This window comes from Astatotilapia calliptera, chromosome 9 (assembly GCF_964374335.1).
Source record: "Astatotilapia calliptera chromosome 9, fAstCal68.1, whole genome shotgun sequence".
NCBI lineage: Eukaryota > Metazoa > Chordata > Actinopteri > Cichliformes > Cichlidae > Astatotilapia > Astatotilapia calliptera.
In genome coordinates, this window is record NC_137430.1 from 943,391 (window position 1) to 1,087,569 (window position 144,179).

The 144,179-nt window shown below is 42.8% G+C and overlaps 2 protein-coding genes across 18 annotated transcripts; one reads left to right on the plus strand and one right to left on the minus strand.

The window, feature by feature from the left end:
• Positions 1 to 26,350: 26,350 nt before the first annotated feature.
• Positions 26,351 to 32,110, minus strand: LOC113021896 (uncharacterized). 8 transcript variants are annotated; one of them, XM_080305852.1, is made up of 8 exons: positions 30,546 to 32,110; positions 29,416 to 29,542; positions 29,088 to 29,246; positions 28,842 to 28,929; positions 27,820 to 28,026; positions 27,384 to 27,554; positions 27,180 to 27,259; positions 26,351 to 27,075 (listed from the first exon to the last, which is right to left on the minus strand). In XM_080305852.1, the coding sequence occupies exons 1-8, from the start codon at positions 30,877 to 30,879 to the stop codon at positions 26,988 to 26,990; spliced, it is 1,254 nt and encodes a 417-aa protein (XP_080161978.1). In that variant the 5' UTR covers positions 30,880 to 32,110; the 3' UTR covers positions 26,351 to 26,987. The 8 variants fall into 8 exon arrangements, 7 of the variants coding, with proteins under 7 accessions (XP_080161978.1, XP_080161977.1, XP_080161983.1 ...); XM_080305851.1 differs by having other exon boundaries at positions 29,416 to 29,611; XM_080305857.1 differs by having other exon boundaries at positions 28,491 to 28,929; positions 29,416 to 29,611.
• Positions 32,111 to 42,884: 10,774 nt separating this feature from the next.
• On the plus strand, positions 42,885 to 78,862 carry LOC113028780 (polypyrimidine tract-binding protein 2-like). 10 transcript variants are annotated; one of them, XM_080306285.1, is made up of 15 exons: positions 42,942 to 43,064; positions 44,077 to 44,104; positions 44,999 to 45,185; positions 46,702 to 46,762; positions 47,794 to 47,966; positions 48,221 to 48,361; positions 48,601 to 48,747; positions 48,822 to 48,932; positions 49,919 to 50,129; positions 58,137 to 58,252; positions 60,091 to 60,124; positions 60,740 to 60,832; positions 76,815 to 77,031; positions 77,274 to 77,351; positions 77,483 to 78,862. In XM_080306285.1, exons 4-15 carry the CDS (start codon positions 46,723 to 46,725, stop codon positions 77,610 to 77,612), a joined length of 1,491 nt encoding a protein of 496 aa, XP_080162411.1. In that variant the 5' UTR covers positions 42,942 to 43,064; positions 44,077 to 44,104; positions 44,999 to 45,185; positions 46,702 to 46,722; the 3' UTR covers positions 77,613 to 78,862. The 10 variants fall into 10 exon arrangements, with proteins under 10 accessions (XP_080162408.1, XP_080162409.1, XP_026035007.1 ...); XM_080306284.1 differs by having other exon boundaries at positions 44,999 to 45,072; XM_080306286.1 differs by having other exon boundaries at positions 42,969 to 43,064; positions 45,073 to 45,185.
• Positions 78,863 to 144,179: the final 65,317 nt, after the last annotated feature.

Genomic DNA, 144,179 nt, shown 5'->3' on the forward strand with positions numbered 1-144,179 from the left:
ACCTTGGCCATGTCTCTGAGTATTGCACACCTTGTGCTTTTGGGCACTCCAGTGATGTTGCAGCTCTGAAATATGGCCAAACTGGTGGCAAGTGGCATCTTGGCAGCTGCACGCTTGACTTTTCTCAGTTCATGGGCAGTTATTTTGCGGCTTTGTTTTTTCCACACGCTTCTTGCGACCCTGTTGACTATTTTGAATGAAACGCTTGATTGTTCGATGATCACGCTTCAGAAGCTTTGCAATTTTGAGACTGCTGCATCCCTCTGCAAGATATCTCACTATTTTTGACTTTTCTGAGCCTGTCAAGTCCTTCTTTTGACCCATTTTGCCAAAGGAAAGGACGTTGCCTAATAATTATGCACACCTGATATAGGGTGTTGATGTCATTAGACCACACCCCTTCTCATTACAGAGATGCACATCACCTAATATGCTTAATTGGTAGTAGGCTTTCGAGCCTATACAGCTTGGAGTAAGACAACATGCATGAAGAGGATGATGTGGACAAAATACTCATTTGCCTAATAATTCTGCACTCCCTGTAGTGCAAAGTTGAGAAGAGCAAACATGGAGGCATAACCACACGTGTTTTATGAACTTTATGTAGGATTCAATAAGCAGCATTTCTGCATTAAAATATCAAAATGTGGCATCCACACACATCCACACACACACACAACAGAGGGGAAAGAGAGCCACAAGAGGAGAGAAAAACAGAACGGCGAAGGAGCGAGACTGTGACAGCACCTTGACAGAAATAACCAGGAAACTTCAAGAACACATTATGTAGAGATCCATTGTCTAATTAAGAAAACAAAAATCACATGCTTCAAATTTACAGTTTAAACTGTAAATAGCAGTCCTTATAAAAATGTACTCTACTCCTCTCCCGTCTTGTCTTTCTAACGTAACACATTAATTAAAAAACTAACTCCATCTATTCCTACTCTTCTCTTCTCTTGAATGAAATGAGAAAGACAAACACAAGCTGTGCAGGCAGGACCATAGGGTAACATTAATTAATTAACAGTTTTTGAAGTGCATCCATTGGATCTACTGGAAGGAATCGGAGGCTGTAGCACGTGAAAAATGATCCCACTCGAAATCACTACAACAAACTGTCCCTCAGGGTTAATTACTCATTAATTCAGAATTCCATTCTGCATCATTGCAGTCCCCTTTAACCCCTCATTTGTGTAATGGATTTGCATGCATGTCAGCCCATAGTTAAATTATTGTATAGTTTTTATAATGTGCTATAAGCATGTGTGCACTTTTATAGAGCTGTTTCTAATTTTGTTAAACTATGTATAATGACAATAAAGGCTTTCAATTCAATAAATGACAACAGACAACTTTCTGTCAAACAAATATTTGTTTAGTTTATTAAATGGTTATTAAAACTAGTATCACTCATTCACTCCTATGTTGTACACATGTAGCTGCCAATTTTTGTATTGGCAAGCACAAAGCAACAAAAAACGGAGATACTTGAAGCCTTCAACTTCTAGCAACTCCTCCCAGGAACAGAATTGTCACTCCACCCTTTTCTGGCTGAGAACTATGGCCTCAGATGCAGCAATGTCTCTCTTGGACACTCCAGGGTACCACGCTGCTAACCAACACTCTCCACTCCCAAACCCTGGTATGAACCTTTCTGGAGAACTCCCCTGAAGTTGGATCACACCCTCTTGCCCCCCTTCTTAAAGGGGGAAACTGTCATCCCAGTCTGCCAATCCAAGGGCACTGTCCCCAACTTCTACATGCAGGGTTGTCAACCAAGATAACCCCATGATTTCCAGAGCATGACAACCTCAGGGCAAATCCTATCAACCCCAAGGGCCCAGCCACCAAGGAGTTGTTTAACTACCTCAGTTACTTTACACAAGTGATAGTCATCCCTCTTGTTTACAGACTCTAGGGCTACGTTCACACTGCAGGCGAAAGCGCATCAAATCGGCCTTTTATTGACCCTGTGCAACCCATATCCCATCATGCTATGACAGTGTGAACGGCACTTTCATATGTGGTACTGAATCCGATACATATCTGATGTTTCAGAAAGCGACTGCTGTTTGATGGTCATGTCGCATTAAATCCGTCTTTTACGTCACTGACATGAGACAGATGCCAATTATCAGCGCCAGAGAAGACATCGTGAACGCTTCCTGGCCATCCGGTGAAACTGTTGGGAAGACAACGTTGGAGAAACGTGAACATTTTATTTGTTCTGTATAATCTGCAGATTCTGACAGAAATCTATCCTTTAAAGCAGCGCTCCTCTAAAACAGCAATCAGGATCATTATTAGGCCAAATGTAAATAACAAAATAATTTTATAACTTAAAGCAAAAGTGGGAAACGCAAAGTCTGAAACAAGTCTTTATATTAAGGCCATCAGTCAAACATACTATTTGCTCTGGGTCTAAACAGAGCGCGTTGTGTGTGACGTCTTCTTTTGCGCATGCGGCCGCTTTGAGCGTTCACACTAGAGCGCGTTTGCTGTCGCATTTTATTTGTAGTGTGAACGAGCAGACAAAAAAATCGGATTTGATCACAAAATCGGAATTGAGCATTAAGACCTGCAGAGTGAACGTAGTCTTAGTCTTCCTACCTTCTGACACACCTTCCTTCCTTCTCCTGTCTGTGTTCTCAGTTAAAGTCAGCAGCATCCATCCTAACTGTACACACTGAGAGCAGCAAGGAACTTCTTCCTCCTGACAGTTTTCCAGAATCACCTCTAGGCCACCTGAAAACTTTGCTCAGTGGGGTCACAGAACTCCTCCCGTTCGTATTCAAGTGTTTGCTTCAGCTATTTTCTGAATCAGCTACTCCTGTCAGCTCCCTCTAGAGTCCCACGACCCAAACAAACTTGTTAGAACTTTTTCAGCTTAAAATTCCCTTCACCTCTGGCATCCATCTATTTCTGGAGTTTCCACTATCAACCAACTCAATACAGCCTCAGCAATGGAACGGGGTCCATTCAGACTCAATATCCCCAACCTCCCTCAGAATGCTTTTGAAGTTTCATCCATTCTTTTGTTCTTTCATACACAATTCAGGGTAGCCGGGGTCCTGGGGTGTAATCCAAGCTAATCTCACAGGGTGAGAGTGATGTTAATATCATAGATCACTAGGATTCATCTGTTATGCAGACAATGCATTAATAGGGGCCAATAGGTTTTTAATTTTCATGCTAAATAAATAGCTAGTTATCAGATGTGTGTGCATAAATGAGGTAGACAGTAACACATATAATTTGGCAATATACTGTACTGAAAGTCGAGAAATACTTCCCAAACATAGTTATCAGAAAGACAACGCGGTGTTTTTGATGATCTTTGGTCCTACTCTGCGTTAGTGTGTACTGTGTTAACCTGTACCAAATGGACGCGGGTCCTGGATGCAGAGTCCTGAGCATTTAGTTAAAATTAGATTTTGTTTAATGCCGCTCTTTGTGAGGCTTTCAAACAGCGAGTTCTGGACAGAAGCCACTATTTCATAATACAGACACTTCTAGTTGTGAAATATTCCTTCAAGTCAGTGCTAGACCATCTTTGTGCTGAATTAAGAGCTCATTTCAGCAAAGTCTTCCTCTACTTAACTCAAGCACATTGTCTCCATATCACATTTGACAGGATTGTTTGTTTTCCTCCTCCTCTTGTTAATACCAATATGACTTTTATCCATGGTGCTCTGGACACATGCAGGATGTAAGGCCACTGTTATTTCCTGAGGACAGAGCCGTACTGATAAACAGCAGTGATTTGCTCAGCGTTTGACAGTTTGCTTATTTCATTTTTCCTCCTAGGACTCCTCATCAGTTAATTTCAACACGGCAGCCTCAGAAGCCCGAGTCTTTGGGGAAATGTCATTTTTAATTAATTCCCAGGTCTTTTAAGATAAGCAGCTAGTCGTTAATTTCACCCAGGGCGTAACGTTGTCAGGGGCCCAGAAGCATGACGTATGTCTGTCAAGATTAATTACTATGCAAAAACAGCTCTCTTTTTTCTTCTTGCCTTTCCCCTTGTATACAGGAGTGCCTAACTGACCAGCTAACAAAAAGTGCTGTCTGAATGGGCAAAGTAACAGTCCCTGGATGATACTGTGTGTGATTCATGTGGCATGTTGAAAATATTTTTATGATGTCAGTCAGATATTTTCAGGGAACTCTGAATATCCAGTGGAAAATCTCAAAAATGATTAACATTAAATTATCCCTATGATCTGTTTAAATATGTATAATTTATTTATTTGATTTGATTATTTTTGCCATTACTGGATAGAGACAGCAAAAACACACAGGAAGACTGGGAGAGAGAGAGGGGGACGACACGGGCTGCAGGTTGTACTCGAACGCTGCTTTCCGACCATGTGCATGTGGCCTGAACTTGCTGCTGAACTAAACTAGCACCGCTTCTTTATATTTTTAATAATAATAGTAAAAACTTTAGTTTTAGCATTAGCAGTAATTTATATATTGCCTTTTCAGAAACCCAAGAGCATAAAAAAACCAAAGTATATAAACAAACAAAACGTCTAGAGGTTCAAGATTTTGTTAAAGTGGTGAGATTATATTGTAATATTAAATATACTATATACATAATATTGTTTTACAAAACATTATACAGAAATGTGCAGTGTGATTGGAATGCGAGCACCTAATGGCTTAGCTATGTATGAGCACTAACGCAGGTTTGGAACAGCCGCTGAGCAGGAAAATGCTACGAATAAATTGAAAGAGCCACAACCCAGGTTTGAGTTGTCTTTCTCATTATAACCATGGCAATATCAAACCTCCTCTTTATTAAATCACACAGGTGTCGTTTTTGTTATTACTGAGGTCTAAGGAGATCATAAAAAATGATTCAAAGCATGTGTGATAACAACATGGCCAACTGTCCATGGCTAGCTGGTGAACATTAGTAACTACCTAACTTGCTTCTGTGCTGACTTACTTCAAGATTGAAGATTCTTTATTTGTCACATGTCACACTAGTACAACACACTGTGAAGTGTGTCCTGAACTGCTCCTTGACTGTGTGAAACTTTATAAACAATAAGTAAATTGAGCAACGTTAATCACAGGGGAGCAAAGGTCATTCCTGGGGATGTCAGGGAAACAATCCTCCAGTTACACTGAAGGCAGAAAATCCACTTAGATGATGTTGGGATTAAATTATTTGACGTGCCTCAATTCTATGCTTTATATGAACTAAAATGCCATATTACCATATAGTGTGGTATTAAGTGGACACGGCCCTGAAAATAGAGGCATTAGACTACGTGTGCTCGGGGAGTAGAAAGCTGTAGACTCTCACTCACGCTTGCCTGGGAAAACGTAGATAAGACGGGACCATCTCTGGTGGAAAGTTACTGAGACACTGTCGTTTAGACTAGAGTGAGAGAGCTTCTGTAATAAAACTGTCAGGGGAACACCAGCACTTTGAGATCCGCGGCCACGTGTCATGCAGGACGCATCTCCCTCCTAGAAGTAATAGAGTGTGAAATGGTCTACTGAGCAGTGTTTTGTCTTCCATCGGATGCCTCGGAGGAATCAAAAGAACTTGGTGAAGTGTTGATATTTAACAAGGAAGAGAAGAGTGAGATCCCTCACAGTGAATGTTGAAGATTTCCTTTGATTTCCAGGGATGTTCTCCCTGCGGTGGAGGATGAACAGGTAGGTGGAGGTGAGTGGTCCAGGTGAAATGGGAGGGAAACTGGAAGCTGGATTATCTTGGCAGGGCTGCAGTGAGTTAAACAGGTCAACACGATTTGGCCTGTTGCCGCTTGAGAGAGGCAGACTATCTAGCAAAACCTCGATAGATCAGCTGGTCCTCACATACTGGCATTAATGATGATGATCAGCAGCAGATGTGTCAGGCTGAGGATCTGGAACAGAGAGCTCTGCCCAATAGGTAGGATTCTGCAGGAAGCTTGCTCAGGAGAAGGAGAAACTGGACCAACCTGCTCCCTCATGACAGTTATTTGTTTTTCTAAAACTAATGGTGTAATGGATTAGTAGAGCTAATCAAGCGGTAGACGCAAATTTAACAATTTCTTTTCTTTATTTATTGAGTAAGCCCAAATATACTTAAATCTAAATTGAGACTGAAAAAAGCAACCTCCACCCATGAGCCTATTGTATGGATTTTGTAATTTAGATTTTCACACCTGGATTTGAAATTGGATTATCATAGATATGCATTAAGTTAAATATTTGGGTCAACAAAGAGTGTTGGAGAATATGTAGATGTCAATGAATGTTAGTGGTTTTCCAATTATCTCCTTCGATGATGTGGAGGGAGGGAGATGATCAGGGAGGGAGAGTGCTTTCAACATTAAATTCAATTCAAATCAATTTGATTTTGAAACTACCAATTGACAACAACAGACATTAAATATGGGCCTTTTATTTGATGCATCACAAATTTACAGAGGGGTGTAAATGAAGGTAAATATGTTGCAAAATGAAAGAGCTTGTAGAATAAAAAGTGAGAATACACCTGGGACAGGACAGATGTGAGACCTTGGGTCGTCCTTACTGAATTGTGCATAGGCTTTATTAAAATGTTCCATGGTGATAAAACTGAAACTGTTCAATATTATAAACACTTAGGATGCTGGCTGGATGTTATTTTCACACATTCACAACTTGTAAGATCATTGTACAGTCCACAATTTTATCTGCACCTGTTTAGTCATAGTTGTTGTGATGTTTATATGAATCTATATCCAAGCCAGTTCATTCTGTGCATCACAGTGCACGATTGTGTCTTAAATGAAAAAGAAGTTTGACTACGGTGCCCTAAGAGGCCAGATGGACTGCAACTTCAGAAAACACCAGCAATATGAAAAACGCTGCAAAAGTGCACAAAACACAACGGAAATAGGAAAAAGAACAACAAATAGGAAAAAACACAGCGGAAGTGTTTCTGGGGAAACAATAACCCGACGGACCAGTTGCAGGAAGCTCCGGACCCCACGTGACTACCAGTTGTCAGGTGACCATTTTGGCAGCAACATGAACAGCGCCACTGTAAGCGGCAATGTAGAAACTTTTAAGCCATCGGAGTTAATTTAATTTCTCTTTAATTCACATGACATCGAGCTGTATATTTAAAAAAAAAGGTTAAATATTACCGACCCCTATAATGTTGTTCTTCTTTTTCCTATTTCCGTTGTGTTTTGTGTGCTTTTGCAGCGTTTTTCTTATTGCTGGTGTTTTCTGAAGTTGCAGTCCGTCTGGCCTCTCAGGGCCACCGTAGTTGACCCTCCCTAGCAAATCTAAAAGAGCAGTGCTGTATGATTTTTATTGACAAGGATCAGCTGCAAAGACTGTGTCAGGGTGCTGCTTGGCAAGCAGGACTCAATCGCAGGACTCTGTTCAGTGAATTTATTAACAAGGTGATGTGTATGGGCAGAACGTTGTGCCATCAGAAACTGAATTTGAATAAGTTAAATTCAAATTTGAATTGCTCAGATTGAATCTGAATTGTAACTTGAATAAATGCTTTTTAAAACTGAATTTGAATTAGCCTAATTTGAAATTCAGTAAATAGTTTTGAAAATGATCATCACTAAATTGAAATTGAATTTTATATTTTGAAAATGAATTCATTTCCTTTGAAACTGTATTTTATCCTTTAAAAATGTAGCTCTCAAGTTGGGATGCTGTGTAAGAGATAAATAGATAGATAGATAGATAGATAGATAGATAGATAGATAGATAGATAGATAGATAGATAGATAGATAGATAGATAGATAGATAGATAGATAGATAGATAGATAGATAGATAGATAGATAGATAGATAGATAGATAAATCTAAATTACAATGGTTTGGATATTCATTTGCATGTTTCCCTACTTTAGTGATCTCTGCAAGCATACAGGGCTCTGAGAGTGTACAAGATGAGAACCCGAATTCTACAGTCGATCATATTTGTCAAAGCTGAACCCAGGGCTAACTATGCTAATTAGTGTTTTTTGCTACAATAAGCATAAAAGTTACTGTACGGCTATCATTTGTTAACATGACTACTAACTTACTACATAACTACTACGCCTTCCTGGAAAGCATCATGACCTTCTCCATCACCTGCTGGTTCCACTCCCTCAGCCTTCAGAACAGGAACAGACTGCAGCACACTGCATCAGTGTGCTCTAAAACCATTGGACTGCCTGTCAGAGCTCTGGCTCAGGTTTTCAGCCAACAGGCCCTTAGACAGGCAGCCAGAATCATCAACGACCCCGCTCACATTCTTCACCCCGCATTTCAATGGCTCCCCTCTGGGCGACGCCTCCGCTGCATTTCCTGCAGGACTGAGAGGAGGAGGAGGAGAACCACCTTTGTCCCCAAAGCCACCCTGCTTTTTAACTCCAGCCGATAAGAACATTTCCCACACCCATGAACATAAACTACACTCTTCTTACACCACTGACACTTTATTCACCTTCAGTCACCTTAATTTTTAAAACTGTGTAATAAAACTGTATATACTGTATATTCTGTGTATTTATTATTTCACTCCTATTGCTTGTGCTTACTGTACTTATCTTCAACGTATGCTGCTCGGTTGTTTGTTAATTGCCCCTTGGGGATAAATAAAGTCTTCTGAATCTGGATCTGAATCTGAATGACACTTGTTCTTATACATTTATTACCAACCTGAGAGTTTATCCACTGGTCACTTCTGAGGTCTTAATCCAGCTCAAGTCGCTGTAGATTCCCGTCAGTAACACTTTTGGTTCGCTGGTAAAACGTAGTTCTATTAATCTGCGCTCGATTACTCTGGAACCGGAACCAGATGTAGTCCCAAAAAACTGAATTTTGGAACTTAAATTGAATTGTAGAACTGAAACTGAATGGTGAGAAGGAAAATTCTCTTCATTCAATCCAGAATGACATTTAAAAATCTTCTAATCACGTACCAGGTCTTGAATAAAAGGGCCTCATCTTATCTTAATGACCTTATAGAACTGTATCTCAGACTGCGCGCTTTCTTGTGGTTCCAAGTAAAGTGGGAGGCAGAGCCTTCAGTTTTCAGGCCCCTCTTCTGATTAAAGATTCAAGATTCAAGATTCTTTATTTGTCACGTGCATGGTTATACAGGTTCAGTGGGGCAAAAAAGTATTTAGTCAGCCACCGATTGTGCAAGTTCCCCCACTTAAAATGATGACAGAGGTCAGTAATTTGCACCAGAGGTACACTTCAACTGTGAGAGACAGAATGTGAAAAAAAAATCCACGAATCCACATGGTAGGATTTGTAAAGAATTTATTCGTAAATTAGGGTGGAAAATAAGTATTTGGTCACCTCAAACAAGGAAAATCTCTGGCTCTCACAGACCTGTAACGTCTTCTGTAAGAAGCTTTTCTGTCCCCCACTCGTTACCTGTATGAATGGCACCTGTTTGAAGTCATCATCTGTATAAAAGACACCTGTCCACAGCCTCAAACAGTCAGACTCCAAACTCCGCCATGGCCAAGACCAAAGAGCTTTCGAAGGACACCAGGAAAAGTATTGTAGACCTGCACCAGACTGGGAAGAGTGAATCTACAATAGGCAAGCAGCTTGGTGTGAAAAAATCAACTGTGGGAGCGATCATCAGAAAATGGAAGACATACAAGACCACTGATAATCTCCCACGATCTGGGGCTCCACGCAAGATCTCATCCCGTGGGGTCAAAATGATCATGAGAACGGTGAGCAAAGATCCCAGAACCACACGGGGGGACCTGGTAAATGACCTGCAGAGAGCTGGGACCAAAGTAACAAAGGTCACCATCAGTAACACACTACAACGGCAGGGAATCAAATCCCGCAGTGCCAGACGTGTTCCGCTGCTGAAGCCAGTGCATGTCCAGGCCCGTCTGAAGTTTGCCAGAGAGCACATGGATGATACAGCAGAGGATTGGGAGAATGTCATGTGGTCAGATGAAACCAAAGTAGAACTTTTTGGTATAAACTCAACTCGTCGTGTTTGGAGGAAGAAGAATACGGAGTTGCATCCCAAGAACACCATACCTACTGTGAAGCATGGGGGTGGAAACATCATGCTATGGGGCTGTTTTTCTGCCAAGGGGACAGGACGACTGATCCGTGTTAAGGACAGAATGAATGGGGCCATGTATCGTGAGATTTTGAGCCAGAACCTCCTTCCATCAGTGAGAACTTTGAAGATGAAACGAGGCTGGGTCTTCCAACATGACAATGATCCAAAACACACCGCCCGGGCAACAAAGGAGTGGCTCCATAAGAAGCATTTGAAAGTCCTGGAGTGGCCTAGCCAGTCTCCAGACCTCAACCCCATAGAAAATCTGTGGCGGGAGTTGGAGTTCCTTCCTAGTTAAATTTACCCTTTTTAATTTTTCATATTTATTTCCTATCTTATTCATAGCCTTTCCTTTTTTGTTTTCTTTAGGTCACGAGCAGTTGTCCAAGCATTTCACTACATATCGTACTGTGTATGACTGTGTACGTGACAAATAAAATTTGAATTTGAATTTGAAGTCCGTGTTGCTCGGCGACAGCCCCAAAACATCACTGCTCTCGAGAAGATCTGCATGGAGGAATGGGCCAAAATACCAGCTACTGTGTGTGCAAACCTGGTAAAGACCTATAGTAAACGTTTGACCTCTGTTATTGCCAACAAAGGTTATGTTACAAAGTATTGAGTTGTATTTTTGTTATTGACCAAATACTTATTTTCCACCCTGATTTACGAATAAATTCTTTACAAATCCTACCATGTGGATTCATGGATTTTTTTTTCACATTCTGTCTCTCACAGTTGACGTGTACCTCTGGTGCAAATTACTGACCTCTGTCATCATTTTAGGTGGGGGAACTTGCACAATCGGTGGCTGACTAAATACTTTTTTGCCCCACTGTATAACACTGTCAGGGGTCGTGGTGTGGAGCAAAGGAAAAGAGGACTCAAACGCAGGACTTGTTGATGAGTGACAAACTGAAGGCCTAAATACACCGGCTGAATAATGACTGATTGGAGACGGGTGAGTAAACAGCTGAACATAATCGAACCAATGACACACAGACGTAACAGGAACAGAACAACAGGAAATGAGAACGAGTGACAAAATAAACTGAACCTGAACAAACTGAAAACACTGGGTCACTGACCCAGGAACCCTGACAAACATGCAGTTAAATGTGACCTGATACGCTCCTGTTCAAAGAAAAAGAGAGAGAGACAGAACTTTATATACAGTGAATGAGTATATACAAAGAGGACATTATATGCAGCAAGCGCGTGAGTTAGGTACATTATATAAATAGAAATAAAATAAAATAAAACAATCTGGAAATTTACAGCTTGTGAACATTGTGTGTGGGGTGTTAAAGTGTCTTGTGCTGTAGTGAGGCCAGAAGGATCAGGATGATATGAGAATGTGGTAATGAGTCCTGTCTCAGTCACTTATGGATCATGGGCGAGGGGGGCTAATTCAACACACGGATGGCCTGAGGATAACTCCTCTTGAGCCTCTGTGTTTTTGTTCGGATGGTGCGGAAACTTCTGCCTGATTTCAGAAGCTGGAACAGTTCATTGCTGGGATGGGATGGGTCCTTCAAAATCTCAGTTGCTCTAATAATAATAATAATAATAATACATTTTATTTAAATAGCGCCTTTCAAAGCACCCAAGGACACTGTACAACAGATAAAAACTGGAAATATACACAATAATAAAAATAGAAGATAAAAGTTAAAGCATACAGAAATTTAAGGATAGGCAATTTTAAACAGATGAGTTTTGAGGGTGGACTTAAAAAGAGAGAATGAACTAATATTTCTGAGGTCCGGGGATAGGGAATTCCAAAGTCGAGGGGCAGAGCAGCTAAAAGCCCTCCCTCCCATTGTAATCAGACGAGCAGAGGGAACAGAGAGAGAAAGAGAAGATGAAGATCTGAGGCAGCGGGATGGGAGCTTCATCTGTAATAAGTCAGAGAGGTACGGTGGAGAGAGAGAATGAATAGCCTTGAATGTATACAGAATTATTTTAAAATGGATGCGAAGTTTAACCGGGAGCCAGTGAAGTTGCTTCAGGATTGGGGAGATGTGGTGGGTAGAAGAAGTCCTAGTAATAATACGGGCAGCAGAGTTCTGGACATGTTGGAGCTTGTTGATAGATTTTTGTGTAAGGCCAAATAACAATGAGTTGCAGTAGTCAATTCTAGAGATAACAAGATTATGGATGAGAATGGCAGTGGCGTGAGGTGTGAGGAAGGGGCGGAGGCGATTAATGTTACGGAGTTGGAAATATGCTGCACGTGTAATATTATTGATATGTGAGTTAAAGGATAATGTGCTATCGAGAATGACACCCAAGCTTTTCACAGAGGGAGAGATAGGGACCAGCGAGTTATTGATGGTGAGAGAGAAGTTGTTAATTCTGGATAGCAGTCGTTTAGTGCCAACCAAAAGAAGTTCCGATTTATTGCTGTTGAGTTTAAGGAAATTGGAGGAGAACCAAGAATTAAGTTCAGCTAGACAGAGGATGAGGGAGGGTGGAGGAAGAGTAGAGTCAGGTTTGGTAGAGAGATAGAGCTGGGTGTCATCGGCGTAGCAGTGGAACTGAATATTATATTTACGAAAAATATGTCCGAGTGGAAGAAGGTAGATGATGAAAAGAAGGGGCCCGAGGACAGATCCCTGGGGCACCCCAGTGGATAGAGGGGAAAGCTGAGAAGTGAAGGATTTTAATTGAATGAACTGAGTGCGGTCAGATAGGTATGATTTAAACCAGGCTAGTGGAGTGTGAGAGAGACCAATAGAAGCTAATCTGCTAAGGAGAATGGGATGAGAGATGGTGTCAAAAGCTGCACTCAGATCAAGGAGAATAAGGATGGAGAGGAGACCAGAATCAGCTGCCATAAGAAGGTCGTTTGTTATTTTTATAAGAGCAGTTTCAGTGCTATGTAGAGGACGAAAGCCAGACTGGAACTGTTCGTAAAGGTTATTATCAGTTAGGTGAAGATGGACTTGTGAAGCAACTATTTTTTCAAGGATTTTTGAGAGAAATGGTAGATTGGAGATAGGACGAAAATTATTAAAGTTGTTGGGATCTAGACCAGTTTTTTTCAGAATTGGGGTAATAGCAGCAACTTTGAAGGAAGCAGGAACAGTTCCAGTGGTGAGTGAAGAGTGAATAATAGCAGATATGAGGGGAAGGAGAGGGAGTAAGCAGGCTTTGACGAGGACAGTGGGGATAGGATCAAGCTGGCAGGTAGAAGGCTTTGATTTATGGATGAGATCAGCAATATCAGCTAAGGATGGAAGTTGAAAAACAGAGAGGAAGTGAGAAGGGGGAGAAGTTAGGACAGAGAAGCTACATTGAGCATTAGGGTCCAGGTCTAAGTGTATTTTATGAATTTTATCAATAAAGAATAGCATTAGAGCATCACAGAAGTTAGATGAATAGAGATGAGCAGGCAGAGAATCAGGTGGCCTGTTAAAAGAGTTGAATAGTGAGAAAAGGGTCTTGGTAGAGTTCTCACTTGAGCAGACAATAGCAGAGTAATAAGCAGATTTGGTTTGACTAATACATTCCTGGTAAAACAGAACGTGGTTATTAAACATATCCTTATGAATAGTAAGGCCAGTTTTTTTATAGAGACGTTCAAGCTGTCGGCCTTTAGCTTTCAGTAGTCGGAGTTCAGGGGTGTACCAGGGTGCAGAGCGAGAAAAAAGTACAGTTCTGGTTTTTTGTGGAGCCAGGGAATTTAAAATACTGCTAAGGCTATGATTATAAAAAAGTACCAGGTCCTCTTGAGTAGCTAAGTTGTTAGAAGACAAGCAGCTAGAGAGAGCAGAGGAAAGGATATCAAGATTTATATTCTTGATATTCCGGAAAGAGATAATACGGGGATTGTTAATTACAGAGAGGGTCATGTGAACATTAAAGGAGAGAAGTAGATGGTCCGAAATTAGCAGTTCGTCAGCTGTACAGATGGAGGGGGTAAGTCCAGAACAGCAGACTAGGTCCAAAGTGTGGCCCTTAGTGTGGGTAGGGAAGTTTATGTATTGTTTAAGGCTGAAGCTATCAAGGCAGGATAGAAGGTCCTTGGTAAGAGGATGGTCGCAGTTATCCACGTGGACGTTAAAGTCACCCAGCAATATTATATTAGGGGAGACAGTAGCTAGATTGGTCAGCAGATCGGCAAAGTCACTGATAAAAACAGAATTAAATTTTGGGGGGCGGTAGATGACAGCTATTACAGTTGGGGTAGGTCCTGAAAGTTGACAAACAACAGATTCAAAGGAGCTGTACGTAGGGGCGGACAGCGGCGAGACTTTCCAGTTCTCGCGATAGATTATCGCGAGGCCACCACCACGACCGGACTCGCGAGGTTGGCAGGTGTAAACAAACCCCGGGGGGGTGGAGTCGTTGAGTTGCGAAAAGTCATTGGGCTGTTGCCATGTCTCAGTCAAGCAGAAAAAGTCAAACTTACGGTCTGTTAGGAGATCCTGGATGAGATGTCCTTTGCTCGTAAGCGAACGGATGTTAAGCAGGCCGAAGTTGACAGAAATACTGCCGGACTGGATGAGAGTGTTAGCCGACCTAGGCAGGTCAGTCAGAGCATTGTGGTCAATGGACCTGCAGGGGTTCCGTTGAGAGCGACCAGAGGTGGACCAGAAGGACTGAATTGGTTTGGAATTATCCTGATGGAAATACCGACGGGAGCCTCGATGTACGTACTTTCGACGGGGGAGGAAAGCAATGTCCGTGTGGAAATGAAGAGCAGCCAACGGCGGAGCGGCTAAAGAGAAGCGGAGCCGGAGGAGCTCATCAGCTGTATATTGATGAAGTCCAGTGCCGAGTCGGTAGATCGATGACATAAGGATCCAGACCCACACTGAAAGTACATAGATCCTGAAAGGCCACATCATGGACAGGAACAGCCGGGTAGGGACACCGGTGGGCCTTAGAAACAGGAGTAAGACAGAAGTCCAGTAGCGTTAACGTTAGCGATAGTGGTGAGTGGCGGCCGGTGAGTAGCGGCAGCCAGTCGCGCCAGCGTTCACTCAACATCTAGTCCAACATCTATTTTTCAATTCAATTCAATTTTATTTATATAGCGCCAAATCACGACAACAGTCAACTCAAGGCGCTTCATATTGTACAGTATATACTATAATAATAGATACAGAGAAAAACCCAACAATCATATGACCCCCTATGAGCAAGCACTTTGGCGACAGTGGGAAGGAAAAACTCCCTTTTAACAGGAAGAAACCTCCAGCAGAACCAGAATCAGAGAGGGGCGGGGCCATCTGCTGCGACCGGTTGGGGTGAGAGAAAGAAATCTCCTGACGTAAATGTCCTGTAGGGAAGGGAGAGCAGTCCTGCAGCAGCGTTCTGCTGTACAGGTCACTCTCAGAATAGCTTTTTTATCCTTGACACAGCTGTTTCCATACCAGGATGTGATGTTCTGTGTGAGGATGCTCTCCACAGCGCCTGTATAGAAAGTCCTGAGGATCACTGGAGAGACCCTGAACTTCCTCAGTTGTCGTAGGTGATACAGGCGCTGCCTAGCCTTTTTGGACTGGACCTGAATGTGGGCAGACCATGTCAGGTCTGAGGAGATGTGGACACTGAGATACTTGAAGGACTGCACCCTCTCCACTGGTGCTCCATTAATGATAATGCATTTGTAGTCTCTGTGCTGACCTCTTGTGAAGTCCACCACCAGCTCCTTGGTCTTGCTGATGTTCAGCTGGAGGTGGTTGTCCCGGCACCACGATGCCAGATTCTTCACTTCATCCATCCCTCAGCTTTGTCAACAGTCTACCGGGCACTATTGTGTTGAACGCTGAGCTGTAATCAACAAACAGCAATCTCACATAGTTACCCTGTTTCTTGTCCATGCGGCTAAGGGTGGTGTGTAGGACGTGGGCGATGGCGTCCTCCATGGATCTGTTGGGTCAGTAGGCAAACTGGAGCAGATCTGTGGTGTTTGGGATGGAAGAGGAGATGATTTTCTTCAACAGCCTCTCGAACACCTTGTTAACCACCAAGGTCAGTCCAACTGGCCGGTAGTCATTCAGACATGAGGGCTTGTTGTTCTTGGGGACAGGGATGATGACGGATCTCTTGAAGCATGTGGGGACCACAGACTTAGCCAGGGACTCGTTGAAAATCAAAGTGAACACACCTGCTAGCTGGTTAGCACAGCACTGCAGCAGACGGCCGGTGATGCCGTCTGGCCCCGCCACTTTCCTTGTGCTCACTCTCCTCAGCGCCGCTCGGACATCGTGCTCTGTAATGCTGATCGCCGGTCCCTCTCTGATGACGGGCGTAGAACTGGTTCAGCTCGTTGGAGAATGCAGAGTCGTCGCTGGTCGGCACAGTGTCCCTGGCTTTGTAATCTGTGATTGTGTGTAGTCCGTGCCACATGCTCCGTGTGTCGCCCTGGCTGAACTGAAGCTCCACTCGCTCCCGATACCAGCGTTTGGTATCCCTCACCACGCTGTAAGACACCACCTTGTAGGCGCTCATATCGCCAGTGGCAAGACCCGCGTTGTAGGTGGAGGTCCTGGCGTTCACTGCAGCGCGGATTGTTCTGTCCACCCACGGTTTTTGGTTCGGGAACATCACGACTCTCGCAGTGGGGATGATCTCATCCGCTAGCATGTTTACGAAGCTTACTGCTACATCCATAAACTCATTGATGTCGACTGCCCATGCTCTGAACATGTCCCAGTGTACGTCGTTGAGCGCATCCTGTAGCGTAGCTTCTGATTGGGCCAACCAGCGTTTCACCTCTCTCGTAGTTACTGTCACGGTCCTGGGTCTTATGACCCAGTGTTTTGAGTTTTAGTTCATTTTGATGTTTATAGTTTATGTTTAAGCCCTCCAGGTTTTCTAAGTTCATTTGTTACCATGCCTAGGTGATTTTAGTTCTTATTAATTCCCCCCTCGTGTTTCCAACCCATGTTAAGTCTCCCCTGCTCTTCATGTGTTTCATGTCTGTGTCTTATGTTGTCAAGTTCTGGTTGTCATGTCTGCGTTTCATTATGTTTCCTGTTTTATTTTGGAAGGAGTCGTGTGTTCTTGGTTCTGTGTATTTAGCTTCACTGCTCCTGTCATTAGGTTCATGTTAGTCAGCTGTTTCCTCATGTGTCTCCACTTCCCCTGATCACCTCGTGTGTATTTAAGTCCTCTGTTTTTGCATCTCATTTGTCAGGTCGTCTGCTCGTCCATACCCTCACTTCAGCATTCTATGTCAGTTCACCACGTTTAAGGTTTTTCATGTTTAGCTTTAGTTCACCCAGTTTAGGCTATGGTTTAGTGTTCACCTGTGTCCTGCTGTTTGTACTCCCTTTTTGCTGGCCTCAATAAATGGCTGATTTTCTGTTAACTCTACGCCACGTTCAGTTTATGGAGTTGCGTTTGGGTCCGTTTGCCAACACCTACAGTCTGCCCTCGCCAGACTGTGACAGTATGACCTGACCATGTCGGACCCAGCGACCCCTGGTAGAGACGTAATCCAAGCAGTGGAGTCGTTATGCTACCAGTGGAGCCGAAGCTCTAGTGAGGAGGAGAGGGAGGAGTTACTTTACTCGTTGGGGACAAGCGTCACGGTTTTCCCCTGGTTATGGGAGGCGCTACCCCCTCTGATCTCGGACTTCCTCCGCACCATCCTCCCAGCCTGCCCTCGGCAGCATCAGCGGTCCGGTGTGCAGACTGCGTCACCACAGCCCCGTGGCCGCGCAGCCTCCCCTCCGCCTGCTGTAAGCATACGAGTCGGCACGCTGAAGTTCGCCACGGCACCACACTCCTCTACGCTGGCGCCGTCCCTCTACTTGCCGGTTTCCACTTCGCCATCGCAGCTCAGTCGTTCACCCTCACCGCCTCGACCGACCTACCCATCTTCCGCTTCCTACCTGGCACGGATGTGGTCCGAAGACGAGGAGCCGGTCGCCACAGAAATCAAAGTTTCATCCACGACCACCTCAAAGAGGAAGCGGCGTTCGCGTTGCCGTCGCCCAGCGCTACGGCATGTTTCGCCCTCCAACGAGCCACACGAGGATGCGGGGGAGGTCATGGATTTCGACCTGGAGGAGCGGCAGCGTGCAGAATGCGCTCAACTGGATGAAGAGCTCCGGTGGAAGCCATGGCTAGCTCCTGACTATGAGGAGATCTTCCCGGGAACCCGCCTGGCTCTCGGGGGTCCCCTGAGCTTCCAGGAACTCTCGTCTACTGCTCCATCAGCACCCAGTTCACCAGCCTCTGCGACGCCGCCCGGCGCGCATGAGGCGCCGTTGTCTGGTTCATCGGGAGCTGCAGTCAAGAAGAAACGGCGTTCGCGTCCCCGTCGCGCTGCGCGACAACCGGAGGTGAGTGAACGCACTCTCCCATCACCAGCCTCCGTTGAAGCCGTAGAAGAGGAACTAGATTCAAGTTTACAGATTCAAGGGTCACCATTAAAGGAGACACATAGTGTGGAGGCGGCGGACTCCAGTACTGTGACTGATGTGGTCTGTTCGTCTGGCTTCCATGAACAGGGAGTAAGACCCACACAGACTGTAAATCCCAGCACTGGAGAACCTCAGCCTGTGTTCTCGTCACCGCCACCGGAACAGGAGTTTGACGGTCCAGCCTCTGAGCCGACCGGGGAATCCCCTGTTTCGCGTTTTTCTTGCAGCGAAAACAATGACACTATTTCAGAGACAGCCAGTGCTAACTGTAAGCTGAGTAATGCAGTGCTAACCGGGCCGCCGCCCAGAGATTTTGCCCTGAAGACACCCGTAGACAGTGATTTGGCAGGGACCACTGGTGTAATACTTAGAGGGAGGGAGACCTCCACAGACCTAAAAGCTAATTGTGTGACAAGAGGGGGGGAGGAATTTCCTCCGTTGTCCGTTACTTCGCCTGGGGTTCCATCTAAAGCTGAGTTGCCTGTGGCTAACGCCTCCCTTCCTGAGTCTGCTCTGCTCACCTACGAGGTGCTTAAAGTAGACACTTGTGCTTTCACAGCGAATGAGGATTTTTTAGAGGAGGGTCATGTCGCAGAGCATATAAGAACGGAGGGTGAGACGAGGTGTGATCATGTTTTGCCTGCTGCTCCTGTGTCCAATGAACTTAAAAATAAGAATGCTGGTCATGACCTCATGTTGGGACTTAAAGGTGACAACAGGGATTCTAATCAGGGTAACACGAACTGTGAAATGTCCCCACCTAAATTCTGTTTTCCCCACAGTCGTGAGCAGGGTGTTTTTGGACTGTTTACCTCCATCCCTGCCGCCTCTACTCAGAGGATTGAGTCTGAGACCAGGGGATACGATTCCACTATTAATGACCATGTAGCGTCCCCTCACGGAGTTACTTTGACACAGTTCTCCGAGGTTTCTGTGAGCACATTATCGGACAGGGTTTTGAGTCCCAAGGTTAGTGTTAACACCAGCACACAGCCGGAAATGTCACCCGTCTCGGCTATGGTTGCTAGCACAGCATTATCCGTACCCATTTCACCATACACTCTACATAACACCCTTGAGTTACAGTCCACCTCTAGCGTGGTCCCAAGTCAATGTACCACTTACCGCTATCAGACTGGTCAATTCTCATCACCCAGATCCATATCTGAATATCTCATGTTCACCCAGGGACTTCCCCCTGGAGGTTTAAGTCATGTTTTTGTGGGTAATATAGTAATCCTTGTTTTCCCTGTGGCTGACCCAGCTTACCTGTGCCATAACGTTATGTCATTGATTGAGTCTGAAGGGCGGAATGTAGACACAGGGCTTTCTGTTTCTGAACCTATTATGTCAACTAACATGGGTCTTGCAGTGACTGGGCTGGTCTCTGCCTCAAGACATCTCACACCTGTTTGTTTCTGGACTGATACCTATAAGATGTCATGTGAATGCAGCCGGCCTGTTGCCACGTCAGCTGGAGGGTCCGAGGGGCCCGTTCAGCCGCCCGTCTCCGCTGGAGGGTCCGAGGGGCCCGTTCAGCCGCCTGTTTCTGCTGGAGGGCCCAAGGGGCTCGTTCAGCCTCCTGTCTCCGCTGGAGGGTCCGAGGGGTCCGTTCAGCCTCACGCCCCGTCAGCTGGAGGGCCCGAAGAGCCTGTCCAGCCGCCACCTCTGCCTCGCCTGGTCCAGCTTCATCCGAGTCTTCATCCTCGTCTGGTCCAGCCTCCGCCTCTGCCACGCCTGGTCCAGCTTCTGCCTGTGCTTCGCCTGGTCCAGCTTCATCCGAGTCCTCATCCTCGTCTGGTCCAGCCTCCGCCTCGCCTGGTCCAGCTTAATCCGAGTCTTCGTCCTCGTCTGGTCCAGCCTCCGCCTCTGCCACGCCTGGTCCAGCCTCCGCCTCTGCCACGCCTGGTCCAGCCTCCGCCTGTGCCTCGCCTGGTCGAGCTCCAGCCTGTGCCTCGCCTGGTCGAGCTCCAGCCTGTGGCGTTGTGGTCAGACTTCCCAAAGGCCGGGTGTGAAACAACCTTGTAGCCCTACTTGTATGGCGTGTAGCAATGGTCCAGTATCCTATCTCCCATCGTCGGATACGTCCAAGGTTCGCTTTATTAAAGTCTCCCACTATAATGAGGGCTGAGCCCGGATCTCTGTTTTGAAAGGCACTAAGCACATCATGTAATTCGGAAAGAGCAGTGTTGGGTAAGTTACTTTAAAATAGTAACTTAGTTACATTACTAGTTACTTCTCTCAAAAGTAACTCAGTTACTTCAAGTTACTCGTTACTTTCAAAGTAACTAGTTACTAGGGAAAGTAACTTTGGTTTTACTCAGAATTCTCCTGTTAATGTGTTGCTTCCATAACTTTGCCAGTCTTCTAGCTTGCTTACTTGCCACAAGTGCACTGTGCCACCTACCAATAGAAAGGAAAAGATAATGTGCACATTTCCACGAGAGAAATCCCACGCCTGGACCGTCGTTGACTGCTGCCATGATTCTAGCCTACATCACAGCGTCATGTGCGCCTTTTACATCCAACACAAAAACTGCAGTCGTGGTGCTTTCGATTGTACTCAGAACTCGGAAATTCTGCCTTCTGAATAGGAAGATGTAGGCAACACCAGACTGCAGATGAGCTGCATACAGGGCTGGACTGGGACAGAAAATCGGCCCGGGCATTTTGACTAGAGACCGGCCGCCATTATAGGAAAAATCATAAAGCCTTTGAATGAAAACAAACACTGTTGTGACAGTGATGTACACTTTTTTGATGGTATATATGTATCAATCTATCAATCGTTTGTTGTAAGACTCAGATAATTATTTTTTAAAAGCGAGACATTTTAAATGAGAATAAGAAAGAAAAGTATTTCTTTGTGCCCCCCCCCCCCCCCCCCCCGGCAACACTTTGCTAGACCCGCCCCTGCACAGTTATCAGCTACCTAAAAAAGGATCCTGGGGTTATTTGTCTCTCAGAAACAGTTCATAGCTTCCCTTCAACTCATTCATGTCATCTAAAAGGTAAACCTGTTTCTCCATCACCTGTTCAGCTCTGATGATCCAGTAAGGACATCTCCTGGTTTCATCCTCATGTTTCCCTCTCACCAGATAACCAAACCATATCATGACCAGCAGCTTTACAGCTGTGGCTCCAGCAAACATCAGCTGATACTAGAAATTAATATTAAATAAATTCTAACAACAGCTGATCAAGCTTAAATGTGCTGCTGTTGTTTATCCACTGGTTTCCTCTTTCTGGCGCAAAGTGAGCGATAAACAAACAAGAGAGCCGATCAGCTGATCATTGATCAGTTTCATGATTGAAGTAAAAACGGGAGAGGGAGGGGGGAGAATGAGAGAAGAAGAGGCAGCTGTGCAGCGTAAACACAGAATAACTCCAGCTTTGTGTCTTTTTCATTGAAGGTGAATTACGGGACAAACTGTTCCTTTTCACCTCAATAAGAAACGCGTAATATTTTCTCTGAATACCAGGCAGGACGGTTGGCAACTCTAATAACTTATGAACAAAATAAAGTTCAACATCATTAACTTCATAGCACCACCCAGCTGTATAGAAACTCCGTCATGCTAGCTAGCACGCAGTACGGAAAAAGTCAGCATAACGAAAATAAACTCCACCTAAACTTGGTTCATATCTGACCCAGAGAGACTGCAGGTCATAACTTCTTACCTGAAGTTCAGTTCACACTTGGACCGGCGGCCGCCTCGGGTCTCTTTTCCTTCTGCGTCCCCTTTCCTTCATCCACCTGCTGGCCTCCACCACTTGCTAATGTTACTGAATCTGTGGAAGCTCCGCGATGCCACCACACGAAGTAACGAGTAACGAGCCTATCTAAATCCCAGTAACGAGTAACGCGTTCCTGATTTTGGCATAATAACTACTTACCGTGCTCGTTACCACAATGGTAAATGGTAAATGGTAAATGGCCTGTATTTATATAGCGCTTTACTAGTCCCTAAGGACCCCAAAGCGCTTTACATATCCAGTCATCCACCCATTCACACACACATTCACACACTGGTGATGGCAGCTACATTGTAGCCACAGCCACCCTGGGGCGCACTGACAGAGGCGAGGCTGCCGGACACTGGCGCCACCGGGCCCTCTGACCACCACCAGTAGGCAACGGGTGAAGTGTCTTGCCCAAGGACACAATGACCGAGACTGTCCAAGCCGGGGCTCGAACCGGCAACCTTCCGATTACAAGGCAAACTCCCAACTCTTGAACCACGATCACCCAATAATAACGTAGTTACTGTAACGCGTTACTTAATAACGCGTTAGTCCCAACACTGGTTATATCGCATCAGCAGAAGCTTCTCAAACCTTCTATCAGACATTCTGTTCCTTTTTGGGGAAAGCACCAATCCACCTAAACTGAACAGCCACTGGTGCACTGGATGGAGTTAGACTGTTGTATTTCATGTACATCTTTGTGAGATTTGGGAACTGATTCAGAATCTCGAGCTCATAGTCTGACCTTAAAAAGTCAGTTACTTCTTTTTCTGCTGAGAAGCTTTCTGTGGGCTGATTCTGAAATTCAAAAAAGTCCATTTCGGCTGGGCTGGCTGGCATTTGGGACATATTAGTGTTGTCAGTTGCAGGAGCAGCTTTACGACACTCTGTTATCAGGAGCTCCTTCACATACTCTCTCCTACGCTCATCTCTCAGCCAACAAAGTTTAAACTTGGGACAAGTGGCCGCTGCGAGAAGTCCTTCTTGGCTGTCCAGAACAGCATCAAAACGAGTCTTGATGGCCTGTAACATACAATATGATGCAACTAAGAATAAAATTATTTTACTGTATAATTACCTATTGTCATTATTTTATGGGCTTTACAGCTCTAAACCATCTGTATTTTCTATTATCAATACTGTATGAGATTTAATTTTGGTTTTGTTGATATTATGATTAATATTCATGATTAATGATGATCAATGTCCCTGATATTTAACAAGGGGTGAAAACTTGGTCTTTTATTCTATCATTTTAATAATTGTACCCGCTGCTTAAAACAAAGTATAACATCCACCCACTGTGAATGGTATAATAAATTTAACAAATCCACCCAAAGCAGTTAATAATAATCTTACCTTTACAATGACATCTGGAAGGCTGGCTGTCATAGAGGTCATCTTTCAGGGCAAGGGTCTTTGACATCAGGCTTGTGAGTGTTGGCAGTAAAGCCCCGTAGGTGCACTCATCCCCTTGTAAGATGTCCAGAGCCACTGTCAGGGGCTTCATCACAGTACAGTACTCTTTCAAGAACTGGTACTCCCTTTCATTAAGGCACTTGATTCACAGTTTTACACACAGGGGATTAAGTTCATTCAAGGGAATTGTGATGATTCTAGAAATGGCCTCATACAGGGAATTCCACCTTGTGGATGTCGGTACCATTAGTTTCCTCCGGCTGACTTCCTCCACCTGTTCAGAGGCTAATGTTGATCGACTTGCTTTAGTCCAAAGAGCAGAACATTTTGCAGTGCTACTCCTATATGCAGCCTTGGTGTCTGCACAGGAATTTAGATGTTTGTCAACATCGCTTGTTGAAATCGAGTTAATTGTGTGCGATGCACATCTGTAGTGTGGAGGGAGGCTAAACTGTGCATCACCAGATGCAGCTGAAAGAGCTTCTATGACATCAGTAAAGGTCGGTTCCTCGTCATCACCTTCTTCATTTTCAGATTCAGACTCCAAATGACAGGGCTGACATACTCTGAATGCTTTGGCAAAATTGGATGCGTTATCCGTTACAGATGCAATAACTTTGCCTTGTAGTCCAGATGATGAATGGATTTCTTTGAGCTCTGCTCCGATTACATCATAGGTATGGCTGCCTCTAATTCTCTTGCATGCTAGAGCGGCCTTGTTGCGCTGTAATGTGGAATTAATCCAGTGAACTGTTACACCCATAAAACTTTTATTATTTACCGTCCAGATGTCAGCAGTGGTGGAAACAAACTCTGCCTCTTCGAGTGTAGCCTTCAAGTTAGAGTTCATTTTGTCATATTCTCTCTCAAGGTATCCTACAAATGACTTTCTCTGGGGCAGCTTGACACCACTTTTAGTTGGTATTTTTTCTACGATGCGTCGGAATGATTCAGAGTCAACAGTGGAAATCAGCAACATGTCCTCGACGATATAGGCAGCGACGAGCTTCTTCAGTTCAGCGGCACTAAGTCCTGTCGCTCTTACGTCTAGTTTAACCTGTTTAGCAGGAGTGAGTCCATCTGAGGTTTGCCCGGTGGAAGTAGATGTGGTAGCCACAGCGGTCACGTCAGTGAGGGGATCCTGGGGGTTTTCTGTTAATTTAACATTCTTGTGGCAGCGTGCTAGGTGCTTGCTCAGGTTGGAAGTGGAATTTTTCGACGTAGAAAGAAGTTTTCTTCTGATGCAGAGTGTACAACGTACGCTTATGTTTTTGTCGCTTTTTAAAGAGTCAAATTCAAAGTAATGTCAGTATTTCCAAGTATTAAATGCTGCACGATCGTACTCTATCCCTCGCTCCATGTTTTCTATTGTTGACACACATGCTACCACAGCCGTCACACTCGCTTACGTCATTGTCATGAGACATTCTCGCAAAAAAATCACGGTTTTAGTAACGCAGTAACGCAGCGTTCCTACGGGAAAGTAACGGTAATCTAATTACCGTTTTTGCAATAGTAATCCCTTACATTACTCATTACTTGAAAAAAGTAATCCGATGTGCCCCGTTTAGGGCAGCTATTGTTAACTGGTGGAACTGACAGAATTTGACCTATAAGGTGACTCAGATTTTTAATGTCAGGGTTAGCAGGCAAGACACCTGGACGATTTCGAGGTAGTAAGTACTGGGCAAGAACACTCACCCACATTGGCTGCAGAACCTTGCATTATGCACTGGGTAAGACTCATAGGATCAGGGATTAGAACATTTTGATCAGCTGAAATCAACTTCCTGTATACGGTTTTATGTGGGTCTTGCTGGAGATCAACAATATAGGTCAAAATGCCCCTTAGGGTGGTCCAGAATGACCAAACCGAGATCCTGTGGGACTTCCAGATACAGACAAACAAACTGGTGAAAGATAACCAAGTGGACAAAGTAGCAGTGGACAAGCAGAGAAAGGCAGCCATAGTGATAGATGTAGCTATTCCAAGTAGAGCTGGCCGATATATCAAAAATTTATCGTTACCGAAATTTATGACTCTCATCGACGTCATTTTGCCCATGTCGGTAAATTCGGTATTTAAAAAAAAAAAAGAATGTGCAGGTTGGCGTTGTTCATGTCCCTTTAAGACTCTACTACCTGTAACAAGACGAGACACGGGTGAACAAATGGAGGACGATTTAAATGTTGAAGCAGCAGCGACGGAGGTAGAGCTGGTGGAGGAGGAAGAGGAGACGCTTGTTAACAAAAAAATGTTCAAGCCCTGCCTAATTTTAACTATCAGTGTTCTATTGAAGTTTTTTGCAAACAGCACTATTTAATGTTTTTGTTTAAGAGTTTGTAGTTTTCACTAGTCACATGGCAGTGCTTAGTATTTATTATAGTTTTTTCTGTGTTCAATTGACATTTGTGTTTGTGACATTATTTGTTTACAAGTTATACACACTCAGAAATTAAAGTACAGAAATGTACCTATAGGGGTACAATGGCTTGTCACTGGGGTGGTACCCTCTAAGGTACCGTTCTGTACCCTAAACTGTGGGTACTGATTTGTACCCTTGTAATTTGTACCTTTTACACGTCAAACCTGTACTTTAAAGGGCAAAATTGTACCCTTAGTATAAAGTACAAAAAAGAACCCTTAAAAGGAGTACAAAAATGTCTTTCTAAAGGTTCAGTATCTACACACAGATTTCCTATATTTTTCCTCTCAAGATTTGAAAAATTGAAGATAAAGTCAAAAATACTTGTCACATTTATTACCTTCTTAAATACATTGCTTAACTGTTACATACAAACTGTTATCAACAGAGTATGTGTCATAAGCTGCAACATCAATTTCCTGTCCAGGTTTTAGCAACGTCCATTCACTATCAACTCTAACACTGTATGAATGAAAATGGTTGTCATATAACAGAGGCATGAGAATTTTTCCACAAAAGACCCACATTGTGTCAATATTAACACAACACCTGTTCTCTGTGTTTCCTATACACATGTCGTCTGAAAGATTCATATTTTTTGAAGGAAGAACAGCAGTCACTGAGTCCACAGGTTATATCAAAATTGGCATCATGGGAATGAATAAGTCCTATGTGCTGAATAAGCTTTGTCAAACTAAAGGTTCTTCTGCCACATTTGGAGCACTGATATGGCTGAGGCATGGTGGTCAATACAGAAGATTTGTCTGGTGACTGTAATTGGCAGAGGCCGGTCCTCACCCTCATCTATTTTCACAATGTACTTTTGGAGAAAAATCAGGGTGTTCTTCAGATGTTTTGGATAAGCAAGGTTGAAGACAAAATACAAGCAGAAAGAAGAGATGATTCCTTCAAAAATACACGAGCTTCTGCACACTTCACTGCCATCCAACTTCACAATGTTTGGAGCGCTTCTGGAGAACACTGGTTTCCAGTCTTCATGAAGTAGCTGAACAGTTGGATAGGGGGTTTTAGGATGAACCTTTGAAGTCAAAAGAGAAGGTAGAGGAAAGCAATATATTAGTCTCTTAACAAAAGATACATTTGTTTTCCTTTTATATAGACTCAATATTTTAATACACACACCTCTCCAAGTATGACAAAGAGATCCAGTTTCTCCTTGAAGACGTATGGCAGGAATAAAAGTGCAGCCCTTGTGTCAAGATCTGCCAAAAGAACAACAAAACACAAGATCACCCATGCATTTTATCTGGCATTTCCAGTTACCTATAAAAATTATATAAAATGGAAGCCTTGAAGTATTAAAAAAAAAAAAAAAAAAGCAAATACCCGGTAGGTCATCAGTGAGAGCTCCTCTCTTGCATCAAGGTAGAGCTGGTAGAGTGGGGTTTTCCCTTGTGTAAGGTCAATCACCTTTGCTGCAACACATGAGAGCCCTTCACGAAATCGCTGGCTTACATTACCCGTTGTTGGTTGGATCCACCCGAGTTCGTTGCACAGCTACAAGTAAAAAAATTCATTTTCAGTAAAAAATAACAGTGTATGAAAATGAAATAATCTAAAGTTGATATTAATTATGTATGGTGCTGCATAATTATTTTTTTTATAGAATTTAACAACAATACTGTAAGAAGTTACATGAACATACGAAAAAAGGAAAGAGGGACAGATGAAGAAAACAAGGTCAAGGGCAAATAAAATTTACTACTATAAACATGTTAAATGTGACAGCTATTTCCAAGTTCAATTCAGCTTTCTGACTTACACCAGTAGGCATCCCTAAGAAGGGGTACTTCTTCAACACATCCTCCACAGGCATACCATTTGCAATTTCTTTCTGCCGCCAAGCAAACGTTTGCTGCACACGGTTATGAACCACCATCGTATCTGGTTGCATCTTCTGATATTGGCACTGTAAGACCTTTAAGTGGGCGTCTATGGATAATAAATCCTCTCCTTGGACGCATGGTCCCTTGAAAGAAAGCAAGAGTGAGAAGAGAAAGTCAAAACAGATTAGAAACCCAACATAAGACTAAATATACAATTAGAGCTGACACGATCTGTGCATCACAAAGAACTCGTATCGGTTAAAGTTAACCGATACCATGAACCAATATTTAAAATATGGAAACTCTGAAATAATTTCACATAAAATCTTAATTGTTAACTTGAAATTTTAGTTTTGGAGTCATATTTAAAATGTTTTTTTTTTTTTTTTAAATCTAGTTCACCCTCTTTTAGCGCCTTCTAATTAATAATATTTTGTGAGGTAGAAGTATTAGCACTGGTACTTTGTATTAGCAAGTGCTCTAATCCAAGTATTGGTATTGTTTCGGTTTGAAAAAAAAGGGGTACAGTTGCATCCCTAATCCTTAGTTTTAGATGTAATAACAGAGGCAAGAACATTTTATAGCTCAAGATGTCCCTCACACCAACCTGACAAACATTTCTCTGACTTGTTCATTGACATTTATTAGGCTGCCCTCTCCTCGTAGAACCAAACTTCTCCTTACAACGCCTCACTGCCTCACTGTCGACTAGTGGTGCCCGCTCTGATTTGAATTTACGTCTCAAAGACATATGCCATGTGTGCTTGTTGAACAGAAACATAAGTTACTGTAAAAACAATCTACACAAAATACACCCAACAAAGAATCAGTAAACATACTTCATACAAACCTACTGAGAGGCTACAGATTGTCTTACTAACAAAACAAGATTGAAAAAAGCTTCACTTTTACTTTGTAATCTTGAAGGAACCTTATGCAAATTTTAAATTTAACTTACATAACCATTTCCCTCACGATCCTTGAGGAAAGGATACTTCATTACCAGCGTCTTCACAGCTTGCACATATTCAGAATTTGTGGGATACCTGTAATATCAGAAGAAACATAAGTGTTAGAGCAACTGCTGACAAACAAACTTTATCAAGTGTCAGTTATTGTTTCTTAGTAATGTAGCGTTTATTTTCAATATGACAGATTCAGCTTTTTCTAAAGCAACAAGCTAACATTACCCTGATTAACTTACATAGTATACTGTGCCACAGCTTCATATAGAACTCTGATTATTGTGTGTCTGTCCCTTGGATTTTTATGGCACGGTTCTTTGTTGTCCAGTTTTAGTTGGAGATTTTTGGGAAATCTTGGAATTTCAAAAGACGCTGGTAGTCTCAAAGTATTTTCATTGCTGTGAAAACAGTTAAGCGTTTGTTTTTATTGCATGAATTGAAGTATAAAACACTACAGTAACAATACATATGGTAGAAACAATGATCATATTAACTAAATCCTAAAAGTGCATAACAGCCAACATGTATGTTTCAGACATACTAACTTCATTATAAATAAGAAAATACCTTATTGAAGTTGACGAAGTAGATGGTTGCCAGTCTTCTGGAGAGACAGTCTGTAGAGTCAGTGTCACTGAAGATTCCTTCATCCTTGACACAAATTGGTTGAATTTAACCTGCTTTTTGAAGGATCCTTGGAAAAGGTATGCAACCATAGTCTCAGTAAGACCGCAGTCAACTGTGTCACCATCAACCTCATTGTCTGCAAGATAAATGGTAGTACAAACTCTAAATTCCATGTAAGAATATTTATCACATTTTTACATGGGTAAAAACCGTATATCACACACATTAAAACCTTTTGTACAACTTCTTTCAGTTCAAAGAAATATTCATTTAAAAAAATCAGTAAATTAAATAAAATAAAGCAAATCTTTAGAGTGAATCCTCTTGATATGCAAAGTTTTCATTTTTAAATTTAGATGTTTGTTTGGGACTACTGGACACAGGAGAGCAGAGTCTGAGCATGCTTTTGTGCCCTTTCAAGTTTGGAAGAAAAAAAAAGACTAGAATGCTGTTATTTGTTAATATTCACTACTAAGGTGACTCCTTTCTCCAGATTTCCGACAGTTTTTGCCGTCTGTTCTTTCAGACCGATTACTTATAGCGATAACACCCGCAGGACCGTATTACAAGCTCAGATTACATGCTGAAAAAGTTCCCACATTGCTTAAAACGCGACTATCAAACCCCAGCTGCGACACCCTTGTTATATTTTAAACAAGTGCGGCGTCAAGATATTTCCTTTAGACGTTATATTCAGCCGCCCATGTGTGTTGATGGCCTTGGAATGGATGTAAAAACGTGATTTTATTAAACCATTAATACACTAACGGTAAACTGCATTCAGCTACCAGGGAATCAAATTTCGCGCCGTTCCGCTGCGCAGGGGTTACCGAACCCATAGACTGTGGCCGAACCACATATATAAGTTCAAACTTATACAAATACTATGTGTACACATTTTTCAGAACTGTGACCTCAACTTTACACATGAAACGTTTGTAAAAACGTTTGTAAAAAGACATAATTTGAGCTAAGAGAGTGCCGAAACTAGCTAAATTGCTAATATACGTTAAGCTAGGCTAAACCAATAATTAGTAATTACGCTACATTTTTCTTTAAATAAAACTTACCTCTGAAATGCTGAGCTTCAGCTTCGGTGACATCTAAGCCCCACTCTTGTATTTTTGTTAAGAGTTCCTCGGTTGAAAGTGAACAGAGCACACCAGGACTTGCAAGTTCGTAATCCATCTCCCTCCGTTGATAAAACAAAATGGCACCTGCTGCATTTACAGAAAATTCTAGAATCCACCAGCTATTCGTTGAGTTTCTTCTTCTACTTTTTGTTTGATGTTGTGAGGATGGGCTCAACTCGCACTCCGAGTTCAATAAGGGTGCTTTTTTGCAATTCATCCAAATAGTTATACTTAAAAAAAACCACTCTCTTAAAAAATTTTTTAAATGCATTTTTACTTTTTTTTCTTTCAAATAAATTCATTGTTCTTAAAGCAGCTTAAAAATAAGGGGGGGGGGGGGGGGGGGTTCAGGGAATACAAAAACAGCAACAGCAATGAAAATAATAAAAAATAAAAACACTAAAATATATGCTTATATCAATACAGTTGCAAATAAATTACTGTCAAAAAGAATAAAAAAAAAACAACCTCTAATCAAAAAGAGCTTAATCAACCTGTACTTTATCTTTTGAAAGAATGGGTACAAATAAGTACTTTTCACAATTAAGGAACATGTATGTACCTTTCAGACGCTAAAAAAGGTACAGATAGTTACCCCGAGGTCCAATATTTGTCCTTAGACTGTATTAATGTACCTTGGGGCACAGTAATGTACCCCTTCCGTACCCCTATTTCTGACTGTGTATTACCTCAAGGCCTTAGCAGAGATAGGCCTTTGTCCATGATGGCATTACATTTGCACAATCATTGTTTACTTTGTGAATAGCCAATGTGAAACATATTTATTATTAAACTATTTTGTTTACAAGGGATACACATTTTTTAGAGAGCATGGTTACATATTGTATCCTACACTTTTTATTTTGTTCAGTTAATAAATCTTAACCACTAAAAGTGCTTACTACTATTGTCTTCATTTATTTTCAGTGACATTTTACAGTCCTTTAAAGTGGTAATAATATAATTGCAATGAATAGGTCTAGGGGGAATAATATTATAAAAATAACTGGAGGAACTATGCTGCCTGCCACAGCCCCATCAAATGAAAAAAAAAAAAAAACGTTTGTTTTTTTGGCACTTGGGGTGGTTATCGTCCATTTATCATTATCGAGGTTAACTGCCCAATTTATCGTGATATTGATTTTAGGCCATATCGCCCAGCCCTAATTCCAAGTGATAACAACATCAGGCAGAAGGAACTTAAGAAGTTGGAGAAGTACCAAGGGCTGAGAGAAGAACTCAAGAAGATGTGGAGGGTGAAGGTAACAGTCGCCCCAGTGTCAATCGGAGCACTCGGTGCAGTGACACCCAGGCTAGGCGAGTGGCCTAAATCCCATGAACAACATTTGAGATCTCTGTCCAGAAGAGTGCAATCTTAGGAACAGCTAAGATACTGTGCAGGACCCTCAGACTCCCAGGCTTCTGGTAGAGGACCTGAGGATAAAAGACAGGCTGCGGGGTTGAGAGGGGATTTTTTTTTTTTTATACAAAGATAGGTTTAGAACAAATATAAGAACACATTATTAGTGTGTACAAATAAGACCAAGCACAAATAAGTGCTCGGTCTGCCACCATCAGCTGGCCTACTGTGCCAAGCATGTAGGCTTGCTGTCCCCTCTGGCAGCAGATTGACAATGAACCTTAGCAGTCATGGTATTCTGATCAACTATCACTCCTTCATTCATTCATGACTCACATCACTTGCAAGACACTGAAGCACATTTTGTTATGCTAACATTACAATATTTTCTTGTTTTGAAAGGACCATGAAGACGATCGATGGTGGTGAGCATCAGGAGAATCCAGAATAATGCTGACCAGACTTTCTTACTTAGACTTAGATCATCCCGCGCCGATCAGTGCATCGGGCGACAAGAGAATGCCATCGAACTTGGTCCATCGCAGCGGTTGCTGCTTCATCCCATGACAGTTCGACTGAGCATAAATCTTCAAGGAACGTAATCCCCCACATTATTTTGGGTCTTTCTCACCGTCTCTTTCCATTTCTCAGGTTACACAGGACATGACGCAGGTGGGTCTCGGGTTCAGTAGCCGAAGGATGTGACCGGCAAATCTAAACCGACGCTTGGTGACTTGGACATGGAGCGGCTCTACTCCTCTACACGGTGATATACTTCCTTGTTGGTAACGCAATTCTGATATGTAATCTTGAGCATATTGGGCTGTTGGAAGACATTGAGATGGTGGTTGATCTTTGCAGTCGATTTCCAAGTCTCCGCTGTGTACCGTGCCGTCGGTATAACAATGGTCTTCAGGAGCCGCAACTTGGTTGGTAAGGGCAGTGCGGTGGTTGTCCATATAGGTCATAGTCGTTGAAAGGCAAATTGATTGAATTGAACTGAAAAGCTGCCCATGCTTTCCCAATTCATCACTTGACGTCATGCTCCATGTCCCCGTCACTGCTGAGAGTGCAACCCAGGTACACAAACCTGTCCATCTCTTCCAGCTGCTGCTGCTTATTCACAGTGACCGCTATGTTTGATGGTGCAGCGTAACCAACTCGCAGAATCTTCAACTTCTCACTGCTAGTGGCACTAGTGGCGCTAGTGCCGACCAGCACAAGAATATATTGACCCACATCTTAGACGATGTGGAGGAGAAAGAGCCAAGCTGGCTGGAGTGACAAGCAGGCAGGCTGTTAGACTAATGTTAGCTCAACAGTTAAGCTAGTACAGCTCACTGGGAAGTAGATCTCAGAGTGTATTTAGCTGGATTAGCAGATGTTAAGGTCAAACTTTATACAAATCAGCAGTTCTGAAGATTGGATCACAGTTGAAAATTCCAGCAGAGATGCTAGAGGGGGGACTGCAGTCCAACCTGTTAACCTGTGAATTTCTGGCTTTTCATCTGCTTGTTTTTGCCATGTTAGATAGTTAATTAAGAAGGATTTTGGTTTGCATCATATTTCCACTGAATCCCCAACTGATTTCCTGTTGGGTGATTATCATTAACTCAGAGCAAGAGAATAAGTGCATCTTTGAATTCAGTTGTGGTCATCCATTCTCCAACCTTTCCTCACAACAGATAAAATCAAAATCAGCTTTTGCTCAGAGTGGGTTAGTTATAATTATAAGTATTGTTTAATTGATTTGATTATTGTTTTAATATTTGATGTTGCTTTTGCTCTTGCTAAATTGGTTTAATAAAATTTCCTGCAATTGAAGTACAAATTGTGGACATTCACTGTGTAACCTTTTGTGAATCAATAAAGGCAGAAGTCTGAATATTATTTTTTGTTAGTGCAAATAGCTCTTACATGTGTCCCTAGCAATAACATTAAAAATAATCTTTCCTTGGAGCCTGCTGTCCAGACTACTAAAATCATCCTGGAAGTAACAAGCAGTGTTGGTCAAGTTACTTGAAAAAAGTAATCAGTAACTAATTACTGATTACTTCCCCAAAAACGTAATCCCCTTACTTTAGTGATTACTTATTTTCAAAAGTAATAAGTTACTTAGTTACTTTTAAAAACACGATTTACAACCTGAAGAGGTGATAAAGCGATAGATCTTTCAGCCCAATTCTACTTTTTCTACATAATCCATCATATAAAATGTAATCAAATGGAAAAGTCTCTTTTTAAAACTCGTTTTATTAGTTTTAATCTTTTAACTTTATGCATCAAGCAAAAATTTAATTATATGCAACATTCTCTGACTGGAAGAAATTTGTTTAACATTTAAACCTATTTTCTGCACATTCTAGCACATAAAATAAAACATTTTTTGTGTTTACACTCACTCTTTCAAATAAATGCAAGTGAAACACAGCAGAAAATAAATAAATCAAAGACTCAGCGGTCATGTTGCTCTATTTTCACCTGTATAGCAGGCGGAGGTTTGCCCTGGTGCAGGTGTGTCGCAGCAGTCAGTGGAAGAATCCGTGAGTTTGTCTGTGAATTTCCCATTACGTGATAGCGTATTTGGTGCTTGCTCAGAAGTTTAGGGTTTTTTTCGCTGTAAAAAGAAGTTTTCTTCCCACGCACAGCGGACACTAATGTTTTTCTCACTTTTTACGAAATCAAACTCAAAGTAAGGTCAGTACTTCCACGCTTTAAACGCTGCACGCTCATACTCTATCCGCACTCGATATATGATCCATTGATGATCTGCACACAGCTGTTGTCATGAACGTCGCACTCGCTTATGTCATTGTCATGAGACACTCACAAAAAAATCACGGTTTTAGTAACACAGTAACGCAGCATGCTTACGGGAAAGTAACGGTAATCTAATTACCTTTTTTACAATAGTAATCCCTTACTTTACTCGTTACTGAAAGAAGTAACCGGATTACAGTAATGCGTTACTGCCCATCTCTGGTGATGACACAGCCACTCCATCTCAAGTCACTGCTGCGCAGACTCTAGCTCCAGAAGTGCAACAACAGCACCACCTGGAGGAAGCTGGATATAAGTCCAGAATCAGCTGCAAGCAGAAGATCTTTGGTGATTTTTACTAGAGCTGTTTCTGTACTGTGACATGAACGAAAGCCGGACTGAAACTGTTCGTACAAGTTATTTCCAGTAAGATGATGATGAACCTGTGCAGCCACTATCTTTTCAAGAATTTTTGCTAGAAAAGGGAGATTTGAAATTGGCCTGAAATTATTTCGATTGAAGGGATCTGAACCATTCTTTTGCAGTATTGGGTTTATTATTGCAGTTCTAAGAGAAGATGGAACAGAACCAGATATAAGAGAGGAGTGTACGATATTAGCAATCAGTGGGGCAAGAGAGGGGAATGAGAGTTTAACAAGATTTGTCGGCAGTGGATCAAGTTTGCACGATGATGACTTTAAGTTAGTAATTATGGAAGATGGCTGAGTTATTGTGGGAAGTTCAAAATTGGATAGAGAGAATGACAGCTGAGAAGGACAAAAAATGCAGATAGAACAATTGACCACATCACAGCACGAGGGCAAGTGTTGGTAAAGATTCTCAATCTTGGTGTAAAAAAAGTCCATAAATTTGTTGCAAACTGCAGCAGAGTGTGTATGTATGGCAAAGGTATCTGGGGGTTTAACAATATTATGCAATGTAGAAAACAAAGTGCAAGTGTTTCCTTCAGCGGATTCAATAACAGAGGTGTAGTAAGCAGATTTAGCATGATGAATAGCTTCTTTATAATGTTGTATATGACTGAGATACATATCCTTGTGAATAGTAATAATAATAATAATGGATTGCATTTATATAGCACTTTTCTAGGCACCCAAAGCGCTTTACAATTCCACTATTTATTCACTCTCATATTCAAACACTGGTAGAGGCTACAGTTGTAGCCACAGCTGCCCTGGGGCAGACTGACAGAAGCGAGGCTGCCATATTTGTCTTGCCCAAAGACACAATGACAAGGACAGAGAGAGCTGGGGGATCGAACCGGCAACCTTCCGGTTACTGAGCCATGGTCGCCCCAAAGTAAGTCCTGTTTTCCTGGAGAGACGTTCCAGGCGGCATCCAGTAGCTTTAAGGTGGCGAAGTTCAGATGAGTACCATGGCACAGAGCGAGATAAAGAAACAGTTCGAGTTTTTTGGGGAGCTAAGGTATCTAATAGGTTGATAAGTTCATTGTTATAGTGAGATACCAGGTCGTCTATGGAAGCTGAGGCATCAATGGAAGGTAAGTTATTAATGCCATGGGAAAGAGCTGATAGATCAATGCCCCTAATATTTCTAAAAGTAATTGAGCGGTTTTGTTTATTTTTGTATACTGGGAGACTAGCATTGAATAAAACTAATTTATGGTCTGAAAAAGGCATGTCCAATACAGCACAATTTTTAGGGGTGAAACCAATACAGCAAACAAGATCCAAAATGTGTCCTTTGGAGTGTGTGGGAACGTCCATATATTGGTGTAAGCCAAAATTTTCCAGACAGGATTTAAAATCTCTTGTGGCTGAATTTGATGTGTTGTCCATGTGGATGTTAAAATCGCCCAGCAGTAGTATATTTGGAGATAAGAGTAGGATTTCAGCGAGAAAGTTAGAAAAATCAGTTAAAAAGTCAGAGTTGATTTTAGGTCGTCGCCGGTTCGATATGAGGGGAAGGAGAGGGGTAGACAGGCTTTGACAAGGATAGTGGGGATAGGATCAAGCTGGCAGGTAGAAGGCTTTGATTTGCTGATGAGATCAGCAATATCAGTTAGAGACGGAAGTTGAAAAACAGAAAGGAAATGAGAAGGGGGGAATTAAGACGGAGGAACTACATTGAGCATTAGGGAGCAAGTCTGGGTGTATTTTATGAATTTTTTAAGTGAAGAATAGCATTAAAGAGTCGCAGAAGTTAGATGAATAGAGATGAGCGGGCAGAAAATCAGGTGGCCTGTAAAAGGGGTTGAATAATGAGAACAGGGTCTTGGTGGAGTCCTCACTTGAACAGATAATGGTAGAGTAATAGGCAGATTTGGTTTGATTGATACATTCCTGATAAAACAAAACATGATTATTATATTTCCTTATGAATAGTAAGGCTGGTTTTCTTTTTTGTGGAGCAAGAGAATTCAAAATACTACTGAGACTATGCCTACGGTTAGGGCGACCACAGCTCAGGGGGTTGGGAAGTGCATCTGTAACCAGAAGGTTGCCGGTTCGATCCCTGGGCTCTCTGTCCTGGTTGTTGTGTCCTTGGGCAAGACACTTTACCCTACCGCCTACTGGTGTTAGTCAGAGGGGCCGATGGTGCGATATGGCAGCCTCGCTTCTGTCAATCTGTCCCAGGGCAGCTGTGGTTACAACCATAGCTGCCTCCACCAGTGTGTGAATGCGAGAGTAGCATTGTATAGCACTTTGGGTGCCTTGAAGAGCGCTATATAAATCCAATCCATTATTATAATATAATACTAGATCATCTTGAATAGATTGTTTAGAGACAAGCAGCTAGAGAGAGTAGAGACAGGCTATCAAGATTTATATTCTTGATATTCCGGAAAGAAATAACACGAGGATTGTTAATTATGGAGAAAGTCATGAGAACATTAAAGGAGAGAAATAGATGATCCGAGATTGGCAGCTCGTCAGCTGTGCAGTTGGAGGGGTTAAGTCCAGAACAACTTACGGTCTGTTATGAGATCCTGGATGAGATGTCCTTTGTTCGTAAGCAACGGATTCTAAGCAGGCCAAAGTTGACGAAAGTACTGTCAGACTGGATGAGAGTGTTAGCCGACCTAGGCAGGTTAGCCAAAACATTGTGCTCAACAGACCTGCCGGGGTTCCGTTGACAGCGACCATAGGTGGACTACTGGCTTGGAATTATGCTGATGGAAATACCGACGGGAGCCCCGATGTATGTACTTTCAGCAATGGAGGAAGGCAATGTCCGTGTGGAGATGAAGAACAGCCAGCGGTGGAGCAGCCAGGGAGAAGCGGAGCCAGAGGAGCTCATCAGCTGTATACTGATGGAGCCCAGTGCCGAGTCAGTAGATTGATGACATAAAGATCCAGACCCACACAGACTGTGCATAAATCCTGAGAGGCCACATCACGGACTAGAACAACTTGACAGAAACAGAGACACCGGTGGGCCGCAGAGACAGGAACAGGACAGGAATCCGGTAGCGACAGAGTTAGCGACAGAGTTAGCGACAGAGTTAGCGGTGAGTAGCGGCAGCAAGTTGCGCCAGTGTTCACTCAACCGGAAGTATGTATTTATACTGAGATTCAGTATAAATATGTTATCTGTACATTGTTGTATGTATATGAATTTTTTTTTATCTGTTAAATTTACCAACATCAAGAAGTCACAAGGACAGGGAGACCATGCCATGGCACATGTTTAAACAAGGAAAGTTTATTGATATCCATCCATCCAGTCTCTTCCACTTATCATTATCAGCGCTGCGAGGAATTAAACAAATAGACACAACATTTTTTTAGCCCAAAAAAAAAACATATTCAAAGCACCACAATGGTAGCCCAATATCAGAAAGAATTGTGAACTCTTTAAAGTGGGGAGTCAAGCTTCTCTTCATATTTTTGGCCACCAGATGCCACCAAAGAGGACTGTGTTGAAAAGCTTCTGTCATGGACTGGGTCTTTTGACCCAGCATTTTGAGTTTGCTGCCTTTTAAAGGCATGAAACCAATTATGTTCTTGTTTAAAATACAAACAAGAACACAATAAGACAAAAAAGGTCATCTGTTGTATTTAACGCCATGTTTCCATGTTACTTGTGTCCAGATTTTTTAATGTCTAATTCTAGACATTATGATTATGCTCAGGATTTTCTATGAGTATGCTGTGGTCAGTGCTATCCTTTGTGCTGTTGCATGCTGGGGCAGCAGGTTGAGGGTTGCAGATGCCAATAGACTCAATAAACTGATCCGCAAGGACAGGAATGTTGTGGGGATGGAACTGGACTCCCTTAGGGTGGTGTCTGAGAGGCGGATGTTGTCCAAGATTGTCATAACCTGACGGTTTGCCCAGGGAAAGGACTCAAAAGCAGACTCACTGGTGAACAGCTCAGAAAAACTTTATTTAACCCGAGGAGCCACAACAAGAGCGGAAGGCTGGGATAGAAAATAGTGAGGGGCAAGATGTCGACAGGTGCGGGAAATAAAGAGGGGAACCAACAGGAATGGAGGAACCGTGGAGGGTCTGCAAGGAGACGGAGGAACAATAATTAACATGAGGGCAGGAATTATTGACTGGAGGGAATAGCTGAAGAGAGCAACTGTCCTTACTTAATAGGCCCGATACAGAGAGCTCTGAGGAGGGGCGGTCAGGGGGAGTTGAGGCAGGTAACCGGGCTGGAGAAGCATCCGAGGATCACCAGAACAGGTAGGTGAAAACACTCCAAGCGGTACAAGCCACGCCAACCTCTGTTTATAATTAATCGATTTGTATATATTAATGCTTATTTCTTAAATTTTGTAAACATCGTACATTAATATTATTTAATTAGTCTGTCACTGTTACTGTCTTGGAGAAGCTGTAGCCCCAATTCCTTAGGGATTAATAAAGTATTCTGATTGTGGTAGTTTACCCAGTTTAGGTTAGTCTTTAGTTTCATATAGGTTCGCTTTGCCCTTTGTTTTGTGCTTTTCCCACCAGCTATATTAAACTGCTCACTTTTTGTTAAAATCAAGTTACATTCCACGCTTTGTTTTCTCAACGTTTGGCTCCTCTGTGATCTGCCAGGGTAGATCATAACAGTAATGAATGCTTTTTCGATACAAGTTTCAGTGCTTTAGAAAGCTTCATTTGGCCGTGACTACCAAATATGATCTAAAATATGCATTTATGCTGAAAATGCTGTAAAATTCTTGGCTAGGATTAATGATGATATGGAGGGTTTTGACAAATCATGGGGGTGTGTTTTTGGCTGAGATTGATTGATTTTATTTTGGCAGTGCAGTTATGTTATGTTTGTTGTGTTGTATGTTTATTTAGGCACTCAATAACGAAATTTGATTTGATTTCATTGTCCCTTTTTTGTGTGTGTTCGTATTTATATTTAGTAACTATGCAAATGTGAATTAACCATGGGATTGGAAGCTATCGTTTTTGTTTTGTTAAATCTTAAAAAGAAATAAAGACTTCAATTACAAAAAATATGCATTTAAACATAGCTAGAAAGTCAGTGGTTAACCTGAAACAATTAGAGGCAATTTGGACATTTCATAGGTTTTGTGTTAAAATAGTGAGCTAAAACATCACTTTAATGTTGAGAGAAAACATTGGCTTCTAGGTAACAAAAAGTAGCTATTATTAATGATAAATGATGTTGCAGTTCTGCTAAAGTTGGCAAGCAAGTAGCAATAGCAATTAGTTCTAATTAAAAACACATAACCCATAGCTAACAAACAACAAGCACGTTCTCATCTATTATGTCAAGCCAGCAGGTCAGGTTAAAGTTAACTGTTGGTATTTATCTTGGACTTAATTGCCAGCTCAAGATGTCTCTCCAGAGCCAGGGCAATTATAAAGGACCACCTCCATCCTAACCACGACCTCTTCAACATCCTGCCCTCTGGAAAAAAGCTCAGATCCATCAGGTGCAAAACCAACAGACTAAAGAACAGCTTCTTCCCGTGGGCTGTCAGAACTCTTAATGCAAACTAAGAGTGTGTAAAGTTCCCCAACACATCCACCCTGACACTGCTGTTGATCATCTATGTGCAACATCTCAGTCTTTCCATGTTCTGTGCAATATTTTTGGCTCATGTGCAATTATTTTGGTCCCAGTCTGTTTCAATGTTTCCTACACATACACCATGTATATAGTTCCACTCACATATGTATACATATACACTGCTTTTTATTTTATTCTATTTATTTATTATTATTATTTATTTCCACCTTCGTTGTATATTGGTTTCTCTTCTTCTTACTTTAGCAGCTTTGTGGTCCAGCTACCCAATTTCGCTGTGCAAGAAACTGCACAATGACAATAAAAAGCTCTAAGTCTAAGTCTCTAAATATGCTCAAACACAACTTTGATGTAAGAAACTGTCCACTTTATTCAGAATGATTCAATAAACTACACACACTTTTATCCTGTACACTTTTTCCATGTCCAGTTTTCTGTATTTTCATTTTGAGCACCACTCCTAGTATTCTTTAAGAGGCATTTATGCAACTTTAGGGTAATCAAAACATTGAGATGTTATGATGGCACTGTTTCAATCTTGCCCAACCTCTGTGTAGATTAACCAGAGGTTAGTTTTCCAACCCTCAGAAGTACTGCAAAGTCTGCAGATTCTTAGGATTTCAAATCTTCTCATGTGAAGAGGTTTATCTGACAAGGGCTTAAATGTAATGTTAATTTATATGTTCAAGTACTAAAACCACAGTGTGTTGAACACAGAAAGTCATGTTCCTGCTCCCCCCTCCCCCTGTGGTTGTGGCCCTTAGAAACTACACAGACTGGCCTGCAACCCAACAAAATGTCCAACTTTGCGGCCTTTTGAACAAGCAGTTTATAAGTCATCAGTTATTTGTGGTTGATATTATGTGTTTTCCACATCTAACATCTCTGGATAATCCAGTAATATAATGCACAAGGTAATTTAGAAGTGCGAATAATATCCTGCCTTTTAAAGGTTAATCCCAAACCCCTGTGTTTGTCAACGTAATAATAATAATAATAATAACAACAACAACAACAACAATAATAATAATAATAATGATAATGATAATATGTCATTAGAACTAGGGATGGGTATCGAAACCCGGTTCTTGTTGAGAACCGGTTCCCACTGTTTCAATTCCTTGGAAGTGTTTGCCATTTTTGCAAACGATTCTCTTATCGACTCCAGTCGCCCCAAATGACGTCACCACGTTGTGGAGCGTCATTTACCTGGCAGGAAACACGGCGCCTAAGCGGCTCAAACGCTCAAAAGTTTGGTTATACTTTACGAGAACGGATGACAACAGGACAACTTGGAATACTTGCAAAGTAGATATTTCATTTAAGGGAGGAAACACTACGAATATGCAAAAGCATTTGCTCACAAAACACGCGATGACCTTAAATGAATGTCGTGTTTTTAATTCCGCTCGACTCGTGAATCTCAACCCAGCAGCAGCGGTAACGTTTGCACGTCCTCTCCCGTTAATGCAGCAGGTAAATAATCAACTAACAGTCCATATTATGTTAGTGCGATCTGCCTTATTACAAACCTGCCATTACTGTGCATTTAGTGACCATGATGAGAGAGACAGAGTCTGGCTCAGATGCTGGCAGTTCTCGCTGCACTCTACCGGTAGCGTCTCCTTTCAGGCCAGGATAGACGAATGTCACCGAGCAGTGACTCAGTTTGTGGTCAAAAGTTTGCACCCATTTGCCACAGCAGATGTCCCCGATTTCACTTTGGTAAGTGAATGTGTTTAATTGTAGGCAGGACATTACTGGATATTCTTGTGTAATTGCTACAGAATAATTTATGTTATACTTTGTTATTGCTACAGAAGAATATTTATTTTATTATTTTACATTTACAATTTTTTTTCCTGGGGACCCTGTGACACCCCATTGAAGAGCTGTAGGCTGGATCTCTTAAGATGTCACTGTTGGGTTTCTAAGGCCATACTCCTAAATTACTCCTAAATTTCTATCTTGTTCAAAGAGAAGATATAAAACAAAGTTCTGAGCTAATCGACCTTAGTGTTCTCCTTTTTACAAATAAGAATCGATAAAGAATCGAATCGTTAAACAGAATCGAAAATGGAATCGGAATCGTTAAAATCTTATCAATACCCATCCCTAATTAGAACGTATGTTGCTAACTACAAACGGTCCATTGGAGTGAACGGAGCTCTGCAGCGAAGCGGCGCGTTCACAGTTTCGGCACTTCTCGGGTGTTTGCGTCACCGACTCGGGCCACAGCGCCTCCATTTTGATTTCACTTGCATGGTAGCTTGTGTGCAGTGTCGGAATAAACGGGAGAAAAACAGGAGCAAACACGGAGGCGCCGAGATTATTACAGAAATGGACGGGTAATATTAAATCAGTGAAGCTAACTACACGGCATTTCACACATATTACGGCAGCAGAGCTGTAACTATGTGATAACGTCATTTTATGAGAGAGCTACGGGGGAAATGGGAATGTTGTGTTAGCGGGTTTCCATAGCGCCGCATTTTTCTTTGCTATTTAGGAACGGCTTAATGTTAGCATGCTTTTCTAACTTAGCACCGAGTCGCTGTTTTTCTTATGAACTGTTCTAGTTGTTATTTAAAAGCCTCTCATATAAAGCGACGCTTTCAGGGAAAAATGCTTCTTTTTTTTCCTAAGTTGTACTTGACAGTAGCTTGCTACCGGCTCGGCTAATAAAGTTTAGCAAACCGTTATGCTAACTACATGCTACACTACCACTGCTCCTTTGTGTAGCACCTGACTGCGTTTAAATAACCAGTGTATGTAAAAGGTAAAGAGAGTGAAACGTGCCCTTACTTTAAATCAGTATTCCTAACTTCCGATTAAAAACATCCTATTTTGTGGAGTTTTACGGTTAAAGCATAGAAACAGTTAAGCTATGCCTCCTGTTGATATCAAACTTAAACTTGACGTATCACGTTGAGTTGAGTTACTAGTATTACAAGTGTACTACAGTGTGTCATTTATAGTATCTGTTCATTGGGGTCGAAGCGAGAATAACGTGAACGTTAATTAAAGATGTTATGAATCATAAGTGAGCTCATGGGGAGGCGGGTGGATGGAAAGGCAGTAGGTCATGTAGGCGTAGAATACACGATTTACTTATCAGCACAGAAAAGGAAATAGACTGCATGTATAAGCGGCTGTAATAACATTCATAAAGGGTCCATGTATTCAGTCCGTGCACAGTGTGGAGTTAAGAAGCAGCTTTGGTTCTATGTGTTATGGACTGGAGTGTCATGAGAATACGCTGACATCTACTCATATCTAGTGCTGTTTTGTATGTTTCTGTTTTATGTTGTTCTGATGTTTTAAATCCCTTAATTGTGAAAACAAAATTATTTCTTTCAGCATCAGTGATGTTGCAGTTGGTGTAAAGGTGAGTTTCTTTACATGTGTGCATACTTAAACATGCAGAACACTTTTCCCTTCCCGCTGTCACCAAAGCGCTTGCTCATAGAGGGTCATATGATTGTTGGGTTTCTCTCTGTGTGCATTACTGTAGGGTCTATCTTACAATATAAAGCACTTTGAGGCGACTGCTGTTGTGATTTGGTGCTGTATAGGGCTGGGCGATATGGCCTAAAATCAATATCACGATAAATTGAGCAGTTAACCTCGATAACGATAAATGGACGATAACCACCCCAAGTGCCAAAAAAACAAACGTTTTTTGTTTTTTTTTTTGTTTGATGGGGCTGTGGCAGGCAGCATAGTTCCTCCAGTTATTTTGATAATATTATTCCCCCTAGACCTATTCATTGCAATTATATTATTACCACTTTAAAGGACTGTAAAATGTCACTGAAAATAAATGAAGACAATAGTAGTAAGTACTTTTAGTGGTTAAGATTTATTAACTGAACAAAATAAAAAGTGTAGGATACAATATGTAACCATGCTCTCTAAAAAATGTGTATCCTTTGTAAACAAAATAGTTTAATAATAAATATGTTTCACATTGGCTATTCACAAAGTAAACAATGATTGTGCAAATGTAATGCCATCATGGACAAAGGCCTATCTCTGCTAAGGCCTTGAGGTAATATAACTTGTAAACAAATAATGTCACAAACACAAATGTCAATTGAACACAGAAAAAACTATAATAAATACTAAGCACTGCCATGTGACTAGTGAAAACTACAAACTCTTAAACAAAAACATTAAATAGTGCTGTTTGCAAAAAACTTCAATAGAACACTGATAGTTAAAATTAGGCAGGGCTTGAACATTTTTTGTTAACAAGCGTCTCCTCTTCCTCCTCCACCAGCTCTACCTCCGTCGCTGCTGCTTCAACATTTAAATCGTCCTCCATTTGTTCACCCGTGTCTCGTCTTGTTACAGGTAGTAGAGTCTTAAAGGGACATGAACATCGCCAACCTGCACATTCTTTTTTTTTTTAAATACCGAATTTACCGACATGGGCAAAATGACGTCGATGAGAGTCATAAATTTCGGTAACGATAAATTTTTGATATATCGGCCAGCTCTAGTGCTGTATAAATAAACTGAACTGAAAACAAGTAACGCAGCACTTTACTTAATCCTCCTGGGAGTAATTAACAGGTAGAAACAGACTCCTGTTCTCTACAAGAACCGGCTCTCGGTTCCAATCCCTAGATGGGGGTATATAAAACTTGGAGACCACCAAAAATAAAGCAGGTGGTCTTTTGTTTGTTTTTGTCTGTGTGTGTGCTGCATTAGCGTAGCTCCAAGGTGTAGTGGTTAATAAGTTTGCTTGACAAGTGAAAGGTTGTTGGTTCAAACTCAGGCAGGGCATCTGGTGTTAAACTGCCCAATCAAAGAGGTGACGCTACTTGCTGTGGTGACCCCTTATGGCAAGGAAGAAGCTGCATTAGTAATGACTGTTGTATGTATACTGTTTCCTAAGAGCATGCTGTTTGAGCTTAATATTACATTTTCTTAGGAATAGAACTTTTATCCTGCAGTATTGAACTAACCACTAATCATCCACAACCTGTAGATGATGTTTAATTCAGGGAATGATGGAGTCCATTCATAAACATGAATAAGTGTTAATGTTGTTTTCTATTTAAATTCTGAATAATCATATCTGAAGCTCTGTGTTGCAAGAAAGAAAAATATGTGTGTGACTTATTTGCTATCGGTTAACAGATGGATTCATGTGCTTTGACTATTAAACAAGTTCCACTTGAAAACATCCGTGTTTTAATCTGACATGTGCCTCCCAGTTATTGTGTCAGTGTGTTTATTCAGACTGAGGATAAGAATGGGTGAACCTGAAACCTTATATTCCTTATATTGCTCCAGTAAATATGCATGTGGAAAAGTTACTCCACATTTCACACTTGTTTGCTCGTGAATGCGTTTAGCTGCTCCGGGCAGCTAATCTTATTTGTTGAGTGCCAGGTACATTAAGGTGTGTAAAGGCTGAACTGCCAGATTGTTCTGATAGTGTGCTCCTGGGAAATGAGTTTATCTCATCAGTATTTCAGTGTCTGAGGCAAAGACCAGTGGGCTTCCAGCTGTTAGAAGACCCATTACTCCTACCCTGTTGGCTGTGACACTTGTGTGCTCACCATTTTGGCCTTACTCGGGCTACTTTTCCCCTTTGAATTTATCTGTACCATGTTTCTGTAGCTGAGCCTGCAAGTGACAGAAGAACAAACAGTTCAAATTCGGCGACACCTCCACAAGGAGGTGGGATATGAAACTATTAGAAAGTTGTGTGTGAGATGGGTCCCTAGCTATGTTGGTTGCCACCCCATCAGTCAGGGTTTAAGAGCAGAGGGTGCCTGGCAGTGCCAGCAGGCCTTCAGAGACCTTGTATAGCTCAGGGTGAGATGACACATCCCTACATCTTACTTTTAGCAATTTAAACTGACACAGGCAGAGGAGCGAAACCATTAGTGTGATGTTTTGTCTTCAAGGGCCTGTCAGGAAAGTCTTTTTCTCAGCAGTGCCTGATGCTGTTTTCTTTTCCTTCCACAGAGAGGATCGGATGAGCTGAGTATGTACAACAATTCCAACTCTGGCATGAGCAGTAACAGTGGTGAGTTCGTTCCAACCGCCCATGAACTCTGAGGGGATTGATGGAATTTGCATGCAGCCAGTCGATACAGCAGACCTAAGGATTAGGTGAAGTAGGCTGCATGAGTTTAGGTGGAGAGAGCTGTTTGGTGGGTAACATCACGCTCCTTAGTAGGAGGGCACCTACACACCATAGCCAGTGGCTGGAACAGACATGGAGGATATCCCTCCTCTCTGTTTAAATGTTATCATTCCATGCATGAAGGTTTTTCTGATGTTCTTCCACTTCCCACACCGCCCCTGTTGACTTTGTGACACGGCCTAAGCATATCTGCCAGCTTCCTTGTGCAGTTGAACTTCCCTGTATGCCAGCTTTCGATACTCTGATGGAGTTTCCTTGTTTCACAAGGATCTATCTGGACACAAGCTCAACTGTTCTTTTCCTCGCTGTACGCAGCCACACTTTCAGTCTCTGGAACAGCTCCAGTCCTGTCTTGGAACATTTGAACTGGGAAAAAGTTATTGAACAGGCTTACTGAAATGTATTTAATGCTATTTAATACTCAAGATGGCTCCTGTATGGAGAAACTAGTTACACGAGTGATTTTGGCCCAGTCTTCCACACGGACAGTCTTAAACTGAAGGATCTGTTGGCCCCTTCTAGGAACTCTGAGCTTTAGCTTCCATAGATTTTTCAGTTGGGTCTTCTTTGAAACAGTTGTACCTGCTGATTCCTGTCGCTCTCCACACTTCCTCCTTGGTTCTTGAACAACTCGTTGGATAATCCTTTTCACTCACTGCATTGCAGTTTTGTCTCCACAATTAAATCCATCACAAAAAATTAGCGCATTGTAATCGTCACAGTGCTGTGTGGATCCTAGCATACTTGCTGATGCAGGAAATGTTCTGTTTGTTTTTTTTAAGTTTGCCTCATTGTTTCTAATTCTCGACATTTGTTGACAGTAGCAGAAAATCACGAGCTTTACCTTTAAGATCCCAGTGTGTCATTGTAGTGCACCTTTCAGTTAATCAGCATTTCTCCTGAAATCTTAGATGGGGCTCCCAATGGCAGTGATAGTAAGAAGCTAAGGGTGGAGGAGGCCCTGCCGTCTCGTGTGATCCACATTAGGAAGCTGCCAAACGAGGCCTCAGAGACTGAGGTCATTGCCCTCGGCCTCCCCTTTGGCAAAGTAACCAATATTCTCACACTGAAGGGAAAGAATCAGGTAAGTGAATCAGGCTGTTTAGCATTTGTATAATTTCATCCAAAACAGTTGTTAGGCTCAATTTGAAAGCGCAGATAAATTCACACAGGACAAGCCATTCTTAGACACCAGCCTGTAAATGCATCTGACAATTGTTCCAAACGCAGTCGAACTGCAACATGTTGAATTTCATTATTAAAATAACCAAGTAAGAGTGAGTCAACAAATTCAGCTTTTTCTTTCTTTCTTCTTTTGCCTTCTCTTCTAACGTTCAGGCGTTTTTGGAGATGGGGACAGAGGAGGCAGCTGTCACTATGGTTAACTACTACTCCAAAGTAACTCCCCTTATCCGTAACATCCAAGTGTTTATTCAGTACTCCAATCACAAAGAACTCAAAACTGATGCTGCTAATCAGGTTAGTGGAAACTAACAGACTGATATGTTAGTTGTTGCACAGCTTCATGTTTTTAAAACGTGCTTTCAACTCGTGTGCCTCATCACTGCTTGATTGCAAATGCATGCTGTTATTTGGCTGCATTAAATGCTTGGAAATATCTGGAATCATTACAAAAAAAACAACAGCCGTAGAAGGTGCCTGTTTGATATTTGCCATCTACATTAATAGCTGTGTGCTGTGCTTGTGTTCGGGTGTAGCGGACCCAGGCCGTGCTGCAAGCAGTGTCAGCAGCCCAGTCACCAGGGTCCGAGGTACAGGAGGTCCTGGCTGCAGTTTCCAGTCCTGTGCTGCGCATCATTATTGATAACATGTTCTACCCTGTAACGCTGGACGTACTGCAACAGGTAGGCAGCAGTTAACAAAGAGTATTTGCTGCTTGTGGCTGAACAAGAAACCTCCAGTTTCTTTGTCTTGACAGATTTTCTCCAAGTTTGGCACAGTCATGAAGATAATCACGTTCACCAAGAACAATCAGTTCCAGGCTCTTCTGCAGTTCAGCGATCCTGTCAGTGCACAGCAGGCCAAACTGGTATGGTCATGTTTTCTTGCATGTCTAATAGGATTGTCCCAGTACTAGATTTTCAAACTCTATATGAGTCTTAGGAAAATACTCTATATCATTTTTGACACCCCCCCCAATCCTGCAACAATATAAGTAAAGGTGATGAAGTCTTATCTTGAAAAACTTGGCCTGTTAATTTTCATCCAATATTCCTATTTATAAGTTATATTTAACAAAATAAGTGTTTAAGTTTCAGATTTTTTTTATTTTATCATATAAAAACCTGAGCGCTTACTGTCAAAAAGATTGTAAGTTACTGTGAAAGTAGAAAAGTTACTTTTTACTGTGTTGTCCACATCTGCTTTCAGCTTCCCTCAGTCTGCAGTTTTTCAGGCCGTCACCTCTGGTCCTCAGGCCTGAAAGCTCAGGCTGCCCTGCCTGCATTAGTTATCCATGCTCTGGACTCTGCAGAGTTCATCTAATAATCAGGCCCCATCTTATCTTAATGTCTCTCTTCCACAGCATGTCTTTATCCTGTCTTCCTTCTCTCACCCCAACCAATCACAGCAGATGGCCCCGCCCCTCCCTGAGCCTGGTTCTGCCGGAGGTTTCTTCCTGTTAAAAGGGAGTTTTTCCTTCCCACTGTTGCCAAAGTGCTTGCTCATAGGGGGTCATATGATTGTTGGGTTTTTCTCTGTATGTATTATCATAGGGTCTACTGTTGTTGTGATTATATAAATAAAATTTAATTGAATTGAATCTACAGTTCCCCCACAGCCAGCATGATCATGGATTTGTAATCTGTTCTGTCATGGCTCAGTATTCAGTCTGCTGTTCATCTTTTATCTAACCACAGTCCAGTAGCAGCTACGTTAATCATAAAATATGGCTAATGGTTAAATGGTCAATGTGCCAGACTCAGCGAAGCGGCGTCGTGCTGCTACCATCAATAATACAAATGGTGTAACGACCTTTTCAGTTCTTGAGCACAGATGTCATTTTCCTCCTCCTAGGCACTGGATGGCCAGAACATCTACAATTCCTGTTGCACACTCCGTATTGACTTCTCCAAGCTGGTCAACCTGAATGTGAAGTACAACAATGATAAGAGTCGCGACTACACCCGACCTGAGCTGCCAGCTGGTGATGGCCAGCCCAGTTTTGACCCCACAGTTGCCGTTGCTTTCAGCAAAGACTCCAGTTCTCTCCTCGGTAAGATCCCAGGTAGATCCCACTTTTATCTTTCCTCTTTTGAACTTGACGTTGTTTGTTCTCACTCTGCATTCTAAATCAGGTTGGTGTGACGGGAATTCACACGAGCATCTTCAACTTACATTTGTAAATATTACTTTTTCCCCTCCTTTTTAAAAACAAAAAAAAAAGGTAAATTATCAGATAAACTAAGTTCAGATTGATAACCACATGAACTAATTAAACTAACAACTAAAAAAAACAACTTTCTCTTTTGCACATAATTAACATAATCTGGTCCTTAGCAGCAGGCTAATGAGCTAAATACAGTCTAGATAAGGACCGGCTCTTATTCAGTGCTTTTCTGCTAGAAATGCTTTATAGACTGATGAACGACAGTACATGACATTTATTTAACATAAAATATACATAGAAGCAGGCCTGTCAAAAACTAAGCACACCCTTACTGCTTCCATAGGAATTGAGTGGTTAAGTAGCAGCTAGGTACTGTAATACACTTGGATGCACTTGATCGCAATTGATCATAAGATCACCTCTTTAAAAGTAAGCTGTTTCTTTGTTTGTTTTTCCTTTGCTGGTCAGTAGGATTCAGGTTTTTTGAATACAGTGGCAAGAAGAAAAGATATTAGGAAGGATCTTAAAGTGCCTGTTGTTCCTGCTGCGGATAACTCTACATCCTTTCAAAAGTGGATTCAAGCACCAGAAATATTTGTCTCTCTGGAACCATTAATTTGAAAAATCCGATTAGCCACTTACATTTTTAAATTGCTCACTCACTTCCCAGTCATACTTTGGAATTAGTCCCAGTATGTTTCACAAAATAAAATGAACATGGTTGACACTGAGGTGTCCCTCTTCTCATACTGACTTTGTCATTTTCTCTGTGGAGGTTGAGCAGAGCAAGGGTGTATCTAATACACAAAATAAAAAGCTCGTCTGTTTAACCCTTTAAAGCCGGTCGGAGCGGGCACGCTCCGTTTTGCATAACTTTTTTAAAATCCCGGTAGCTCTGCAACCACTTAAGCTAGCGCAATAATCTTTTTTGCATATGAAACCAGAGGAGTTGTACTTACATCTTATGCCATCAGCTTGTCCTCGGTCACAGTTTCCTTCCACATAAAGCTTTGCAAAAACTGCATAAAAAGCACTTGCAGCAACAAAAACATAATATTCCAGAAACACGCTTTGCCGATCCGATCAGCTGTTCATAACACTTCCTACGTTGGAATAGACGTCAGCGCGAACTTTTGCATGTCCACCATGACCTGCCCGAAACCGGAAGTGACGTCATTTTCGCGGGAATGTAGTTTTTTACCATCAGGGCCCTCATGAGCCTATGCTGGTGTTTTTAAAAGTTATGTTTGACTTTATGACTTGTGTCATTTCTGGGATGCTGAGGACTCATATTGCACTGCTGGAAATAGTTTATTTTGATGCATATGCTACTTTTTTTTGCAAATTTGCATCATAGGATTGTTTTTTTGTTTTTCCTGCAGTATATGAAAATTGGTGTATTTCAAAAATAAAACTATGAAGACACTTAAAATAAATTTCCTGTGGTGGGAAACTAGTTTGTGCAACTTTTTTGTATTTGCAGTTTTGAGGGATGAGCCTCTTAAATTTCTCTAACTAGAAATATATGTTTAAAAAAACAAAAGACGATTTTCAAATTCTTTGTAGTTTATTGCACTTTTTTGCAATTTCTGTAGTTACTATGGACTTAATGCAGACATATTATTAGAATTTGGGCTATAATGGTTGTATTGATGTATAGCAACTTGAAATGCTCCCAAAAATGGCTCCACAACATGTAAAAATATAATATAAGCTCTGGCGGACTTGGCTCTATGGTAGGTCTTAAAGGGTTAATTTAAACCCCCAAATCTGTGTAATTGCAGAAATGTGTCTGGTTTCAAATATTGCACATGCACATTTCTGTGCAGGTAAGACCACAGATTCAGGTTTGCATCCACACGGTGTCAGCTTCTGACAGTTTCTGCAGTAGGTAAAAGCTTGGTTTTGCACCAGTCACATTTCTTGGACCGTCACCACCACAACATGAGACTTGGTACCACTGACTGACTCGGTTCCCTTATTTAGACTTAAACCAATTGATGAAGTTTCTTCGTGTGTACGTGAGTTAGTGCCCTTTCTTAAATCTTGCCGTATAGTCTAATGTACATAGCTTATCATACCATCTACATATTGTCTCTTCCTCACGTCTTGTACCAGCTGTGTGAGGTCACAATGAAGGTAGGGGAGGGGCTGATCGCATTAAGAGATTTGATTGGGTAGTACAGTGTCTAAATGAAAGAATGGGCTGCTGTCAGTGTTCGTACAGCTGGTGCAACAGCTCTTCAGGCCGGTCCATTGGCCCGTTATGCCAGATTACCAGTCCAATTCTAAATTGCCCACAGTCTGAATGGTTGTTTGGTTCTCTGTGTTAGCTCTGCGACAGACTGGTGACCTGTGTAAGGTGTACCCTTCCTTTCGCCCTATGGTAACTGGGATAGACTCCTCCTCCTCTGCGGTCATGATGAGGATAAGCAAAAGAGAATAAATGGCGTAGTGGAGTTTTCACCTAGGAGGTAATCCTGAGAGTTGTTGACCCACCCTCTCATCATGGGAGTCATTAAGGTGTCATGGGTCAAGTTGTGAGTGTGTGTTGAATTACCGTAAAGGAAACTCAAAATAGAACGTTAACTACCGTAGGTAATGTTTGTAACGCTATAAGTAAGTTGTTCCATCTATTCAATATAACCTCTGTCTTGTGTCAGGGTCTAATAGAGATTGACAGACCACGTGACTTTCGCGCATTGCATGCAAATCAAATCAAATCACTTTTATTGTCACATCACATGTGCAGGCACACTGGCACAGCACATGCGAGTGAAATTCTTGTGTGCGAGCCCCACAAGCAACAGAGATGTGCAAACACAACAACACAAACGAGCAAAATACAAGAATGGCCAACCTGAAACTAATAAATATATGTACAATATATAATAGTGTATGCATTTCTGGATGTGTATACTAAATATTTTCCTACGTGTGTGTGTGTGTGTGTGTGTGTGTGTGTGTGTGTGTGTGTGTACACATTTTTACAAATTAAATAGTAAAAAAAAAAAAATAATAAAATATATAAAATATACAGAGTTGAATATGTGCAAAACAAGTGGCATTTATATACAGTGTGGAGTGCATAATGTTAAAGTTCCAGTAGTGAAGCTGAGGTGTCTATGACGTGTTCAGCAGTCTGATGGCCTGGTGGAAGAAGCTGTCTCTCAGTCTGCTGGTACGGGACCGGATGCTGCAGAACCTCCTTCCTGATGGAAGCAGTCTGAACAGTTTATGGCTGGGGTGACTGGAGTCCTTGATGATCCTCCCCGCTTTCCTCAGGCACCGCTTCCTGTAGATGTCTTGGAGGGAGGGAAGCTCACCTCCAATTATCCGTTCAGAGCACTGCACTACTCGCTGGAGAGCTTTGCAGTTGTAGGCGGTGCTGTTGCCATACCAGGTGGTGATGCATCCAGTGAGGATGCTCTCAATGGCACAGTGATAGAAGGTCCTGAGGATGCGGGGGCTCATGCCGAATCTTTTCAGTCTCCTGAGAAAGAAGAGGCGCTGCTGCGCCTTCTTCACTGTTTTGTTTATGTGTACTGACCACGTAAGATCCTCAGCCAGATGTATTTAGTATTTAGTATTTATTTATTTATTGTCATTGTCAAGAACAATGAAATTGCGTTTGGGGCTTCCATACAACCCAAAAAAAAGAAGAAAATAATAAATACCCCTTAAAACCCAAGTGTACATATTTAACCCAGTGTGACTCCAATGCAATAAGACAATCCTTAGCAATAATGTTCGTAGAAATTCAGACAAAGACCTGAGAAACATGACATGTATTCCAAGGAACCGGAAGCTGCTCACTCTCTCCACAGCAGCGCCGTTGATGGTGATGGGGGTGTGTACTTCTCTGCACCTCCGGAAGTCCACTATCAACTCCTTTGTCTTTGCGACGTTGAGGGTGAGATGGTTGTCTTGACACCAGTGGGTCAGGGCGCTGACCTCCTCCCTGTAAGCCGTCTCATCACCATTGGTGATAAGACCCACCACTGTAGTGTCGTCCGCAAACTTCACAATGATGTTGGAGCTGTTAGTGGCTGTGCAGTCGTAGGTGTAGAGTGAGTACAGGAGAGGGCTCAGTACACACCCCTGTGGAGCACCAGTGTTCAGTGTGATGGGGGATGAGGTGATGCTGCCCAGTCTGACCACTTGGCGTCTGTCAGACAGGAAGCTAAGGATCCAGCTGCAGAGGGAGCTGCTCAGTCCTAGATCCTGCAGTTTCCTGTCCAGCTTCGAGGGAACGATGGTATTGAATGCTGAGCTGTAATCTACAAACAGCATCCTCACATACGTGTCTCTCTTCTCCAGGTGTGACAGGGCAGTGTGTAGTGTCAGGGCTATGGCATCATCAGTGGACCTGTTGTGGCGGTATGCAAACTGTAGAGGGTCCAGTGAGTCGGGTAGTGCAGAGCAGATGAAGTCCCTGACCAGCTTCTCGAAGCATTTGCTTACGATGGGGGTCAGGGCTACAGGTCGCCAGTCGTTCAATGAGGAGATGGTGGAGGATTTGGGTACAGGGACGATGGTGGCCATTTTGAAGCAGGCTGGGACTATAGACAGAGAGAGGGAAAGGTTGAAGATGTGCGTGAACACTCCAGCCAGCTGAGCCGCGCATGACCTGAGGACGCGGCCGGGAATCCCGTCGGGACCAGTAGCTTTGCGTGCGTTCACCTTCCTGAAGCACTTCCGCACATCCTCCTCAGACGCAGTGTGCGCACTGACGTCATCCGCGGTGCGCACACTGTCCGGTCTCATGGTGTTCGCTGTGTCGAATCTAGCGTAGAATACGTTTAGATCCTCACACAGAGAGGCCGTGGTCTGCGGTGTGCTGGTTTTCCCTCTAAAGTCTGTGATCGTGTTTAGTCCCTGCCACATACTCCGAGGGTTGTCAAACTGTTGCTCCACCCTGTCCCTGTACTCACGTTTGGCTGCTTTGATCGTCTTCCGGAGTTGGTAATGTGCGTGTTTGTAGTCCGATGTGTTCGCGGAGGCAAAGGCGGTGTTCCGTGCCGCGCGAACATCTCCGTTAATCCAGGGTTTTTGATTTGGGAAGGATTTAACTGTTCTGGATGGGACGACATCTTCCACGCATTTCCTGATAAATCCACAGACTGAGTCTGTGTATTCATCAATGTCTCTGGCGGCCACGTGAAACATTTCCCAGTCCGCGTGATCAAAACAGTCCCGCAGCGCAGACTCCGATTGGTCCGTCCAACAGTGCACCGCCCTCCGGGTTGGAGCTTCCTGTTTCAGCTTCTGCCTGTAGGCGGGCAGGAGCAGGATGGAGCAGTGATCTGATTGGCCGAATGGGGCGCGGGGGAGGGCTTTGTACGCATCCCGGAAAGAGGTGTAACAGTGGTCGAGTAGCCGGTTTCCACGTGTGTTGAAAAGGATGTGTTGATGGAGTTTTGGTGAGACTTTCTTCAGGTTTCCCTTATTAAAGTCTCCGGCTGTGATAAACGCTGCCTCTGGGTGTGCGGTTTCCTCGCTGCTGATCGCGCTGTACAGTTCCCTGAGTGCTCGGTCAGTGTCGGCTTGTGGGGGAATGTAAACAGCTGTAATAATCACTGCTGTAAATTCCCTTGGTAGCCAGAATGGCCGGCACTTAATCATCAGGTACTCCAGGTCCGGTGAGCAGAAGGATTTGACCGGGTGCACGTTCGCATAATCACACCAGCTGTTGTTGATCATGAAACACACACCACCGCCTCTGCTTTTCCCAGTAAGCTCCTGTGACCTGTCCGCGCGGTGCACAGAGAACCCCGGCAGTTGTATTGCGGAGTCCGGTACCTTGTCCGATAGCCAGGTTTCTGTGAGGCAGATCACGCAGCAGTCCCGCATCTCTCGCTGGAATGAGATCCGTGCCCGAAGCTCGCACAGCTTGTTCTCCAGAGACTGCACATTAGCCAGTAATAAACTGGGTAACGGTGGTCTGTAAGTGCGCCGTCTCAGTCGAACCAGAACGCCAGATCTTCTCCCTCTGCGTCGGCGTTTGCGGCCTCCAGGGCCAGAGAACAAAGGCGTCTCAGGTGAGATGAATGGGGGGTCTGCAAATGGAGCGTCCGTGTTGCAAAACTTGAACTCCGGAAAGTTATAAGAAAGACCGTCTTTTATGTCCAGTAAGGTTTGTCGGTCGTACACAAGGAGACAAGTGCTGCTCGTGAAAAAATAAAGGAAAAGTAAAATTAAACACAGAAGAAAGCCGTTGCTTGGGGGAGCTCGCGACGAGGCTGCCATACTCGGCGCCATCTTGTCTTATTGTCTTGTCTTGCAACGCAAGCATTTGCAGCACCGCAAAACGTTCATTCTTCGGTTCCAATAAATTCTTGCTCTTTCTTTGCCCCCCAAAATGTTATGTACAAAACGTGTACAATGCCGGTCCGTACAAAGACAGACTTGATGAAAAGTCAAAGAAAAGATACGAGGAAAAAAATCAAAGGAGTGAAAGTGTTAGATCCTTACGAGCACACAGAGGGACAAAAGACGTTAGCGTGCTGCCCAACTTCACCACGCTCATATTTATAATTATACGGTTCTTGGAGTGAGTGCATACACTCATGAAGTTTAGTAACTTCAGGTCACTGCAACAAGCCCAGGTACAGTTTACCGACGGATGGGTGCAGGACCTTGAAATGCACCGTGTAGAAAGTAAAGACCATCGTACATATCATAAGTTTACCAGTCTCACAAATCGTCTTCATAAATACACATTCGTTAACCGTTTATTAATATAACATTTGAGCTCAATGGTAATTAATTAGTAGTGGAAATAATTTCTGGTAGCATCACAGAAATGTAGCAGTGACAATAATACTGTATGCTGTAATCGTACTGGGCAATTAGTGATACAAAACAACTGTTTTATCCTGTGAATAAAAGTATATGTTTTTGTCAGTGTACCATAATAACAGAAGCGAAACGCAATATTGAGTCAGGACAATTCACTATTTATGCACAATAAATTGTTCAGCGCCAGACTTGCTTGTAACCTATATCACCAATTATGTTAAGAAAAATGACGCATTAACTACAACAGCAGACTGACCTTTGTGGGAATGCTTGGAGCAGACTAACCTGTGAGCTGGAGGGTTCTGGGACGTTATATTTGGTCTTTGAATGGCTGCAATCCAGTCGCGTCTTTGTTACTTCGGAAACACGGCTCGAACAATTTCTCTTCAACGACGTAATCCGATAACAACCGATCTCTTTACCCGTCGGCTTCCCGTGGCTGTCATGTGACTGGCTATTGCAGTTAATAATACAACAGCTTCTTGACATTTTTGTGTTTCTTTTTATCGCTGTGTAACTGATTTCAATTGAAAGCCTGCGTGCGCTAGTACCTCTTGCCACGAGTTCCCAGAATCCTTTGCGGTTTTACCCCTGAATGACGTCACATTTTCAATCTCTATGTAGAACAACAGTCTGTGATCTGCCCTCAGTTTGATTGGCTCCAAAGCTGAACTGTGTCCCTGGTTATTGGTGCGAAATCACAGCTTCTAAACGCCACTGGTAGGAGTTGGTTGGGTGAAACAAAAACTACTATTCCTACAACTACATGTCCACATTCTTATTTTGAGATTATTTTAAGAGGGTAACACCATTCACCTCGCATGTGATAGATACCCAGGAGGAAGAGAAACACAACCCAGTGTGTCTGGGCTGCATTACTGCATTTGTTACAGTTACTGTGATCATTTTTGGAAAACAATGATAAAGTGCATCCAGTGTATCAGACAGTAGAAAATGTCTTTGTGTATGGTACAAAGAAACAGTTTTGTGTGGTCAGACATGCAGGGTTTGAGAGGGTTGTACTGTGTTCTTCCCATGATGTATTGTCACCATCATCAACATCGTTAATGATTTTCCACTCCGTGATTGTCTGCTTCCCGTCAGGAGCTCTGAACCCTCTGAGTGCGGCGGCAGCTGCTGCTGCTGCAGCGGGCAGGGTGGCCCTCGCTGGGCAGACAGGCTCCAGTGGGGTCCTGCTGGTTAGCAACCTCAATGAAGAGGTTAGTAATACTGACACCAGTAACACCAGTAAAATGGAAAGTCTACAATTAAAACTCCACCGCTCCTACACACCACCTCCATTCATCTGTTCCTGTTTTTTCTGTTGCTCGCTGTGGGTCAGTTTTTCTATTTCCAGATTTGTTTTCTTGTGCTTGTCATTAAAGATGTGTATAAAAAAACTCATGTTTGACACTTGAATCTGTTAATCTTGATAATTTACTTTGCTTTTGTGTGAGACACACACAGACTGAACACACAGTTTGCTTTTCATGAACTTTCTAGTCTTAGAACTGCAGGAAAAACAAGGCTTCCTTTATGTAAGCTGTAGTTTCCCAAAGGTTCCTTTGATTGTATAATATTTGTTCGCATTCAGATAGCCTGTTGCCTATATGTGTTACCTCCTAACCAGCGTGTGTAGACATCATTTTCATTGTAATCACTGAGCTGTGTGGAGCAGTTGATGTTCTACATCTGGGCTCCTGTTGTAGGTCTAGTTTTATAAAATACTTTTCCTATGAACATTTCTTTACTGTAATTTTGTGTTGTTCTTAAAAGCAAGAACTTATTCTCCCCCCCTGTTTTTCCTTTTTTGGTCCACTTGGTGACTGCAGGATTTGACGTTTATTTCATAGGCACCCGAACCCTCTCCCCTCTTTCCTGTTCTGATAATCAAACCTTCCCTTTTCTTGTCAAACTGCATCTAACTCTGCTAACTGTCTGTCTTCTCTTTTTCTCTCTAAGCTCTCCTCACCTCTCCTCAGCTCATATGAAAGCTCATATGAAATCATTCTGTGGTCTCCTAACTGTGTCTAAGCCCTGGGAACAAACACCTGCTGCTTGCTCTTTTATCCCTTTTCTTCTGTTTTTGGTTTGTGTGTTTAAACTGATTTGGCATCTGACTTGTCTGCTCTGCTCATCTCTGTGAATGGTTGTGTTATTCTGCCTTTGGACAGTATCTACACCACTTAAAGCCCTGATGCTAAGATACTGTGCTCATGCTTTCTTTTAGCTTTGTGGATTTGTGTGAATGCCATGTTATACTGAAGTGGCCTTCACATCAACTCTTTCATGCAAGATTTTGTTGCCTTTTATACTGCATGCTATCTAATCTCCTTGTGAACTCGTGTCACACCATTGCTGAAAGACATTCAGTTTTCTCACAGCTGCTGCATGTTCTATTTGTCCCATTGTTGTGAATGAGTTTGAATATTATTATGATTTGAGATGAATGTACCTTTATCCCATGCTTGTCTAGGATGAAAGCCAGTTTTTTTTTTTAAACTTTGCTCTATTTTCTCCAAAGACAACATTGATCCAAGCCATTATCTCTGACCAAACTACTTGCATTATTCCAGTGTACTGACCTGTATTTTATTTTTTTTGTCCCTCCCCATTCCTCATTTTTTTTAAATTTCCTTACCCAAATTTGCATTTGCCTCCCTGATTTCTCTCTCTCTCTCGCTCGCTCTCTCTCCCTCTCGCTCTCTCTCTCGCTCTCTCTCTCGCTCTCCCCCCCCCCCCTCTCTCTCTCTCTCTACCCTGCTCCACCTTCACTCCGTGTGCTGGTGGGGATTTTATAAATTTATAACCTTCAATCACCCTTTCTTCCTCCCATATTAACCAACCCTTCTTCCCCTCCATGACCCCTCATCCACCGCTTGCTCCCCTCCTCCATGACCCACCACCTCCATCACTCTCCGGGGAAAAACAAAAACCACCATTCCTCCTACCTACCTCCGTTCTGGATCGATCTGTCCATCTCTACCTCCGCTCCGCTCCGACTCTTCTACCTCTCTACCTGTCTCACGCTGCTTGTTGCTCTTCTCTCCCTCTAAAGATGGTTACGCCCCAAAGTCTGTTTACCCTCTTCGGTATGTTATCGTTAGCTCTCTCTCTCTTCTTTCTTTAGCTCTACTTTTCTTTCTTGTATCTACTCTTTCTATTCTACTTTCATTCTGACTTTTTGTTGTTGTTGTTACTATTATTATTGTTATTATTATTATTATTATTATTATTATTATTATCATAGTTATTATTAATATTGTCATTGTTAGCATTACAAGCTTCTCTATATTTGTTTGCTGATTGTAGATTTGGTCATTTTGAATCCTCATTGACCGCCTGTTAATTGGTTTGGGTTATGTCATGTCATTACTTTGCCCTAAAATTTACTACTTAGTAAGAAGTTAATGCATGTCTAAGCCATTGGTTTTTGCATGCTGTTTTTATTTTTAGCCATCTCACATAGCTTGATAACGTTTCTGCTTAGAGGGTGCTTCTTCTTTATCCTTTATCTGTTTTTTCACACACTTTCATACACCTCACACTCTACAGTCTAAAATAAACCTGTGTTTCTATGCTGTCGTCTCTGCTGTACTTTGTTTTTAAATATCCTTGTCTCCTGTGAAACCTTGAGATTTTTCTAACTGCCTGCTTTTTTTCGTCCCAACCTCTTCTCCTATTGCCGGCTTCTGGGTCTGTCACAGGAGTGTATGGTGATGTCCAGAGGGTGAAAATTCTTTACAACAAGAAGGACAGTGCTCTCATACAGATGTCTGAGTCCAATCAGGCCCAGCTAGGTAAGTGGATATCTCTGTTATATGGATGTCTGACTGGTCTGTAGTGCAAGTCCCATAGTATGCTGTGTAATAAATATTTTGGTCCTGTGTTGATCATTACACTTTTCTTAAATATAATGCAGCACAGTCATTACTTGCCAGAGAAAGTAATTCTGTTACTTTTTTACTCAGTAAAATGAGCTGAAACGCAGGCTTGTATAATTGGCAGCTAACAATATAAACATTAGAATACAGTCCCACACACTAGCACAAATGCATATCGTGAGGACACATACACACTGTCTTTTAGTTTTTACATAAGAACTCAAAGCAAAGATGGCAACCAGTGATGTCACTGTAGAAATGGTAAATGTCTGTATTTATAATGAGGCGATCGTGGCTCAAGAGTTGGGAGTTCGCCTTGTAATCAGAAGGTTCGAGCCCCGGCTTGGACAGTCTCGGTCGTTGTGTCCTTGGGCAAGACACTTCACCCGTTGCCTACTGGTAGTGGTCAGAGGGCCCGGTGGCGCCAGTGTCCGGCAGCCTCGCCTCTGTCAGTGCGCCCCAGGGTGGCTGTGGCTACAATGTAGCTGCCATCACCAGTGTGTGAATGTGTGGATGACTGGATATGTAAAGCGCTATACAAATACAGGCCATTTACCATATATAGCGCTTTACTAGTCCCTAAGGACCAGTGTGTTACTAGTCCCTAAGGACTAGTAAAGCGCTTTACATATCCAGTCATCCACCCATTCACACACACCAGTAGGCAACGGGTGAAGTGTCTTGCCCAAGGACACAACGGCCGAGACTGTCCAAGCCGGGGCTCGAACCGGCAACCTTCCGATTAAAAGATGAACTCCCAACTCTTGAGCCACGATCGCCCGATAGAAACACACGTATAGGTAGAAATAGAGGCTACAGTGCTCAAGCCTGACTTCCTCATCCTTTTGTTACACATGGTTCTGGGTCAGCATGCACTCAGCTTTTTCATTGGCTAGCTCTGTGTCTGCATGTTTTCTGCAGGTACTTGCGCCCCAGTACCAGGGTGGCTGTGGCTACATTGTAGCTTGCCATCACCAGTGTGTGAATGTGTGTGTGAATGGGTGGATGACAGGTTGTGTAAAGCGCTTTGGGGTCCTTAGGGACTAGAAAAGCGCTATACAAATACAGGCCATTTACAGGCCATTTACTTTAAAAGAGATGAAGTTAGCATTGTAACATGGTTATTTGTCCTGGATGCAGTTTGCAATTTACCAGCAAACTGTTATCCATTTATGCAAAAACAAAATAAAATAAAAAAAATAAAGAGTCCTTCTGTGTGTCATCATACAGGACACTTAAGCCCCTTTTCAATTAGTACCTATTCAGGTTGGCTCGTCACAGTTTTCAGGGTTTGCCATTAGGTCATAGTACCAGGTAACAGGTCCTTTTTTTAGCACCTACTTGGCCATGGTTCCAAATGATCCCAAAATGTGACGTCAACAGACTGCATGCCACCAGTTGGCTAGTCAGTGGCGTCACGAGAGTGTCTCATTCATGAAAATCAAAACCGCCGTTTTTAAAACCTGGCAACAAAGGAAATGGCTAGAAAAAACAATGCCATGGTCCACAGACTGAGCAGCAGGCATATCGTCGCCTCGATGTCCACTTTGTAGCGTGCGCGTCACATACTAATTACGTCATGGGACGCTCAGCTGTGTTGCTATAACGATGGACACGCGCAGTTCTTCCATTTCTAAGACTTCCTGTTGCCAACAAATCTGTGAGAAGGCAAGGTAAGGAAGACAGAGCCCCTGCAGGACTACAGCCAGGGACATGCTCTGTGATCCACATGGGGTTGACATCAACTGCATCACTGACTACATACATTTCTGTGAAGATACCTAAAGCGCCTTGAGGCGACTGTTGTTGGGATTTGGCGCTGTATAAATAAAATTGAATTGAATTGAATCCCAGCCAGGACTGTATGCTGTTTTTTCCAACAATAAGTCCTGGATCAACATTGACAAGAAGGCCCTGCTGAATGAGTTGAATGTGGGGCTAATAAGGTGTAGATGCATACAGACCAAAGTCCATCTGAATAACACCAAAGAGGTGTGGAGAGATGCAGCTGATGCCCTCAATCAGATAAATTGGCAGTAGCCTGCACACAGCACGAACAATGAACTGACTCTCTATCTTAACAGGGTCAGTACTGGGTCCCCTGCTGCCAGTCCTCATACCGGACTGTGATAGTAGGGATGGGTATTGTTTAGGTTTTATCCGATACCAGTGCCAAACTGGTACTTTTGAAACGGTGCCGGTGCTTAAAGAATGGAGAACACAAACTTTGTCCATAAACCTCTTAGCAGTCTCTTTTTTTTCTGCAAAATGATAACCAAGTTAGCCTTTTCTGTTGATACAACATACCTCCTTTGGTTGGAACCGGTGCTTAAACAATGGAAAACACAAACTTTGTCCTAAAACCTCTCATGTTTAGCTGTGTTTGGGTTTTTTTTTTTGTAAAAGGATAACAATGTTAGCCTTTTCTGCAGCTATCACCTTAAAGCACTTGTTGCAGGCTGCTGAGTTTGCATCTCTTGCTGTGTACAGCCAGACTTTTGACCGCTTTGACCATTTTTAATCTGTAGCTCTGCTCTAAAAGAACATACGTACCGTACCGCCTACTATCCTTGGAAAGGTAAAATGATTGGCTAGAATCCAAAGTGTATGACATCTCAAGAAAAAAAAAAAAGCACTGAAATGTGCGCTGCTTTTCGGTCTGGTTACTACCGGTTATGTCAGAACCGGTGCCATAATGGCACCAGATACCGCTACCCATCCCTAGTGATTGGTGTCCAGCTAAGAGCGTAAGTGTAGGGACTACACCAAAGCAAAGCTATAGACCCTGGTCGCATCAGGTCTGAATGACTTCAGACCAGTTACCTTGACGTTAACATGTCATCAAGGTGCTGGAGAGACTGGTTCTTGCCCGACTTAGCTTCCAGGTGAAACATGCTCTCAACACTCTTCGGTTCACTTACCAGCCTCTTGTGGGGGTGGATGATGCTGTTATCTGCCTGTTGCAACATGCTCGCTTTCACATGCGTGGAACTGGTAGCATTGTGAGAATCATATTACTTGTCTTTCCAAGGAAAAACAATTCAAGTGAGAAGTTGCTCGGGGTGGGTATCACCACTTCTCCTGTCTCCTGGATTGCCGACCACGTCTTTAAGGTTGGGCAGGAGTGGTGAGGAACTATGTGGAGAAGTCTGGAAGAAGAGCAAGCATCTTTTATTGTTATTATATGTTCACACATAACGAAGTTTTGTTTTGGTACCTCGGCACACATCAGACACAAGTTGTTGTTTTTTTTGTGTGTTTGTTTTTTAAAAAATACGTGTTTACAGAAACCTATTCCAATTACAGTTATATAACCGATATGGACAATGTGTAGACTTTCAGCTTCCATTTGAGGGTATCCACATTGAAATTGGGTGAAGGGTTTAAGAGTTTTTGCTCCTTAACACGTGCCAAAAGTAATTAGCTAATTGACTCAAAGTCGATTCCATGGCCAGGTGTGGGCAATTCCTTCATTATGTCATTGTCAGTTTAGCAAATAAAAGGCATGGAGTTGATTTGAGGTGCACTATAAAACAGTTGAATGGACACTATCTATGTGTGCAGGAAGTCACAAATAGAATTTAGATGTATTTCACAGATCTGGGGGAAAAGCTCTCCCTCAGTCTGGTGGTGCATGTTTGTATGTTTCTATACTGCTTACCAGATGGAAGCATTTTAAACAGTCCATTGCCAGGGTGGGTGGGGTCTGCAGTGATACGTCAGTGCCGGAGATGGCAGTAGGATCAATAAAGTAATCCGCAAAGCTGGAAGCATCATAAATCAGAACTTGGAGGCATTTGAGTCATTGAGAGACGGGACTGTGCTCCACCATGGATAACCCATCGCACCTGCTCTACTCCACACTTCTAAGGCAGATTTATAGTCTACATTTTATTTATTAAATGCAACTTACACTTCTCTCTTACACAACGCCAGTCTTACATTTACTTTTTTTTAACCAACTTTTACTTTACTATTTAAACCATTTTTACTTTTCATTGTTTTTTGTCACTGTTGTATACTGCAGGAATTATATCTCATAATATAAGGCCCTTATTGGACACCTGTGACACTCTTATTTTAACTGTGTTGTTTATTGTTGTGTATTGTAGACTCTACTATTTTTACTTTATCATGCTGTTGTGACACAAAAAAATTCCCTTATGGGCTCAATAAAGTATCCATCTATTTAACATAACAAAATCCTTTTAGTGCTTTGTTCGAGATCGAATGCATTCCCCTCTCGCCCCTTTAGGCGGTCTTTATCCTCCAAGCTCTGGTCCTCTACCAGAGGCCTGGGAGCTTGAGGGTCCTGCGCAGTATCTTAGCTGTTCCTAGGACTGCACTCTTCTGGACAGAGATCTCCGATGTTGTTCCTGGGATCTGCTGGAGCCACTCGCCTAATTTGGAAGTCACTGCAATAAGTGCTCTGATTACCACTGGGGCCACTGCTACCTTCACCCTCCACATCTTCTTGAGCTCTTCTCTGAGCACTTGGTAATTTTCCAGCTTGGTTAGCCACCACCATTTTGTCTGTCTGTATCTGGAAGTCCCACAGGATCTTAGCTCGGCCATTCTCCACCATTCTTGGGGGCGTCTCCCATTTTGACCTTGGGACTTCCAGGCCATACATGGCACAGATGTTCCTGTATGCTATGCTGGCCACTTGGTTATGGCGTTCAATGTATGCCCTGCCTGCTAGCTTCTTACACCCTGCACTTCTGTGCTGGATTGTCTCAGGGGCATCTTTACACAGCCTGCACCTGGGGTCTTGCCTGGTGTGATAGACCCCAGCCGCTATGGATCTTGTGCTCAGAGCTTGTTCCTGTGCTGCTATGATTAGTGCCTCTGTGCTGTTTATTCATAAGGTTAGTTAGTAGAGTTGCCAACCGTCCCGTAAAAAACGGAATCGTCACGTATTCAGAGAAAATATTACGTTTTGTATTGAGCTGAAAAGGAACACAGTTTGTCCCGTACTTCAGCTAGAATAGAAAAAGACACAAAGCTGGAGTTATTCTGTGTATTTACGCTGCATAACTGGCTCTTCTTCTCTCATTCTCTCTCCTGTTTCTACTTCAATCATGAAACTGATCAATGATCAGCTGATCGGCTTTTCTCTCGTGTTTATTTATCGTCCACTTTGCGCCAGAAAGAAGAAACCAGCGCATGTCGCGTTAAACAACAGCAGCACGTTTAAGCTTGATCAGCTGTTGTTAGAATTTATTTAATATTAATTTCTAGTATCAGCTGATGTTTGCTGGAGCCACAGCTGTAAAAAAGCTGCTGGTCATGATATGGTTTGGTTATCTGGTGAGAGGTAAACATGAAGCTGAAAGCAGGAGATGTCCTTACTGGATCATCAGAGCTGAACAGGTGATGGAGAAACAGGTTTACCTTTTAGGTGACATGAGTGAGTTGAAGGGAAGTTATGAACTGTTTCTGAGAGACAAATAACACCAGGATCCTTTTCTAAGTAGCTGACAGCTGGTAACTGTGCAGGGGCGGATCTTGTAAAGTTTTGCCAGGGGCCAGGTAGGGCATTAACAGGGAAAGGGGGGCACAGAGAAATACTTTTCTTTGTTATTCTCACTTAAAATGTCTCACTTTTATTAAATAATTATCTGAATCTTACAACCAAAGTTTTTATCAGATGTAAAATGTATAGAAATCATACATATACCAACAAGACTGTACATCACTGTCACAACAGCGTTTGTTTTCATTCAAAGGCTTTATGGCTTTTCCTATAATACTTGGTGGGCCAGTCTCTAGTCAAAATGCCCAGGCTGATTTTTTTGTCCCAGCACAGCCCTGGGCACGTCACGCAGTGAGTTAATCTGAGCAGGTGCATTAAAAAAATAAAAGGCCGGGCCAGCGGTTCATATCACAAATTAGCTCGCATAGACACATTAGTTGTGCTGCTTCTTAATGACGGTAACCCCAACTACCAGATTCAACCTGTAATTGGCTAAAAATAACTTAGCCAACTGGTGAGAGGGACGTTGCTAGCTGGCAGTTTTTTCAAGCGATGGTGAAATTTCCACATTCCAACACTTCAAATGCTTCAGGAGCTGTCTGCTCAGCGCTGCATCGGCACCATGGAAATATACAGATACATCCGTAGACTCGAGACAGAATTCACAGGCGTATGGACCAATGTTTTCTTTTCTGATCAAACCAGAAAGCTTTAATGAGCAGCTGGGTTTGTCTTGCCTTAATTTCCTGGACACAGAGGACATCGAAATGCAGCTGATTGAACTGAAAAGCTTGACTCTATGGGAGTCTTTGCAGAACTACGAATGCAGCTGGAATCCACAGCTGTGTGCGTTCATGGAGCTTGCATTTTCAATTCAATTTTATTTATATAGCGCCAAATCACAACAAAAGTCGCCTCAAGGCGCTTCATAGGTAAAGAGAAAAACCCAACAATCATATGACCCCCTATGAGCAAGCAGTTTGGCGACAGTGGGAAGGAAAAACTCCCTTTTAACAGGAAGAAAGCTCCAGCAGAACCAGACTCAGGGAGGGGCGGGGCCATCTGCTGCGACTGGTTGGGGTGAGAGAAGGAAGACAGGATAAAGACATGCTGTGGAAGAGAGACAGAGGTTAATAACAGATATGATTCAATGCAGAGAGGTCTATTAACACATACTGAGTGAGAAAGGTGACTGGAAAGGAAAAACTCAATGCATCATGGGAATCCCCCGGCAGCCTACGTCTATTGCAGCATACCTAAGGGAGGATTCAGGGTCACTTGGTCCAGCCCTAACTATATGCTAAAAAAAAAAATCAACTGGCATGGTGTCCAATTGTGTGCCAAAATTGGACATTTTTGTACAACGTCTGGATATTCATGTATTGACAGGGCTGTAGTTTTTCATTGTTTCACTTTAGAAACATAAATCTTTGCACAGATGATGTTTATATGTTGGTTACTGAATTTCTGGAACCAAATGTGATCTGAGGCATATTTTTCAATGGGTTATATGCTAAAAATTAAAAAGAAATAATTAGGTGAGGATAAAATCTACTTACTTTTTCTGTGTTCCAGTCTCAGTAACTTTGACACAGTAATATCTGCTTCAATATTTACACCACTGATGAAATTTCCCAAGTGTTAGCTTTATTTTGATACCAATATTGTAAGGACAGAGTTTGTAACTGCAGAGAAATAATAAATTAAATTTGGGCGTTACATTTTCGAGCAGGAAGCTCAGAAACTCCCTTGGGGCTTAAGAGGTTAAGATAAGATGGGGCCTGATTATTTAGGACCTTGTATGCGAGGAGCAGGATTTTGAATTCAATTCTGGATTTAACAGGAAGCCAATGAAGGGAAGCCAATACAGGAGAAATCTGCTCTCTTTCTAGTCCCTGACAGGACTCTTGCTGCAGCATTTTGGATTAACTGAAGGCTTTTCAGGGAGTTTTTAGGACTTCCTGATAATAATAAATTACAGTCGTCCAGCCTGGAAGTAATAAATGCATGAACTAGTTTTTCAGCGTCACTCTGAGACAGGATATTTCTAATTTTAGAGATGTTGCACAAATGGAAGAACGCAGTCTTACATATTTGTTTAATATGTGCGTTGAAGGACATGTCCTGGTCAAAAATGACTCCAAGGTTCCTCACAGCGTTACTGGAGGCCAAGGTAATGCCATCCAGAGTAAGAATCTGGTTAGATACCATATTTCTAAGATTTTCAGGGCCGAGTACAATAACTTCAGTTTGATCTGAATTAAGAAGCAGAAAGTTAGCGGCCATCCAGGTCTTTATGTCTTTAAGACATTCCTGCAGTTTAACTAATTGGTGTGTGTTATCTGGCTTCATGGATAGAAAGAGCTGGGTGTCATCTGCATAGCAGTGAAAATGTATGCTAGTGTAAACAGAATTGGTCCTAGCACTGAACCCTGTGGAACACCATGACTGACCTTAATGTGTGAAGAGGGCTCTCCATTTACATGTACCAATTGGAATCTATTAGATAGATATGATACAAACCTGCTGGGTCTATAGATGGCTTTTTGAGTAAAGGTTTAACTACAGCCACCTTAAAAGCCTGTGGTACATAGCCGATTAGAGATGGGTTGATCATATTTAAGATGGAAGAATTAATTAATGGCAGTAGCTGGTATTTTGCGCCTCTGGTATTCTTTCCAAATCCTTACTGTGCCATATACTGACCCATGTACCTGTTCATCTTAGCCGCTATGATACCTGACACAGGCTTACATGTGGTACTCAGGCAGATTATTGGTTGTTAGATGGAAGGGACCGGTCCCTTCTGGGGGTCCGTGGGGATCAGGACTGTCTGGCCTTCGATTAGCCATTCCATGTGTCTCTAATCAACTAGCAGCTCGTTCACTTGTACTGCCACACACTCAGGGAGTAAGTAAAATTCTATTTATATAACACATTTCTAGATAAAAGATCACAAATGGTAAATGGCCTGTATTTATATAGCGCCTTACTAGTCCCTAAGGACCCCAAAGCGCTTTACATATCCAGTCATCCACCCTGTCACACACACATTCACACACTGGTGATGGCAGCTACATTGTAGCCACAGCCACCCTGGGGCGCACTGACAGAGGCGAGGCTGCCGGACACTGGCGCCACCGGGCCCTCTGACCACCACCAGTAGGCAACGGGTGAAGTGTCTTGCCCAAGTACACAACGACCGAGACTGTCCAAGCCGGGGCTCGAACCGGCAACCTTCCGATTACAAGGCGATCTCCCAACTCTTGAGCCACGATCGCCCCAAAGTGCTTCACAAGGTATAAAACAAAAAGAGACAAAAGTTAACAAAATGCACTTCTAAAAAGATGTGTTTTTAGTTGTTTTTTTAAAAGTGACCACTGAGTCTGCAGATCTTGAGAGGAAGAGAGTTCCACAGTCTGGCGGCCACAGTGGCAAAAGCTCCATCACCCTTGGTTTTCAGCCTTGTATGCTGTAAATAACAAGTAGGCCCTGATCACAAGACCTCAGGGACCTACTAGGGACATAGGGCTGTAAAAGTTCAATGATGTAGGCTGGTGCTTGTCCTTGAAGAGCTATAAATGTCAGAACCAGTATCTTAAAATGGACTCTGAATTCAACAGGGAGCCAGTGCATCTGTATAAGCAACGGTGTCACATGGGAGTACTTAGATGTTTTTGTCAGAAGCCTTGCTGCAGCACAGTCACCTTTTCCGCCAGTAGACTTGAGCCATGTCAGAGCCTGGTGCTGTCCAACTCTTCATACTGGAGGCCATTTCTTGGATGTCTGCCGCTGTTCAGGGAGGTCGCAGATGCCAACAGACTTAATAAACTGATCCGTAAGGCCAGCAATGTTGTGGGGATGGAGCTGGACTCCCTCAAGGTGGTGTCGGAGAGGCGGATGCTGTCCAAGATAAAGACAATGTTGGATAACACCTCCCACCCACTCCATGACATGTTGGTCAGTCACAGGAGCACGTTCAGTGAGAGACTGAGATTACCGAAAAGCACCACTGAACGACACAGGAAATCATTCCTGCCTGTGGCCATCTCCCTGTACAACGCATCCACTTAACACACTGTTTGCTGCTACAGCTACACATGTTTCTTTTCCAAATATTTATTTATAAGTGACTTATGTATGTATGTATGTATGTATATATATGTATATATTGTACTATTCTTAGTTAGCGTATTGTCTGTCTTGTCTTAATGTTGGTTTAAAATGGAGCACTGTAACAAAAAATAATTTCCCCCAGGGATCAATAAAGTATTCTGATTCTGATTCTGATTGCTGTAGTCTGCCCTCAGATCCACTAGCCACTGAGCATTGGCGTTATGGGTTGCGTCCTTCTCCCATATGCTCTTACAATATTGTTCCGTCTCCAGCCTTGGTGGTACTGTTCTCATATTGTTCCCCTGTTACTGGGAGTACACCTTGGATGGTTCTGTTGGCAGCTTCCAAGGCCTCAGATATGGACAGCTTGCTGTACTCCTTAAGCACCTTTTTTTTATTGCACCTTTCTGCCACTCCGATAGTTGGCTAACCTCCCGCTGTGCTACCTTGATCTTTACTTCTAGTCTCCTTCTCCATGGAGGGTACTGCTCCTTGTGGCTGTTCAACTTGTAGCTAAGCATCTCACTGATCACTGCTGCCGTGGTGTAGATCAGCTGGTTAGTCTCGGTTATGGTGGCGGTAGGTATTGTCTGTAGTGCTGCATTCACATCATCTAGTAGATCTTCTGAGGGTACTTCACTTAGTCTTAGGAACTGGATCCAGGTTTTACGCTTGGCCATGATCCTATTAGGTCAGTTCCTCTTACACTCAATGATCCTTCTTCCATTGCACTTGGGGTTTGGTACCCAATCTCAGTTGGGGGTGATGATGACTCCCCCTGACCTGTCATCCTGGCTCCCCCTTGCCATCCTCTAGCCATGAGAGTAGTCCCTTCTTCCAAATATTGGAACACTGAGGTACTAGTTGATTTGCCATCAATGTGGATGCTGGGTATCGACGATTCCATAGTTCCGCCATCCTGTTCCTATAACCCCTTCCGCTGGGGTTACTTACATAGTAGCATTCCAACAGTGCCCTATTTTTTTTTTTCTCTTGCCCACCGATGCCGTTCCAGTAGCCCACTTCCATTCATGGTGCCCTGGTTCCTCAACACCTGACCCTGCTGTCCTTGTCCGGGCAACGTCCGAGCTGGTATGATGGCTTCATATTTATCTCTCTCGCTCATCCCCCACATTCAGACACTCGTACATCATACATGCCAGACATGTTGCTATAAAATAGTCACTTGAATAAACTAAAATACAAAATGAATTACAAAATATTGATAAAAATAATAACAATAACAATAACAACTGTGTGAGAATGATAGATAATTAAAACCTTAAACTAAAACACTACCATGACTGTTGATTGAGATATGTAATGTACATATCTTGATGATCATCTCTTTCGTTTTGGCTACGTTTAGCTAGGGCTGCTCAATTAATCGAATTTTAATCACAATTACGATCTGGGCTTTCAATGATCATTAAAAATGACTGAGCCGATTATTAGCCCCTCCCTCGTGCTTTACTCTCGCGCTGCTCCGTGTGGCAAATCAAGCGCACCTCTCTGCATTTCCAACACGTGTCACAACAATTAAGAAGACCCAAGGGAAGCTCGGAAAGTTAAGCAGAAGTTATTTGGAGAGGAGAGTGACCCATTATGGGTTCGTGGAGTCAGACGTGGATCAAGTAGACACAGTGTGTAAACTTTGCTACGGTGTCATAGCTGCGCCACAGAGCAACACTGCAAAGTTCACTAAACATAGATGTTTACATTTTTCATTTATTTTTTATATTGCAAACATTTGCACTGTTATCAGTATTTGCACACTATTTTATATTATTTTTTAAAGTCATTATTCAATACATTGTTATTGTTAACCCTTTAAATGCCTGTAGAACTGGAACTGCGTAAGCTAGCGCAATAATTTGTTTTGCATATGAAACCGGAGGAGTTGCCGTGCCACCAGGGGCAGCACGGTGGTTAGCACTGTTGCCTCACAGCAAGAAGGTCCTGAGTTCAATTCCACCATCAGGCCGGGGTGTTTCTGTGTGGAGTTTGCATGTTCTCCCCGTGTTTGCGTGGGTTCCCTCCGGGTACTCGGGCTTCCTCCCACCATCCAAAGACATGCAGCTTGTGGGGATAGGTTAATTGCATAATACAAATTGCCACTAGGTGTGAATGTGCGAGTGAATGTGAGTGTGAATGGTTGTCTGTCCCTATGTGTTAGCCCTGCGACACACTGGCGACCTGTCCAGGGTGTACCCCGCCTTTCGCCCTATGACAGCTGGGATAGGCTCCAGCGCCCCCCGCGACCCTGAAAAGGATAAGCGGAAGCGAATGGATGGATGGATATGAAACCGGAGGAGTTGTACTTACATCTTATGCCATCAGCTTCCTTCCTATATATATATGTGTGTGTGTGTGTGTATATATATATATATATATATATATATATATATATATATATATATATATATATATATATATATATATATATATATATATATATATATATATATATTAGGGGTGCAACGATACACAAAATTCACGGTTCGGTTCGATACTTTGGTGTCACGGTTCGATATTTTTTCGATACAAAAAAATGTTCATGCCTTTTTAATTTGTCATTTATTAAAATTATAAATATATATTTTAACTCAAAAGTACAGTTTTTAAATTTAACCCTAACCCTTGTGCGTGTTTTTTTATTTTGACAGCGAATGCACACCTGCGGACCACTTATGTGCAGCCCTGGTTAATTAGCTCGTCATATTGCAGCCCCAGAAATTCTTTTGTCCATGAAACCATAAAGCTGCACTTTCTTTTTGCCTTATAGTCTGATTTGTCATAACTTCTCCGTTTTGTGGTAAGCTTTTCTTTGGCTCTCACTTCTTCACCCTGACCTGTCTTATTTGGCTCAGCAGAGCTAAATTATATATCTGTCTGTGAAGGTTCTCAGTCATCCAGGTCATCGTAGTCAAATATAAATCCTGCTGCTTTTACACACGCACTCACATAAGCTCAGCGATTCTCTGCGCGATCAACCTCTCACATGTTTAAGCTTGCTGCGGGAGATTTCACTTGTCATGTTTGCATAGTAAGCTAACGATTAATAAGACGATGTCAGAGGAATTGGTGCACAAATTATCATCACTCACAGATCAGTGCTGTCATTGCAAAGTGAAAGCAAAAAAACAAGCGCAAATTCAAATGCGATTTCAATATGTCACATATTGACAGTGGCTCACCGATGCCAATGACATAATTACCCAGCTACATTTCTGAAAGAATGCAAAAGCATTGACATATATTTTTCCTACAATAGCCCGACGGGCAGGGCAGAGAGATTTTTGTAGCCCGACTGAAAAAATCGCTAGCTCCAGGACGTCGGGCTAGCGATTTTGCAAGCCCTGTATCTGATTGAGGAATCACTCATCTTTGGAAAAGAGAGTTTATTACAGAGAAATGTCTCTTTCCAAAATAAAAGCTATACTATCCGCTTCTTCTGGGCTATATTCTCAGCAGCATAAGGAGAATCACGTGCTAACAGCTGTCTAAATGACTCGGCTAAAGTTAGTAGCATGCTTGTTGTTTTTGTCTTTGCACTAGGATGATGTCGGCGTAAATGTGCAGTCATATTCGTTGTGTTCCCACTAGTGCTTTCAGGTTAATCTCGTTGAAATGACCTTAACGCCACAACACGGCAAATCTCCGTTAACGAGCTACCGCCGATCGCCCCGTGCATGGGGCTAGACGGCCAACACGTTAACGAGCTAACTGCGCTAACACACTAGTTCACACCAATGTAATTAAGCATTGCATGGCACATCCAACATACTGTTTTACTTTAGTCCATGACGCGCTTACCTTCAGGGTCATACGTCACATGAAAACCAAAATAATTCCAAACGCCAGATCTGAATGAGGGTGGGGGAGGTCCATCTTGCAAGTAGAGCTTAACTTCTGTCTCACTAGCTTGCCCTGCGCTCTTCCTCCTGACTATGCTGTCTGTGTTAAGCGCTCAGTGGATCTGCGCTCGACAGTGCAGCCTAGGCGGAGTAGTCGAACGCAGATTCACTGAGCGCTCAACACAGACAGCATCGTCAGAAGGAAAGTTGATAAAATAAATTACAAATGTTGTATTGTTCGATACATATGCGTACCGAACCGAAAGCACTGTATCGAACGGTTCAATATCGATACGAATATCGTTGCACCCCTAATATATATATATATATATATATATATATATATATATATATATATATATATATATATATATATATATATATATATATATATATATATATATATACACACACACACAGACAATATAAACATATTTAAAATTAAAGGAATTTGAAATGTACATTGTGCCTGGGTTTAGAGTGTCTGGAAGAGAGTCCTGTCTCAGTCAATTATAGATGATGTGAGAGGGCAGGTGTGTGTGTTTAGGGGGGGTCCTTCACACAGCTGTTCCCAAACCACGATGTCATGTTCTGTGTGAGGATGCTCTCCACAGCGCCTGTATAGAAAATCCTGAGGATCTTTGGAGAGACCCTGAACTTCCTCAGTTGTCGTAGGTGGTACAGGCGCTGCATAGCCTTTTTGGTCTGGACCTGAATGTGGGCAGCCCATGTCAGGTCTGAGGAGATGTGGACACACATCGCGATAGAATATGGTTAAAACACGCATGCGCAGTGCATTTGTTTTCATATGCACATGGCGGCAACGGAGAATGAGAAGGGGGAAAGCGGATCGTTGAGTGAAACGGATGAACCAGAATTAGTTTGTAAAAATGGTGCAACTTCAGTGATGTGGAACTGGTTTGGTGTTTGTCCGTCAGATACCCACCAAAGCACTTTTTTTTTTGTAGAACATGCAAGCGGGCCGTCGTTATTACTGTATTTGTCGGACTAAGGTGCTCGTAAATCTGGGAGTAATCTGGGTCCTAAACTCCATCAAGTCAAACGAACACTGCGACACACTGAGAGTTAAAAACTGTCTAAATTCTTTCATCTTTAATAAAATGATCAGTGTTGCTGTTTTATCATGTGTAACAATTAAGTTTAACATCCAGGCATCCATGAAAACAGAATTTATTACATTTAACAGACTTAGAAGTTAGCAGGAAGTTAGCTCGCTAGTTTCCACCTAAACATGATATAGCATGTTCTGACTGAGAGATTTCTGAAAAAATTCAAATGTACAGCTCTGCTATCACTTCCAACATAAATGAAGACAGGAAACTAAACAGCAGTGACGTTTGTAGGGTTACTGAAGTTGGGCTAGCTGGTATATCATGTGCTATGTGATCGCTAGCGACACAGCTATGTTAGCATAACATAAACACAGTGAAGCTGGAGGATGAACGCTAACACTTTTCCACTCGATAAAAGTTAACATGAGGGTTCCCGATGGTTAGAGACAAATGCAGTCACATAGCAGGATGCTGTAAACGGACCAAACTTCAGTCAGGAGAACAACTGAGATAATCCATCCACAATACGAGGTTAGTCATTCATATACTGCAACAACATGGGAACAGAGCAGCTGTGATAGAATACAGCATTAATGAATCGATGGTACAGAAGTGGAGGAAGCAAGAAGAATGAGTTGAATAAAGTTTGATTTATCTGACTGCTTTGTTTCGCTTAATGTGCCTTATAATCCCGTGCACCTTATGGTCCGAAAAATACGTATTTGACTTTTTTATTTGGCACACTGCAGTTTAATGTTGCAAAGCACCTCTTTTTAACTTTAGTGGATATCATACATGGTTATGCTGAGGATGTGTCAGCCCATTTCTACTGGAAATGCCCTTTGGTTAAACATTCAGCAAGGAATTTGCATTTGCACTGTTACATTTTTATATAGCTTTAATGCACATAAAAAACAGCTGCTTGTTTAAGTGAAAATGAATGGATGGGTTTTTTGCGCTAGTAAAGTTGTGGAGTTGTATTTTGTATTTTGTCTCGCATCAATTATATCGTCAGTTATATCGTTATCGCAAATTTTCAAATGTATATCATGATGAATATTTTTGGCCAGATCACCCTGCTCTTGTTGCAAGCAAGCATTGTAGTTCAAACAACGTACTTTGCCCTGATTTTTAGTAAGGTCTCTTGGCTGCAAGTTTTACAGCCAGAATGTTGGATTTGCAAAACAAACAAAACTTCCACTCTCACCTGTCCCCAGACGAGCCGCTGCGTCCATGCACACCGCCATCTTACATTACATCTGAGTGGATGTGTTGAAAGATTTCACTGTGTTAAAATGGCATAGGAATGTAAAAACTTTGGGATCTGTTGATACATAGCATTCATCCAACTGATATTTCTTTTACCCCCACTAAAGCTATGAGCCACCTGAATGGACAAAAGATGTACGGGAAGATCATCCGGGTGACACTGTCCAAGCACCAGACGGTGGCATTGCCTCGGGACGGCCTGGATGATCAAGGTCTGACCAAGGATTTTGCCAACTCCCCACTTCATCGTTTCAAGAAACCAGGTTCCAAGAACTTCCAGAACATCTTTCCACCCTCTGCCACTCTTCACCTTTCCAATATCCCGTAAGTACTGGTATGGTCAGTTGGCATCACACAGAGGACATGCCACCGAAGGATTTCTGAAATACTCCTACTAACTACCACAGCTGTTAATGCAAGAGATTAACTGTGTTCTTGGTGTGGTGGCTAATGAACAGATCTCATTGTTAACAGTTTATATTAAAACTGCTAAATGATTAGACTTGGAGAAAAGAGCTGATGCTAAAATCATGTATGATTAGAGTCTGTGTCTTTCACTTTGGCAGACAAGATGTGACAGAAGATGACCTGCGGCTGCTCTTCTCCAACACTGGAGGCACTGTGAAAGCATTCAAATTTTTCCAGTATGTACAGCTGTCCTACCTACTGGACAAGTCCAGGCTAACATTTGTTAAAGATTCCCATAAACCTCCATCCTGCCACTTCCATCCATCTAGTTAATCTGTGGCATTTGTCTCTGCTTCGTGTTTTCAAGAGATCGCAAGATGGCTCTGATCCAGATGTCAACAGTGGAGGAAGCCATCCAGGCACTGATCGACCTTCACAACTATAACATGGGAGGCAACCAGCACCTGAGAGTCTCGTTCTCCAAGTCCACCATTTAAGAATGTGACCCACAGGCTCCGGACACTATGACTGTGATGGTTGAACTATTTCAAGCTCCTAGATTGTCTGAACACCAGGGGGACCACATAGATTGAATCAGTTATCTTGATTGTATCATTCCTTGATATCCTTTTATTTTCTTTAAAAAGAACAACATTGGATCTCCCCAGCTCTTTCTGAAGTGTCTCTCCATATTTTTTTGTCAAGCAGAACCTTGAAATGGTTGGTTGTCCCCCTGTACGTTAGTTGGATGTAAATCGGTGAATCATTTTTAAATGAAAAGATACAGTGCTCGTGTGCCTTACTCAACTATCTTTTCCTACAGTTGGATATGTTAATTTATCAAACTCCTACCGAGGCACATTAGTATTAATGAGTTGATGAGAATGCAAGATGTTTTCTATTCATCTAGACAGAACAGTCTAGAAGCTGTGCCTCTGACTAGGCATAGCCGTGTTTCTTCTCCAATTTTAGATGACATTTTCCTTTTTAGTTTAGCAGCAGGAGAGCTGAATATTCCTGAGGTAAAATGTTTTTGGTAGCCTATGACATGCAGTTTAACTGGAACGCCTTTATTCCAAAGGGATGTTCAGTGGAAGATTGTTCTAGCACAATCCATGCATAAGAAACTATGACAATGTAGTAAAGTATTTTGTTATGTGATTTTGAAGCCTTCCTTGCTTTTCTTTTCTATAGCAGTGAGGTTTAATAGTTGGTGACAGTGTTCTTTAAAGCATGCATGATGATAGGCTCTCACATAAGTGTTGCATGCTGTGGAAGCAGTAAAAAGATGAGTCCACTGTGATTGCATTGTCATGTGACACTGTACTTGAGAGGGCTACTCAGTTGGACCAAAGTTTCGGTGCCTTTAGTGTTAAATCATATAAACAAAAAAGAGCATTTTAATTGTTGTGTATATGGGGAAGATGTCCACGATTCAAAGTGTTCACTGAATTCTTTTATTTTTAAATCACAAACCTGATTTCATAGGCATTTGTTCTGAACTAATCCTGGTGTATATACATTTTTTTTTTTTTTTAATCGTCAAAGCTATGTTTTTGTTTTTTTAATGTAGTTCAGAATGTAAGGATTTGGACTCAAGCTGGTGCAATTAAAGGATAAAAAATTTTTCTAACAACGGAGGTTCAACTTGGTTTTCTGTTTTTTGAGTTTCCCCTCTCACGGTGTCTCTTATGTGTTCCGCATTACCTCTGTAGCATGTCTAATAAAACTCTTCTGTAGCTCTGCATTCACTTCCTCTGTCTCACTCCTCTATTTTATGTCTGCTCACTTTGGAAACCATCTTCAGTCCTAGGTGGGAGAAGACCAAAATCAAGTTGGAGACACTTGAAAGCAAGCTCTAATAAACCAGATTGAACCCTGTGAAGTTTCTAGATTATAGGACACTTTCTCGATATGTTTCCCACTCTGCCAGCTTACTCAATCTGTTCCTTTAATATCTCGCTCTTCTCTCCTCTGGTATTTCCCCATTTTCTGATTAGCCTAAGGACCACTGCTGTCCTGACCATCTGTTTGGGAGAGCTTGACACAACCACAGGCATCAGTAACAGGCACTTTTTAGTCTTTGCACACAGCTTTAGCCTGTAGAAATGTGAGGGGTTTTGATTTAGCCAGCACTTGGGTCTACAATAGAAATAAAACTCAGCTGACAGGGAACATATAAACCACACAGAAGGCCTGCAGCTAAACTGGGGGTTTAAACTGGGAAACTATCTGTGCACTGACAGATCCCATTACATTGTATAGAATAATAATAATGGATTGGATTTATATAGCGCTTTTCAAGGCACCCAAAGCGCTTTACAATGCCACTATTCATTCACTCTCGCATTCATACACTGGTGGAGGCAGCTACAGTTGTAGCCACAGCTGCCCTGGGGCAGACTGACAGAAGCGAGGCTGCCATTTCGCGCCATCGGCCCCTCTGGCCAACACCAGTAGGCGGTAGGGTAAAGTGTCTTGCCCAAGGACACAACAACCAGGACAGAGAGCCCAGGGATCGAACCGGCGACCTTCCGGTTACAGATACGCTTCCCAACCCCCTGAGCCACGGTCGCCCATGCCATTTGCCCAGAATGGCATGAAATGTAATGGACACAGCATTTAAATGTGCAGAAAGTGAATTTCAATCTGTAAATAAAGCACTATTAATCTACTTTCTATTAACCGGAAGGTTTCGTTCGTGGTTCGTTCCCCGGCTGCTCTAGTCTACATGCCAAATATCCTATGGCTTCAAGTTGCTCTCCGATGCAGCTGGATGGATAGAAAGCACTAATCTAGAAAAGCATAGACAAATGTGCTTGGCTGGATAAGACAAAACACTTGGCTTTGCTCATGCAGTCCATTTACTATTTACTCCCTGAGCTAGAAATGACTGAAACACTGGGAGAAGTGCTAGTACTCACACTACACCACAGTTTTCTTATTAATTTAAAGAAATCAGTGCATCTAGTGGCATAGTTCTAGTGATTAACAAAAGTGGAAAAATGTGATTGTCAGTCCGTGATTGTGAGGAACACTAAGTTTGAACAGTGTGGTATCTTAGACTAGAATAGAATAGCCCTTTGTTGTCACCGTACATGTACAACAAAGTTGTGGGTGCTTCACACAAACTCTAATGTTCTCCATGTGGTAAGTGTCCATGTGCTCATTGATCCTGGTCCCTCCTGTTTAGGTCTAGAGGTAACTTAAAAAGGAGCCAAAATCAGGCAGTGCTCCTGAAAACAAACACAAATGGCCTCCCACTGGTGTTTTTTGTGTCCTGTCTCCTCCTTCATGCTAGAGTCAACACACTACTTCCATTTACTGATCACAATCATTTTCATAAGGTGACAGTGCTACCTGTAATATTAATATTCCCTTTTTTCCCTTTAGAAGCTAACTTTCTTCTGTCATATTCATCAGACTCTGCTGATGAAAAAGTGAAAAGTAAAATAAGCCCACATGCACACACCCACGGTGTTGTCTTTTACTTGTGTTTTTTGTATTTATTTCTGATTTTTTATTATTTACTAAATAAAGGAAAAGTAAGAAAAATGTATTTATAAAGGGCAATAAGCAGCTGCACAGCATTATAGAACAAAACGGTAAGATAAAAAAGGAATATTAGTGAAAGTGAAGTAATTATGTAGTTTAAAAGCCTAGTTAAACAAAACTGCTGCTTTCTACGAGTCCAGATGGTCTGCTAACCAAAGATGTACTGGGAGACTGTGCGAAAGTCTTGGTGTCACAGACTTAACTAGTACACACCATACAACACCTCACCTGGTGTTGGGTCTCTCTGCAGTAGACTATCACTTCCTGTTCCTGTTACAAGTGACAGTGGTTTTATCTGCGTAACCCATGTAATTAAAAAACCTTTAGATAATAATTAATTAGTGAAGGTTACAAATAATCTTCTTATGGCCTCTGACGGGGGACTCATCTCCCTGCTTGTCCTGCCAGTGCAGTTCTCCACAATATTGACTGTAATATTATCTTACCGCTATTACAGCATGTTGTAGGTAGTAAATATACTGCATTGTATCAATAGACTGCAGTTTGTTCCTGTAAATGGGGACTCCATTACAAAGAATGACTCCTAGCATGTATAACCTGACAATAATGAACTTGTGTATGTAAAGAACAGTGGAACATTTAAAAGGATGAAAATAATAAAGTTGCTGTCGCTGTGTTGATGTAAACAGGCTTCGTTCCATCAGGGACCGGGTACATCCACATGACTTTGTGATGATGGACGCCCCTGTCAGGATTGTTTGAAGAAGATTGCACTCCACAGTCCAGTCCTGGGCCTGTGCAGATGGCCTGATCCATCATCATGCAGACATTTGCAGCTCACTATTAGTGCCATGGGTTTTTATTTTGTGAGCGTTCAGTGGAAGTGCTTGTGTCCTGGATTGGGCTCTGAAAACAAAGATGACATGATGTATCAATGCAAACCAGAGGAGCTAATCAATACCTAGTCTTTGCAATGCATCACTAGGGCTGGACACTGTGATCCTGCTCTCTGTCACACAGATTATAGATGACAGGACAAAGTCTCATGGATGCTGTTAGCTCATGGGTTTCTGCACTCCTGACTATAAAAACACATTGGAACTACGAGTTTGAAAGTAGGAAATTCTCATTCATTTTCTATCTGAAATAATAATAATAACTTTGTTTGTATAGCACAACACAGGGTTACAAAGTGCTTCACAGTTTGAATAAAACCCACACACTGAAGTATACAAGTTAAAACATGCAGACACAATCAACCACACAGTCAGACATTCATTTCAACAGACTCACATATACACAACCAGTTCCAAACTATGGCCGAAAATAAAGGCGCAAAGATTAAGGGAAAGCTAACCTGTAAAAATTTGTTTACAGTAGTCGTTTAAAACAGTTAGTAGAGTCAGCCGACCTAATTGACTCAGGAAGGCTGTTCCGAAGTTTGGGTGCAACAACCTCCAAAGCACGATTACCTCTAGTTTTGAAATCAGAGCAAGCGACAGGTAGGAAACCTTGGTTAGAGGATCGGAGAGGCTGATTGCTCTGTAGCTCTGCTACAGATACAGCCACTTAAAATGACCTAACTAGTATAATTGCAATAGTATAATTAATTGCAAGCTAGCATTTAATGCAATACAAATAGCCAGACATAAAGCACTCAGATTGCACAATAATATGTATGTACATGGGTACTTCTGTTGGAAATATGTGGTGCTTTGTTCTAAACATTTCCTGTGATTAATAAAGTCAGTGAAAAGCTGCTGCACTAGAGGGACCCAAAGCTTTGGCACTGTGCTTAAAAACTATTGGTAATCCTTGCCATTTACCCATTCCAAACAAATTAACAGATATAGCTGTAACGATCACAGTCACGCCAGCTTTCTTGATGGATGGTATTACTCAAGTTGTCTGCCGCTAATCTTAGTACTTTCATCTTTGTGATTTATTTTAATACTCTGGTTAAAAAATGTTGAGCTGTGAAAGGGACACTCAGAGTGCAACAACAGGCACATGTCCCATAAATAAATGTTCAACATAATACTGCAGTATTCATTCATTCCTAGTTAGGTACTTAATGGTGCAAAAACTTCATGTACTGACAGGTAGGAGAGAAATAATATTAGCATATACCCCAGCCTGAATGAGTGACCATGCAAATAGTGCTCTTAGCCTTCATAGATGGCGATCTTTTCAACTATGCAATCAAGACATTGTCTATTTTATATGTTTTCTATATCGTTTCTTGTGTGTAATCACATTGCCCGCTGTGAACCACCAGTACCACATCCATCGAGTTAACACTGATGTAACACTGTGTTTGACAAAGTCTCTAGTGCGGAGACTGCCGGCTATCGGTTGATTAATCTGAAGCAGGGTAGGCGAAGCATGACTGACTTTTCTGTTGATTTCTGAACCCTAGCTGCACAGACCAAGTGGGGACCTGAAGCTCTGAAGACCACCCTGTTACATAATATCCGTGAAGAGCTCAAGGATGAGCCTCTCTAAATGCCTTAATGTTCCTTTGTATTCAGGTGGATGATCGCCCGCGGGCGCGCCGGAGCTCACGAAGACAGCCGTTTCGAGAGCCTCCGGCTTCTCTGGACCTCCAGCCCGACGCACGGGAGGCTAGAGCTTTCAAATTCAAATTTCAAATTCAAATTTTATTTGTCACACACACACAACCATACACAGTATGAGATGGGGGTGAAATGCTTGTAGCTGTACAATGCCCGACCATTAAATGACAGAAGAAAAGTTTTACAATATTTACAATTTACAGTTTACTACAAAAATTTACAAATTAACTTAGGAATTTACAGTAAAGAATGTGCAAATAGCAGAAGAGATTATAAAGATAAGGATTATAAATTATAGGAATTATAGGATTATAGGAAATGTGTGGTGGTGCGTGTGGTGACGTGTGTGAGAGTCCAGTCTTATAGTGACGTGTTTGGGAGAGTCCAGTCCTACACCTGGTTCAGGCCCTGAATAGCCTGGGGGAAGAAGCTCCTCCTCATTCTCTCTGTTTTGGCCTTAAGGGAGTGGAAGCGCTTCCCAGACCTCAACAGTGAGAAGAGTCCATTGTTGGGATGGGAGAGATCCATCATAATCTTCCTAGCTTTGGACTTGCACCGCTTGGTGTATATGGACAGCAGGTCAGGGAGCTCTGATTGAATGATGCGTTCTGCCGAGCGCACCACCCTTTGCAGATCTCGTCTGTCCTGCTTGGTGATGTTCCCAAACCAGGTGCAGATGTTTGCCGTCAGGACGCTCTCGATGGTGCAGGAGTAGAAGTTCTTGAGCACCTTCAGTGGCAGATGGAAGTCTCTAAGTCTTCTGAAGAAGAAGAGACGCTGACGGGCTTTCTTAACCAGGGTGTTGATGTGACAGGACCATGACAGGTCCTGAGTGATGTGGACACCCAGGTATCGGAAACTGTCCACTCTCTCCACTGGCGTGCCACTGATGATGAGGGGTTTGTAATTCCTCGCCTGCTTTGTAGTGAAGTCCACGATCAGCTCCTTAGTCTTGCTGATGTTTAGGAGGAGGTTATTCTCCTGGCACCAGGTCTCCAGGTTCCTAATCTCCTCCAGGTAGGCCGTCTCGATGTTGTCGGAGATCAGGCCCACAACAGCAGTGTCGTCAGCAAACTTGACAATGGAGGTGGTGTCTGATGTGGCTACACAGTCATAAGTGTACAGTGAGTACAGCAGGGGGCTTAAAACACAGCCCTGAGGCACTCCAGTGCTGAGTGAGATGGAGGGGGAGACTTGTTTTCCCACCCTCACTGATTGGGGTCTGTCTGTGAGGAAGTTGAGGATCCACTGACACAGTGATGAGCTGAGTCCTAGATCCGTCAACTTGGTGAAAAGCTTAGAGGGAATTATTGTGTTGAATGCTGAACTGTAGTCCACGAACAGCATCCTAACATAATTCCCTCTGCCAGTGTCCAGGTGACTCAGGGATGTGTGGAGCAGGCGAGATATGGCATCGTCTGTGGAACGATTAGTCCGGTAAGCAAACTGAAGTGAGTCGATGGTGGCAGGAAGTGAAGAAGTGATGTGATCTCTCATCAGTCTTTCAAAACACTTCATCACAATTGAAGTCAGTGCTACTGGACGGTAGTCATTGTGGCAAGTGGGCTGTTGTTTCTTTGGAACAGGGACAATAATGGACTGTTTGAAGCACGTGGGAACCACAGCTTGGGCCAGGGAGAGGTTGAAGATCTCCGTGAACACCGGTGCTAGTTGATCAGCGCAGGCTCTCAGGACCCGGCCAGGGATTGCATCTGGTCCTGCTGCCTTCCTGGTGTTCACCCTCCTGAAGGTGTTCCTCACGGCATGCTCTGTGATGACGAATGCATTTTCTTCACTGGTGCACTCCGAGCGCGCACAGCCGTTTGTTGGTTTAATTGCTGCGGCGTCGAAGCGAGCATAAAACGTGTTCAGCTCATCAGCCAGTGAAGCATCTGCATTCATCATTGAAGAAGCTGGTCGTTTATAGTCCGTTATAGTCCGCAGTCCTTTCCACAGGCTCCTAGAGTCGCACTGTCGTAGCTGTGACTCTAGTTTTTCCCCGTAGCTCTGCTTTGCCTTTCGGACCGCGCTGCGCACGTTGTAGGACGCAGCCTTGTATAGGTAAATATTACCGGAGACAAGCCCTTCATTGTAGGCAGCGGTGCGTGATCTCAGAGCGTCGCGGATGTTTTTATCCACCCACGGCTTCTGGTTGGGAAACGTTCGGATGATAGTTCTTTCTGCTGTGTCGTCCGCTAGTTTCCCGATAAATCCCACAATCACTTCCGTAAACATGTTGATGTCATCAGAGCTGCGCCGAAACATGTCCCAGTCTGCGTCATCCAGTGCGTCCTGCAGCGCGGCCACCGATTGGTCCGTCCAGCGAGCGACCTCCCTCCTGATTGGTGGTCGCTGCTTTAGCCTTTGTTTGTAGGCAGGCATGAGGAAGATGGCGGAATGGTCCGATTTTCCAAATGCCGGCAGGGGCTGAGCCTTGTAACAGTTCTTGAACGGGGTGTAGCAGTGGTCTAATGTCCTCGTGCCCCGGGTGGGGCAGTTGATGTGCTGGTGAAGGTTGTGAAATGTCCGTTTGAGATTCACTCTGTTAAAATCTCCCATAACAATGAGTGCGGCATCTTGGTGAAGTGTTTGTTGATGTGTGAGAGCCTCATGTAGCTCACATAAGGCAGTGTCCGAGTCCGCGTGAGGCGGAATGTAAACAGTGCAGGCAATGACCGCAGTGAATTCCCGAGGGAGATAGAAAGGGCGACACTTAACGATCAAAAGCTCCAGATTGGGCGAGCAAGAGCGTGTGAGTGGGGAGATGTTTGTGCTGTTGCGCCATCTGTTGTTCACCATCAAACATACTCCACCACCTCTTTTCTTCCCCGACTCCATTGTCCTGTCCATGCGGTAAACCGAAAAGAACCCAGTCGGCTGCACGGCGTGGTCTGGTATCGCTGGGTTCAGCCAAGTGTCGGTGAAGCAGAGGAGGTTGCAGTCCCGAATGTCTCTCTGGAACTTGATTCTGGCTCTGAGGTCATCAAGCTTGTTCTCGATGGATTGAACATTGGCTATCAGGACACTGGGCATGGGAAGTTAGGGCAGAGCATCCAGCACGGCAGCCGACCTCACCGGCGCCATTTTACAAAGAACTGAGGAAGAGGTACCCATGCAGCTGGGGCGTTCGCGACTCACTCCGGCGGAGCGTCAACGCCGGTTCTCCATGGGTGAGTGCTTGTATTGCGGCTGCAGAGGGCATTTCATCTCTGCCTGCCTGGCACTGGCAAAAGGGGGCGCCCGCCAGTAATCGAGAGGGTACTGGTTTGCGATCTGTCTGGCAAAAACCCTCTTCCCCGTCTCTTGCTGTCCGCAAAACTCACCCTCCGGTCGACGTCACATTCCCTCTCTGTGTTAATTAACTCTGGTGCAGAACAGAATTTCATTGATGTGTCTCTAGTCTCCAAGTTTAGCATTAGCACCCGGCCACTGCCTCATCCCCTCCGCGTGTTCGCCCTGTCCGGTCACCGTTTGCCAGACATAACGCACATCACCTTGCCTGTCACACTCACCCTCTCCGGTAACCACGTTGAGAACATTTGTCTCTGTGTGTTTAAGGCTCCAGTGACCCCGCTCGTACTAGGTTATCCATGGCTTTCACAGCACAACCCACACATTGACTGGAAGAAAGAGCAAATAATGGGGTGGAGTACGGACTGCCACATGAACTACCTTCGGGCCGCCACTCCATCTGTCCCTTCACCCCTCCCTGGGAAGCCTTCAAAAGCGCCAGAGTTATCTTCAGTTCCTCCTGTCTATCATGACCTCGCGGCAGTTTTTAGTAAGGATGAGGCGAGCTCTCTCCCACCACATCGGCCCTATGACTGTGCCATCGATCTCCCTGGGGCGCCTCTGCCCTCTGGCCGCCTCTACTGCCTCACCCAGCCCGAAAGGGAAACCATGGAGAAATACATCAATGACTCTCTGGCAGCTGGAATAATTTGTCCGTCATCTTCCCCGGTGGGGGCAGGTTTCTTCTTTGTTGACAAAAAAGACAAAACACTCCAGCAGTGTATAGATTACTACGGCCTCAACAAGATCACTGTAAAGAACAAGTACCCTCTTCCCCTCCTGAATTCCGCTTTCGAAATACTCCAGGGGGCCACAGTGTTCAGCAAACTAGACCTGCGAAACGCATACCACCTGGTGAGAATTCGAGAAGGAGATGAGTGGAAGACCACGTTCAACACACAGATTGGACACTTCGAGTATCTCGTCATGCCCTTTGAATTAACCAACGCGCCCGCGGTCTTCCAGGCTCTGGTTAACGATGTTTTGAGGGATTTTATTAATCGATGTGCTTTTGTGTACCTTGATGACATTCTCATTTTCTCTAAGTCCCAGGCTGAGCACGAGAGACACATGAGGCAGGTCCTGCAGCGCCTCCTGGAGAACAGGCTATTCGTGAAAGGGGAAAAGTGTGAATTTCACGTTGACACGGTGGCCTTCCTAGGCTACGTGATCTCTCATGGAGATCTCGAACCTGACCCAGAGAAGGTCTGGGCCGTGGTGGACTGGCCCCAACCACCGAACCGCCAGCAAGTCCAACAGTTCCTAGGATTCTACCGACGCTTCATAAAGAACTACAGTAAGATTGCTTCACCACTTACCAGACTAACCTCCCCCAAAGTTCCATTTCAGTGGGATCTCTCTGCTCAGGAGGCCATTTCCCTGCTAAAGGAGAAGTTTGCTACTGCCCCCATCCTCCGTCAGCCCAATCTTAGGCAACCGTTCGTGGTGGAGGTGGATGCTTCAGACACCGGAGTGGGAGCTGTTCTGTCACAGCGATTCGAAGGTACACTCCATCCCTGTGCGTTCTTTTCTCATCGTCTCTCCCCTGCAGAACAAAACTACGGCATCGGCGATCTGGAGTTGTTAGCGGTCAAACTGGCTCTGGAGGAGTGGAGGCACTGGCTTGAAGGCTCGGAACACCCTTTCATTGTGTGGACCAATCATAAAAACCTGGAGTACAGCCGGTCCGCCAAACGCCTTAATTCCCCGCAAGCCAGGTGGGCCCTCTTCTTCACAAGATTCAATTTCTCTATCACTTAAAAACCTGGGTCCCGCAACATGAAGCCCGATGCGCTCTCCCATCAGTTCACCAGTACGGAGGGAGACTCTGATCCTGAACCAATTCTACCAGCTGCCTGTGTTGTTGGAGCTGTTACGTGGGAGGTCGAAGCTCTCGTACGAGAGGCCCAGGATACTGACCCCGACCCGGGCCCCCCTGCTGCCGTCCGTGCCCAGGTGCTCCACTGGGGCCACACTGCCCGATTCACCTGTCATCCAGGCGTCCACCGCACCATCACCTTCCTCCGGCGATTTTTCTGGTGGCCCTCCTTGGACAAGGACGCCAGGGAGTACGTTTTGGCGTGTGCCTCGTGTGCCCGGAACAAGCGTTCCAACCAACCACCCTCCGGGCTTCTTCAACCGCTCTCCACGCCAGGGCAGCCCTTATCCCACATAGCCCTGGACTTCATTACGGGGCTCCCACCGTCGTCAGGTAACACCACTATTCTAACTATCGTTGATCGCTTTTCTAAAGCAGCTCATTACATCGCCCTCCCGAAGCTCCCTCCGGCCTTGGAGACCGCCCAGCTGCTCACCGCCCATGTCTTCAGGCTTCATGGCATTCCGGAAGACATCGTCTCTGATCGAGGACCCCAATTCACCTCTTGGGCTGGGAAGGAATTCTGCATGCAGATCGGTGCCAAAGTTAGTCTCTCTTCTGGCTTCCACCCTCAGAGCAATGGACAGACTGAGCGGACTAACCAGGAGCTCAAAGCAGCACTCCGCTGCGTTGTCTCGCACAACCAGACCACTTGGAGCGAGCAGCTTCCCTGGATTGAGTACGCCCACAACTGCCTGACCTCATCGGCCACTGGACTGTCGCCACTCGAAGCCTCCCTGGGCTACCAACCGCCCCTGTTCCCAGCCGTAGAGGGTGAGCATACTGTCCCTCCTGTACAACATAATTTCCGCAGGTGCCGCCGGGCCTGGCGGGCCACCCAAGCCGCTCTGCTACGGACAGCAGAGTGCAACAAGGCGCTCGCCGACCGCCACCGGATCCCTGCTCCTGACTATACAGTTGGGCAAAAGGTATGGCTCTCCTCACGCTTCATTCCCATTCGTGCTAAGTCAAAGAAACTGTCCCCGGTGTTCATCGGCCCGTTTGAGATTGAGGCCCTGATTAACCCGGTGTCTGTCTGTCTGAAGCTGCCTCGCAACATACGTATCCATAATATCTTCCATGTCTCCCAGGTCAAGTCCGTGCTCTCCTGCCCACTCATTTCCAATTAACGTAGGATGCAGTGGCAAGGCTGCAAACCAAAATTAGCTGCCAGTCAAATGTCACAGCTATTCTTGCAACCCTTCCATGGGTTCCAGTGAAATTCAGAATCAACTTCTGTTACTAACATATAAAGCATGGACAGGCTCCTGATTGTATACAGATATAACCATTCTCAGCATGCTGACATACTAGCCTTTAATGAGAAGATTGTTGTCTACTCTTAGAACTTTGCCTGGAAAATGATAAATTCTTGAATTCCCTGAGGTGCTCTGGCTGTGGTGGAATAGCTGTGATTTATAGGGATTATCTAAACTGTGTGCTATTTAATCCTGTTTTTTCTTATATTGTTTCCAATTTCAGATTTCTGCTCTTCAAAATTCAGTGTCAATATCCAGTTTGCACAATGCACATGCATCTTTACATAATAAAGTTGACATTCTTCAGGTAAATGTCAGTTGTTATTGTTATTGTATATTGATATTGATATTGTTATTATAAAAAGCACTGTGATTTAGCTGGAAATCAGTGATATTGGAGAACCACTGATGTTTGATAAAGTCCCATCTGTAACTGGCAAAGCTATGGATGGGGTTGGTGTTATAAATAGGGGTGGGTTTAAAAACTTGATTTCCCGATTCAAATCATTTTTTTTTTACTGATTCATTAAATCCTGTTCTCACACCTTGGCTCGTGTGATTAGGTAGATCATCAATAGGGGGTCCACTACCCTCTTGGGGGCACTCCCAGAGGCTTAAAATCATCTGGGACTGTCACAGGCTGGGTCTCTGACCCAGCGCTCTGAGTTCATGTTTGTATTTGTCTCATTTTGTTATGTGATTAGTTTTGTGTCATTTCCTATCTGTCTTTAGTTTGGGCAGTTATTGTTTATTGTTCCTCTGGTTTTCTATGTTTTGGGGTTTTGTATTTATTCATCATGTATTAGGTCTGTTAAGTTGTGTTGTCATGTTTAGTTTTAGTATGTCCTGTTTTATTCTGACAGTGTCATGTGTTCTTTGTTCATTGTATTTAGCTTTCCTCTCCTGGTCCTGTCATTAGGTTTATGTCAGTCAGCTGTTCCCCCATGTGTCTCCACTTCCCCTGATCACCTCATGTATGTATGTTTTCTGCATGCCATTGTTGGGTCGTCTGTTTATTTTGACCTTAGTCTTACGGTGTGTTCACACCGAACGCGATGGGCGCGAGAAAAAAGCCCCAAACGCCCCTAACTTGACGCGTGCACATTCGCACCTCTACGCGTGTCCAAGAAAAATCCATCGCGCCCCAAAATATCATATTTTAACGCGCGTGAACCGGAAATGTGGGAGGGATGTGGGAGGAAGTTTTGCCAGACCGGTATCTTTGCAAGATGGCAGGTGTCGAGCTAGCGCTTGAAGAGAGAGTCTCCCTTCTCTATTTACTGTGGAGAGCAGAGTAGCGGCGTAAAGGACATCCTTGCCGTACCTGGGTCCATCAGGTCCTCCAGAGGTGTGAGCAGTTTGGTGAGTTTCACCACTTGCTCCAGGAGCTGCGCCTGGATGACGGCCGATTCCAGCGCTATCACCGTCATTCACTCGGCCAGTTTGAGGACCTGCTGTCCCGCGTCGGTCCCAGAATCGCCCGCCTAGACACCAATTACAGGCGCTCAATCCCACCTGCAGAGCGCCTGTCCGTCTGCCTGAGGTTAGTAAAAGTGTTTAATACGGTAGTCCTTTATTGATACCTGTGCTAATATATGCTAAACCATCCAGTTATACACTGCTAACATGGATGTGCTATGCTAACAGTGAATGCTGTCGGTGTTTACTGAAAGCAAACTGTGGTACAGAGACGACTATTTATAATATTTCTAGTGATACTCAGAAGCTCTCATCAAGCCCCGATTTAATTCGATTTATGCTGTTATCAGTGTTTGAATGATAGCATGGCTGTGGTGTCACATCAATGTATGCGCTCGGTGTTTGCTGATATCAAACTGTAGCATTAGGACCACTGAGTTAACCTTTGTAGTGATACTCACTCCTTTTTATTTAGAACTGGTTTAATTCTGGGATAGTTGAATATTTGTATATAATCACTGCAGCTGTCAGACTCTATAGCAGGGGTCACAGCCTTTATTAAAACAGAGTTAGATAAAACTGAACAGTTTGGTTCATCTTTAGTTACATGGTTCTATCTTGATAAGCTATGTCTTATCACAGATTAATTTTTCAAAAATATTAATGATTTAAGCAAGGAAAGGGCTACATGTCAACACACAACTCTTTATTTCTATTAATGTCTCACTTCATTCCTACCTGATTGACATGTTTAGGAATTATGAGTGATTGGCACACTGTAGTTGTGAAAGTTGCTACCAATCAAATTATGATATGTTAAAGTTAAAATAAAACAACTGTTTTAGATATTATCTAATATACATTTTGTAATTATCCTTATAATTACTTTTCACTTCTCAAGTATCACTGTGTGTGTCTCCTGTATGATATTTAACTGACATTTTTTATTGTAACAACCAATGATTTATACAGGAAAATGATGTCTATTAACAAGGTTGCCCAAACTTTTGCATCCCACTGTATTAGTATATTTTGTCATTAGTATAATATGAAATAAATTCTACATGTGTCAAGTCGTGTGCCAACATTTGCTGTGTAGTAGAACTGAGACATTAGTCATTATAAAAATGTATTTGAAATAATATTAAAATTCTCACACAGAAATACATTAAACATAAATATATAAAATATAAGTATTTACAGAGAGACAGGAATAAAAAGGACCAGCTGCTCTCCAGAGCAGGAACAAGGCTGAGGAGGAAATGCTCCATTGGAGACTGGTGTGGCTCCAGCTCCACCGCCGATGGACCGTCCTGGGACCCGTCCCTCATCTGCCTCGGAGCCGTCCTCCCCTGTGGGCCTGTAAAACAGCACAAAACACAAAGAAATTAGAAGGCTGCTACTAGATTTTAATTTCAACATTGAAAAAACAAAAACAGGATATAATCAGATTGGTTGTAGATATTTAGTAAAGGTGATCACAAGGGAACCCACCGACTAAAAAGGTATCAGTGCTTGCTGTACATACCTGTGGGTGCAGCAGCAGGAGCTCAGGGACTGGGGAGCCAGGAGAAGCAACTGCGGATGCTCTGCTTCAGAATCAGTTGGTTCTATCAATACAGTATTAAATGTTAACAGGTTGAATATAATAATCGTAGAGTAGACAGTGGTCCCTCATTTATTGCAGCAGGGGTTCTCAGAATAACTAGCCCCTGGCCACGCACTTTATACACTGTTTTCCACACACACACATGAACATTGGTCACAGTTCTCACAATTGATTCTCAAAGTGCAAACCTTTGTAGATTGCAAAACGTAAAAGTATTATTATGCCGCGGTTTGTCTTCATCTGCCTGCCACTTTCGTGCGCCTTTTTCCCTCGCGGTGCAGGTGTCTATTTCCGAATGAGGCTCATAGTTATGGGTGTTTTTGTGCGGTTTTTTTTTTTCTATTGGACGTGATGGTTATCAAAACTAAACATGATAAATTTGGCAAGCGCAGGAGACACGACACGGAGCAGATTTGTCAATCAGGCTGCAGAATGCAATGCTGTACGGTGCAATAATCAGAATCAGAATCAGAATACTTTATTGATCCCTGGGGGAAATTATTTTTTTTTAAAAAGAAAAAGAAAATCAAAAAAAAGAGGCAGTGACGGATGAACAGCGGGACCACTGTGTGCTGTTTATTAATAAACAATAAAATATATTCTTAAATGACAACATGCCTAAAAGCAGAACGGTATTTGTACGTCAGTGGGAAAATAGCGGTGGCTTGCTAGCTTTTGTGCGGCTTCCCCGGGTCAGTGAAAACTTTAGAGAAAACTTAAGAAAAATGAATGAACTTACCAGGTTGCCCGATCTCTTTACATATCTTCCTCCAGGCTCAGTCCTTTATATTCCTGTCTCGGTCCAGAAAGCAGCTGGTGTCGTACGGCTCCAGGTTGTTTGCTACGGCATTGATTAGCCTTCCTTCTATTGAAGAATAAAGGGCTTTGGCTGGATCTGCCCCTTTGAACTAGGTAACAGCCACGTCACCAGGCTCCTGATTGGTTGTCGCAGCGCGATTTGACGCTGGAGTTCAGATTTTTCCAACTCGAGCGGGGGACGCGAAACGCGTGTATGCACAAAATGCAACACATAAACTCACGCGCATTTTTTTTCGCGAGTCAAACGCCTGACACGCGCGTTTCAGGCGTTTTGGCGTTTTCGCGACGCAAATCTGCTTCCGAATTTTTGCGGGAGCCGCAATCGCGGGTCATCGCGCCTTTCCATTGACTTTACATGTAAGCCTGACGCTCTGCCTGCCTCTATCGCGTTCGGTGTGAACACACCGTTAGTCTTTGTTAGTTTTCCTCACCCTCAGTCATAGTTATGGTTTTCGTCTGTCAGTTCTACATTAGTCTTAGTCATAGTCTTTGCCTGTTATTTTCCACCACAGTTATAGTTATAGTTTTTGGTCTTAGTACCTTTAGTGTTTTGTTTCTTAGTGTTTTGCCAGTTTGTTTTGGTTTCCTGGTTTTCCCTTGCCGTTATCATTAAAGGATCACTTTTCTGTTCAAACTTACTACTCCTCGTCCTCATCTGCTTTTGGGTCCTGTTTCCATTACACACCGGCGCACCCCGCCGTGACAGGGACTCTCCTCAATTGCTCTTAGAAATGAAGAATCTTATCGGATGAAACGTCTTCAAGAAACTTAAAGAAGTCCAGACGCTTTTAAAACAGAAGGTGTGAGCAGAAAATCCTGTCTGCTCTGTGGCATTTTAAGCACCACTGATGTCACTGAGCATTAATGCACTAATAAAAGCTGGCTCTGTAAACAACAGGATTGAGATTCAGTCACTGTGGAGGGAGACACAGCTAGGAAAGATTCACACATATTCAGACAATAATATGCACACCTGTTGTAGAGAGACTTCAGTAGTCTTAAAATTGCATTGAAAAGCTATCTTTAAATGGCTCAGTAATCAACAGAACAACTTCTTTATGCATGTATGTATTCTGTTGTTTGAGTAATCTTTGGGTGGCAGCACGGTGGCATGGTGGTTAGCACTGTTGCCTCAGCAAGAAGGTCCTGAGTTCAATTCCACCAGCAGTGTGTGGAGTTTGTATGTTCTCCCCATTTTTGCGTGGGTTCCCTCCGGGTACTTCGGCTTCCTCCCACAGTCCAAAGACATGCAGTTAGTGGGGATAGGTTAATTGGTTAATCCAAATTGCCCATAGGTGTTTATGTGAGTGCGAATGGTTGTCTGTCCCTGTGTGTTAGCCCTGCGACACACTGGCAACCTGTCCAGGGTGTACCCTGCCTCTCGCCCTATGACAGCTGGGATAGGCTCCAGCGACTCTGAAAAAGAGAAGCGAATGGATGGAGTATTCTTTGGAGGCTCAGGTCCAGTTAATGGACCAGGAAGACAGATTTACTTCAGTAACCAACCACTTTCTACTTTTATTATGAGTTCACAGCAGATGGGAGGTTTTCCTTCCCACAGTCGCCAAGCGCTTCGAGTTTCTTTAAGACATAGCCTCTTCAATTTTAAGAACAACTGGTGGAGAGTCCCAGATTTTAAGCCCTATGGGAGTGTCCCCCCAAGAGGGTTGTGGACCTCCTATTGATCCTCTATCTAATGACACGAGCCAAGATTTGAAAACAGGTGTAGGTCACAATCAACCCAGGTATTGGGTGAACCCACTGTGATACCTAGGCCCACCCTATCATGTGATTTCCTGAGGACAGATGGCCCAGGATGTGAGTGAGCGTTAATGGGTCTGGGAAGGGTCTCAAAACTGGATTATAAATGGCAGAGAGTTGGTGTGGTAAACCACCGCCTCTGTTCAAAGATGGTCGCTCACAGTGGACATAGATGGCTTCTGTTACTCCTCTTTCAAACCATCTGTCTGAAGATAAGGGTTTTCTGACAGCCTCCACTGTCTCAGTTCTAGGAATACAAGTGAAGAGAGAGACAGCATCAAAGGACACCATGGTTCATCTGGATTAAGTGTAAGTTTCTGGACCATCGGTAGAGTTTTTAATGTAATGGGGGGTGTTCCAAAAAGGGGCGCTAGGATGGTGGCAAGGTGTTTGGAAATGTTGTAGGTGGCTGAGTTTATGCTGCTAATAATGGGTCTGAGTGGGACCCCTTCTTTGTGAGGGTATGGCCTCCCTTGCCTATAGACAATGATATGTAGGGCGGTCCTTTTCAAGTTCTTGTAGGTAACTGATAACTTTCTTTTTGTAGTCGCTTGTGGATTCTTGTCTTAAAGCTTAAGGCTAGGTGTTGTTGTCACTGAGGAGTGTAGTCATATTTGTGTGATAATCCACTGTGTTTAGAACAACAGTGCACCTTCCCTTGTTGTCTGGTAATATGGTGATACCATAACATCACCAATCCAGGGAACTCCTCAGCTCTTTTCTAGGTTGGTGGCACGATTGCTCCTGCGGTGGTCCCCCACCCAGGTCCGGATCTCCTCCATACCTGTTTCATGTCCTGGGGGGCAGGGCTATGGCTGCCAAACATAAATACAAACATCTTGTGTGCTTGTGTTAGCTGGTGCCTCCAAACATATCATGCATTATTAATACAGTCTGCTGCTCAGTAACATTCAGTGTTTATTATTTACTGTTACTTATGCTTATGTTGGTTGTTGCTGTGGTTTCCCTACTGTGTTGTTCTCTTTTTACTAGTTTTTTTTTTCAGCAGGTGATCTAGCGGATTTTCAATGTCTTTTCTCTCTGTCCCTCTTCTCTATTTTTCTTTCCCTCTTCTTCTCATCTTCTCTTTTCTTTATCTTTATCTTTCCCGCCCCTGGTCCTGTCCATTCTGATTGTAATAACTTAAAACTAAAAAATACATAAATAATAAAGATCAAATAAACTATGACAATCAAGTGGACCAGTTTAGCAAAAGCTGTAATGAGACTTGAGAAAATAAATCTTTTGGGCATATTTCTTGGCCTTTAGACGATAATACTGATTGCTACAGTGCTGTTGCCGTATGAAAATCTACAAGCCTAAAAATATTTCAATTCCTAACAAACTCAAAGCGACATCAACAGTAAGTGTGTGTGCGACAGTGTGGGAAGTCACACATGCAGAGGTTGTGTAAAACATTGACAGTGTCTATTTATTCTATTATAAAGTTATCACAGATAACATTTTTGCTTAAAACACTTATAATAGTCATGTAATAAGGACTAAAGCATCAGTTTTCCTATTCTGTTTTACAACAAGGAAACATTTTGAGATGAAACCTTGTAAAAGGCACTTTTCTTTAGCCACGTCTCAGCACACTACAGTGCTGATGTTAGCTGAGCTAAAGCAAGTGAAAAGGGTTAATTTTACATTAGTGAGCGTACCTCTGTCACTTCACTGAAGAATTGTGAATATCATAATTATTATTTATATGTCCCACTGGACTCGTCTCTTACACCTCCCATGTCCAATTTTGTCTTTCTAAGATGAATCTCTGCAGTTCATCACGTCACTCGGTGCTTCAGTTCACATGACACCTGCTATAAAGATCATGTATATTTATTTTAAAAAGACATGGTTTGTTCATCTCAGATGTCGCAGCAGGATGTACAAATAAAAAGAGGAATCTTCATTCTCCATCTTCCAAAGCCACAATGATCCATTTGTTATAATCTGTATTTTATTAGCATTTTTCACCCTTGAGGTGCGGAGCCATGAAAACCCCAGCCTCCTGGTTTTATGTGTTTTGCTTCACCGGAGATCTAGGAAATTTAGCTCTTCTTTTATGTCACTGTGGTTTTTATGACTTACATTGATCATCAATGTGTACAACCACTATTGCACAAAGTATGTTATGGGCAGGACTCTTCTCTGTTCCCCTCATTGTCACAGAAGATGGATAACATCTGTGCTTCACTCTGCTGCCTTGAGCTTAAAATCTGTGATAAAGGAGGACGTCATACAGAAGTCCTGTAGAGAGAAAAGAAAGAGACAAAACAGACCCATTGTAAGCGCCATTTATAGTTACTTAATTTTTCAATTTGAGGTAACTTGTTTGATGCATATTCTGAAATTTGATGTGTGACAATAATGTATATTGTCATCATTTCAGTTTATTTTCAAAACTCTCAAGGGATATTGAGCTTTATTTGAAAAGTTTATGTGGAAAATAAACAGGCGGATGGCAGAGCCACATGATGAACCGACGCGCAAAAACAGTCGCCTGTCTGTCCATAGAGTGGTTATTTTAAATATAAGAGAAACAGAGAAATCTAAGAAATTAATATAGCCACTCCTCCCATATAACTTCCACAAGTTCTTTTTCTTAAAAATGACACATGCTTTCTGGAATTCTTTATGAGTTTTATTTAATTACTGAGTAAGTAAGTCAGTTAAGTAATTTTGTGCACATGTGTCATGGTCCCCGTGCCTCGCCGGTGTTAAAACCTCCCAATTCTTACAACCTTTGGGCTGAAGGAAGGACAATACTCTGTGTATAAATGCTCAGTCAACAATCCTTTATTCCATACAATTCAACACTTTAAGAGCACAAACCATCCAGATGGGAAGACATGCATGAAGAGGGTCACAGCAAAATCTCAAACTGGTGATTGGTCTGTTTTGAGAAGGCAGAACTGATGTTTCAGAACACTTGATCCATACAGGCACTAAAAGTTTTCCCAGATAGATTCGACAGAAATCATTTTAAAACAACACCAGTAATCCCAGACAAGTCCTTCAGCCTATTTATCATGATGCTGTGATCAATAGTATCAAAAGCAGAGGTGAGATCCAACATAACGAGAACGGTGTACTTTCCAGAGACTGTTGCCATCAAAATGTCGCAGTTTCAGTGAACCGCAGTTTGCGGAAACCAGACTGGAAAATGTCCATAAAATTGTTTTTCTCCAAAAAAGTTAAGTTGTTCTGCAACTGTTTCTTTTTTCCCCAAGATCTTTGACACAAGTGATAATTTTGATATTGGCCGGTAACTGTTTGGAGGAGATGGTGTGTGTTTGCATGTGTATGTGTGTGTTTGAGATACTGCAGATAAGTGCTTGGTAATGACATGTATGAAGGTGTCAGTCCAGTCACTGAGTGTTCAGGAGTCTGACGGCCTGGGGAAAGAAACTGTTTTGCAGTGTTTTTCACGTCTTTCTGTTTCCATGATCATCCCCTGCTGCTCCTCCCGTTTTGAAGGCTTTCCCTTCAAGTACACCTGTGACACTCAGTGCTGGTAGCTTTGTGGATGGAACAGGTGTGCTGCAAGAGTCTTTGATGGAGGGAAGAGAGGCTCCAATGATCTTCTTAGCTGCTCTCACTATCCGTTGTAGGGTATTTCGATCAGATACAGTGCAGTTACCATATCAGACACCGATGCAGCTGCTCAGGACGCTCTTGATAGTCCCTCTGTAGAACATGGTGAGAATGGATGGATGGAGCTTTTCTCAGCTTCTGCAGGAAGTAGAGACATTGTTGTGCCTTCTTAGTTATGGAGCTGGTGTTGAGGGACCAGGTTCTCCGTCAGGTGAACACAGAGGAGTTTGGTGCTCTTAACGACCTCCATAGAGGGTCCATTGATGTTCAGTCAGAAAGTAAAGGAGGTTGCTGTTCCCAGGGCTGCCTTGTTGTTGAGTCTCGAGTCTTTAGCAGCTCACGCACTTCTGCAGTCCTCCACAGTTTCTGGTTGGAGCGTGTTATGATAGTCTTGGAGTCAGTGACATCATCGATGCACTTGCTGATGTAGCTGGTCACAGATGATGTGTTCTCCTCCAAGTTGGCGCAGTCACCATTTGTTACAGCCTCCCTGAACATGTCCCAGTCAGTGCGCTCAAAACAGTCCTGAAGAGCAGAGAGCTCCTGCAGGCCAACTTCTCACCTTTCTCAGAACCAGTTTACAGCATCTGACGAGTGGTCTGTATGCCGGAATTAGCATAACAAGTGGTCTGAGTGTCCGAGGGGGGGACGGGGCTTCACTCTGAAGGAAGGTGGCTTCATGGCTCAGGCAGAGCCGTGAAGAACCTTTGAACAGGTAATAAAGTCTGTTCAAATACAAGCCTGGAAATACAAAGACAGTCTTAGAACACAGGTGAGGCACAGTAAGAAGAACTCAAAGACTAGTAAAATAACTAACAATAACTGAATAACTCAAAGAATATAAATAAACACCAAACACTGGGTGACAGGGCCAGGACAGCAGGGTCAGAGCTGTTTTGGAGAGGCAGTGGTGATGGACAATATATTAGGCATGTGGTTTTACTGCTGTAAAACCAAATGTATGTATATTATGCACAATAATATACATACATTTATTTTTTGTGGACATTAACATTACCCATGTGCACATTGGAAAACATTTTATTATGTACCTCAAGCTGTTCATGTTTATATTTTCACTCTTTTCACTGACATCTACCAGTGCACCAAATGACCCATCTGGACCTTGGTTTGGGACATTGAATAGAACAGTCATGTTTTGGAAAAAGGCCTGTGAGTGAAATTTTTATTTACTGCCACTACCATCCACAGTTGCTTTAGAAATGCCACAAGGGACTTTCATTATTTTTGAGTAAATATAATTTATTGTAGATGGGTAAATGTGCTCAGCTAGAGCAGGAAAGCGCTATAAAAGTACCAGTTCATTTACCATGTAAGCATCTAATGTCTAGTGTTTTTGAGTTCTTAGTAAATTCACCTCTTGCTCATCACATCCAATTATTAGACACCCCCTGCAATTTAAAGTGTTTGTCAAAATTTTCCCCAAGTGCTTTTTTTTTTTTTAAACACATCAAGGGATTTTCAACATAACATTTTGAAAGAGAATATTTTTTGTTTGGAAACCATAAATTATTTCTGCTTGCACACATAACAGAATTATTTCATTAAAAAAAACCCAAACTACTAGCATCAATATTATTACCCACAGAGATCCGGCCATTTATAAAGCCATAGCAGAGTCCCAAAAAACAAATGAAAAATATGTGAAAAAATGATTTTAAACTCATTCTCATTCTAACCTGCATAGTTTTCAGTCATTATGCAGGATTCAGCTAAACTTAAAATCACAGCTTTTGTTAATGCTTACAAACCAGGAAGACATCAAAAGCATAGCAGTGACTGAGTGGACTGAGAACCACTGACAAAATGCAGAACTGATGGACTGACTGACAGCCAGAGGCTGGTCACGCAGTGAGGGAGGACATGACAAAGAACAGAGCGACATGCAGACAATACATACACAGGAGGGTGATTAAGTGAAGTGGAGATGCATGGGTACACAGCTGAAAACAATCATAGCTGACGAGACAGAAGCAAAACTGAACATCACACACACGAGACAGAAGACCTTTAAAATAAAACAAGAAGTAATGCACACACAGACACACACACACTGAGACTCAGACTAAGATGTGAACTTGATACTGGAACTAGGAATAAACACAAAAACAAGACAGCCTGGGGAGCCAATGGGAGGAAAGATCAAGGGATGGATAATGAAAGGAAAGACAAAAACACAGGGACGGGACTACAAATGTATTCACAGAGACTGAACACAGACCAGACAGATACAAGGTGTAACTACTGCAATAACTGCAGTAGTTACACCCTTTTGCACACACTACAGTAAAATAGCAAATGACAAAGTTCACATGTCAGAGTCAAATGTCAATCATATATATTCTGCCTCTGTAATATTCTTTATCAATATTCTTGATATTAATAATTGAGCGATTTATATATATTAGTGCTAAATTTGTAATCTCTGTAACATATTGTATTGTTTAAATAGTTTAGTCTGTTACTGTTACTGTCTTGGACCAACTGTAACCCACACCATTTCCTTAGGGTTTAATAAAGTATTCTGATTGTGAATTAAAAAATAGAGTAAAATAAATAAATACTAAAAATACCGTAGCAGCTGTAGTGCAAAGGTAATGGTTTAAACATGTACAATGTGTACAATGATTTTGCAATAAGTCATGGGCATGGCTGAGGAGATTGGAGGCAAACAAACACAGTGACACTGATGACAGGACACACAGATTGGTTCCAATCATGTCCAGTCTAACATAAACAAACTAGAAATCAAGAACTAAAAATGTCACATTCAAAGGGACTAGAAGATAACATACTCAGGAAGTAGCATATACATGATCTTAAAGTTTCAAAGAAATTAAAAATAAGTTGAGAACAAAACTCAAAAACTGGATCTACTGGAACCAAGAGACAGACTTTAGATTGGGGGTGAATAAAAAAGCAAAGAAGTAACAGAAGTCGCCTGCCTGCCTGAACTATCACTAAACTCCATGTGGCACTTGACATAAAAAAAAGAATTCTAATAAAAGTCATTAGATTGAGACCATAATTTTCATAGAAATTAAGCGTAAGAGAAATTTTTTACGAAAGCATGTGATATATTACCCCACAGTCTGAGTCAGTGCTTCCTATGATAACAGCCTCGTACAGTCAGGTGAAACAAAAACTTAAATTACTAAAACTCAAACAGTTAAAATAAGATATTATCGTAGTCTTAGTAGTAAAAAAAAGGGATTTCAACTTGGGAGCCGTGACTTTAGTAGTGTGTGATTGCTAGCTAGGTTTTGTGTTTTGTACTATATTCACTGTTCCTGGTTTCTAGGTTCTCCGTGTGTTTATACTTAGTCTTAGTTTTCTGTCTTTATGTTCCACGTCTACTTACTTTTGTCTCTGTGTCTGAGTCTGTCATGTTTCCACATCTCAGTGTCTGGTCTGCCTCTTTGTGAATTGTCTCATGTTTTCTGTTTTTTTTTTGATACTTTGTCCTGCATGTGGTGCATCTAGTTTTGCTTCCCTTTGTCTTGTCTCCTTGTTATGTTTGCTTTCTCTCAGCTGTGCTCTCCTGCACGCCATCTGCTGTTTCTCATCACCCATGACTTTTCCACATCTCAGGTCTTTAGCTTTTACTTGATTCTAGTTTCCTTCCAGTCTAGATTTTGTTAGTTTAGTCTTTGCATTTCTGCTTGTGATTATGGTTTTGTGCTGCCTCGATAAAAGGCATGTTTTCAGTTGTGGCTTCTGCTATCTTTTATGGTGTGGTCTGCTGGGGCGGCAGCATCTCTGCTGGGGACAGGAAGAGACTGAACAGGGTGATCCGAAGGGCCAGCTCTGTTCTAGGATGCCCTCTGGACCCAGTGGAGGTGGTGAGTGACAGGAGAATGGCGGCTAAGCTGTCATCCCTGATGGACAACATCTCCCACCCCATGCAGCAGACTGTGACAGCACTGAGCAGCTCCTTCAGTGGGAGACTGCGGCACCCACGGTGTGGGACGGAGAGATTTCGCAGGTCTTTCCTCCCCACTGCTGTCAGACTCCATAATAAAGACTTTAACTGATCAAGCACACACATCCATACATATGCAATAATACTAAGTGCAATAATCCTTTCTGTCATCGTTGTATTTTTACTCAGTTGTATATAGTATTTGTATTTGTATTCTATTTTTATCTTATTTTATATTTATTTTATTTTATTCTACTGTATATAGTATTTTATTTTATTCTATTCTGTACAGTTGTGTACTGTATTTATTCTTATTGTATTCTAATTTTTGCCTCATAACTTTTGCACTGTCCACTTCCTGCTGTGACAAAACAAATTTCCCACGTGTGGGACTAATAAAGGTTATCTTATCTTATCTTAAGTCCTCGTCAGTGTCTGCATTTGGGTGCTTTGTGTAAAAATGTTCTAAATGTTCCATTTAAAGATTAGAATTCATATCCCTGTACAAAGTCACAAAGGTGTGGAAAACACAGTCATTAAATATGTATCTGTTGGAAATCTTTTCAGTCTGGAATCAAAGACTTTGAAAAGAGAAAAAGTGTACTTGCAACCCCCTTCTCCATTCATTTTAATCTGGGCCTCCTGCAGGGAGCATGTTCCCAGGAGACACCGTATGGGTTTGTTGGCTAATTAGGATGATTTAACCAGTGAAGTCTCTACAGGGTAAACGAGTTTGCCTCACTATCTCTGCTGTTCTGGAAGGAAACCAAACATTTACATGCTCATTATCATCCACCTGAGCTCTAAAAATAACACTTGGCCATCACAGGGTTATGAAAGCACTGCTTGAGACCAGGGCACATCTTATACAGGTTCTTTTCATTAGTACAGACAGACCATCAGTATTTTACACATGAACTTTAGCTTAAATTGAATTAAATTTAAAACTACATACGGCAACATTAAACAAATTCAACAACATTCATAGTGGAGAATTTCATTTCAATAGCAAAAAATCAACCAACCAACCAATCACAAGAACTCGATTCTTTGGGAGGCCTTAAAAACAATGTTAACATGATGACACTAAAATTCACCTAATCATTTTGTTCAAGTCATTGTATTATGGTGTATTATGTGGTGAAACATACCACATAATAGCTCTGATAGGAAGGAGGACCGTCAGTGCAACCTTTTTTCTCAGGAGAAATAAACCAAAACTAAATCAAGAAGTAAATTCAAAACTTTATACATTGTAGTTCTTAACAGGTAACAATTTTCTTTATTCCATCATCTTAACTCAAAGTCGTGATTTGTTGTGTCAGCATGAAAATCTTTTATTTGGAAGCTGCATGTCCTTCGGTTCATCAGAGAATATAGGTTGTATTAAACCCAATTCTTTTATCCCCATGGTAGAACAGACAAAACCCGACTCAGAGTGGTCAAAACATTTATAATTCTTTATTCAATCATCTTCTGGAAGAGAGAGCCCCGCACAGCCCAAAGCCAGTTGCAGAATCTCTGACATTAGAAGCTAAAAATGTGTCTCATATAGGTGTTATTTTGGTACTTTACACATCACACACAGCCTCGATACAAACACTCCTTATATGTTACTAGTTCCTGTGTTTTCTGTCTGGTTTCCTGTTTTATTTATATGCTTGTACAGCTCTACACCAACTTCCTGTTTTTCAGTCTGGCTGAGCACTTAGTTTGTGAGTCAAAAGTGGCCTTGCTTTACAAGCCTTCAATATTAAAATACATAAAACAATATACTCAGAAAATAAGCACTAAGAATATGTTTATTCCTTACCAGTTTCCCCCTTTTTAACTAATTTTATAAGTTAAATTAATTAACTGACTCCCTCAATAACTACTGTTAACTAAAAACCGATATAATTAGTTTTCCTGGTAAAAGGTCCTACATTACTTTTGTCACTCTTTGGAAATAGCCGCTATAGAGTTAACCCGTTTCCTCTTTAAAACTTAGTCCTGGTTTCTTCGCCCCCTTTAACGGGTAGCGCATATCCGGCCTGAACACTGTGTTTGGGCAATTTACATAACATAGAAATCCTACAAACTATTCAATCTAAACACCACATTTTCTGAAACTGGGCATTTCTCTGTGCTTCTTTTGAGTTCCCCTTTCTGACGGTTGGTTTCTGGATTCTCGTCAACCCCTCCGTGGTTTTGCTCTGGTTCTGGAGTCTTCTCCTGTAAAGGATAGAAAACAAAACGCCTCTCTCTGCTACACCTCAATAATCTACTGTGTTCATCAAATTCCAAATTAAACCTAAAATTCCCCCTTTTGACACCTTTTCAAACTGAAAATGTTTCACCACCTCTTAGAAAATTAAAAGAAAAAGGTTAGTCAAATTATTTCTCAAAACACCTCAGCGATCCTCCTCTCGGGTATATTTGCTCCGGGCCTGCAAACCTGTGTTTAAGGAATAAAATCAATTTAATCACCATGTCAAATCTTTTGCATCCTTGGAACTTCCTAGAAACAAAACCTGTATGTTAACCTGAACTTCACATTTCAAACTCAGTTTTCCCCACTGTCCTTCCTTCACTGTGATCCAATCTGTGCTATAAGGAACAAAACTTGGTCTAGTCTTTGTCTCAGTGTCCAGTCAGTCAAACCTTTAGTTCACATCGTCAGTCCAGTCATAGTCCAGTCACACACATTCACTCAAAAGAAAAAACAATAGCCAAGAAAACAGTCCTCATGAACTGGAAAAATAAAAATAATCTTAATTCTAACCAATATAGAAATTATCTATTAGATTACATTAGTCTTGACACAGCCTCTGCCACCACATTAGATCAATTGCTCTGGGCCCCTTTTATCAGCTCCATCACCTAGTGGGGGTGGGGGGTCATAGTTTGGTCCCGCCTTCACTGTTGTAATTGGTGAGGGGGTAGGGACAGGCTTAGGGCGTCGGGGGGTTCCCCGGAGGCATCTTCCTTGGGGAGCTCAACCCGGGGTAGCGGTCACGTCCGGTTGGGGGCTCTGTTGGCTCTCAGGTGACTGTTTCCTCGCGGCTGCGTGCAGCGGGGCTAGGGGAGGGTCTGTGCTGACGGACGTGGGTTACTGACCTGGCAACCTGGCTGCCCCTGGGTGGGTCCGGGATGGGCGTGAGGTTCTGGGGGCGCTCCGTCTCTGGGCTGGGGCCCGGGCCGGGCCTCGGGGGCTTGGGTCCTGGTTGGTGTGTTGCCGGGGTTGTGGGCGGGTGGGTGCATGGGGGCCCGGCCCTGGAGCAGGGTGCCGCCGGTGTGTCGAGCCGCCTGGGGGGCTCTTCAACTGGTGGGGGGGATGGTCACATCTTGCAGGAGCTTTCTTCTCTTCAGGAACTCTCTGCAGGAGGGGGAGATACAGGAGAGGTGGAGGAAGATCTCAGCCTGGGCGTTTACCGTCTTATGTAGTCTGGAAGATGTGTGGATGGTGGGGTGGGTGCAGTTTTCTCTGTGGTGGGGTTGGGTGGACTGTCCAGGGCTCTATGGAGCCGGGGGGCGCTACTGCACTGGGCCCCGGTCTGATGGGCCTGGTCCCCCCTTCCCTGGCGGGTCGCGGAGGGTGGGTGTGCCTACTGGGGTCAGCTGGGGAGCTGGCCCCAAGGAGGGGTTACCTGCCCCTCCCTTCCTTCCCTCCCCATCTCCAGCTGCCTCCCTCTTCCCGCTCCTCCACAACCACCCACACATGCAGGGCCTTGGAGTGGGGGTATGTCACCAGGGTGCAGAGGAGGCTACCCCCCCCCCCCCCCCCTGTCCCCTTCTGGCTGCCTCTGCCTCAATTTTATCCCACAACTTAGACATTCACATTATTCACACTCTCATTACACATACATATAGGATCTTGGGGGTGGGCACAATCACGGAGTCCAAATCACCATCAGGGTGTATACCTCACCCCTGGCGTCGTTGCCCACCTCTCAATTTTAAATACACTTAGTCATTGAGGGCTAGCAGGAGGGACTATGCGCTTACCTGCTGCTCCTTGGCAGGTAGCTCCATGCCCTCCTGGATTTTAATTGCACCTTAGAACACATATGCATCAACACTACAATGAGCGGGTGGAGGGAGGTTTGGAGTCTTCTCCCACCCCCATTCTCTGCGGCCTGCTGGAGCAGGGAGGGCTAGTAGGAGGAGTTGGCCGTCCGACTGCGGTCTGGGGTGTGGGGCCTCCCTGCTGCTGCGGAGTCGGGGTGGTCTGCCTCTCCCCACCGCAGGGAAAAGGGTAACACCACCTGGGTCTGGGTGCAATTCCCCCCTCCAGGGGCAAGGGTACCTAGACCCGGTTTGTAGAGTACGCTTGGGGAGTGTGATTGTGTGTACAGCGTCTCTTTATGTCTGTCTCCACGTTGGTTGAGTGTGGAGTAAGTGCATATGAGAGCATGAGGGTGGGAATGGATGTTTGTGTCTGTGTGTGCCTGTATGTCTGTGTCTATATGTCAGGTTGGGTATCAGACGCCACCTCTCTGGGGACACCTCAGGCCCTCCAAGGTTTGGAGGCCTATCTCCACCCACCACCACTTCCCCTGCCGGTGGCGGACTCCCTCAGGTGTCGGTGTGTTGGTGGTTCTTTGTGTCTGGGGGTGGGCGTCCGGGTACACACCGGCTCACTCCTTGGCGGCCGCTTGTCGGGGCCTGGGGCCTGGGGCTCGCTCGGGCCCCTTTGGAGGTGGGGTGCCCCCGGCCTCTCGGCCTGGGGCTCGGTCACTCAGGCACAGCTGGGGGCCGGCGGAGCTCACGGGCGCGTCACTGCAACTCCCCCTGGTTTCTGCTCCGCGGCTGCTGAGTGAGCCCTCATCTGGGACTCTCCTCAGCTCTTACTGGAACAGTGGCGCGGCTGCCCCTCTGTGGGTCTTCCTTGGTCTCTTGTGTTCTGGGGGCCTCTGGATGTCTGGAGTTTTGATCTCCTCCATACCTGCTTCACACCCTGGAGGATGGGGCTGTGGCCCCCCCACACTCCCTAGCAGATTATTACATGGAGAAACCTTTGGAATGCAAGCATGCTGATCCACACAGGTATGCACACATGGGTATTCACAGACGCGGACTAAAGGTTTCTTGGCTGCTGCCTCAAAGCACACTGTGCGCTGTCTATCTTGCGTGCTGCACAATATCGTTTATTATTTAGTAAATATTGATATCTATGACTAGCTAGTTTATTGTGATGGTGCTTTGTTTTCTCTATTATTATGTTGCTCTTTGTTGTTTGCTGTCTCCTCTGTTTGTTTTTTTTGTTTGTTTTTTTTTTCTCCATACAGGTGACCCAGGAGTTCTTTTTTTTTTTCTCTCTCTTCCCCCCCCTTCTCACCGTCTCTTCTCCCCTTTGGTTTTCTTTCTTTCTCTCCCCCTCTTTCTCTCATTCATTCCCCCTGTCCTATTTATGACAAAGGATGAACTGAAGCTCTGCCATCACGTAATGTCGCATACTGCTGTTTCTGATGTCATTTAAAAAAAAAAAAAAAAAAAAAAAAAATTGTTTATCATTTTTGGTCTGGATTGATACACGACAATCCTTTTAGACAGGAACTCACAGGTTCCAACAGGTGGCTTTTCCTCAGCCCATTGTAATCTGGAAAAGCTCACCTTATATTTGCTCTCCCGAAAGTTTTTTTTTACAGCGCTGTTAATTCAATCTTGCAGGCCTGCTTAGAAGAAAAAATGAGAAAAAGGAGAGCTGATTATTAGCTCATCAAAGCACAAAACATAATCACCTGACAGGTTTTTTCTAAGTGCAATGTTACAATTATAATGGGCCCCGTTATAGACATGTCCATTAATAAAACTCCCTCTATTGAAATAAGAAAACAACCCAAACCTAACTATCAGAATCGACCCATCACTAAAACAACAACCCCAAAAATCTTAACCACAGAAAAATTTTGCTTACTAATCTATCAATATGTTGTGGGGATTAGAACTTCGGGGCCACAAAGGTTTTGCCCTACTCTTGGCTTAACTAATACTTACATAGTCTGAAATCAGACTTAAAATCACTCCCTCTGTTCATTTTCCCCACATCATATCTCAGTGGTTGGCCTCAGGTTCTTCAGCGTCCTGACACTCCGAGGTGGGTCGAATATCCAAAAATTGTTCTCAAGTAAGAGTAGCATTACTTTAAAATATTATTACTCAAGTAAAAGTGAAAAGTAGTCTTCAAAAATGTTACTCAAGTAAGAGTAAAAAAGTACTTGGTGAAAAGATTACTCAAGTAGCGAGTAACTGTTTGAAATGTCCGATTTATTTTTTAAATAAATGCTATCAGACAAACAAAAATAAATAAATATACAAATCTTAGTATTTTCAACATGAATATATGTAAAAACATCAACAAAAAATTTCCAGATTTCAGTTTTTCACAACATAAAGCTTTTTTCACCAATACCTACAGTAAATAATATAAACATACAAACAGTGCAAACAATTTCCAGTGACAAGATATGCTGTAAACTTTATATTCATTTTTGCTCCAAATGGCAAAGCAGCCTCAGAGAAAACAGAACGAGGCATCTTCAACATATGTTCATACAAGGCAGCTCAGTTCACCATAAGTTGTATGGGTGTGCATCTATTTCTGCATATTTAGCAAAAATGTGCACTTTCTTCACTCAGTGAGGTGATGGTTCAGCTTCAGCAGCAGTTTGCTCTCAAGGTTTTTTCTGTGAAGCTGTAACTGTTCAGCAGTGAACAGGAGTCCTGCATGACTGAGAAGTCCTTCACAAGCTCCTGATGCAGGAAGAGCTGTGTTGATTTTGATCAACAGCATCTTGATCTGAGGAAAGACATGCAATAGATCCACACCTCCAGTGAATGGACATGAAAGGTACCTCTCCAGCTCCCCTGCTTCTGGCTTTCCTGACCCCATGGATCCATCATCTTCGTCGGTTAGGCTGCTGTTTGTGCTGGCCTCATCCAGCTCTGAGTCTAGGTGATGTCTGATGAAGTTGAGACCTGTGGAAAGATGTAGGTTTTTAAAAGTATTAGGTCTGGTCATTATAGTGCTGCCAAGCTGCAGGTGTTTGGCAAGAAGATTTGATCACACTGGAGACGGTTTTTGCTAACTCTTGTAGAAAAACAAAATCTTGTCATTCATGTCCCGCACAAACAGTTTGCAATGAATTCCAGATTAAGTTTAAAATAAGAACGCGTGCAAGGCTGAGCAGTGCTCGCCAATGGATCCTCCTGTTTGGCTGTTACTCTGGGAAAAGACGAGAAAGACGGTGATGGAAGCGCGACTGGAGCTGCGATGTAGCCTATATAATATTTATATTGTACGAACGTGATAATTCTGTATATTGTAATAACCTGATATTATATTGTTCAAACGTGAAAGGTATAGTGTTAGAACAATATACTTTTCTATTTTTCTTTTGCCTGGGTGGCAGCTCTACGCTTCCGTATCCAAGGCTTTTCAATGTGACCTCACAAAATTATCACGACTACAACAACCATGAAAAGAGTTGGATGGACATTGCTGCTCAATCACCACTGCCTGGTCAATGTTTTCCATTAGTAATTTAGCAAAGTTGATGGTGTGTGTGTCTGTGTGAGTGAAAGACAGAGAGGGAGAGCGAGGGACAGATTTTGTATGATAAGCTTCATGTTATAAACGCAGAGTTTGAGCACTCAGGTCGCATCAGAGCATCAGGCCGTATAGTGTGAGACCTGCATCGTAACCTATGAACTTCTAACCCCTGAGATTAAATTGTACAGTTTGAGCAGGAGCTGAATAACGCGACTGAAAAAAATCACAGTGTTTGCCCAGCTTAACCCTTTAAGACCTACCATAGAACCAAGTCCGCCAGAGCTTATATTATATTTTTACATGGTGTGGTGCCATTTTTGGGAGCATTTCAAGTTGCTATACCTCAATACAACAACTATAGCCCAGATTTTAATAATATGTATTCATTAAGTGCATAGTAATTACATAAATTGCAAAAAAGTGCAATAAACTACAAAAAAATTGAAAATCGTTTTTGCGTTTTTAACATATATTTCTAGTTAGAGAAATTTAAGAAGCTTATCCCTCAAAACTGTAAATACAAAAAAGTTGCACAAAATAGTTTCCTACCACAGGAAATTTATTTTAAGTGTCTTCATAGTTTTATTTTTGAGATACACCAATTTTCATATACTGCAGGAAAAACGAAAAAATATATTATAGTGCAAATTTGCAAAATAACAGCATATGCATCAAAATAAAATATTTCCAGCAGTGCAATATGAGTCCTAAGCATCTCAGAAATGACACAGAAAGTCATAAAGTCAAACATAACTTTTAAAAACACAAGTATAGGCCCTGAGGCCCTGATGGTAACTACATTTCCGCGAAAATGACGTCACTTCCGGTTTTGGGCAGGTAATGGCGGACATGCAAAAGTTCGCGCTGACGTCTATTCCAACGTAGGAAGTGTTATGAACAGCTGATCGGATCGGCAAAGCGTGTTTCTGGAATATTATGTTTTTGTTGCTGCAAGCGCTTTTTATGCAGTTTTTGCAAAGCTATATGTGGAAGGAAACTGTGACCTAAGACAAGCTGATGGCATAAGATGTAAGTACAACTCCTCCGTTTTCATATGCAAAAATAATTATTGCGCTAGCTTACATGGTTGCAAAGCTACCAGGATTTAAAAATAGTTACGCAAAACAGAGCGTGCCCGCTCCGACCGGCTCTAAAGTGTTAATGCAGACTGTTTAAACTAAACAAGCTGCTGCTTCACATAATAAACCCTGTCAGCCGCAGTATTGCCTTCTGTTTAACAGTTAAAGCAGTAGAGACGAGCTGTTTGCATGTGTGTTTAACTCCAGCGCCATTAACCAGGCTAGCTGTTAGTTAATAGCTCATGCTAGCTAACCAGCCAGCAGTTAACAGGACAGCTGAAGCTGCACAAAACACCCACAAACTTGTCTCACTACAACATAGTGTTAGATTATAATATTATTTTATGCCATGTTAGACCCCTAATTAAAGGTTGTGAATTATTATGTAGTTTTAGTTTGCATTATTCTCCTGAATTAGAAGAAGCTGATAACTATTGCATTTGTTAAACTGATTTGCATTACATTAGACTGCTGATTTATTGTGGATGAATGATATTGTTTTATGATGTTATAAGAAATACTGTTTGCAGAAAGTCATCGCCTTATTTGTCTGATTCTGCCCCAACTCAGCAGGAGCAGATAAACGGGGAGCCAAGGTCGTAGCTTAGGCGCCGTGTGAGAGAAAGCATATGAATGTTTCTGTGAAGGTTCTCAGTCATCCAGGTCATCGTAGTCAAAGGAGCTTGCAAAGAAAAGCGTCTGGACTTCTTTAAGTTGCTTGAAGATGTTTCACCTCTCATCTGAGAAGCTTCTTCAGTTCTAAGGTCAAATGGTGGAGAGTCCCAGATATAAACCTAGTGGGAGAGACCCCCCCACAGAGGGACAAAAGGACCCCCTGATGATCCTCTAATCGCCTGAGCCAAGGTGGGAAACTGGGCGTGGGTCCCAATCAGCCACATGTAAAGGAAGCACTCAAAACGTGCGGCTATCCTAAATGGGCGTTCTTAAAGTCAGCAAAGAGGCACAGAAAAGAAGATCAGACACCAGCGAGGGAGGACAGACGCAACAACATTGTCATCCCCTATGTAGCCGGTGTATCAGAGAAACTCAGGAGAGTTTTCTCCAAGCATGACATCCCGGTGCATTTCAGACCCAGCAACACGCTCAGACAGAAACTGGTTCACCCGAAAGACAAAACGCCAAAACACAGACTTAACAATGTGGTGTATGCTGTACAGTGCAGCGAGGAATGCTCAGACCTCTACATTGGAGAGACCAAACAGCCACTTCACAAGCGCATGGCACAACACAGAAGAGCCACCTCCACAGGACAAGACTCAGCAGTCCATCTGCATCTTAAGGATAAAGGACACTCTTTCGAGGATGCCAATGTTCACATTTTGGACAGAGAGGACAGATGGTTTGAAAGAGGAGTGAAAGAAGCATCTATGTACACTGTGAGCGACCATCTTTGAACAGAGGCGGGGGTTTACGACACCAACTCTCTGCCATCTATAATCCAGTTTTGAGATCCCTTCCCAGACGCCTTAACGCCCACTCACATCCTGGGCCATCTGACCTCAGGAATTCGCATGATAAGGTGGGGCCAGGTTTCACAATGAACACACCCGAAACTCTGGCTGATTGGGACCCACGCCCAGTTTCACACCTTGGCTCAGGCGATTAGAGGATCATCAGGGGTCCTTTTGTCCCTCTGTGGGGGGTTACTCCCACTAGGTTTATATCTGGGACTCTCCACCATTTGACCTTAGAACTGAAGAAGCTTCTCAGATGAGAGGTGAAACGTCTTCAAGCAACTTAAAGAAGTCCAGACGCTTTTCTTTGCAAGCTCCTTTGACCATGTGAATGTTTAGGCTTTTATGATAAGGTGGGGGCACCAGAGGCTATAAGAGTTTGAGCAATGCTCCACCATTTTGAGATCTGAGGCTGTCTGCATACAGTGTCCATCTCCCACGCGTGTGACTATTAAAATCATCGTTTGACTTAACCCGGCCGGACCAGTGTTGTTATTGTGGTTTTTCCTCGTCTCCATCCCCAATTTTGAACTCGTAACAGCTTGGGGGCTCGTCCTGTGGTATTGGGGTGGAAGTTAGAGGTTTGGACGGTCTGAGGTTGTCGAACGGACAGGCACAAGCCAGTGGTCTGACGTGAGTGGGCATAAGCCGGCTTATACAAAGGTAAGGCACTACCTGTTGAATTATTTCCAAAGTGTGCCAAATTGGACATGATTAGATTAAAAGTCTACTCACTGAAATTACTGGTAGAGGGCCTGTTTTGATTTTGATGAGGATCCCCGTGTGTGTTATGCAGTTAAAGTCGGTTAAGAGTGTTTAATGAATTTGAAAAAGTATGAAAGAAATGCTGGGTTAGAGTCCCAAGAAATTGAGTTAGAGTCTCAAGTAGTTTGGTAGGGAATTGGTCATGTTGTTGGTTAAAGTCCAAATTGGTTATAAGTGTGGACCTGTGTGATTATAAGTGAGGGAAGGCTCCATTGACCTCTAGGTTGCACTTGCCTTAGTCAGACTCATGTTTTAGGGTGTTGACTGTTGTTTCAAAGTGTTATAAATTATTATAGGACGGCAGTCGGAAACTGCTAAGAAGCGCATTGCTCAGAGGTAACGCTTGCCAGGGTTGGGGACGCCCAATGCTTGTCCTCTTTGAGGGATAGTCAGTTGGTCACTGTGGAGCCTGGGGCACTCCAGAACAACTAAGTGGTTTTACCACTTCACCGTCAGAAACAGTGTTATGTGCTTTTTTGGATACAGTTAAATTGAGTTAGGGACTTTAGAAATTAGGCCAGAGACTGTTCTGGAGGAAACAGATACTGGGATTGGCTGCAAAAAAGTTATCTTTCTTCAGTTGGACCCGTTATGGTAAAATTTGTCGAAATTGTATAGGCGCTAAATCTGTCAGGCCTTGCAGTGATTGTAAATATAAGACGTCTTTGTAATATAAAATAATAGAGTTTTATCTGAGCTTTGTGTGAGATTGTGGGTGAGGTGCAGCTGCAGCACTGCGAGCTATTTTTAGACGGTGTGTGAACATGCAAATGAGGTGGCTGCTGTGGAGCGCACAGAGGATTTTTGCTTCCTGTTTAGTGTGTTTTTGAGTTTTATAATTATGATTTGCAAACAATGATACATGCCTGTAATTAAAACACTGATTTTGCTGATTATAATATTACAAATAAGGTTTTGAATGACTACGCTGAATGTTTGATGTTTGGCTGGGTTTTGATATAGAAGAGACAAATCGTGTATGATTTAGACCGGCACTTCAGTCGGCAGAGTAAGATTGTGATGAAAAGGATATTAAATAAATCTCTTAGTGTGTTGATACAGGTGGCTACGGGCCTGGACCAACTGCCCCCCACAAGCACAGCGGCCGAAGCAAAATTATAGTAATGGAAACCACACTCAGCAAGAATCAGCAGCTGTGGAAAAGACAGCAGCTAGAAGAGAATTAGAGGAGAAATTAAGAGAAGTTTTAACACATAAAATTGGGGCCAACAGACTTGTGGAGGTTGGGAAGGCGTCCGGAGCATCACAACAAAAGGTGAAACAAAAACACACACAAGCAGAGAAATGTGAGAGAGGCATGTGTTAGAGAAATGCCTCGTTTAAGAAAAAGTTAAAATAACCCACCTACAAACGCACATACACGCAATGAAGAAACAGCTCACATTCATGAACACGTGAAGATTTGCCAGCAAGATTAAAGAAATGATAAAGTTTATCCACTACTAACAAATAAACTCTCTGGGTTGCAGGACAACAACTTAACTTCAAAAAAGACACTGGTCTGACCAACCAGTGAGGATACGACAAATTTAGTGGTAAAAAGATTCAAATTGTGACATGTTTTCTGCTGATTGATTAATACAAGTGATTACTGAATGAAAGAAAAGTCCATTTTTGGGCTTTTAAACATGATCTTAAGAATTTTAACATGTACCTGTGTTGTCCTGTCAGCTTGGTGGGTTATGAGTTGATTATATGGTGAGAAAAAACAAAAAAAAGGGGGAGAGAAGGCTGACACAGGGCCTGGCCCGGTGTTTCTCCCCTCTCTGAATAACACAGCCAACACAACATCATTTTCCTGTTCGTCTGTTTTTGTTTTGTTTTTGTTTTGTTTTTTCTCTTTATGCTTGATTACAGGCTGCTTTGTCGGCTCAGAAAGCCGAGGCTGACCTGGACTCCTGCTCTCCCCTCTACCATCTTTGCTCTCTCCTCCACCATCTTTGATGTGACCCTGACCAAATGCTACAGCAGCTGGACCCACAACAACAACCTGAAAATGTCAACAGTGCTGCAGGAAAACGATCTCATGCAGCGGAGACGGAGAGCGTTAAATCCAAGGCCCGTTTCACAACGGGGGAGATTTCCAGACAGCTTCAGCTGGCAGAGCTGTGATGAGACGCCCATTAAGCCCGGAGGAAAAGTGAGGCCGAGCAAGACAATGCTGACCTTAACAACTCTGCATTAAAACTGTGCAGGACAGTGACGGACCAACACGCATGATCAGGCAGCAAAAAGGGCGTGCCAGAGACAGGAGGAGTAACTGAGGTCAGGCGGCACCTCGGAATGAACAAAAGCACCAGGAGAAAATAAGCTGAAGGCACAGGTGTCGGGGCTCGGCCAGGAGCTGACCTCTGAGAAGAGCCGAACAGCAGAGCTGCAGAAGGCCGTGGAGCAAAGCAAGGGAAACATCAATAAACTTCAATCTGACGTGTACGGAAAAGACTCTGAGGTTTCTGCCCTCAGTAAGAGCTCAAGGCATCAGAGCAGAAACTGAGCATGGCTCTGGAGGAGCTGGCTGATAATCGAACCCATCAGGCTTGGAGTCCCAGACACAGGACTTGAAATCAGGCCGGACCTTGCTGGAGCAGGAGGTCGCCAAACCTGACGAAAAAGCTCCAACAGCAGGAGCAAACCCTGAAGGAGCTACAGAAGCAAAAGGGTCAAGTTAAGGAGGAGCGGTACAAGGAGAAGATGCAGGACACTGGAGAAAAGCACTGCCTCAATTGGGGCCAGAACCAGTATGGACAGAACTTTGAGCAGCAGCACCAACGGATGCAAACGGACTGAAAAGGAGGAGGGCAGGACCCAGGGGCACGCTTCAGGCCGTGGTTTACCCAGAACACCAGAACAGGAAAGTGATGAACACAAGCACCCACACAAACACACACATCTACATGCACTGACTCAGAATGAAGAGAAATGCACATATGCATATATGCACTCGTTGATTGAGTGAGAACTGACACACACACACACGTGCCCAAGCTTGTGCAATGAAGAGTGATACACACACACGCTGATGCAATGAAGAATGCTTTACTAACAAATGCTGCACACAAACATCCAAATACGGAGTCGGCAGCAATTTCCTAATGTTGTAAACCTGCTCAACATTTGGCAATAAAACCCTTTCTGATTCTGATTCTGGTTACAACAACAAGAAGCCATTGATTGTTTATTGGTTAAATGCATTTCATGCCACCCAGAGGGCATTTGTGTAGATTTAGGGGACAGGGTCTAAAGCAGTTGGGTAGTGAAAACAATATCTGTGCGTGATGTCTGTTTATGGCTTAAGGCCTCCACTGAATTGTTTATTGTGCTTCACACAGCCTCATAAGGAGCAGTGGTACAGAGTGAAAATGATGAATGAACGGTGTGAGTTTTATTTCGGAGAGAATATGAAAAGGTTGCGTTGATTTGACTCAGTTGTTTAAGTTTCTGCCAAAGCAAAGCATTTGTGTGCAACCAGTGTCCACTGTTGAGTTAAGTCAATCCAACATGTTTTTGTCAGTGCAAAAAGGAGTTACGGTACCTGCATGCCTGCACAATATTGTCCCGGGAGGGAGAAAAACTTTCTGGTGAAGTTTCGGTTGATTTTTGGGTTTTGTCTGACACTAGGTTGATTCTATCAGTGAGGTTTGGATTGTTTTCTTTCTCTAAGAGAGAGAATGATGGTTTTATACTTGGACATGTTTGCAACGGGCCCCAGTATTTGTTACTTTATTAGTATTTTATTGGTTACGTTTGTTTTTGCTTTCGTTACAGTGCACTGAGATAAGAACATCTGAGAGGTGTGATCCACCGGTGGTGATATTTTGGTATTTTGTGAGCTCCTGATTTAACAAATCGGCTCCTTAATCCAGGCCTGAGAGATTGAACTTTAAAGCGCTATGAAATATTCTTACTGGAAACAGTCGCAAAGTGTTTTTCTCCATGATTATAATGGGCTTGGGAGAAATTCACTTATATGGGACACTGATCGAATGAGAAGTCCTGAGCCTAAAAGGATTGCAGCGAGTCAATCCAGTCCAAAGAAGGAAAAAACAAACAAGGAACCGTTTCCTTTAAAATGATGACGTCATCTTGCTGGTGATGGAGGCTCGAATAGGTGGCGCGTGAGACCCCATTATCAGCAATACCTGGTATGAATGTGTGTGGATGGATGCATGTGACGGACTGACGACTAAAAGCTTTAACTGACTTGATACTGAGACAAAAACGGTGCCGACTTTAGGATTAGTGAATGTCCACAACAACTCACCCAGCCTGTAGAAGAAGGGTGGAGGTTTTGTCTTGCTGTGTTTTGTTTTTGCAAGGACAGAAGGTTGACAGAGACTAAAGGGGGAGGCTGTAGCTTCACATGAGTGTGAGCTGCAGACTGAACCCTTTGGTTGCTAATTTTGAGTTACTGATGTTTACATTAAGAAAATTGTGTTTTAGTAGCTGTGTTTCGATTAATGTATCATATTATATGGTTGGGAATGTTAAATGCTAAAGTGAAGAAAAGGTTTGATTCCACTCATGACTGAACATGTTATTATTAACCATAGCGGGTCACTGTAAAGAGTCAATGAACTTTTATAGAGGTAAAAAAAAACAAAAATAAAAAAAACCCCTCCACTGAGGTCTGTGAATAACAGGGGAATGATAGAGTTGTCACGCTCAAAATAGAGATATATATAATGATAAACACTGGTCCCCGTCTTTTGGGTGCTTTCTTGAAATAGTCAGCAATTTAAAAGTAAGATAGAACCGACAGGGGTGGTGCTGCACAAGAACAAGAGTAAGATAAAGTAAAATATTGTGTTTAGCTTTGAGAAGTTCAAATTGAAATGTACCATTACACTCAGAGGATCAATATGAAGTTCAATATATGCTAATTTTGAATGAAGTACATGACTGGTGACTGTTCTGTCCTGAGCTTTTGTTTTTACAGCACCCGCTTGACCACACCAACAGTTTCTCGCCACCGAAAAGGGGTACTTGCAAAGAATAGAGAGGAATATCATTAAAACTGGGAAAGGTAAGCCCTAAAGGGGGTGATAACACCATAAATTTCACTTATGGTCAAATTCTCAAAATTTGACCCCGAACTTGAAAAATTCTTCAAACATTTAGAGACAAAGTGGAGATTTAGATAAACATGATGTCACAAACCACATAAGGATGGAGCATTTGAATCGATAAGATGGTGAATTGACACGCAGTAAAATGTTGATTATGTTGATTATGTTTATTCCAGTGTGCAGGGCAAGATTATTATTATTATTACAGACAACAAACGAAATAACAAAAACTAGAAGTGGAAAAACATTTGCGTTAATGGAAATAAAATCAAAACAAAAAAGGAAAACTAACTAAAACTGTAATGAGTGTTCACAAAACTAACTAAACTTAACTGGATTTATAGCAAAATGTGTAATAGTGAAGTCAAGGCAGTACGTTAGTCGAGTCGTCTGTGTCGCTGCTCCGTCCACGCGTAGAACCACGTCAGGAAAAGTCGGGAGAAAGCGCCAGAGTCCAATTTAGGATTACTTTGAATATGATTGTTTTTTAGATATAGAAAGAGTCTTGTAGTGGAGAGAGACACAATGTCCTCCTGAGACCCAGGGAGGAAGAAGAAAAAAGGAAAAGTATTTTCATTTTTTCTTTTTCTTTTTTCTTTTTAAGATAAATCAAGTGTTGGGACGATAAAAAACACACTACAAAAACAAAATTGTTTTTAACTAACTTTATTTAAATTTTACAACATGTGCACTACAGTGCACAAGGGGAGTTCATTGATCACGAATGTGAAACTAACAACATTCAAGAGCTATCCATCCCATCCATTCGCTACCGCTTATCCTTTTCAGGGTCGCGGGTGGTGCTGGAGCCTATCCCAGCTGTCATAGGGCGAGAGGCGGGGTACACCCTGGACAGGTCGCCAGTCTGTCGCAAGGCTAACACACAAGGACAGACAACCATTCATACTCACATTCACTCACAGATTCACACCTAGTGGCAATTTGGATTATCCAATTAACCTATCCCACAAACTGCATGTCTTTGGATGGTGGGAGGAAGCCGGAGTACCCGGAGGGAACTGTGGAGCAGGGAAATTATTTTACTGCTATTGTTAAATAATTGTCATCATTACCATTGCATTAATAATATAATCTGGAGTTTATATTGCATTCAGGGGTTGAACAGTGTGTGTCTTTCAGAAAGGCTAAAAGTAACAGGACAGGAAACAGGCTTGGAGAGTTTTGCAGAAGTGGAAGTTATTTTGAGCAGCAGGCTAAGACGAGGCTTTAACAATGTAACAGATAGCTTTAAGAAGGCCTTAAGCAGTTATGACTATTTTATACACAATGCATATCTGTGCTTATTTGAGTTGATGTTCAGGTTCATTAATGGTCTTAAGCTTCATCTAGTGAGAGTGTCTAGATGATCCATGTTGAGGGAAAACTAGAACATAGAAGGAATTGCAGCACATGCTTACACAACAGTTCATTTTAATATCTTTTATATGTTCATATTCTTGTATTAAGCTTTTAGTAGGGGTTCTTGATTAAAACATTTATTTAGTAGAAGACATACACATAGTCTCAGTGAGCCTCTGGTCTGGTAAAAGGTCAGAAGTGCAACAGGTGAATTGAGAAAGAGCATGTGAGGTCGTGACACACACACATGAGTTAAATTTATTTAGAGGAGAGATTAGTCATGTCTGGTTGTAACTGCAAAAGTGTCTCGGTAAAAGAGGAACCGTCCTTGTTGTCTCGGCAAGAAAGAGGAACAATTTACTTTAAGACAAGAACGGAAAGTACCAGCTATGAAAATAGAAGATGATCTTCTGGGTTAAAAGCCATTGTGGTGTTGATCTGATCTATGTATAAAATGTATCTGTGACGCATGAAGGGGCGTCAGTAAATCAAACCCTGATGCTATAAAATATCTGTTTATGCTTTGATTAAGTCGGAGATCACTTGCTGTCGGCGTACAGAGTATCTTCCCACACGTGTGTTCATTAAAATCATTGTTTGACCAAGACCTTCTGGACCATGGGTGGTTTGTACTCTCCCTCCTCAATTGTGAACCTTAACAGAACCCACGCAGACACGGGGAGAACATGCAAACTCCACACAGAAAGACCCTGGCCTGATGGTGGAATTGAACTCAGGACCTTCTGGCTGTGTGGCAACAGTGCTAACCACCGTGCCACCATGCTGCCCATTCAAGAGCTATTTAAGAAAATTAAATCCTCCACTGAAATTTTTGTAAGCAGGATATTAAAACTTATTTATATAACAATATCATAAAAATGTAGATCAGGGATCAACTTAGAAGTCACTGACACTTCACTAGCTGTAAGCCATTGGTTCAGGAACAAGTGATTGCACTGGGCTTTCTATTTCACAAAAGTCAATTCATTTATGATATCTGAGGAAGTACTGTGATTTGTTATTGGGAGACACAAAGGAACATTTGGCACTTCCCACATCTCACATGTGTTTTACTGTTGCACCCAACCATTCTACAACTGAAATGCCTTGGACTGTTAACCATTTCAGGCAAGTGGAGTGAACCATATTTTGTTACACTCTCATCTGGTTGGGGCTTCCTTTTCTTGATTTTTGGAGAGAACTCTTCATTACTGGTATTAGTCAGGTCTTGTTCACATGTTTGTCCCATGTTTCTCAGCCAAGAGGAGCTTGAACTCCAGATACTGGGAGTTCTTTTCACACATTGAGATCACTGATAACTTTTAGCAACGATGTGATCTTGTAGAAACAATTAGGTGTCATGGATTCATTTATAAATGCGACTCTTATTTTTTTTCCTTTACTGGAAAACATTTCTGTATTTTACCCATATTTTATTTTTAACTCAAAATCAAAATTCCAGATTCTCCTACATATCGGTTTTGGACCAGATAGGACGACAGATTTCAGGTGGCCCTGTGTTTTTCTCTATTACATCTGCCACTGCATCTTGATAATCTTCGTGTGGCTCCTCCTGGGTTCTCACCCTCTCCTATCTGGCTCACATGGCTCTCATCTTCTGAAGAATCTATGTTTGAATCTCGCTCAATTATTCTGTTAAGAATTCTCTCTGCCTTCGTTAAAGAGTTGTCTACTAGGAAAAAGTGAAATAAATATAAGTACAAAGTCCCGACGTGCACTAGAGTACACATTAATAAATTAGTCATGTTCTCTGTGAAACTCAATAAGCCTAATTCTTAAAGACCCCTCAAATTATTTACTAGACGTTTATTTTTGAAAATTAATCAAAATCTGAGGTTAACAAAACATTTTAAATGTAAATATCAAGCTTACCTTTCTTTCTTCCATAAAATGTGCTTGTGGGCACGCCAGCCATTTTGAAAAGGTGGGAAAAAACAATTGGCAAGGCCACACCCCCACACATGTGATATCATTTTAAAGGTACTGTTGTCCTCTCTAAGAAACATCAGGACTTGGATGAGTGGCAAGTAGAGTATGAGAGCTACAAGCAAAAATTAAATGTGTACTACAGTGCACAAAAATGAAGTACTGGGTCATCAGGGGGTTATGAGGGACATTTATAACACGAAAAATCCCACAAACCTTGAAGGGCACTTGAAAAGCTCACACAAGAAGGTTAACCTAGCTTACCTTGAAGAGCTCATCAGGGGGAGCACTCTCCCCCTCCTTGAAGAGCTCCCCCACTCAACCCGCATCCCCAGAAAACAGCTAACCCCAGATAAGGCAGCGTGATGCATCCCGAGACAACAGGACTGGGACATCTAAATAATTGTGTGAGTCAATCGCCTTCAAAAAGTTTATCAATTCACTTCAACCAAAATTAGGAGCACCCGGTGCTGCAAGAGTTAATAGTCTCAATACCCAAGGATAAGCAGAAGAGCATGATTGATATGATGGAACTGGGATTTGGTGACACTTAATTTTTGCAAAACACAACTAAAACTATAACTGGCGCTAATCAAAACTAAGCTGAAACTAAGGATTTTCAGAAAATAAAAACTAGACTAAACTAGCAAAGAATTGGTAAAAACTAATTACAACTGGTATAAACATCAGGACTGATGACTGTTGAAAATCTGGAGTCGAAACTAAATAAAAATAAAAACAAATGAAAATGGCAAAATGTTTAAAACCCTGGTGCAGAGATTGGCAAATCTGACCAGGAAATGTTATAAAATGGATTGTCGGAACAGTCAGCGTTAAAGTCACCTTTGACAGTCCAGACTAAGATGGCGTTGAACATATTCAGGGCGGAAAAGGGTTGGTGTGACCAAGGTGTGGTTTGGCTTGTTGAATGTATATTTCAAGATCATATGGCTCTGGATGGACCAGTTACCAGGCCATGGAAGGAGGACAGACTCATTGAATGAGGAAAAGGAATTTTCTGGGATTGGAGATCCTCTGGGTGAGTGGTTGACTGAAAGCATGCATAAAATAAAAGCTATTTTTTGTTATTGATTGTTAATAGATTGATAATTGGCCACATTTACAGCTGTATTAACTTGTTGTGGACGTAGTCGACTTCAGGTTTAAACATTCTAATTAACAGGTTGAAAATAGTGACATTAAAGGAAGAGTATGCAGCGTCACCCTGTCAGACGCCAGTGATGGTGGGGCTCACTGATGAATCAGGTGAGCTGGATTCATGGCTGATTCAGTTTCCCCTGCTGTGGTCAGTAAGGGGGAGACGGGGGGAAATAAAATTTAAAAGAGGCATTTATAAAAGTTTATGAGTCAAGTTTATAAACGGGATAAAAGGGGGTGTTTTACTGTCATTTTAGCATCAGCATTATTATTGCATCAGAATCATATAACAAGCATTGCATTAAACATTTATTGAAGTTTTTGACATTGTACTAACATTTGTGTTCCAGTGATTGTTATAACCTCAGGTTAATCTTCTATTCTTAATCGTATATTCACAGGTGTCAGGATAATCATACGATCTTCTATTGCAGGTGTAACCATGATCATTTTTATACATATTGCAGTTTGTTGCTCATTATAGAGTTGTGCTCAAGTTAATGAGGGTTAAAAGCTACAGTCAACGCGATGTTTGGCTGATCTATGGTGTGGAGTGACTTCGAGCATAGAAGGCCGCACGCGCTTACATACCACTGATATCATGTTATTCTCTGTGATCTTTTATTCAATTATATCTTTAAGTTAAGTTTTAAGTAGTGGCAGTTAATTACACGAGATTCATTTAATATTAAATACCTGAGTCAGAGAATTACACGCAGATCAACTTAACAACCTGGGAGACCTTGTAGCTGCAATATTGTGTCTCCATAAGGGACAGTAGGCGGAACCAAACACATGATTTTTGGGGGGCAAATGTTAGGATTAAAAATGGCTAATTTATTTTTGATGTCTTGTCTTAATGTGAGTGGTTTTAGTAATTTTCAGACACACCTTGCAAATGTGTTATAATGAGTTGGCACTCGGCCTTTTGAAGGTCATAAGCTTCGTTCGGCGTGACTGTTCGGACTGATAAAGTGTAGGAAATGCCTTGAGTGCAGAGGGCATAATGCAAACACGCTTACACACACATAGGATATGATTAGAATAAGTCCCTGGGACATTCTGAATATTCTTAAAAATTCTGAATCACTAGAAGGTCAGTAGATAACAACATTAGGTTATTAGGGGTAGGAAGAGAGGTGTTTTGGTTTTCTGTCTCTTACAGAGAAAGGAACAGACACCAGACGAGGTCACAGATATGCGAGGATCCTTCGCAGCAGAGATAGACACAGTGACTGCCGAGACACCAACTGGGTCCAAGTGTCATGGCGTTTGGGCTCCAGCTAGTCACCTCAGAGGATGGATCCCATAAACACAGCAATAACCATGAAGGGGTTGGCGGAAATCCAGGAACACCAGACCAACGAGGTTCGAGAGGCTCTTGGGCAAAAGGGGGATGCCTTCCTGATCTTTTTCTGGAGGACACACTTGACCCGAGGATACACAGATCGTTGTTTGAAATCGGGGCAGAATAATCCCCTGATCTGTGCAACGACTGAAGGGTTGTCTCACCCCTGAGGTTGAAGAAAGGAGAGCAGAGGATCACCCAACTGGACGGCACTGGTAGCTGCAGCAATAAAATAAAGGCTAAAAGCTCCTTGGACAGAGGTTCTAGTCTGAGTATGTCTGAAGGGTATAAGGTAGCACCAAATAAAGCTGTGGGAGAACTGGGGAGTGTCATCTGTAACTGCTATTATTGGAATAATAGTTTTTCTTATATCTGAACTGCGCAAACATAGAGGTCATCTCACATATTGTTCGCCCATCAGGGGGACAAAGGTCCTCAGGAGTGAGAAGAGATGAACCCGGTCACACTGGATTACAGGGTGTTGGTGAGCTCATTATTCTAATGAGCTCATCAGGGGGAATTGTTAGATTATAATATTATTTTATGCCATGTTATACCCCTAACTAAAGATTGTGAATTATTATGTAGTTTTAGTTTGCATTATTCTCCTGAATTAGAAGAAGCTGATAACTATTGCATTTGTTAAACTGATTTGCATTAAAGTAGACTGCTGATTTATTGTGGATGAATGATATTGTTTTATGATGTTATAAGAAATACTGTTTGAAGAAAGTCATCGCCTTATTTGTCTGATTAGAAGAGAACAGAATATGCTGGAGTTTTCTGCCCCATCTCAGCAGGAGCAGATAAACGGGGAGCCAAGGTCGTAGCTTAGGCGCCGTGTGAGAGAAAGCATGTGAATGTTTAGGCTTTTATGATAAGGTGGAAGAACCAGAGGCTATAAGAGTTTGATCAATGCTCCACCATTTTGAGATTTGAGGCTGTCTGCATACAGTGTCCATCTCCCACGTGTGTGACTATTAAAATCATCGTTTGACTTAACCCGGCCGGACCAGTGTTGTTATTGTGGTTTTTCCTCGTCTCCATCCCCAATTTTGAACTCGTAACAATAGCGCCGAAAATATGACTCGCAGCTCGAGCTCGACACAGCGTCTGTAACATCAGACTGACATCCAGCTAACCACAGCTAAAAGATATTTAGAGAAAACTTATCGTTTCCTCAGGTTACGCGAGCTGAGTTTTTTCACACTGAAAAGTTGTTGTTTTGGCTCTCACTGAAGACACTGACACTGAAGACATAGCTGTTCTTTTGTGCTGCTTTTAAGCAAAACATCCTTTGTATGTAAGGCCAAGGGTGTTCATCCTCTTCAGCTCTAGCGTAGACGACTGGCTTTGCCATGTTTTTAATGTTTCTTCTTTCTCTGTGTCCGCTACTTTGAAACGCTTGGGCCGCTCTGCCCGCCACAGTTTCAAACTGGTCATGTGACTGCATGGCCACATCTCATTGGTAAAAAAGTTACCGGAAACTCCACTGGCGGCATGTTATCTAATGTGTTAAACTAATTAATTTTTAAAAAGTAACGAGTCGAATTTTGTAAATGTAGCGTAGTAAAAGTACCTTTTCTTCTTCACAAATGTACTCAAGTAAAAGTAAAAAGTGCAAAAAAGGTACTTTAAAAGTAAATTTTTTTTCAAAAACTTAGTCAAGTAAATGTAACGGAGTAAATGTAACTCATTACTACCCACCTCTGCTGACACTCCTAGGTCAACTGACATAATTTCACCTGCTAAATACACAGAAAATCTTGTTAAAAGCCACACAGTTTTGCACCACATTGATATTCTCATTAAGCCCTTTCCAAACACATTATAACAATCTGTCCTCACTAAATTCTAAATTTATTTTCCAAATCTGGACTACTGCACTTAGTCACAGACCTGACCACTTTATTTAATTGTCCTGTATTTTACCAAGCCATTCTTCTCACACAGTCACAGTGTTTCTTTCAGTGCAAGCCTCACTCATACAGTCAGACAGGAAACTTAAGTTCTTGTTTTTTCTTTTCCTGTCCCCAGTCATTCACCTAATTTGCATACTGAGTCATATTTCAAGAAGTTGCCTTGACAAGGGAAATGCATATTTAAAACATTACCACATTATTCAATTATTTTTATTTTCTTCCTAGAGTAATCACTTGTTTTGATCAATCTGTACAGGAGCATTTCTAATTCACTAATCTAAAAAGTACTTTAAGCTTTTATCACTTTTTCCTTTTCACAAGAATCACTCTATTGTCATGGAACTTCCCTGAGTTATTCCTCAACTTCAGGCTTTAAGTGTGTTAAATTCACACTATTTTAACACTGATGAAAGATAACAAGCTGATTTTCATTGCATGTGTGTGTGTTATTAGTCAGGTTTAATCGATGTCTGTGCAGTGGAGCTGCAGATCCACCAGGGCATGTTCTCAAAGCTGCCTTTCCTACACATTTCTCTGCTATAGTTTGATCATTTTTTAACTACTTTGCTATGAGTCCAATGGTCTTTGTATCACTTCTTCATCACACTAAGCGACTTGGACAAGATGATAAACAGACTCACATGCTGAAGATGTTGTCTAATCTTCATCAGCTCTCTTGTGTTTGTGTTAGTAGGGTTAATACATTTTCTGTTTGTGTGTGTGATTTTGTATGTTTCTTTTTGCAGTGTTTCAGACTCCTTCACAATTTTCCCACTTAAGCAGTCAGTTTTGTTTTTCCCAGGTTTGCTAACCCAAATTTTGATTTCCCACATTGAATAACAGCACTCCTCTGTGTTCTCCCCTACTCACTTTGTTGTCCTCTCCCACTTCAACAGTCCAATAGCAGGCAGTTCTCATTCCGCTTTGTCCTGCATTCTCCACTGTCTCTCTTTAACTGCCATGTTATTGCTCTTTGGAACTGCATTCCTTGTCTTCAGGGACGAGTGAGAGCTTGCTGGTGAGGTTGAGAGACACATGGCGCTGTAAACAGTTCAGCCAGAAACTTGGCCTGAACGTTTCCAGTGATGTTAACCTATAACTTTCTTCCAACTGCTGCATGTGGAAAATTGATCCAGGTCTGCTTTTCACCTAAAAGTGACAAAACTAAGACATTTTCATTATTATCATCACTGCTTAAACAACACACTTCTCTCTCTCCGGGCAGAAACACCAATTTATGTCATGTATTTTCATTCATGAATGTAAGCTGGTCTTCATTGCCTTGATGTGTTTTTATAATCAGGTGTAATTCATGCCTCTTTGCACTGAGCTGTGGATTCAAACTGTCTCACTTCTGCTTCTCTCCAAAAATAATTTCACATGTAACAATTTGTGTATGTGTGGTTTCTATTCATTCATGTAATTGTTAGTTTATGTATTTCTTTCTCTCTCTCTCTCTTTTTTAAATGTACCTTTCTGTTATGATGCTTTGGACACATCTAAACCTCCACCAGTTCAGCCTCAATTTTCAATCCAATTCCCCATACGCTCTCACTCGAACTCGTCCGGGCTTGACCTCTCACTGGTCCCTGTCCCTCTTCTCACAGTTTCCTGTGTGCCCTTCAAATCTCCAACAAACACAGGCCCAACTCAGCTGTTTCTTCTTCTCTGTTTCTTTCATGTAGGTTAACTCCCAGCAAGGCAAATATCACGTCCAGTGCCTTCAAACAGTCATGTCACTTGTCAAGTTCCCAGCTTGTAATCCAAAGCTCATGTTGCCTCAGTGGTATTCATACATGCTGCTGCTTGACCCTTCAGTGTTATAGGCCAGTTGCACTGTCCCTATTTGCCTCCAACTCTCTCAACAACACCAACGACCAGGACCACGATCTTCCCCAGTCCCCCAAACCCCTGACAGGCCATCACCCCCATCACCCTCCTCCCCCTCCCTTTCTCCCTCCTCCCCACACCTGAAATTCACTGAAGAGATGATGGAGCGGGTCAATGCTGGGCTCAGATCTACCCCCCGTCCCAATCCCTTTTTGTCCCACATAAACCCCCCAACAAAGCAGCCAAAGGTTCGCCACCGAGCCCCACCCTCAACAGAGCAATCGAAGTCACATTGCCCAGCCTCGCCCCCCTTAGTTCCTCCTTACCACCTTCATGCTTTGTCTCCCCAGTCTGATGTGTGATGTGTGGAGGGTCCGGGCTGTGAGGATTATGGCAGTGGTGACTTTTCCCAGGAGAAGCTGGGACCCTGTTTAGTAGAAGGTTTTAAAATCTCTGTACTTTTAGGTGACAGAAGGAGACATGTGGCCTGGTCAAAACACAGAGAGCGGCACACTAAAAGATCTTTAAACATAGTAAACATACCTTGTGTGCCACAGACTGCTCCCAAACACGAGGGGACAAGTAATACCTCTGAAACACTTAAGTTGGCTTTATTAAACATTAGATCTCTAGCTGGGAAAACATTTTTAATTAATGATTTAATCACTGAGCACAGCCTTGATTTTATGTTTTTAACTGAAACTTGGTTGGACCAAAGTAACAGTGGAGCTGTTCTCATCGAGACGACCCCTCCTAACTACAGTTTTATCAGTGAGGTCAGGGTGAGCAGGAGAGGAGGAGGGGTCGCTGTCTTATTTAATGAATCATTTCAATGTAAGCAGCTATCTCCTGGAAGTTTTCAGTCTTTTGAATATGTGGCTTTTCAGCTGAAGGCCCCATCCAAAGTTGTTTCTTAATGTTTACAGGCCTCCCAAATACTGCAAAGACTTTTTTAATGACCTCAGTGAACTGCTGTCTGTGATCTGTGTTGATTTTGACTGTGTAATTATTGCTGGGGATTTTAACATTCATGTGGACAACCCTCAGGACAAAGGGACTAAAGACCTGAGTAACACTCTGGGCAACTTTGGGCTGACTCAGCATGTAACAGAGGCCACACATAATAGAGGACACACTCTTGACCTACTGATCTCCAAGAGCCTGAGCATTTCAAAGGTTACTGTGTCTGATCAAATCAAATCAAATCACTTTTTATTGTCACATCACATGTGCAGGCACACTGGCACAGCACATGCGAGTGAAATTCTTGTGTGCGAGCCCCACAAGCAACAGAGATGTGCAAACACAACAACACAAACGAGCAAAATACAAGAATGGCCAACCTGAAACTAATAAATATATGTACAATATATAATAGTGTATGCATTTCTGGATGTGTATACTAAATATTTTCCTACGTGTGTGTGTGTGTGTGTGTGTGTGTGTGTGTGTGTGTGTGTGTGTGTGTGTGTATACACATTTTTACAAATTAAATAGTAAAAAAAATAAATAAATAAAAAAAATAAATAAATAAAAATAATAATAATAATAATAATAAAATATATAAAATATACAGAGTTGAATATGTGCAAAACAAGTGGCATTTATATACAGTGTGGAGTGCATAATGTTGAAGTTCCAGTAGTGAAGCTGAGGTGTCTATGACGTGTTCAGCAGTCTGATGGCCTGATGGAAAAAGCTGTCTCTCAGTCTGCTGGTACGGGACCGGATGCTGCAGAACCTCCTTCCTGATGGAAGCAGTCTGAACAGTTTATGGCTGGGGTGACTGGAGTCCTTGATGATCCTCCCCGCTTTCCTCAGGCACCGCTTCCTGTAGATGTCTTGGAGGGAGGGAAGCTCACCTCCAATTATCCGTTCAGAGCACCGCACTACTCGCTGGAGAGCTTTGCAGTTGTAGGCGGTGCTGTTGCCATACCAGGTGGTGATGCATCCAGTGAGGATGCTCTCAATGGCACAGTGATAGAAGGTCCTGAGGATGCGGGGGCTCATGCCGAATCTTTTCAGTCTCCTGAGAAAGAAGAGGCGCTGCTGCGCCTTCTTCACTGTTTTGTTTGTGTGTACTGACCACGTAAGATCCTCAGCCAGATGTACACCAAGGAACCGGAAGCTGCTCACTCTCTCCACAGCAGCGCCGTTGATGGTGATGTGGGCGTGTCTGATCATTACTGTGTTTTCTTTGAAAGTAAAATCTCAGCCCACACAAATATATCAACAGCAGTGATCACAAAACGGCGTATAACTGAAGACAGTAGTGAGATCTTTAACCAGGTCTTCCCATTAACACCTGACCTGTCCAGAGGTTCAGTCAATGAGCTCGTCAATAGCTTTAATGCAAAAATGTTAAATGTAATGGATACTATTGCTCCCATTAAGGTGAAGGTTATCTCTGGAAGGAAAAAGTCTCCATGGAGAAACTCCACACTGGTGAAAAATGAAAAAAGAGAGTGTAGGAAAGCTGAGCGCAGATGGAGAAAAACAAACCTCCAGGTTCATTATGACATTTATAAAGAGAAACTTCACAATTATAATTTACAACTGAGGAGTGCAAGAAGGTCCTACTTCTCTGACATCGTCACTAAAAACAGCCATAATGCTCGGGTCTTATTTTCTACAGTTGACAGGCTAACAAACCCTCCTGTGTCAGTGGCAGCTGAACTTCATTCGACCATGGCCTGCAATGACTTTGCCAAATTCTTCACAGAAAAAATCCAAAAGATTAGACCAGCAATTGGTACATCAACAGCATATTCAGGATATGTACTGTGTCCACCAAAAAACTGTTTAAACACCATGAAACAGTTTCAACCTATTAACAGCAAAGACCTGGAGGACATCTTAGGTCAACTGAACTCCTCCTCCTGCTGTTTAGATGTCCTGCCAACAAGTTTTTTCAAAAAGGTCTCAAAGACTTTGGAGTCAGACCTGTTACAGATCGTCAACTTTTCTTTATTATCAGGTGTGTTTCCAGAATCACTAAAAACTGCTGTAATCAAACCTATACTGAAAAAGGACAATCTTGACAAGACACAAATGAACAACTACAGGCCGATCTCAAATCTCCCGTTTTTAAGTAAGATCATTGAAAAAGCAGTTTCTCAACAGCTCAGTTACTTCTTAAAACAGAATAATTGCTACGATGCCTTCCAGTCAGGTTTTAGACAGAACCACAGCACTGAAACCGCTCTGACCAAAGTGTTTAATGACATATGTCTGAATACAGACAGTGGAACAATGTCAGTCTTAGTTTTACTGGATCTCAGTGCAGCATTTGATACAGTTGACCACAACATATTACTCAAACGACTGGAGAACTGGGCAGGTCTTTCAGGAACTGTACTAAACTGGTTCAAAACATACTTAGAAAACAGGAAATACTTTGTATCAATAGGTAACTTCACATCCGAGCAGACAAGTATCACATGTGGAGTTCCCCAAGGTTCCATCTTGGGACCCCCTCTGTTTAACATTTACATGTTCCCACTGGCACAGATTATAAACAACAACAAAATAAACTATCACAGCTATGCAGATGACACACAAATATATATCACAATGTCACCAGGAGACCGAGGCCCTGTACAGGCTCTTGGTAAATGCATTGAGGAAATCAATGACTGGTTGTGCCACAATTTTCTCCAGCTAAACAAAAACAAAACTGAGGTAATAGTCTTTGGCGCCAAAGAAAAACGATTACAGGTCACCAGAGAACTTCAATCTATACATCTAAAAACCACAAACCAGGCGAGAAATTTGGGTGTAGTGATGGATGCAGACCTAAACTTAGAAAAACACATTAAGACAATAACAAAGTCAGCTTACTATCACCTCAAGAATATTTCAAGGATAAAAGATCTGATGTCTCAACAGGACCTGGAAAAACTAGTCCATGCATTCATCTTTAGTAGGCTTGATTACTGTAACAGCATCTTTACAGGTCTACCTAAAAAACCAGTCAGACAACTACAGCTCATTCAGAACTCTGCTGCTCGAGTCCTCACTAAGACCAAAAAAGTGGACCACATCAGTCCAGCTCTGAGGACTTTACACTGGCTGCCTGTCCGTCAGAGGATAGACTTTAAAGTTCTGATGCTGGTCTATAAAGCTCTGAATGGTTTAGGACCAAAATACATCAGTGACCTCCTGACCCAGTATGAACCTTCCAGATCCCTCAGGTCATCTGGATCCGGTCTTTTATCAGTTCCCAGAGTCAGAACCAGACACGGAGAAGCTGCATTCAGCTTTTATGCTCCTTATATCTGGAACAAACTCCCAGAAAGCCTCAGATCAGCTGAAACACTCAGTTTATTTAAATCCAGGTTGAAGACTCACCTGTTCTCAGCTGCATTTGAATAAAGCACCAAATCCACACTTTTAAGCTTAAATTTCAAAACTTACACTAACTACTGATTTTATCTACTGTTCTGCTTTTATCTTTTTTGATTTTATATACTGTTTTGTTTGTTTGTTTGTTTGTTTGTTTGTTAAGTGGGTTTAGAGCTCTGGGTAGCTCCCCAGCTGGGTCTAGACTGGGTCTAGAGAGTATTTTAAATTCAGGGAATTTAAAATAGAAAGTAGCTCGTCCACAGAAGGACTGGTAGCTCCCCTTACAATAAGGGTTCAGATCGCGCGAACAGGTGTGAAATGTGTGTGTTTAGTTCGTTTGTTTGTTTGCTTGTTTTAATCAATTTTAAATCATACTGAACAGGATGGAGGTGGACCCCTGCCTGGTGGCTTGGATCTCCGACTACCTCACCGACAGACCACAGTACGTCAGGCTGAAGGACATCACGTCTGACACTGTGGTCAGCAGCACAGGAGCACCACAGGGAACTGTGCTGTCCCCTCTTCTCCTCACCCTGTACACCTCTGACTTCTGCTACAACTCTGAATTATGCCATATTCAGAAGTTTGCAGATGACACGGCCATCATGGGGTGTATCTGGGATGATCAGGAAGAGGAGTACAGAAGTCTGGTGAGGAACTTTGTCGCATGGAGTCACACAAACCACCTGCAACTCAACACCTCAAAGACTAAGGAACTGGTTGTGGACTTCGGGAGGTCCAGAGAAGGTCCACTGCCGGTTCAGATAGAGGGGGAGGAGGTGGAGGTGGTCAACAAGTACAAGTACCCCGGGCTGTGGGTGGACAATAAACTGGACTGGTCATGCAACACAGAGCACCTGTATAAAAAAGCCCAAAGCCGACTGTACTTCCTCAGGAGGCTGAGGTCTTTTAACATCTGCAGGAAGCTCCTGAGGATGTTTTACCAGTCGGTGGTTGCTGGAGTACTTTTCTATGCTGTGGTGTGCTGGGGGAGCAGCACAGCAAAGAAGGACTCATCCAGGCTGGAGAAACTGATCAGGAGGGCTAGCTCTGTGGTCGGCATGAAGCTGGACACTCTGGTGACAGTGGCAGAGAAAAGGACACTAAAAAAGCTGCTGGACATTATGAACAATGCTGGGCATCCTCTGCACACGGCCATAAACAACCAGAGGACTCTGTTCAGTGACAGGTTGCTTCTCCCCAAGACAAGAACTAACAGACTTAAAAACTCCTTTGTCCCACACGCCATCAAACTGTTTAACTCCTCTCTGGAGGGGAGAGGGAGGGGAAACAGGAGGACAAAGGAGGGGGGAACAACTAAGCTGTAGTGCCTCTTCACCTCACTGTGCAATACCTTTTGTGCAATACTTTTGTAAATAGTCAACGGTGCAATAGACCTCAATACTTGAAATGTGCAATTCACTTGTATTTTAATTTTTATTCCTATTTATTCTATTTATCCCCTTCGTATATTTTATTTATATATGTCTCTGTATTTATATATATGTGTGTGTGTATATATATATATATATATATATATATATATATATATATATATATATATATATATATATATATATGTATGTGTGTGTGTATATATATATATATATATATATATATATATATATATATATATATATATATATATATATATATATATATATATGTATGTGTGTGTGTATATATATATATATACATATATATATATATATATATATATATATGTATATATATATATATATATATATATATATATATATATATATATATATATAATATTCTGTAACTGTAACTTCTGTCGGTGCTGTGCTTTTGGAAACCGAATTTCCCAGAGGAACCCACCCGAGGGATTAATAAAGTTTCATCTTATCTTATCTTATCTTATCTTATCTTATCTTATCTTATCTTATCTTATCTTAACTTATCAATGATTCAAACCATTTCACAGCATGCATCCTTTCATTTCAACATACACTCTCAGCATTCTTCAAACCTTAAACTCACTGCAAATTGCAAAATTCTTTTAAATGCCAAAAATACTTATTTTGCATTACAAAGACAGTCGAATGCCAGATACATTTTAAGACAAAAACCTGCAAACTTTTGACAAATTATTGCAGCGTCCACCTGGAATCTGACCTACTCTGAGCAACTGTCCCAGTGAGAAAAATAGCAGGCAATGATGCGAAAATGACTTGATGAAAAAAATATTTGTTTAAAGCTGACAGCTATACTGACGGCTCTCTGTTTTGTTGTTCTTCATATTTTTTGACTGAATATGTCACCGAAAAAAGAAGTTTTAAAATGATTCTGATTTTGACATCTGACATTCTTCAGAGATTCATCAAAATATACAGCAGTGTGCAACCGTTTTAGGCAGATAGAGAAAAATGCTGTAAACAAAGAATGCTTTCAGAGATATGAATGAAACTATATAGAGGAGTACCCAGAATGCTAATCACACACCTTTTGACTAGGTGTTTCTGTACATATTAGCACATGCCTTTCATTTGTTTTTACAAAAACAAAATATGCATGAAGGGTGGAATGACTGCTGAATGATCAGAATGCGAGAAAAATCTAATCAAGTTCTGTTGATGCAGCCAGGGATGTACTTAAAAATGTAAACTCTGCAATATCACAACTATTTTACAACATACTGGCTCAAACGACACATTTGACCTCTAAAGACGTGTAACAGGAAAGAAGCATGTTACATATTTTAATAGGAGGCGTTGGGCTGCATCCTGCGGGGCCTTGCTGCAGCTTCAGCTGTGTCTGCCTCTGTTTGTGATGTTTTTAAAGAATGTTGTATAAAAAAGCAACATGCATGAGGGCAGAATGAAAAAAGATAAGAAAAGAAAGTGTGCATCACCCAGCAAAGCAGAGGTCCAGAAACACATCTCGCTGAAGGGAAGTCGGGGATTTGTCTGATGTGCGTAAAGCTAGCTTGTGCGCCCCACAAAATTTAACACAGTCCCCAATAATTGATAGTGAATGCATGTTTTTTTTATCTTTTTTACCAGCTCGTTGTGTCTCTGTAAAGCAATGTGTCCTTCATCCAGTTGACAGGCGCTGTTAACTTTACCACACATTGATAGCTTCATACTATTTCCAGTGTGACTTGTGCTGAATTTGTGTTTCCTAATTTTGTCAGATAAATGCTTCAAATCCACAATTCCTTGTTGAGTCCAAGCTGTGTCTCCTCCAAAAAGCAGGCTTGGGAAACAGTAAAGGGAATTCCTACTTACACTTGCCGTTAGCTAGTCCTGTAATTTAAACCACGTAGCACAAAATTAATTCTGTCGTTTGTCCCGTTATTTGAACATCGTTTGGATGATGTGGTCCCAGTCTCTTAACTTTTCCCTTCAAAGATATAGAAGAAAATGTTCGACAAAGTAAATAATCTGCTTTGTTCATGCTAATGCTCGCTGCTGCAATTCAATTTGCCTCCAACAGGACGCTGCTTCTTCCTGGAAGCGGACGCAAGGGGAGATGAGGCTGCAGGAGGCGAGGGTAACATGGCAGCGAACTCCTCGTCATCTGCCCGCATCCTTCTCAGAAATGATGTTTGGAACAACCGACCAGCCATGTTCCTTCAAAAACTGTGTGACAGTGTACCTTGAAAAATTGATGCTGTTCTGAAGGCAAAGGGTGGTCACACCAAATATTGATTTGATTTAGATTTCTCTTTTGCTCATTCACTTTGTAGCCCTGTCTAAAATTATTCGATTCGAGTCTAAAGGAAAACAAGCAGTTCATGGTGATAAAAGTGGTTAAAATATATAGTTGATAGGGTACTTTATTTAGAGCAGTGGTTCTTAACCTTGTTGGCGGTACCGAACCCCACCAGTTTCATATGCACATTCACTGAACCCCTCTTTAGTGAAAAATAAAATATGATTTTTTTCAAATTCAAGACATAGATATGTTTTTTATTGGTGCACAAAATGAGCGGTGCATGTCACGGTGGAGGCTCTGCCGAACCCCTGAGACCGACTCACCGAACCCCTAGGGTTCGATCGAACCCAGGTTAAGAACCACTGATTTAGAGTTAGAAGTTCAATAAATCTCATGATTTAATGTTCATTTATTGTGCAGGACCAATACGTTGGGGTGTAACCTAGTTTGTTTATCAATCTAATCTCAGTCATCTTAACTCTGTATTGTACGGAGCCCTGCAAGTGACATAAAAAAAAAAAAGATGAACTTTTGCAATATCCCAAGTTACTTTTGTGAGCTCTTGCAAAAGATCCTGCTACTTTTTGATAGCAGTTCTGTTTCTGTCCATTCATGAATCTGAAGGGTCCACAGAGTAGACATGGAGGAGTATTTAGAGCGTTTCCTGCGGTCAAGAGAGGACCCACAAGAGGAAAACATACACATGCAACAAGACAAATTACATATAAAATTCAGTAAGTGAAAGAACAAGATAGCATAAAACACTGGGGTTGAGAAGGCGAGTAACTTGTTGAGAAACAGAAGTGGCATATGCAAGCCTTTAGTGTTAACTCTTGTAATTATGTTCAGGTTCATTAAACACAACTCATTAAGTGCACATATGTTTTGAAATGTCATATTGTTATCTGGCTGTGCCATTACCATGGTAACATGGGTGCCATGGCACGAATCTTACTTCATGAAATAGTTTTTAGTAACGTGATATATAAATATCTACTACTACTACTACTACTACTACTACTATACTACTACAGCAACAGTAAATTAATAAGACAGAAAGTGGCAAAGTAACTTTTGACAGTGATCATGAACAGTAATCAAGAACTATTTCTAATACAGTTAGAAACAGAATTTCTAATACTTGATTTCATTAATGGCATTTGTCTAATGTTTTATGTCTGCAGGTGGATAAGGCAGTGCTATCCGTCATGACCGATGGACAAGTGGCAAAATACGAAGCTACATATGGTGACAGCAGCTGTCCTATCCTTCTATCAACAAACTAAGTACAGCGCAGATAAAGAGACTGTTCTTCAGAACCTAAAAGATAAAACTGCAGCACGGAAAGTAAGATCAAAAACCAAGGAGTGGTCCATCAGGTGCGTTGAAGGGATGGCAAGATGGAGAAATACAGCAGAGAAGACCTGCAGAAAAATTTTAATTGGATGGTTTCATTTAAGCAGTAATGAATACCATCAAGTGAGAACCAGAAATGGTGGAGGAACAATACATGCAACAGTGGAAAAATCTCCAACTGCAGCTCAGATTTTGGAAATGAGAAGGGACCTGTTTTTTCCAGATGGGAACTCACCAAAAGGGAGAGTTGAAGATTTCATCATTGACATAAAAAAATTAAATAAAAATCAAACTTTCTCCAAATGAATCCCAAATACCACTAAATACTGAAAATAAATCCATTAATCTGAAACAATGTACAAAATAATGAAAAATAGTTTCTCTCATTGAACAAAAAGGACATTTATCCAAAACCTCAGTCTTAATGATGGACATGAAAGCATTAACTGCAATGACACCATGTAAAATCGCCAGTGTTCTTAGTCAATGGTGGCTTGTATAGCAATCCCCATACAGGTTTCACATCAAAACCAAGTTTAAAATGATCTCTCCAAGGCATATCATTTTTACCTTTTAATTCTGCTTTGTTCAGAGCCCTAACGGATCTTTTATACAATACCTTCCCATTCACCGAATCCAGTGGTGTCCATTGATATTTCTCCGTCCCCAAAAAAGGACCCGGGCTTTCAAAGTCCTTAAACTGCGGCCTAGTGCACAATCTAAAGAAACTGTCTGTTTTATCAGGTATTCAGTCCAATAGCCCATCCATTTTGTTTCTAATGTCTCTGTAAAGCACTTTGAATCACCTTGTTGTTGAATTGTGCTATACAAATAAACTTGCCTTGCCAACTTGCCTTGCCATTCAAGTCTTTTATCATCTTCTGATAGCACTTGCTTGAATTTTGTCAACATCAAGCCAACAATTCAGAGAGAGCGAACCTCCAGTCTTCGTGCCAAGGAGACAACATCTTCCATTTTGGCTCCAACAGGTTCAAGCAAATGCCTTACAGTGCTAACTCCCTTTTTCATCAGTAGCTCCCATATCATTGCCACATCATCCCAGAATGAACCTAAACGAGACCCGTTGAGAATAGGTTCCATTAATAGCCAATGCAAGGATGTAGATTTTCCAAGTCTCTCTGATTCCATCAACCTCCAAGCTTTTAACACATTGTGACACTCGACCCACAGACACACTTTGGCATTGTCAGTTTAACAGGGGTTTTATTTACAAGTGTGATTTCTCCACGGCTTCTGGTTCCTGCCACGGACGCAGCCACTCCGTCACTCCAGTTTTCTCTCCCAGCTCCTTCTTACTGTAAGACATAAGAAGAGTCTCTCCTCAGTTCCGTGCACCTGTTCCTCCCCGCCTCCGTGCTACCCTGTGAGGTCACTGCGTCCCCCCTCCTCTGCAGCATGCTCAAGACCACACCTCCACCACACACACTAACATAGAAAGGTGACAAATATTTTACACCATTCCTTGAATGTTCAAAAACAAAGGTTTACCGAACCCCAAAGCAGCCTAAGCAGAGAAGCCCAGACCTCCCTCTCCACAGCCACCTCCTCCAGCTTATCCGTGTCATGGTCCTGAGTCTGAGTTTCCTTATGCTTTTGTTCATTCCGAGTGTGTATTCTGTTGTGATTTTGCCATTTTGTTAGGTTTCTGTTCTTTGCCTGCCTGCTCCCACTTCTCTGTGTTCCCTCTGTCTGTCCATGGTGTTATTGTGTCTACTCATGAGTCTGCCGGTCAAGTTCAGTGTCCTGTCTGGTTCTCTGTCTGTTAGTTTCCTGTTTTATTCTGAAAGTTCATGTCTCATGTCAGTATGTTCAGTTTTACCACTCCCCTGTCTCGTTAGCCTAATTTCTCCCAGCTGTGTCTCCCTCCTGTGGCCCATTCCCTGATTACTCCCTGTCATGGTCCTGGGCCATGTGGGCCCAGTATTCTCAGTTCCTTGTATTTTTGTATTTCGTTCCTTATTTAGGTCATGTTTCCTGAGTTGTCCTGTTATTTTGTTCCTTATTTGACTTCCCCTTGTGACTCTTATCCCTTGTGTGCCCCTCTATGTATCTGTGAGCCCTCATCTCCCCTCGTGTTTCATTTCCATGTTTCCCCAGCCCACTATGCCCGTGCTCTCTCTCTCCTCCTGTTTGCACCTCTGTGTACTTCCTGTTTTACTTTGACAGTCTCCCGTCAGTGTTGTTTACTCCTGCCATGTCTTGTTATGTTTATCTGTGTCAGCTGTGTTCCCATGTGTGGCCACTTCCCCTGATCATCCCTCTTGTGTATTTAGTCATGTAGTCTGTGTCGCGTCGTCTGTGTTTCCACCCTCTATGTTTCCATGCCCGGTCTATTGCATTCTTAGTCATAGCTTTACCTTAGTTATTCCCAGTTTAGGTTTCTGTTTAGCCACGCTATCCCTGCTGTATTTGTATACCTTGTCATCAGCCACAATAAAAGGCTCGCTTTTGTTTAAAGTTCACTCCCGTCTGCTCACCTGTGTTCGCACCTGGGTCCACCATACACACCACCGCACGGTCTGTCACAGCGGACCGTGACAACTCCCCGTGTATTTAAGCCCTGTGTTTTCCTGTGCTCTCTGTCCGTCTGCATCATTCTGTGTAACCCGGTGTTCAGTCTGCGTCTCTCATTGTGCATTTTGTTCCTCCTCCCGTGCGTGTTTGGTTTAAGTTGAGTTCTTTAGTTTTCCCCAGTTTAGGTTGGTTTACTCCCCGCTCTGCTCCTCCTGTTTTTGTCACCTTATCACCTCTCCAAATAAACATTCACTCGCACCCCAGTCAGTGCCTGCATCTTGGATCCTTTTCTCAATACACCACACGACTACTGTGCAGCCGTGAAAGTACGCATCATTCAATCAATATCAACTCCTGTTACATACTTTGTATGCAAAACACAACTGAGTGGAGAAGGAGTACATAAACCATTACCAGGGAACCAAGCAACTTACCAGATTTGGCATGTCTAAAAACCGTGGGTACTCTCCGAATATTCCAGGCTCTGCGACTGGTGTATGTTTCTTCCATGCCTGACATGATAATTGGAAGGTTCTCAGCTGAGGGCCGCAATCATTTGATCAGGGTGACCCACTCATCTGTGCTGCTGGTATTCCTCTTGCCTGAGCTTCTTGTCTTCACCACAGTCATCTGTCACTTTTCGCTTCTTATAACGTCTCTGCCCCTGGTCGATATTCCGTCTAAGGTTGCGCAGTTTAGTCTCTAGGAATCCACAATGAGTGGATCACATTACATTAAAAAATGTTTTATTTGTTGAAATTAATGAGGAAAGAATTATGGAAAACAAACAATAACTCCATCCATCCATCTTCAGCCACTTTATCCGAGGCCGGGTCGCGGGGGCAGCAGCCTAAGCAAAGAGGCCCAGACCTCCCTCTCCCCAGCCACCTCCTCCAGCTTATCCGGGGGAACACCAAGGCGTTCCCAGGCCAGCCGAGAGGTATAATCTGTCCTGGGTCTGCCCCGGGGCCTCCTCCCGGTGGGACATGTCCGGAACACCTCACCCAGGAGGTGCCCAGGAGGCAGATGCCCGAACCACCTCAGCTGGCTTCTTTCGATGTGGAGGGGCAGCGGCTCTACTCTGAGCCCCTCCCGGATGGCTGAACTTCTCACCCTATCTCTAAGGGAGAGACCAGCCACCCTTCAGAGGAAGCTCATTTCCGCCACTTGAATCCACGATCTCGTTCTTTCGGTCACTACCCACATCACTGCGGCCGCAGCACCAATCTGTCTGTCAATTTCCAGCTCCCTTCTCCCATCACTCGCGAACAAGACCCTGAGATACTTGAACTCCTCCACTTGGGGCAGGTACTCGTCCCCGACCCGGAGTGGGAACTCCACCCTTTTCCAGCTGAGAACCATGGCCTCAGATTTGGAGGTGCTGATCCTCATTCCTGCTTCGGCTGCGAACCGTTCCAGTGCTAGCTGGAGGCCATCACCTGATGACGCCAACAGAACCACATCATCCGTGAAAAGCAGAGATGAGATTCTGAGGCCAACGAAGTGAAAGCCCTCCGCCACTTGGCTGCACCTAGAAATCCTGTCCATAAAAATTATGAACAGAATCGGTAACAAAGTGCAGCCCTGGCGGAGCCCATCACCCACCGGGAATGAGTCTGACATATTGCCGGCAATGCGAACCAAGCTCTTGCAACGGTTGTATAGGGATTGAATGGCCCGTAGCAATGGGCCAGACACCCCATACTCCCGCAGCACCTCCCACAGGACACCCCGAAGGACACAGTCGAATGCCTTCTCCAAGTCCACAAAACACATGTAGACTGGTTGGGCAAACTCCCATGCGCCCTTAAGTATCCTTGAGAGGATAAAGAGCTGGTCCAGTGTTCCGCGACCAGGACAAAAACCGCATTGTTCCTCCTGGATCTGAGGTTCGACTAGCGGACGAACTCTCCTTTCCAGCACCCTGGCATAGACTTTCCCAGGGAGGCTGAGGAGTGTGATTCCCCTGTAGTTGGAACACACCCTCCGGTCCCCCTTCTTAAAGATGGAGACCCCCACCCCGGTCTGCCAGTCCAGGGGTACTGCCCCGGATCTCCACGCAACATTTTAGAGGCTTCTCAACCAGGACAGCCCTACAACATCCAGAGCCTTCAGGAACTCGGGGCAGACCCTAACCCTAACCCACACCAGGGGCTCCGCCACCAAGGAGTTGTTTAACTGCCTCAGTGACCTCCCCCCCAGAAATTGGCGGGTAATCCCCCTCATCCCCAGCCTCTGCTTCCTACTCGGAAGACGTGTCAGTGGGATCAAGGAGGTCCTCCAAGTATTCCTTCCACCACCCGACAATTTTCTCAGTCGAAGTCAGCAGTGCTCCGCCAGCACTATACACAATGCAGGTAGATCACCGCTTTCCCCTCCTGAGACGTCTGACGGTTTGCCAGAATCTCTCGAGGCAGTCTGAAAGTCTTTTTCCATGGCCTCTCTGAACTCCCACACCCGAGTTTTTGCTTCAGCCACTGCCCGAGCTGCATTCTGCTTGGCCTGTCGGTACCTGTCAGCTGCCTCCAAAGTCCCACAGGCTAACCAAGCCCGATAGGACTCCTTCTTCAGCCTGGTGGCTCCCTTCACCTCTCGTGTCCACCATTTGGTTCGGGGATTACCTCCACGACAGGCACCAACCACTTAAAGAGCACTTAAACCACTATTGACCTTCAAAACACTTTCAATGTCAGAATAGATGGTCTTAATCATGGCAATGAAACCAGAGGAAAAACCAAAAGCCTTCAAAGTATTCCAAAGATATTGGTGCTCCACCCGATCAAATGCCTTTTCTTGGTCAAGGTGTAAGCCCTGTCTGAAATTATTCAGGTTTAAAGGAAAGTGAAAAAAAAACAACAACATAGTTCATGGTTAAAAAAGTGGTTAAATATATATAGTCGATAAAAGGTTTAAAAATCATATGTTTGGGTACCAAGGTCATTCATTTACAGTTAAGAGTTCAATAAACAAAAGTGTTCAAAAGAGTTCATTCATTGTGCAGCAGCAATATGTTGGGGCAGGATGCAATGGCCGCCATCTTCTCCACCTGTGGACACACCTGCCCGCCCCCCAAGCGGACCTCCCATCAACTGTTGCAACGCCCCCGCCAGCTGTGCCGCTTGTTGGCAAGGTAACACCAGCTGCTGGTCCTGGGCCGCCGCCACAACCTGGCGAGCAGACATAGCTGCCAGATCCTGCATCATCTGCCCCCGTATCTGTAAAGGCTGGACGGGCAGCTGGGCAGCGGGATGATCAGGCGGGGGCCCCGACATTGCCGCTTATTCCTGGGTTTCGGCACCACTAGTGACACACGACCCACACACGGACACTTCGTTGCGTTTGCGTTTCTGTTTCCTGCCCCGGATGCAGCCACTCCATCACTCCCGTTGTGTGTCTCACTGCAAGACATAAGAAAGGTCTCTCTGAGCAAAACAGTTCTTTCCCGCCTCTGAGCCGCCCTGTGAGCCCACTGTGTCAACCCTCGTCTGCAGCAGGCCAAAGACCACGCCCCCACCTCAAGTAGGCTGTCTTGAACAGGGGGGTTTTGAGGGTGGACTTAAAAAGGGGGAATGAAGTGATGTTTCAAATGGCAATACACCATCCTAGCCAATATTGAGTAGTTACCCCAAACGTGTATTTGGTTGTACAACATTAAGATCATTCAATCCTGCCTGGCACCGCACACGATCATGGCTAGAGTACACTGTTGTGCGGAACACATGCTTCTGTTTCCCCTGTCAGAAATATGGCACCACTGTTAATGAGAGGGATGTAGTTTTTACCCTAACTGGATTTAACAACTGGAAAGCAGAACTTGATCGAGACAAGGGGCTACAGAGGCATGTGTCCAGCCACAACCATGTGCATGCTTCAACCATCTGGACTGAGCATAAAAGCAGAGAGGCCACAGAAGCGACTATGGATTCAATGTTGGTTGGTAAAACAACTTGAAAAAAAAACATTACTATGTCAAGA

Bases quoted from the DNA above. Each gene is read 5' to 3' on its own strand.
- LOC113028780 (XM_026179222.2), top strand. From the start codon at position 42,979: ATGGTAGCTTGTGTGCAGTGTCGGAATAAACGGGAGAAAAACAGGAGC. The intron at 50,130-58,136 runs GTAGATCCCACT...GCTTCCCGTCAG, and splicing joins TCTCCTCGGTAAGATCCCAG to GAGCTCTGAACCCTCTGAGT. The intron at 60,833-76,814 runs GTAAGTGGATAT...CCCCCACTAAAG, and splicing joins GTCCAATCAGGCCCAGCTAG to CTATGAGCCACCTGAATGGA.
- LOC113021896 (XM_080305851.1), bottom strand. From the start codon at position 30,879: ATGCATTTAAAAAATTTTTTAAGAGAGTGGTTTTTTTTAAGTATAACT. The intron at 27,555-27,819 runs GTAAGTCAGAAA...TTTTACTTGTAG, and splicing joins TCTTAGGGATGCCTACTGGT to CTGTGCAACGAACTCGGGTG. The intron at 27,076-27,179 runs GTGTGTGTATTA...TTGACTTCAAAG, and splicing joins TCTTTGTCATACTTGGAGAG to GTTCATCCTAAAACCCCCTA.